A 144,179-nucleotide genomic window follows, 5' to 3' on the forward strand; every position below is an offset into this window, starting at 1 on the left:
ACAGCCCAAAGCTAAGAAAAGCTGATGAACAGCTTCAGTTCAGAATCCCTGTCCCAATTTATCATACAGCAGCTGTTCAGAACAATTCTGCTGTTGCCATTTTTACTTCCTCTGGACCAATCCTTTGTTCCATGTTTGTCCTTTAGCTGCTCAGTATGAGACCTTGTACAATTGTCACTGAGGTCATTGAACCAGCGCTACAACAAACACAGCGATTCCCCTTTCGTTCAATCATTCATTCATGGGATGTGGGTGTAAGGTCTGCATTTATTGTCCATCCCTCACTGCCCAGAAGTCAGTGAAGAGACAACTGTGTTGCTGTGGATTTGGAGTCACATGTAGGCCGGAGCAGGTAAGGACAGTAGATTTCTTTTCTTAAAGCAGTGGTTCCCAGCCCTATTCAGTATCAAGGTACACGTCAATGGGACAAACAATTTACGCGCACACCCACCTTTGTTCAGCTGAATAGATTGCTCATAAACATCATTTATTTACTTGTATTTATTATGTGATAGTAGGAATGGAGACAAGCAGTGATCAGTAAAACTCCCCCACAGCCTCCTGACTCCCTGCCTGCTCTTTCCCAGCTGCCTCACACAGGCCCATCCTTCAGAGATTACCATGCAGCCTAGTCATGGAGAGGCCACCTAGTTGCTGGCAGTAACAGCTATCCTCTACCCTGTGGGGCCCGTGTGAGGTGATGAGCTGCTTATGCCCTCACACCCGCATGAGGTCACGCCAAGAGGGTGTACTTCCTCTGGCAAGGAGGCACTCAGCACCTTTGGGAATTAGAGTCATAGAGATGTACAGTATGGAAACAGACCCTTCGATCCAACTCATCCATGCCAACCAGATATCCCAAATCAAATCTAGTCCCACCTGCCAGCACCCGGCTTATATACCTCTAAACTCTTCCTATTCATATATCCATCCAGATGCCTTTTAAGTTGTACCAGCCTCCATCACTTCCTTTGGCAGCTCATTCCATACACGTACCATCCTCTACGTGAAAAAGTTGTCCCTTAGCTCTCTTTTATATCTTTACTCTCTCACCCTAAACCTATGCCCTCTAGTTCCGGACTCCCCCAATCCAGAGAAAAGACTTTGTCTATTTATCCTATCCATGCCCCTCATGATTTTATATACTTCTATAAGGTCATCCCTCAGCCTCTGACACTCCAGGGAAGACAGCCCCAGCCTGTTCAGCCTCTCCCAAAAACTCAAATCCTCCAACCCTGGCAACATCCTTGTAAACCTTTTCTGAACCCTTTCAAGTTTCACAACATTCTTCCGATAGGAAGGAGACCGGAATTGCACGCAATATTCCAACAGTGGCCTAACCAATGTCCTGTACAGCTGCAATATGACCTCCCAACTCCTGTACTCAATACTCTGACCAATAAAGGAAAGCATACCAAACGCCGCCTTCACTATCCTATCTACCTGCGACTCCACTCTTCAAGGAGCTATGAACCTGCACTCCAAGGTCTCTGTTCAGCAACACTCCCCAGGACCTAACCATTAAGAGGCATTTGGATGTGTATATGAATGGGAAGGGTTTGGAGGGATATGGGCCAGGTGCTGGCAGGTGGGACTAGATTGGGTTGGGACATCTGGTCGACATGGACAGGTTGGACCGAAGTGTCTGTTTCCATGTGTACATCTCGATGACTCTAAGTGTATAAATCCCGCCCTGCTTTGTTTTTCCAAAATGCAACACCTTGCATTTATTTAAATGAAACTTCATCTGCTACCCCTCAGCCCATTGGCCCAGCTGATCAAGATCCTGTTGTAATCTGAGTTAACTTTCTTCTCTGCCCACTACACCTCTAATTTTGGTGTCATCTGCAAACTTACTAACTATACTTCTTATGCTCATATCCTAATCATTTATATAAATAATGATAAGTAGTGGACCTAGAAAGATACCCAGTAGTGCCTGGCCAGATCTTGAAGCCGAATGGACTCTAGTATAGGGTAGGATTCCGCAACCCAGCATGGACCCTGGCACTGGTGCTAAATATTACGGGAGGGATAGACTGAAGAAAACTTCTTGAGGGTATATTGGTGGCATGGGTGATAAAATGTGTAAAGTCTGATATTTCTTCAGACATGTTCGGAGTGCTACTACCTTTATTCATTTATGTCTCTGTGCTGATAGTTCATAGCTGTTCCTTATGATTAGAATTCCTTTATTTGTAGTAAATAGTAGTTCTTGTTATGTGCTGAATCTGGTCAGCGTTTTGTATTAATGTGTTTTCACCAGGCAGGCATGTCTGGAGCACGCTTTGATTCAGTCATTAGATTGTGTATTGACCCTGTGAATAGTGAGTGTTCAGAATGAACTCACCTTCTCAATGGGTCACAAAATCCCGTGAGGAGTTGTCAAGGCTTTGTATCCAATAGGCAAGAGTGTATGGAGAAGGGTTAGATTAGCATTGTGGCAACTCCAAATAAAAGGGGAGAAACTAAAGAAATGTGGCCAAGTGAAAAAATGGTGGTTCACTTTGTAAAAGACCGTTAATGTCCACCCCTGGGTGTGATGACCAAGAGAGGTTTGTTCCTAAAGTAGCCAAATACTTGGAGTACCAGCCTGCATGTCCTTCCAATTCACACCAAAGGCAGGAGGTATGAGTGGGTTAGCCACATGATTGAAAGAATTGGAGCCTTGACCATCATTATCCATGGCTCCAGACTACAGCATCTGTATCAAAGTTAATGTTGCCATAGCAACTCAGATTCTCTGAATGAACTGTAACACAATGCCATCACCACAGTTATTAATAGGATCTGACTATTTGATTCACTGACCTCCCCCATGAGTCTATACATTAAAGGTTTATTATCATTCCTGACAGAATTTGAGAACATTATTCCCTTGCTGGACTCTATCCACTTTGTCTGTCATGCCAGCCAGCAGCAAAATTGACTCAGGATGAAAACGTTTTGGGTTGAGGTCTCATCTCAGAGACTTGAACACACCCAGGCTGAATTTTCCGTGCAGTACTGAGGGAATATTGGAAAAATCATAAGACCCTAAATGTTGACACATGGTTGTTTATCAATGTTCTTCCTGACATTATCTCAATGAGGTGCACTTGCTGAATCTTCATTACCCACACCCTGCAGCCCTGCCTCCCCTACTCTGTCCAACCAAACACCATTCTAAGCTCATCACAGCTGGTCATGTTTTGTTAAAAATTTATAGAGTGCCCCAGCACAGGAGGCCATTTGTGCCGTCATGCCAGCTCTGGCCCTCTTTAAGGGCAGTTCATTCTTATTTCATTGATCAGCTTTCTCCCTGTAGCTTTCATATCAGATCACAATCCAGTGACCGCCTGAATGTTTCAGCTGAATCTGCCTTCATCATGCTCTCAGGCAGCACATTCCAGATGAAATGAGGGAAATGATTTTATTATCCATTTGGTGAAGAAATGAGTTTTCCGCTGTATTTAGGTCACATAGTTGAAGACTCCATTGCTTGGTCAGACAGTCCGGATGATATTGTGCACCAGGACAAGCAGCTACTGGACAGTGGATTAGCTCAGCCAAGTTGGTTTGTGCATCAGGTTGACATTCACAGCAGGAACCTAATTCCTGGTCCTTCTAAAGTCACTGCAAAGACCCTGCTTTTGCAATGTTGCCTTTTCCTTAAAGTGTGGCGACCCTCAGGTTAGACTCAGCACCAATATTCCCCCTTGACTGTAAGAGGGGTCTGTGCTGATTTTCTCTTTCAGCTGCAAAGTGCACAAGGCCTGACTGAATTTACCAGGCCACCCCTGCGGAGATGAACGATGCTTGATGCCCAACCATTTCTGCAAGCAATTCATTTAAAATAGGTCACCAGCCGAGCAAACTGCAGGCACTAACTTGCAATCTTTGCTGTTTGGCACACCATGATGGTATGTGGCAGTGAAATGTCACAGAGACAGTTTACAGCAAGTTCACAAAAGATGTCAGCCCTCACGCAGCCTCCCTCCCCCCTGCCTCACCTCGAGACTAAAATAACAAAAAGATCAGCAAGTTTATTCAGTGAGTGGCTGACCTATAATAACAAGATAGTCCCTGAGTTCAAACTTTGTGCTTAGTTTAATCTCATGAATCACACGACTCGGGAGGGAATACCCAAGGCTGGGCCAAGGAGAACAGAGATACATGGAAAAGACTTGCATTTATATAGCAGCTTTCCTGACTTCAGGACTTCTCAAAACCCTCGTGGCCAATGAAGTGCTTTCAAAGTGTACCCTCTGTCCTAAGGTAGGAAAGATGGCAGCCAATTAGCACTCCACAAGATTCTACGGAAAAGCAATGATGGGTATCACATGAGAGTCATTGTTAAAAATTCATTTATGAAATGTAAGCATCACTGATTGGGCCAGAATATATTGCTTTTCTTTAATTGTTTTTGCAGTCCATGTGCTGCACCGACACTACTGTTAGGATTTTGACCCAGCAACACTAAGGAACAATGACACATTTCAAAGTCAGGTTGGTGCATGGTATGAAGGGGAATCTGCACCAGTTGCGATTGCTCTTCTAGATTACTCTTTGGAGGGTCAGTGTGGACTTGTTGGTCTGAAGGGCCTATTTCCACACTACAGGGATTCAATGATTCTAGATGTTCTAGATGTTCTAGAAAGTGCTGTTGAAAGACCCTGGATGTGTTACTGTACATCATACACACAACAGCTGCTCTGTGCCAGTGGTGCAGTGGTGCAGTGGTCAATGTTGAAGGTTTTGGATGGGGTGCCAGTCAAGTGATCTTTTGTTCAGGATGGTGTCAACCTTTTTGAGTGTATTGGAGCTGAACTTATCCAAGCACATGGAGAGCATTCCATCATAGTCTTGACTTGTTCCTTTCTTACACCTCACTGGAGTAGCATACTGAAAATCAATACTGCTATTCCAAAGATAATATATAAATAAATAATTTTATCAAAGGATGTAAAGTCCCCAATTTACCTGCCAAGTATACCCAGATTAATGTACTAGATTTCTGCACTGTAAAAGAATATCTATTAATTTACAAATGAATAGATTTTAACTACAGAGAAATGACTATGAACTGTTGATATATAAATCTATGAGTTAAAACACCAACTCCCTTTGAAAACAACCTTACGTACATATAAAGACAGAGACCTACAGATTTTTTTAACAATTGTGTTATGGCTGGAGGGAAAAAAAAGTTCAATGATTCCATTCCACAGGGTCACTAAGATAATCATGGAATCACACAAACTCTGCAGTATAAAAACAGGCCGTTTGGCCCATTGAGTCCACATTGACCCTCTAAAGAGCATCCCACCCATTATTCTGCATTTCCCATGGCAAACCCACTTAGCCTGCACATCCCTGGATGACGGGCAATTGAGAATGGCTAATCCATCTAATCTGCACATCTTTGGACTGTGGGAGGAAACCAGAGTACCCGGAGGAAACCCACACAGATACGAGAGAACATGCAAATTCCACACTGACAGTCACTAGAGGCTGGAATCAAACCCAGGTCCCTGGTACTGTGAAGCAGCCATGCTAATCGCTGAGCCACTGTCCCAACCCTTCAGCTTGCCAGAATATTTTGTTCTTTAATCCCTCTCCTCTGGGTTCTTTTTGGTTTTTTGAAGGAGGCGGGTGATTGGTACAGTAATGGCAAAGTCTCTAAGTTCCCGGTCAAAGGTCACACCTTACAGCAACTGATAAGGGAAAAGAAATGCTCTTTTTTCAGGCTTAAGATAATTTACTGGAGAAAAGGACACACACACATACCATCTGATCTTTAAGGAATGTGAGAGCTTCTACCAGTATCATGCACACCGATGAGCTATTCAGCTACCCATCAGCCAATCAGATAGTAGTTGCCACATGGATGGTCATTGTCGTACACAACTGGTCACAAGTCCACCATCCAATCAGCAACGTGTTGCTAGCCAAATCTCACTTTGTATGTGCCTGCTGGTGCTGGCTGACCTACAAACAGCCTCCCCTTTCTGCTTGAACAAAGCAGCAATGTAAACATGACATACAATGAGTTAGACCAACTTCTTAAAATTCCTCCCATAATCCTTGGTTTTAAAACAGTCCTTTACTTATAGCAAGACTTTTTTAAAAAAATGGTCTTTATGTAGATGGTGGAGATCTTCAGGGGATTGAGGATAAATATTGGCTAAGTCATGGAACAACACTTATGCTTCAAAATGGGGTCTTTAAGATATGCTTGAAAGAGAAAACTGCCTTAGTATACACAGTTTTCCAATAGATATCTTCTACAAAAGTGCAGCACTCCTTCGCTAAAGCATCAGCCTTGTAGACTCAAGTCTCTGGACTAGGATTTGAACCCATAGCTTTCCAAATCAGAAACGAGTGCAAAGTGTAGGCCGTGGTTGCAGGATAAGTCTGTTCCACTTCCAGAATGCATGGAATTGGCCAGACTTTCTGCTACTGACCATTGCCCATTAACTGCTTGGCATCGTGTCTGCAAATTCAGGATGAGGATAAAGGCTGTAGAATATGCTTGGGTTGAAGAGTCGACTAGTGCTCAGCATCACGGCTAACATGTGAATAATGAGCACGTCGGCGTGGTACTAAAACTATACCTCAGCAAGAAGGCAACTCTTTCTGGAGAGATGGGGAAACGAAAAGATCTCAAAGTAAATAAAGAAAGTCACTGAATTATTTCTGGCTCTGTCATACACAGTGTACCGCACACACTGCTCTGCTGATAAAGGATGCAATTTAAAACTAACACGGCTCATTTCTTCTCAATCCCTCCTATGCTTACTGGCATAAAATGATGGACCTGTGTGAAAAAAGAAGTTTTGAAAACATTATATTTATTAATATTAAAGCATGGTTTTATTTTATTTATAGAGTATTGCTTGTGTTGATCTGAGCACACAAGACCATAACTTGATGCTTGGAACATATTTCAGGGAACTGACTGAGGAGGGAGCATGTTTATTTCTTTACAATTGATTTGCTTACCTTATGAACGCAACTTGTTCCCTGCAGCTTCTAATCTCTGAAGACCAATGAAAAGTGAAATCAGCACACTCCAATGATTAACAAAACGTGACTGGCACTATTTTAGGACTTAATTGTATCTTTTGAAAATGAAAGTAAGCTTTTAAAGAAGCTAATTGGGATGTCTGAAGTGAAAGATGAAGATATTGTATACTGCAGCCTTAGATTTGCACTCCACCTTCACCCAAAGGGAAGTCCAGAAGTCACTCACATTTTTATAAAAGATGTAATTGAATAAAGAACACCGAGTTCTTTGATTCATGTCATTCTTTATCAGTGTAAGCAATCATTAAATACAAACCTTTCTCCGGATGGCTGTTACAACAGACAGGCAGAGCTGGAGAAATATGGCAGGATTAGCGAGCAAGATTACTCTGACCAAGGCATCGTCATCTGTCTTGTCTTGTGGGCAAGAGGAAACAAGGCAGTCTGACAAGTGTTTGAGGGCATTAAGGTCACAGCATCTGTTGGAAACAGGAGACTGCACAGGCGCCTTGCAGTTTGAGGGCAGTGCAAACCTTGGGAAGGATTGCAGCATCTGTGAGCAATGAACAAAGCAGAGGTCCAATGTTACGGCTCTGTCACCAAATGGGAATGACCTCTTTGGGAATACTGAAGAATTTTCAAACACTAAACTTCTAGTTCTCAAACCTTTTTGATTCTTTGAATCTATTTTCAAATGGACTAATAATGAAAGACTGTGCTCCTCCATTTAAAGTGTTAATATCCTATGCAAATAACATGAAATTGTTACATGAAAAGAATGTTTTAATACTGCTTTAAGCAAAACAGGTGTTTTTTTAAAATTCATTCATGGGATGAGGGCATCACTGGCTAGGCAGCATTTATTGCCCTAATTGCCCAGAGGGCAGCTATGGGTCAACCACATGTAACCCAGACCAGGTAAGGATGGCAGTTTCCTTCACTAGACGATATTTATGAGCTCGATAGGTTTTTCCTGACAATCAGCAATGGATTCATGGTCAACATTAGACTTTTTAATTCCACATTTTTCCTTTTATTTAATTCAAATTCCACATTCTGCCATGGCAAGAGTTGAACCCAGGTCCCTGGAACATTATCTGGGATTCTGAATTAACAGGTCCAGCAATAATACCACTAAGCAATTGCTTGTTTACTTATGGATGTTTATTTATTGATTGCTTACAAATGCAGTGAACTTGGTGCTGTTCCTGGTGACCCCCCCCATGTGATCTTCCCACTCCAAATGGGACAACTTACCCACTCTACACTACACACGTCTCCACTTGCACTACTCCTCTGCCATCCAGCCCACACTGCGCCTGCCTCTAGCTGCCCAAGCTCACCCACTACTATTTTAGAATGTGGGCCCTGCAAAAATATTTCGACGGACCCTCCCTTTGAGCAGTGCTGCTGCAGACCACTGTAGAATCATTCAGTCAAATGAGCAGCATCACCCTCAGATTTTGTCTTTTTAGCCATTTAGGTGTGTGATACTAACAAAATCATCAAGTCATAGAGATGTACAGCACAGAAACAGACCCTTTGGTCCAACTTGTCCATGCCGACCAGATATCCTAAATTAATCTAGTCCCGTGTGTAAGCATTTGACCCATAGCCCTCTAAACCCTTCCTATTCATATACCCATCCAGATGCCTTTTTAAATGTTGTAATTGTACCAGACTCCACCACTTCCTCTGACAGCTCATTCATACAGAGTGTGGTGCGTGTATGGAAAAAGTTGCCCCTTAGGTCCATTTTATATCTTTCCCCTCTCACCCTAAACCTATGCCCTCTAGTTCTAGACGCCCCAACCTCTGAGAAAAGACCTTGTCTATTTATCCTGTCCATGCCCCTCATGATTTTATAAACTTCTCTAAGGTCACCCCTCAGTCTCCGACGCTCCAGGAAAAATACCCCCAGCCTATTCAACCTCTCCCTATAGCTCAAATTCTCCAGCCCTGACAACATCCTTGTAAATCTTTTCTGAACCTTTTCAAGTTTCACAACTTCCTTCTTATAGAAAGGAGACCAGAAATGACTAGGAGGAGAATGCCATGCCAGGAAACTTAGAATTCAAGCTGCTGAAAATCCTACACCCAAATCCCAACAGCCATAGGGCTGCAACAGGTAAACACCAAGTATCTCGCCAGCAATATAACCTGACCTTTAATGAATAACATATCTTTAGAGTAAAAGGTACTTGATGAAAATGTTGGTGCATTACCTAAAACAGTAGTTAAAAATCACACAACACCACCTGATAAAGGAGCAGCGCTCCGAAAGCTAGTGCTTCTTATTAAACCTGTTGGACTATAACCTGGTGTTGTGTGATTTTTAACTTTGTACACCCCAGTCCAACACCAGCATCTCCATATCATTACTAATACAGTAGTGTATTTAGTCATAACAACACAGTATGTTCCCCGCCATGCTATTTGTCAAGGTATTACATTGTAGCACTCCCTTTGTTACTTATGTATAGTCTACAAAGCAGACAAAAGTGCAAAGACATTCTGTTTTGGTTTGGTTATCCGATAGTTTCAAGACAAAGAAAAGTCCCAGCCATCCAAGTAGATTTTGACGATAGAAATGTCACCTTTATCTCCCCATTAGGAGAAAAACAACTCTGGGCAGCTTCATGAAGTGCAGCTAGAGCCATTTAAAAACAGAGTCTCGGCACCTTTGCTCAGAAAAGAAATCCATCTCCCATTCTCCCCCACTCTGGATTATAAACAGTGACAGTTTTACATAAAGATTGCAGATATCACAACTTTCCAAACAGAATCACTTTGGAAAGGTTTCGAAACAATTACACTCCTCTCAGCACAAAACATATTTTCATTGCCTATTGATTGCTCAGTTCAATCCATCAGCCTTTGAATGATTCCTTTTCCTACATCACTTTCTCTACTAATTGATTTTTCTTTTATTACACAGAACACTGCTTCCAAATCCAGTATCGTTCGCAGCAGACAGCATCAACGCTGCTGAGCCAAGACTTTTTCAGGTTTTGTTAACAAAGGTGAGTTTAACTGACTGTTGATATAACACAATATCCAGCAAAAACAAGAACCAGTATATATCTTTGTATCTCAGCATGATGGCATATACCTGCCATTATTATAAACCCGGAAACTGCTGGATTAAAGAATTGCATTGCAACAAGTTACGTTTGAAGGGTCAATAAAAGGGGGACACAAGTTCATGGCAGGAGATTTAGAGGGGATTGAGAAATTTGTTTTTCACCCAGAAGCTGGTGAGAAATCTGGCTGGGATGGTGCTTGAAGTGAGAAATATGCAGAATGTTTCAATGAACATCACTGGGACACACACCAACCAACCCCACTGCCTTGCGGCCAAACACTTCGACTGCCCTTCCCATTCTGCCAAGGACATGCAAGACCTGGGCTGCCTCCACCACCAGATTCTAGCCTCCTGACGGCTGGAGGACAAACACTTCATTTTCCACCTTGGGACCCTCCAACCACACGGGATCAAGGTTGATTTCATTAATTCCCTCATCTCCCCTCCCCCCACCATATCCCAGATTCAACTCTCTAACTCAGCAGCACCCTCTCGAACTGTCCTACCTGTCCGTCTTTCCCACCTATCCGCTCCATCTTCCATTCTGAACTATGACCATCATTCCCCAAATTCATCTACCTATTGCATTTCCAGCTACCTTCCCCAAGTCCCAACCCCCTCCCATTTATCTCTCAGCCCCCTTGGGCCTTCCCCACATTCCTGATGAAGAGCCTATGCTCAAAATCTCAACTCTCCTGCTCCTCAGATGCTGCCTGACCTGTTGTACTTCTCCAGCAGCACACGTTTTGAATCTGATCTCCAGCATCTGCAGTCCTCACTTTCTCTGAAGTGAGAAACCTCAACCTTGGAAGAAGTACTTGGATGAGCATTTGAAATGTCATTGTATTCAAGGCTATGAGCCAAATGCTAGAAATTAAGATCAGTGTGGATTCAGAGTAGTTTTGCCGGTACAGACTTGATGGTTCTATGATTTGTATCACACCCATTTCATGGGAATAGAGTCATAGAGTCATAGAGATGTACAGCCCCTTCGGTCCAACTGTCCATGCCAACCAGATATCCCAACCCAATCTAGTCCCACCTGCCAGCACCCATATCCCTCCAAACCCTTCCTATTCATATACCCATCCAAATGCCTCTTAAATGTTGCAATTGTACCAGCCTCCACCACTTCCATTGGCAGCTCATTCCATACATGTACCACCCTCTGTGTGAAAAAGTTGCCCCTTACATCTCTTTTATATCTTTCCTCTCTCATCCTAAATCCATGCCCTCTAGATCTGGACTCCCCAAACCTAGGGAAAAGACTTTGTCTACTTATCCTATCCATGCGCCTCATTATTTTGTAAACCTCTATAAGGTCACCCCTCAGCCTCCGACGCTTCCGGGAAAACAGCCCCAGCCTGTCCAGCCTCTCCCTATAGCTCAAATCCTCCAACCCTGACAACATCGTTGTAAATCTTTTCTGAATCCTTTCAAGTTTCACAACATCTCTTCATTGGAAGGAGACCAGAATTGCATGCAATATTCCAATAGTGCCCTAACCAATGTCCTGTACAGCCGCAACATGACCTCCCAACTCCTGTACTCAATACTCTGACCAATAAAGGAAAGCATACCAAACACCTTCTTCACTATCCTATCTACCTGTAACTCCACTTTCAAGGAGCTATGAACCTGCACTCCAAGGTCTTATTGTTCAGCAACACTCCCTAGGACCTTACCATTAAGTGTATAAGTCCTCCTCAGATCCTAAAAAGATCCAAAACTCTTAGCATTGATCCTTTGTAATCACAGCACTTACCGAACAATCCCAAGAGTGCCACGCATTGCGCTAACAACCAATTTAAGACTCCTAATGGTGCTCACTGGAAGCTGCATAAATTCATAAGCAAGACCCTGTCCTCTGAAAACAGGAAGAAACATGTCGAGGCTTTGAGCCTTCTGCATAACAATAGTTAGAGCTTAGAGAACAACTCCTTCCTGCCACATTACCCATGCTAACGGCTTGGCCAGAGTTAGCTTGTATTTTCTAATTTAAATAGAAGATATCTGTTCCCTGGTGCACTCTCCATGCAATACCATGACTAATCAGAGGCTATTTAATAAGCAATCAGCACTCTTTTTTTCCCTTCATGCAGTACATATTATTATTCCTTTGAAATTTGGCATTCTTACATCTATTCTGATGGATGTAAAGCAAAGTTTTGAGGGCACATCTTTTCAATCAGCAATATTGAAGTTCTGTTTTCCTATACGACTTCCATTGGCAGCTCATTCCATACATATACCACCCTCTGTGTGAAAAAGTTGCCCCTTACATCTCTTTTATATCTTTCCTCTCTGATCCTAAATCTATGCCCTTTAGATCTGGACTCCCCAAACCCAGGGAAAAGACTTTGTCTACTTATCCTATCCATGCGCCTCACTAGAAAATCTAGTGATGGTAGCTCTTGGCCTCCCATTGAGAAAGATTTGTGGAGATGCGGCTGACGTTATTACAGATTCTGATATCCCTAATAGGCAGAGTTGCTACTGTTTTGCCATGGTTGCACCTCCAATCAAAGAAATATCTTTCAGGATTTTCCAACATTGCAGTTTGGTGGATTGATTTCCCTTGCATAATTTTTTAACATTGACATTTGGCTTTTGCTGATTTAAGGGAACCATCATTCTCATGTTGTAGGATATTGGCAGCACTTGCAGATGGAGGATCACAGAAGGAAAACAGTCTGAATGATTACTTGTTAAGACATTAACCCATGAATCTCAGTTTCTCTCTTCTGTTTTAGAGTACCTTTTACTCTAAAGATATGTTATATATCAGAGGTCAGATTGTGAATTTGTTTCTCTGTCTCTCTGTCTCATGTGATCTTCCTCAGTGATTTATCTAATAATTTCTCTCTCCTGCTCACGCCTTTTTAAAATAAGATTCTCACTTTCGAAGGAAATGGAATTGATCCCTTTTGACTCAAGCACCAAGTCACTAAATCCTGGTTTAAAAAAGGTGAAAACTTAATTGCTTTTGTTTTAATCACCACTAAAAAAAACTGGAATGCTACAGTTAATGCATGAAAAGGCAAGCTGGAAAACAAATTATAAAAATTACACATGCTCTGAGGAGTGATATTATGTGGAGATGATGTCACAAACAGGTTTTCAATAAGAAAGCATTTCCTTTATATTATTTTATACAAAGCGGCAGCAATCTATCCAAAGTAGATGAAGAGCAAGCTGAGAGGTTAATCCCAAGACGTCAGGTTTCCATCAGAGATGATGCATATCGACTAGTTGCCTCAAGGTACTCAAAGGTTTCAGTTCAAGCAGCATTATCTCAGCTCTGTCTAAATGTAGTTGATGAATTGCCTCGATTACTGTGTTGTTGTCACTAAATACACTGCTGTATTAGGTAATGCAGTGCACCAACATTTTGATCAAGTACCTTTTACTGTAAAGATATGTTATACATCAGAGGTCAGATTGTGAATCTCTCTCTCTCTGTCTCTCTCGTGTGAATATGTGTGATCTTCTTCAGTGATTTATCTAACAATTTTCCTCATTCAAAGCCTGCATGAGACATACGCCAGGTCACAATCCATGAGATGAGAGAGAATGTTGCTACTGTTGTTAATAGTTTTCTTGTCACTGCTAATTTTTGACTGCCAAGGCAGAGTTGGATTAAACTGAGGGAACAACAGCCTCACAAATCTGTTTGTGTGGCACGGTGGCTCAGTGGTTAGCACTGCTGCCTCACAGTGCTAGATACCTGGTTCGATTCCTGCCTCGGGTGACTGCGGAGTTTGCATTTTCTCCCTGTGTTTGTGCAGGTTTCCTCCCACAATCCAAAGATGTGCAGCTTAAGTGGATTGGCCATGCCAAATTGCCCATAGTGTGAGGTGTATTAGTCAGAGGGAAATAGATCTGGGTGAGTTACCCTTTGAAGGGTCAGTGTGGACTTGTTGGGCCGAATGGCCTGTTTCCACACTGTAGATAATTTAATCGAAAAAAATAAATTATCTTCAATACATATGGACCGATGGTGAAAGGAAAAGGACATTTAGTAGCTTGATATAGATGTCCAGTTACAATTGTTCAATGGAAATATTTTCTCAGAGCTGAAAATGTGTTGCTGGAAAAGCGCAGCAGGTCAGGCAGCATCCAAGGAGCAGGAGAATTGACATTTCAGGCATGAGCCCTTCTTCCTGAAGAAGGGCTCATGCCCAAAATGTCGATTCTCCTGCTCCTTGGATGCTGCCTGACCTGCTGCGCTTTTCCAGCAACATATTGTTAGCTCTGATCTCCAGCATCTGCAGTTCTCACTTTCTCCTAAATATTTTCTCAGGTCAATCGACACTGATTAAACAATAAGGCCAAATGGAAACAGAATACAGACAAGTACATATGAGAGAAAAGAAAATCCAAACAGCAACCCATTCGAACACAAAAATGTTTAAAAATATATTGCATATAGAAAACCATAGTTTTTTTTTGATTAGATTACTTACAGTGTGGAAACAGGCCCTTCGGCCCAACAAGTCCACACCGACCCATACCTCTACCCCTTTACCTAACACTATGGGCAATTTAGTATGGCCAATTCACCTGACCTGCACATCTTTGGACTGTGGGAGGAAACCGGAGCACCCGGAGGAAACCCACGCAGACAACGTGCAAACTCCACACAGTCAGTCACCCGAGTCGGGAATTGAACCCGGGTCTCTGGTGCTGTGAAGCAGCAGTGCTAACTACTGTGCCACCGTGCCACCCTAGATTTTGAGTTACTGCTTTCAAATGACCAAGAAAATGTTGTAGAAGGCAAGAAATACATTATTTTGTGTGTTTCAGTGAATATTAAGAGGGTGTGGCCAGGCTCTGTAACAAAGTTTCACCAGATACTTTTCTGTTATTTAATGAGACAGAAAAGAAATGTGCAAAAATTGGTCTGTGATGTTAAAAGCAAACTATGGTTTTCCAATGCACCTGTCAGGAACCATACTTCCATAGGACAAAACTAACATTTCATGTGAAACTTCTGTGAACAAAGGATAGAGTTGCACTATGAGACCATCCCTTTTGTTCCCTTGTCTCGTCCGACCCCCTTCCCTGCCTCTGTACTTCAAAGGGAGAAAGATTTTGATGTATGAAAGATCATTCATTATGACCAAAGGACACCTCAATACACTTTATGGTCAATCATATCATGTTTTTTCCCAAATATACTTACTGTTGCAAGAAACCACAGCAAATTTACATCATCGTCGATGGGATTGTGAGCAAATAATCCATTCTTTAGGGATAAACATTTGCCAAGAATTATTCCACTGCTCTGTGAATAGCACCCTAGCGTGGGATTTTACCCTTCCCCACCTGTCTGAAAGTGAGGAGAGGGGTGGGGGCAGGTAAAATTTAGTGCATGGACGTGTCTGAAATGTAATGGGTTTGGGGTGGGTGGGGGCCCCATGTCTGGGAAGAGGCACACACCTTGCAGCAAGGCCAATATTTTTGTTAGGGCCTGTTATTGTTAGGCAGTGTGGGGTGGGGTCTTCTCCGCACATGCCTTTTGACCCATTTCTTACCCACTTTCAACCCGCCCTACCCAGCCTCTTGAACCCATCCAACAGTATCCCACTCAAACGTTTACTGTGAGTGCCAAATACAGGGACAGCTGTCATGGAGGACTGCTTGTAGTTCCAGCAGTGGCTCTTGGTGGTGTTGCTGAGACGACATACCTGCCAGCCAATCGGATTGATCAGCAGCAGTCTTCATTCTGAGATTGGGACAGACATTTCACCTTCATACAATAAAAGCTGCGTCTGGAGTTGGGGGATGTGCAGTCATTGAAATTATGATGGGTTCCCCCAAACTGTTGATTCCAGGGATGGAGGGGAAGTGGGAAGGGTAGGGCTATAATGCCCTGTAAAAGACAGTCTAGTGGATCATTTTCATCCTACTGAAAGGACAGATGCAGCCTTTGTTTCACATCTCATGGAAAGGCAACAGCAGTACCTCCCTCCCCCAACACTGTACTGGAATACCAGCCTAGAGCTCATTTTCCACATCAACCTGTTCAAGGATGTTATAAAAGTCCACTGGAACTAGAGGGACCTGAACTCAGGCTTCCTGGTCATAAGTGGAGGAGACTACTGTAACAATAGCTCCTCCCCATCCCAAATCTCTTCTTTAAGCTCATGCCCTGCAGTGAGCCTTGAACCATCAACTTTCTGACTCTGAAGTTAAATGGCTCCCAGGTGAGAGCTTGAATATAAAAGCTGCTGCTTCCCACAATATTTTCCACTTGATGAAACATCATCATCCTGAAATGGCAAAACTTCTGAATATGTTCATCGTTCTCTTTTTAAAAACATAACATCAGATTCTGCAGTTGTTCACTGTGGCTTCAGAGTTTCAGCAGGAGTAGTGCAGAACAGGAAAGAGACTGTGGGACTGCCACGCATACTCAGTAAACCTTTTGAGCTAATCTAAGGGCAGTTGGTGATATGGAGTAATACATTGGACTGGTTAATCCAGAAGCCCTGGGCTAATGTTTTAGGGGTTTGGGTTCAAACTCATTAATGGTGGATAGTGAAACTTGAATTGCATTAAAATAAAACCCTGGCATTGAAAACTAGCCAAACAGCAATAAAAGCCCAGCTGGCCCAGTGATGACATTTAGAATTACAGAATTGTTAGAGCACAGAAGGAAGCCATTCATGCTTGCCTCGGTCTATTCTGTACTGCCAATCTTTACTGTATATTCCTGCATATCATTTATATTAAAATAATCAATCAATATTTTTAGGGAAGGTAACTCTTTTATCCTTACGTGATCTGGCCTATGTGTAACTCCAGACCCACAGTAATATGGTTGACTCTTAACTGCCCTCTGAGTTGCCCTAGAGAGGCAATCAAGTATTTAGGGATGGGCCATAGTGCCAACCTTGTCTGCATGGTTGACAGAGAGGGACAACTCATGGATTCCCCAATATTCAGTACGGCTGTGAAGGAGCTGAGCACATGATTGTTCAGGACTGTTGCACCTACCTGACCTCACATTAACCATGGCTCTTACCCACTCAGGGCCATTCCCATGGTTCGTCCACTAAACTTTATCCCCAAAGTAATCTCTCTCTCTCTCTCTCTCTGTCTCTGTCTCTGTCTCTGTCTGTCTGTCTCTGTCTCCCTCTCTGTCTCTCTCTCTCTCTCTGTCTGTCTCTCTCTCGTTCTCTCTCTCTCTCTCTCTCTCTCTCTCAGTAGAGCTGTATGTCCAGCATTGGCATTACTGATGCTGCTTCACCCTTCCCCTCACCCCAGGTCCAGGAAGTTTAGGGTTAACCTGGTACAGCGTCTGCCATGAGCAACTTTGCTGGAGCTATCCCTGTAGTTGCATGAGCGGTGGCCCTATAATCAAACAGGAACTGGAACAGTTTGCTATCTATTGAAGCTGTAAGCTTTCTTTAAACCTGCCTTCAAAGTTTAGACTGCTCTTTCAGCCAGATCATTGAATGATTGATGGCATGGAAATGTCCTTGTATGTCAAATACCATTCGACTTTGGGAAATATTCAAATTCCCTGCTGGTAAATGGGGGCCCATTATCCGTGACCAACACTTCTGGGAAACTATGTATTGCAAAAGATGTACACAAGTTTTCTATCATCTTCTCTGTGTTTAACAAACGAACGCAATGCACATTTGGCCACTTTGAGAGGACAGCCCCAACAACTAAGAACATTGCTTCCATGAAAGGACTTGCATAGTCCAAGGTTGACCTAGCCACTCCCACAAATTTAGACCAAGTGGGACCCTTTTGTTGTCTTGAGTTGCATACTGGCAGCAACGACAATGGCTTAATGGCCCGGATTCTATAGAAAATTAAAACCATTTGACCAAGGCTTGGCTTTGTTTTGGGGCTTTGCTGTGGACTGACCTAGAGTCCCTCTGTTCAGGATATATCCTGAGTGAAGCTATGAGATTGGCTTCACTCAAGCTCAGTCGGACTGGCAAGGGTGACCATTTCCATTGGAATATCCTGCAACTCATAAACTCCACTTGCCGCATTTTCCAATGATAAAGCCAGGTGCATTGCTTGTTTGAAGTCCAGTTGGACTTCAGCCAGTCTTGCATGGTTTGCAAGGTTACATCATTAATCCCACATACCAATCGATCTCTCAGCATTTCATTAAGGGTTAAAATAAGGCCACATGTCTCTGCCAGTCGTCCTAATCTAGTCAAAAGTCCCAATATGATTCTCCTGGTTCTTGAGTTGCTGAGTAAAACTGATAGCAACTCAGAATTAGACGAGGCTTGGGCTCATATTATTCCTTAACTAAGTCTATCAACGCTTAAAAGCTTTTAGCATCTGGTGCCTTAGGGGATGTTAGGCTTCTACTAACTGAAAAAAACTGTGGGTTCACAAGCTGTCAGGAGAATTAATCATTGCTTTTTGTCTGTCCCAAAATCATTTGCCCAGAAAGAACTATACTGGGTCCAGTCTTTGATGGCAAGTTGCAATGAGTCAAGCTTCCCAAATATCAGCATGATGCCAGAATTGTACACCCCACCTCAAACGCAACTGATGCGAGTGAATTTCTTCAGGAGCATGTTTTTCTCTGATCTGAATTAACTCCACAGTGGCTAATATCATGTCATTAAGTCACCTCTTATTTCCATGTGGAGAGTCATTAACACTGATCCAGCACCCTCAGAATGAACAGGATGTTTAATCATCCTGGTTATCGTTTTTCTTTCTTTTTCTTTTTTTTAAGAGGGAAAAACAACAAGTGTGTAAATATTTATTTATTTTCCACCACCAGGAAGAACGAAAACACCCGAGTGGCCAGTGGCAAACAACGCCCTTCTCAAAGGGCAATGCTGCCAGATCAAACAGTGAAGGGAAGGACAGGGTTGGAGGGAAAATCTCAAGCGTGTTGGTGGACAACCCTCCTGTTTATTTTAAAAAGTTTTTTTTTTGTCTGACATTCCTGTTCTTTTTCTTTATTTTTTTTCTTTTTTAAGCTCCCTCAGAGGAACCTCTGACACTCCCTTTTTTTTCTCATTTACCCCCACATTATCACCTAACTGTGGGAGTGCTTACCCTCCTGTGGCGAGTGGCGAGTGACAAGCAGTGCCCTTCTAAGGGAGCAATGCTACATGATCAGAGAGTGAAGGGGATGGCAGGGATCCCTCCTGTTAATTTAATGTTTTCTTTTTCCTTTATTTTGGGGTTTTGCTGTGGACTGACCTTGAGTCGCTCCGTTCCCATCTATCTGCTCCACCCTTCTTTCCGACCTATCACCTTCCCCCCACCTTCATTTACATATTATATCCTCAGCTACCTTCCACACAGCCCCCCCCCCCACCCCCCATTTATCTCTCAGCCCTCAAGTCTCATTCCTGATGCCCAAAATGTCGATTCTCCTGCTCCTCGGATGCTGACAGAGTGTGCTTTTCCACACCACACTCTTGACTCTGATCTCTAGCAACTACTGTCCTTACATTTTCAAAGTTAAAGATCACACAGCACCAGGTTAGAGTCCAACAGGTTTGTATGGAAGCACCAGCTTTCAGAGCACTGCTCCTTCATCAGGTAACTAGGTGAAGAGGCAGCACCTCAAAAGCTAGTGCTTCCAATTAAATCAGTTGGACTATAACCTGGTGTTGTGATTTTTAACATTGTCCACCCCAGTCCAACACTGGCACCTCCACATCTTGGAAAGTGTGATATAAGCTACTACAAAGAACTGCTTATACACTGCATTTCTCAATATTTGGACAGGCTGTCCAACCACATCACCATGGCAGATCTTAAAATCTGCTTCCTACTATGCTAGTCTCTGTGTGATTGTGTAAAACGGTAGGTTATAACGGATAGATATTTATACAGCCAACCTGAAGTTACAATCCTACAGATGCTGAATTATTAATTCATCAATCCTTTTGGACACTATAATAGTATAGATGTGACAAACAGACCCATCTGAGGTAGATTCATAGTTACCGATTTTTCTTCTTGGTATTAGTCTAAGCTACTGATACCAAATGGCTTGCTCATTCCAGGAGAACTTGTGTTCAATCTTAATAAACAGTAAATATTTCTTACATATTTAGTTACATTACATCTGAGATACAAGATGTATCCTTTGAGACATCAGGCTTAATTTAAGAATAGGTACACATTATTGTCGGCTACATTGGTCATAGCACTTGATTCTGCAACATACTGCTTAGCTCCTATCAGGTTCAGTCCTTTGAAAGCTGTTGGGATAGAGCTTATCTCATGGTGACAGTTAACCTTTTCAGGCACTGTCTGCCCTCCACAAGAGTGGAGAGCACTGGGAAGATTTTCAAACTCCAGGTTGGTACCTTACACTGCTGCTTTCTGTCCCACTCTATGGATTAATTATCCACTTGGATTGTGTATTGATACTAAACTTAGCACAGCATTTGTTAACATGTAATTTCGTGACTAGGGAAGGAATTTTTCAGCTACCCTGTGTGCATGATGGTAGCAGGATTTCAGAATAAAAGTCATGGCTTGACATTTTAACTTGACATTAATGCCCATCAACTGTTCACTGATCTCATTTGATAATGCCATTTTGGACCAATAAAGAAGGGTGATTCATTCATGTGTAGGAGGCTTGGATTCAAGATAAAACCACCTTAATTTTCTCAATGGGAAATGAGATGCCATAGTCCATCCTCATCAAATCTGGTCAATGTGCATTCAGCTGGTTTGCCTGGATCAAAGTAACCTTATCCCAAGACTGAATGGATTCAAGATTGATAAGAGTTCCCAAAAGTGACAGGTACAACCACAACATTGTGAGGACTCTAATTTGCCACTAGCTTATCCAACAATTGCAAACTCAGACTCGACTATCTCATTAAGGAAGGAATATTTTGAACTGAAAGGAAAGTAGATGTTACGTAGTTGGGTTGGATGAATTGCACCTTTCTTGAGAGCTATTGACTCGTTTCATCACAGCACTCCAGATTATTTACTTATTGACTGTCCAATTCTCTCTCTGTCTGCCTGCTCCACTTGACTTTTAGATGAAAGTGAAGGAGTATTGTATGGTTCGGTACACTTATAAAAAACAAGAGTCATTGAGAAAGGTAGGAAACAATGGAATTGAACAAAAATAGCAACTAATAGGAGAGACAGGGAAGGTGAGATATCTGTTGAAATTGGAGGAGCCTGAGGAATAAAGAAAACTCTTAGATCCTATTTCTATGAATAATTAGTTTCAGTATAAGAGCAGTGTAAGTAGGTTTTGAATTTGTTGAAGAACGTATCATACCCATCATGTGATAATCAAGGCTAAGTGATCATTTTCAGCACCTTACTGATGTGAAAACCCCTGACGTGTTCATTCATTTCCATTGAGCTACAATTTGTGCAAGTTTTCAACATACAATTTTTAAAAGATGTAGAAATTTACATTTGGATTTCTAAAAGAATTTCAGGCAGCAAATTGATGGCTTAACACGACTTCAGCACTTCTGAATTTAACAAGGGATGGGTAGAAAATGGAACAAGAGTTTGGAATAGAACAAATCTTGTTTCAATCTTGACTAAGGTGTAATTACTGAGTGACATGCTTCACTCATGATGGTTATCCAACCGGATGATGTATCGAAGAGCTGATAATCTTATGTAACTGTTGCTTACCTGCTTACCTGAATGGCACATACACTAATCATTAAAAAATAATGTAAATTAGGCCCATAAAAAGATAAACGGATGCTTTAGTTTTAGATGGAGGAGTAGTGAGTAAAGAGTAAGAGGGGTAAAGCTTCAGTTCAAACACCACCCTCAGGTTTCAGCACCCTGTTATCAGAAGGTCGAACAAGTAATGGGGAAAAAAAAACATGATGTATATTCACTTGAACGTTACCACGGAGAAGGAATTACAGGTAACCAGTGGTCAGTGGTTAGCACTACGGCCTCACAGCACTAGGGTCCCAGGTTTGATTCCAGCCTTAGGTGGAGAGGATTTTAAATGAGGGAGTGAGCAAATGCTTCAAGTTCAGACATTGACAGAGAGAGGAAACCATCATCTGAGACTTGGCAGATGGAAAGAGCTGTTTCTGAGTGATGACATTTGTATGATTAAAATAATTGGGTGCCCAAGACTACCAATGATAGGTTCACTACCTATCATTGTAAAAATATATGTATTCACCTCATACCAGAAATTTAAAGAACATTCAGTCGGTACTTAAATAATATATTGATCGTTCCTTTGAAGAAAATCTCACTAATAGTTTCATAATTTGTCTCACATGGCCTTCCAATAACACGCCATAAAAATAGCATTGCGGAAACTTTATTGAGTATTTTCCAGCTCATTATTGCAAAAGTGATTTTTAATTAAATAGTGAAGAGGGAGGTTTTAATCAATGGTGAATCCATTATATTGTTAAGCGGAAATTGACCATTTTGACATCCAAGATGAAGTTTTCCTAATCACAACTACCTTGCTGATGTGAGCACAAAATGGTGGATTGGACTAGAATTATTCGGGCTATCAGTGTGAGCATGGACAGAGGTGGACACGAAAGAGAGCACCAATGCCAGTGCATGCCAGTTTCCTGCTTTCATCCTGCACCTGGGCCATCTTTCCTTAGGGATGAAGTGGGGGATGGTCAGCACAGCGAGCAACCTTTGAACAACAAGGCACCATTCATCCTGCCCATTGTGGAACACTGAGATTTATGAAAATTGTAGTAACATAAGTGACCACATGACTCTGACATCATTTAGGGAGGAAACACCAGTCTGGAATGAGCACGTGAAGAGAGAGGTCTTAGACACTGCACTGAAGAGCTACGTTTGATAACCAATCAGATACAAATGTAGATAAAACAGTGATACAGGGCACGAGAATTTGAAGTCTTAAAGATGATGGGCAAGCAATCTCAATGACAGTGTATGTTCAGACACTCACAGTACAACATACTCCAGACCTTGGAGTGCAGGTTCATGGCTCCTTGAAAGTGGAGTCGCAGGTAGATAGGATAGTGAAGAAAGTGATTTTATGCTTTCCTTTATTGGTCACAGTATTGAGTACAGGAGTTGGGAGGTCATGTTGCAGCTGTACAGGACATTGGCTAGGCCAATGTTGGAATATTGCGTGCAATTCTGGCTCCTTCCAATCGGAAAGATGTTGTAAAACTTGAAAGGGTTCAGAAAAGATTTACAAGGATGTTACCAGGGTTGGAGGATTTGAGCTGTAGGGAGAGGGTAAATATGGATGTAGGTTTGCTTGCTGAGCTGGAAGGTTCATTTCCAGACGTTTCGTCACCTATTAGGTAACATCTTCAGTGGGCCTCCTGGCAAAGCACTGCTGATGATTCCTGCTTTCTATTTATATGTTTGGATTTCTTTGGGTTAATGATGTCATTTCCTGTTCTTTTTTTCAAGGGGTGGTAGATGGGGTCTAACTCCAAGTGTTTGTTGATAGAGTTCCGGTTGGAATGCCATGCTCCTAGGACTTCTCATGCGTGTCTCTGTTGGCTTGTCCTAGGGTGGATGTGTTGTCCTAGTCAAAGTGGTGTCCTTCCTTGTCTGTTTGTAAGGATACTAGTGAGAGAGGGTCATGCCGTTTTGTGGCTAGTTGATGTTCATGTATCCTGGTGGCTAGTTTTCTGCCTGTTTGTCCAATGTAGTGTTTGTTACAGACCTTGCAAGGTATTTTGTAAGTGACATTAGTTTTGCTTGTTGTCTGTATAGGGTCTTTCAAGTTCATTAGTGTGTTGGTGGGTTTTGTGGGTTGCCATAATACCAAGAGGTCTGAGTAGTCTGGCAGTCATTTCTGAGATATCTTTTGATGTAGGGGAGAGTGGCTAGGGTTTCTGGACATGTTTTGTCTCCATGTTTGGGTTTGTTGCTGAGAAATTGGCATTGGGTACTCATTCTTTTTGAATGCACAGTGATTTTCCTCTTTCAAAATTTGCTAAGAGGCTGAGTAAGTTGGGGCTGTTTTCCCTGGAACGTTGAAGGCTGAGGGGTGACCTTATCGAGATTTATAAAATCATAAGGGGCATGGATAGGGTAAATAGACAAAGTCTTTTCCCTGGGTTGGGGGAGTCCAGAACTAGAGGGCATAGGTTTAGAGTGAGAGGGGAAAGATATAAAAGAGACCTAACTTTTTCACACAGAGGGTGGTGCATGTGTGGAATAAGTTGCCAGAGGAAGTGGTGGAGGCTGGTACAATGATAACATTTAAAAGGCATCTGGATGGATATATGAATAGGAAGGGTTTGGAGGGATATGGACAAAGTGCTGGCAAATGGGACTAGATTGGGTTGGGATATCTGGTTGGCATGGATGAGTTGGACCAAAGGGTCTGTTTCTGTGCTCTATATCCCTATGACTCGATCTATACATCAATGTGAGGGTAACTGTATTGTCATTAAGCACATGATAAAGCAAGGTAACACTGAGGAACCAAGAAACAAGGGTCTGAAATTAAAACAATAACCAAAGGGCACAGCTAAAAGAGGAAGACTGTGAGGGCAGGGAAAACATGTGGAGTGGCTTTGTGTACACACCGACAGAATAAATGCTCTCTCTGTCTGTGAAGGTGCTCAAAATACAATCTAGCTGAGGCGAGACCACAAGCAGGAACGACATTTGTCTGTGGTGGAAAATTCCTTGGTGTATGATTATGGAATGATGATGCGAAGCGCAATCCTGCAGAAATTTCACGGGAAAACACTGAGCTATCACAAAGTGTGGAGCAGGACCATACCGATTAATGTGGCGGCTACTCATTTTGAATGATCTACAGGATTCTATCTCATTGTACCAAATGTGCCATGCTCAAAAAAACTAAAGAACTGCAGATACTGGAAATCCAAAACAAATATGGAAATTGCTGGAGAAACTCAGCAGGTCAGGCAGCATCTGTGGAGAGAAAGCAGAGTTAATATTATGGGTCCAGTGACCCTACCTCAGAACTGTGTGCCATACAAAGTCAAGTGTCTGTAGGAGCAAAGGATTTCATCAAGATTTCAGGAAAGTTCATGGGAAAGGTTAGACATGGATTTGATTTTACAGGAAAGATATATTTAGTACTAGTTTTCTGTCAGACAAAGGTGGATAGAATTGGCAGGACTTCATTCAATCACAGCAGACTCAGGGAACAGTGCACTGGAAGGAACTTGCAATACACAGTTTCCTGGTGGAATTAATATTGGACAATGGATCTCAGTTTGTGAATAGAACTTTCAAGTAATTCACATTGAGGGTGGACGTCAAGAAATGGCAAGTTGTCCCCTCGATACTTTGTCAAATGGAAAAGCAGCAAGTGCAGTCAAAACTGTGAAGGAGACTGATGCAGGAGAGTCTAAATTGGGAATTAGTTTGACAAGATTAATTCTGAGGAGGCAATAGCCTCATGGTATGATCACGAGATCGTCAATTCCAGAGACCCATGTAATATTCCAGGGACCAGGGTCGGTGAGAGAATTTAAATTCAACAAAAATTTAGACTCAACTGAATTTCATGCTGAATGTTGTAACAAAAAACATCTGGTCTGGCATGTTACCTGGTCTGGCCTACATGTGACTCCAGGCCAACTGCAATGTGGTTGACTCTTAACTGTCCTCTGGGCAATTAGGGATGGGCAATAAATGGTAGCCTGGTCAGTGATGCCCACATCCAGTGGATAAATTAATGTATGGATGAAAGAAAGGGGAATCTTTGGCTTTGTTGTTGATCTAGCCAGCAATGCTCGGGTTCTGTGAAGGATATTTTTACAAAACTGAATAAAAAAAATTTTTTAAAAATTTAGAAACTGAATTTTAAAATGAGCAACACCTATGAGTATTGGGAGCACTAGCTTTCGGAGCACCGCACCTTCATCAGATAGTTGTGGAGGACACAATTGTAAGGCGTAGAATTTAGAGCAAATGTTTACAGCGTGTCTTACAGTTATGTCCTCCACTATCACCTGATGAAGGAGCAGCGCTCTGAAAGGTAGTGCTTCCAATTAAACCTGTTGGACCATAACCTGATGTTGTGTGATTTTTAACTTTGTACACCCCAGTCCAACACTGGTATCTCAAAATTAAGGGTAATGGTTACTCGCGAATGGAATTGTTTTTGTTGTGGTTCTATTCGCCGAGCTGGGAATTTGTGTTGCAGACGTTTCATCCCCTGTCTAGGTGACATCCTCAGTGCTTGGGAGCCTCCTGTGAAGCGCTTCTGTGATCTTTCCTCTGGTATTTGTAGTGGTTTGAATCTGCCGCTTCCGGTTATCAGTTCCAGCTGTCCGCTGCAGTAGCCGGTATATTGGGTCCAGGTCGATGTCCTTATTGATTGAATCTGTGGATGAGTACCATGCCTCTAGGAATCCCCTGGCTGTTCTCTGTTTGGAATTGTTTACTGGGAGGAGATTGAAAAACAGGTGTACCAGTTTTAGAATACAACTTCACGTCAAACAAAATTGGACTCAAGGCCACAAGAAGGTAAAAGAATGGGAGAAAATCCACATCAATAATGATGGTATAATTCTAAACAGAGGGTGAAAACCGTTCACGTTAAAATCAGGGCAGAAAGTCTAAATAAGGAGCAGCAAGGCAGAAGCCACAGTTATCATACAAACAGATCAATTGAGATCTTATATTGTCAGGAGGGATCTTCAGGCAGCATCCAAGGAGTAAGAGAACCAACGTTTCGGGCATATGCTCTTCATCAAGAATGAGGCTTGGGGGGAGCGGAGCTGCTGAGAGAGAAATGGAAGGGGTGGTGGGACTGGGGGAAAGGTAGCTACGAATGCAGTAGGTAGATGAAAGTGAGGGAGAAAGTGTTAAGTTTAAGAGGAGGTGGAGCTGAGTTGGAGGCATCGCCCCCTTGGCCTGTCCATCGCTTTTCCATCTATACGTTCCACTCTCCTCTCTGGCTGATCACCTTCTCCCCCACCTTCATCGACCTATCTCATTCCCAGCTCCCTTCCCACCAGCCCCACACACCCCCACCCCCCATTTATCTCTCAACCCCTTATTCCTGGGAATTGTGCGTTTGTGCCCGAAACATCGATTCTCCTGCTTCTCGGATGCTGCCCGACCTGCTGCGCTTTTCCGGCATCCCACTCTTGACTCTAATCTCCAGCATCTGCAGTCCTCACTTTCTTCTAGGAGGGATCTTCAGGACAAGCTGTGAGACTGAGTCTAATTATCAGGGGATATAGGACAGCTCTCCCTATATGATATCAGTAGGTTTACAGAGCGGTGCAAATACTCCAGGCACAGTTTAACACCATCATCCTCATGTTGAACTCAGGCAAAGCATGATTGGCATGTTCAGTCAGTTTCAGATTATCTAACCTATGACAGTCAGCCTTTGATGTGGTTGGAGAAATGATCAATAATGATAATGGTAATGATGACATTAGTAATGAGATTAATGGTCAGAAAGTCTGTATGTAGGTAAAAGTAGATTACTGAAATAATGTAAGCCAGTTAGAGGGAAACTTCGAGAGGAGATGTGGGATAATGAGATTCATGCAAATCATCTGACCCTGATATCAATAAGAGAGAAGACACCAGTCTAGAATGGGGGTGTGGAATGAGGGGTCTTAGACATTGCATTCAAGAGCTGTATTTCAGCTCTGAGAGCATTAAAAATGGGAACAGAAGGAGGGTGTTCAGCCCCTCAAGCCTGCACTGCCTTTCAATAGGATCCTGGCTGATCCAACATTCATCAAGTCCACTTTCTGACCTCCCCCATAGCCCTTGATTCCCCTACTGATCAAGAATCTATCTCAACCTTAAATGTAGTGCAGAGATGTGCTGTGTAGGTGGATTGGCCATGCTAAATTGCCCAAAGTGTCCAGGGATGTGCAGGCTGTGTGGATTAGCCATGGGAAATGCTGAGTTACAGGGATAGGGTAGCAGGGTAAGTGTGGGTGGGATGCTTTCCAGAGGTTCAGTATGGACCAGATGGGCAGAATGGCCTGCTTTCACACTGTATGGATCCTATGTCAAAGACTCTGACCCACAGCTGTCTGTGGCAATGAGTTCCGAAGATTCACAACACGCTGAAAGAAGATATTTCTCATCATCTCACGAATCAGTTTGTGGCCTCTGAGATGATGCCCTCTGGTCCTAGACTCTCCCATGAGGCGAAACATCCACTCAGCATTGACCTTGTCAGCCCCTTAAGGATCTTACATGTCTCAATGAGATCACCTCTCATGCTGTGAGGAGAGCTACAATCTGTTTAACTTTCGCTCATAAGACAATCCCTCCACACCAGGGATCATCATTGTGAATCTTCTCTGAACTGCAATGTAAATGATCTAACGCTATGTATAGATGGACAATGTGCAGTTATAAATAAAGAAATGTTACAGTGTATATGGTGTTGAAGAGCCATTCCTAGAGTTAGGAAGGAAACAGAGTAAAAGAGGGTTTATAAACAGAAACTCACAGCCGAGAGTTCAATGTTTAGGTTGAAGTATTGGCTGAAAGCAGAAGATGAAGCATTAATGGCTGCTTAAGGCTAGTTATGAGAGGATGAACAGAGATGTCCAGTCAGCTGCCATATCTCCACAGGTATCAGGGGAGGGCACCTACCTGTGGGGAGGGGAGTGGTGAGGGATTGGTTGGGGAGGGGAAGGGTGTTGGTGTTGGTGTTGTGGAGCCAGCATTGTAGCCAGGCTTGAAGGCCTCCCGTCTACAGATAAATGTTTGGGACAATTTTCCAGAAAACCCAGGATTGTTGGTTACCTTGTGTGAACTGTCAAAAGTTATTTGTTACATAACAGTTGTATGAGTGATAACAAACTTCTACTTCTGTGGAAGGTATTCATTTTCCCCTCTCCATATGTAACTGATCCCATTGTTTTAGAGTTATTCAGCTGTACAGCATGGAAACAGAATCTTCAGCCCAACTTGTCCATGCTGACCAGATATCCTAACCTAATCTAGTCCCATTTGCCAACATTTGACCCATATCCCTCCAAACCCTTCCTATTCATATACCCATCCAGATGCCTTTTAAATGTTACAATTGTACCAGCCCCCACCACTTTCTCTGGCAGCTCATTCCATACATGCAACACCATCTGCATGAAAAAGTTGCCCCTTAGATCCCTTTTAAATCTCTCCTCTCTCACCTTAAAACCTATGCCATCTAGTTTTGACCTCCTCTACCCTGGTGAAAAGACCTTGACTATTCAACCTAACCATACTGCTCATGATTTTATAAACTTTTATAAGGTCATCCCTCAGCCTCTGACGCTCCAAGGAAAACGTACAGCAGTTGTTGATATTGATGCCTTCATAACTTCTCTTTTGACACTTTATTTTGTCCCTTTAACATCTAATTTTGCCATGCACCATCCTCCCTTTTGTCACTTATGCTTTCATGTTTGCCACTATATCACCAAGTTTCATCTCCCACACTCCCCTAAATTTTTTCCTGACCTCTGTACTTGCTTAAAGCATACTAATTCTCCAGTCATATTATATAACAGATTCCAGACCAGAGAGGCCTGAACAGTTAAGGTAGTATGTCGAGGGACCTGTCTCAGGTTCAGTCCCTATTTCTTGAAGTCAGGCTAATCAGTCAGCTGAGTGTATGTAATGTACAATAAAATCAGGGATCATGGAACCCAAATGATGTGCATACATCAGTGAATATTATAGCCATGTACATGACTGCGATCCCAGCTGATGGTACTACTAGACAAACACATCCCAGAATGAATCTGTTTTGCTTAATCATGTGTTTTTAAAAAAAATTTGAAAATCTTAGTTCATGTGGTGGTCAGTCATAGAGTCATCGATAGAGCCATAGAGATGTACTGCATGGAAACAGACCCTTCGAACCAACCTGTCCATGCCGACCAGATATCCCAACCCAATCTAGTCCCACCTACCAGCACCTGGCCCATATCCCTCCAAACCCTTCCTATTCATGTTCCCATCCAAATGCCTCTTAAATGTTGCAATTGTACCAGCCTCCACCACTTCCTCTGGCAGCTCATTCCATACATGTACCACCCTCTGCATGAAAATGTTGCCCCTTAGGTCTCTTTCATATCTTTCCCCTCTCACCCTAAACCTATGCCCTCTAGTTCTGGACTCCCTGACCCCAGGGAAAAGACTTTGCCTATTTATCCTAATTTGGTAAACCTCTATAAGGTCACCCCTCAGCCTCTGACGCTCCAGGGAAAACAGTCCCAGCCTGTTCAGCCTCTCCCTGTAGCTCAGATCCTCCAACCCCGGCAATATCCTTGTAAAAGTCACTGAAACATAATCACATAGAGCAGCAGAATTTATTCAGAATGGAACAGATGTTTGGGTTATAACAAAAAAAGCTATTTAGATGTAGAAGGGTTTAGAAAAATACACAATACATCAAATTTTAAACCCAACACCATCAATCTACTGAGATTCAAGATAAGAGAAATCGACCCTCTATATTAATTTTTTAACTGATTCTTCCACTTATTTCTTGTGAATGGTAGAGACTTCTTAATACTCACTAATATGAGAGCTTAAACTTTCTTAGCTTCTATTAATATGTAGATTTTCTAACTAAACTCTTCTTCATAAGCTGAACCTGTTTATGGAGGTGACTGCATTTTCTCTGAATGCCTTTAAGGAGAGAAAAAAACAAACTTACTCCTGGTCTCAGTTTGTAACTATCCTATGATTTTCAATCTCTGGGTTTTGTAAACTAAATCAGTCCTTAATTATTCTGAACTGAAAACATGCTAGTGGCCTTTAACAGTTACCTACCCTGTAATATACCACCACAGTATAAATAATTTTCCATTAACACATCACAGGGATCTACAACCACTTGCTTCCTGAGTGATATCAAAGTACGATCATTTTTTCCGACAATGCTCACCTTGATTTTGTTTGAGAGAAATTAAAGAAAGAATGCCTTCACAGAAGGGAGCCAGACACCTGAATCTATTGTAAAATCACCTTCCAAAAATGACATGATTATATATAAATTATAAATCTTTCATCTCATTGTAAATAAACTTCAAAATTTCTGATACACCTATTTTTTATGATATATGTTACATGGACCATCAGAGAAATCCACAAAGGGCAATATGTATAAGTTATTCCCGTTATGGAAAGGAATTCCTTCTCCTGCCTTCCCCAAGAACTACCACGTGGCTCCCATTGTCCTGATTTCCATTGAACTGGCTTCCTTATTCAAAGGATTATCCACCCTCATTTCCAACACTTCCAGCATGATACCACAACTAAACGTAACTTATTTTAAGTGGAGGGGTGATGGCCTAGTGGTATTATCATCATATCAGGGATGTGGGTTTGAATCCTGCTACAGGATTTTCAATTTTTAAAAAAACCTGTAATTAAGAATCTACTGATGATCATTAAACCATTGTCAATCATCAGGAAAAACCCAACTGGCTCAATAAACTCTTTCAAAGAAGGAAATCTGCTATTCTTGCCTGGTCTGGCCTACTTGGGACTCCAGACCCACAGCAATGTGGTTGACTCTGAATTTCCTTCTGAAACGGCCTAACAAACCACTCTATCAATCTATTGAGGATCGCAATTTCTTTGCCCTTGGTATCAACACTGCCTTCAATCACATCTCCTCCATTTCTAGCACCTCTACCCTCGATCACTGGCCCCAGTTACTGGTTTGATAAACGTTGATGGTTTCAATTTCCCCACAATTGGAAACATCCATGTTTAATTTATCAACTTCAATCATCACTTTAAAAATCTTCATTTAGTCAACTTTCCCTTTTCAGTAAAAGGGAGACTAAACCTGCTCAGTTTTTCCTGATGGTTTTAACCTCTTAGCAATTACACAACGGAAAAGTTGCAAAATGAAACAGTTGTGATTTTATTCAAAACTTTGTGAGTGACCCCAACTTCCTTTCAGTCCTGTTACCTTTGAAAATTTTGCACTCGAAAAGCCTGGGATGTTTGGGAAGATGGGTTTAGTGGTAATTGGAGACAATATCTCAAAGCAATGTTTGAAAGGGATAGTTTGAACAAAGATATCAATGGTGTGGAGGTGCTGGTGTTGGACTGGGATGGACATAGTTAAAAAATTACAGAACACCAGGTATAGTCCAACAGGTTTATTGAAAGCACAAGCTTTTGGAGCGCCACTCCTTCACCAGGCAGCTAGCTATAACCTGGTGTTGTTTGATTTTTAAAGCTATCAATGGCATTTTATTCATTGTCAAAAAATGGATCCTTTTCTTCTATTCCACCAAATTCTTTCTCTGCGTCTCACTCATTATTCTTAACACAGTAATTCACATCAAGAACTCTGTTGCTCTTTGCTCAAATGCAAGTGTGACAATACCATTAAACTCAAGGAGGATCACAATTCAGTCTCATTTTCCATTCACAGGACGTGGCCAAGGTAAGCCAGCCCATCACCCATTGCTCACCATTAACTGTCCTTGGAAAGGTTAAGATGAAGGCAACCTGAATACAACACGCCATTTCAAGGGCTATGAATCAACTACAGTTCTGCAGTTTTGAAGGAGACTCATATCAGACTGGAAGCATTGACCGTTTCTCTCTTGACACAGATGCTGCCAGATCTGCTGAGTTTCTCCAGCATTTTTTATTTTTATTTCAGAACTCCACCTTCCATAGTACTGTGCTTTATGTTCTTATATTGCCATGATTCCACATTTGTATCCCGGTGACATGTACTGACACTTAGTTTGATAGCTGGACTGTAACACTGCTTGTTATTATCCTTGCTACCTCCTATAGCTTTCGCATGAGACCTTGCATTGTGAACTGCTGTTTTCCCTGTGGTGTTATGACAACTGCCAGCTACACCTCTCCTTGGCAAAGCCCAGAAACCGCAGAGAGAATCTGTGCTCTGGCGGCAGACGCTGCTTTTATAAATAGCAGAATAATTTCGCTGCCAAATTAAAAATGTTGATTTTAAACTCCGGCTTCAAAGAGCTGAAATCCAACATCTACGTTAAATTTTGCTCCACGATAATGTCTCAAGGAAATAGATCAAGAATGAGGACCAATGAAGGATATAGAGAATAATCATGAGGACATAAAACCACTTACTGTCATCTGCTGAAAAATATTCCGATCTTCAACTACCGTCGATCAATACTCATTGGACTGGTATTACATATTGGTCTCCAAGGACTTATAAACCTTGCTGTTGTCATCTAAATATATAAAAATGTCCATTTACGTTCAAATATAGTTAGCCTAAGTGCATATCTTTGCTGACTTTTTAAAGAGCAGCTCTCCTCTGTGTATGCATGAAACAAAGTGTATATATCGACATAAAAATCAAATTGTATGCATTTTTGGAATCAAAGTGTCCATTGGTATTTCATTTCCACCTCAACATTGCCTCTGCAAGAGCATGCCACTTAATTATTAGAAATATTGCATTAAACATGAAAGACGTTTTCATCTGTGCTCAGAAATTATTAAATTTTTGGCAGCACAAGCACTCCAGGCTTCTTCTCTGGTTTTAAGGAAACCTCAGTGGATCTGTAATATAGTAAGGGCATAAAGCTATTGCAAAACACTTAGCAAGCACAAAATGTTGTCCAAGCGGTCAGCTATCACACAAGATGCAGTCAGTTACAGTTGGTTCAACAAGACCAGACCAGTTTCATATTGGAATAAAAATACAAAGTGTTGGAGAGACTCAGCAAGTCTGACAGCATCTGTGGGAGAGAAACAGAGCTAATGTTTCAAGTTTGATATGATTCTTCTTTGGGATACTGATGTTTTGGAACTTTGGGAGTTTAATATTGGAATGCATCTTTAGGAACAACGTTATTTGCAGTAGCAACAACAAGAAGCCCCCAACCACTCCTTGTTATTCTCCCTTAATGCAAAAATAAAATTTCTTGCTTATGGTTATAAGGAACGCAGTCAAAATGTTCATTAAAATCCTATTGTTACTTCCCATATTCCCAGTTACAATCAATGGCATCAGCTCCTGTGTAATCCCAATCAGTTGAGGAAGCTGATAAAAATGACCCATCTCGACTTCCACCTCACATTGACCGTACAAGTTTATACAATGTGTGTGAGAGTGAACACAGGCAGGAGAGACTGATCGCATCATGGTCTTACAGGACAGGCCCAATATTCAAAACATCAGCTGCTTGCCAAGTTTCGAACATTTGAGCAAATTTCAAGTTACAGGTCAGTAATTCTGAAAGAATGGGCAGAGCTTCGGATATCTTGGTATATCTGCCACATTCAAACGTATGATATTTCACCAGGTACAGAAGGAACTCTCCACCTCCAGTCAGTATATATGTTGACTAACTGGTAACAGTTTATTATTAAGTCAGTCTGTTGGCAGGCTTGATGCCACATTTGATTCTGAGATGAGTTTCCAACCTTGAAAACATGTCACCATTAAGAATGATTATTTCCATCCGTGTAATATGAATCAACTTCAACACATTTCAATTGATCTGCTAAAGGAATCCTCATTCATGACTTTATTACCTCCAGACTTGACTGTTCCAACACACTCTCAGCTAGTTCCCCACATTCTACCCTCTGTATCATTGACGTTATTCCAAAACTCTGCGTTTTGTTTTGTATGTGTTGTTTTGTACTTCTTTCAGCACATGTGGCATTGATGTCTGAACCTTCATTGATTGCCCATCCTTAATTGCCCTTGAGAAGGCATTAGGGTGTTCAGAGTTCTTGAACTGCAACAGTCCTTGGGGTGTTGGGACTCCCACAATGCTGTTAGGAAGGAGGACACTGACCCAGCAACACTGAGGAAATGGTGACATATTTCCAAGTCAGGATGGTGAATGTCTTGGAGGAGAACTTGTAGATGATGGTGTTGTCCTTGTCCTTTTGTGGTGGTGGTAGTTGTGGATGTGGAAGGTGCTGTAGTGAATTTTTGCAGTGCATCTTGTAGATGGTACACACTGCTGTTACTATTTTGCAGCGAAGGATGTGAATACTGAAGTTTGTGAATGTGGCTGCTTTGCCCTCGATACTGTCAAGCTTCTTGAGTGTTGTTGGAGTTGCACTCATCCAGGAAAGTGGGGGATATTCCATCACACTCTGGACTCTTGTCTTGTTAATGGTGGACAGCTTTAAGGAGACAGGGGGTGAGTTCATCACCATAAGATTGCCAGCTTCTGACATGCTCTTATAGCCACAGTGCTTACATTACTGGTTCAGTTTAGCTTCTGGCCAATAGTGACTCCAAGGATGTTGATAGTAGAAATTGTAGTGAAGGCATTAACATTGAATAGCAAAGAATGATGGTCGGATGCTGTCTTTTTGAAGATGGTCATTGCTTTCCATTTGAGAGTGTAAGTATTTCTTGCCTCTTACTAGTCCCAATTTGGATATTGTTCAGGTTTTGCTGCATTTGGACACGGTCTGAGGAGTCACAAATAATGCTGAAAATGCACTATTTGAATTGGGCCAAAACCCCAACTCAGACCTTCTGATGCAGGGAAGGACATTGATGTATGTCTGAAGGTGGTTAGTTCTGAGAGGTGCCCTGAGGAACCACTGCACAGATGTCCTGGAGCTGAGAAGACCAACCTCCAACAATCACAAACATAGCGAGTTTTGAGAAGATTTGTAGCTCAGGTTGAGGTTTTGGATGTAGGTTTGCTCGCTGAGTTTGAAGGTTCATTTTCAGATGTTTCGTCACCTATTAGGTAACATCTTCAGTGGGCCTCAGGCGAAGCACTGCTGAAAATTCCTGCTTTCTATTTATATGTTTGGGTTTCTTTGGGTCAGTGATGTCATTTCCTGTGGTGATGCCATTTCCTGTGGTGAAGTCACTTCCAGTTCCTTTTCTCAGGGGGTGGTAGATGGGGTCTAACTCAATGTGTTTGTTGATAAAGTTCCGGTTGGAATGCCATGCTGCTGGTAATTTTTGTGCGTGTCTTTGTTTGGCTTGTCCTAGGATGGATGTGTTGTCCCAGTCGAAGTGGTGTCTTCCTTCATCCATATGTGAGGATACTAGTGAGAGAGGGTCATGTCTTTTTGTGGCAAGTTAGTATTCATGTAACCTGGTGGCTAGTTTTCTGCCTGTTTACCCAATGTAGTGTTTGTTATAGTCCTTGCACGGTATTACAAAATACTGTGACATCACCAATCCAAAGAAACCCAAACATATAAATAGAAAGCAGGAATTTTCAGCAGTGCTTCGCCTGAGGCACACTGAAGATGTTACCTAGTAGGGTGACGAAACATTTGCAAATGAACCTTCAAGCTCAGTGAGCAAACCTACAAACATCTTCCTGTGTGCTAGGTATGACTCCAACCACTGGAGAGTTTCCCCCTTGATTCTCTTTGACATCAGTTTTGCCAGGGCTCCTTAATACCAGAGTCGAGTGCTACCTTGATCTCCAAAGCATTAATTCTCATTTCCCCTCTTACATTCAAAGCATTTGTTCATGATTGAGCCATGGTTATAATGAAGTCAGGAACTGAGTGGGCCTGAATGAACCAAAATTATGCACCAGTGAGCAGGTTATTAGTAAGTGCCACCTCATTGCACTGATGACAATGCATTCCCCTTTGCTGATAATTGAGAGGAGTCAGATGGAGTCATAATTGACTGGGTTGGAATTGTCCTGCCGTTTGGGGACAGAACATAGCTATGTATCTTTTCACATTGCTGGGCACATGTCAGTGTCATAGTTGTACTGGAACAGTAAGACAGGACCACAGCTAATTCTGGAGCATTAATCTTCAGTAATATTACTGGAATGTTGTCAGATCCAATAGGCTTTGTAGCATCCATTCCCTTTAGCTGTTTTCATAGCATAGACTCAAAGTTATAGAGATGTACAGCATGGAAACAGACCCTTCGGTCCAACTCGACCAAATATCCCAACCCAATCTAGTCCCACCTGCCAGCATCTGGCCCGTATTCCTCCAAACTTTTCCTATTCATATACCCATCCAAATGCCTTTTAAATTTTGCAATTGTACTAGTGGAATTAATCAAATTATTTAAAGGCTAGTACCTGAAATCAGGAAGAGACCAAGATAAGTGGTTCGTGTCAAAGATTTTACAAATCCTTCAGCCTTGATTTTAGGACAAATGTGCTCAGCTCCCCCATCACTGAGGATGGGGATATTTGTGGAGGGCCCTCCTCCAGTGAGTAGTTTAATTATCCTCCACCATTAACAACTGAATGTGGTAGGACTGCAGAGCTTAGATCTGATCTGTGGGGTGTGGGATTGTTTAGCTTTGTTTATGATATGCACCTTATGCTGTTTGGGGGGGCATTCAGTTTGCTCAGTTGGGTGGACTGCTGGTATACAATGCAAAATAACATGCATGTCTAATTCCCATACCTGCTGAGGACACCATAAAGGTCCTACCTTCCCAATCTTGCCTCTCGCCCTTCACCTGAATTATGATGATTCTCAGGTTAAAACTCACCATCAATTGTCTCTCTGTCTCTGTCTCTTTCTCTGTCTGTCTGTCTCTCTCTCTCTAATGAGAGAGTGGGTCTCTGGGACATGGTAACAACTAAGTATCACACTATTTGGAACATGACTAAATCTGTGTAGGATCTAGGTATGCTCTTATGTACGTTTAATTGAACCAGTGTTGATCTCCTGACTTGATTGGAGCCACATGTCAGGGCATGAGGTTACAGTTTTGCTGTGACTGCTGATGGCCACTAATGCCTTATTGAAGCCCAGCTTTGAGCTGCAGTATCTGTTTGAAGTCTATCGCATTCCCCTCAGTTATCATGCTGCATAGCATGAGGGAGGGTTTCCTCAATGTGAAGACTTTGTATCTACAATGCTCTTTATTGTTAACTGTCAGGGACAGATGCAGCTGTGGTGGGTATATTTGAGTAAGGCCAAGTTCAAGTACTTTTTGACCATCTTATTGTATTCACTCACTGCCTGCCTAAGACTCACACCGGCGCTATGTTCTTTAGGAATCAGCCAACTTTGTCGGCACAGTGGTACTGAGCCAATCTTTGTGATGTACGTTGACATCCCTCCCCTCCACACTCCACGCCCCCCTCCCCCCCACCTCCCCACCTCACCCCATAACCCAGAGTGCCTTCTGTCCTCATAACAAGTCCCACTCCTCTGTCATCCTTGTGCTCGCTGACTATATTGGCTCTCGGTCAAGCAATATCATGATGTGGAGGTGCCGGTGTTGGGCTGAAGTGGACAAATTTAAAAATATCACAACACCAGGAAGCTCGACTAGCTACCTGATGAAGGAGCAGTGCTCCGAAGGCTTGTACTTTGAAATAAACCTTTTGGACAATAACCTGGTGTTGTGTAAGCAAAATAATGATTTCTAAAATTCCTGTTCTTGTTTTCAGATCCCTCGACTATCTCTGTAATCTTCCCCAGCTCCAAAACCCACTGAAACATTGCTGTTTCTCCAATTCTGGACTCTTGTGCATTCCCCCTGAGAATCACTCCATCACGGGTGACCCTGGCTTCCGTCGCTTTGGCCATTAGCTCTGGAAGTCCCTGCCTACTCCCTTACCACTCGACCTCACTTTCGTTCTTGAAGACATTCCTCAAAGCCATTCTCTTTGACTGAGATTTTGATCATCTGCCCAAATATCAGCTTAAACGATCTGGTGTCATATTTTGTTTTATACTGTGGACATTTAACTGCATTAAAGACAATACATAAATGTACATTGTTGTACTAATTTGGCTGCATTAGCCAGTGAGCAGAATGATTTGGATATAATGCGATGTGACATTATTTTAAAGCTTCTGTTGATGTTTTCCTCTCAATTTTAGCCCTACACTGGACCAAAGGAAGAAGCTTTGCAAGTGACCTGACCTCAATTGCTTTCCGTAACTACTTGCAAGGAGGATTGAAAGTCTTTTCTTGATTTTTCTCTCCATTATTTTCCATTTAACCCAGACAAGACCTGAAGCTCAAAACACAGACCTATGTGTAACGTTGACCACTTATTTTCTTTCGCTGATAAATGTTCATGAAAAAGCAACACTCAGTGACACAAAACAACACAATACAAGAAAATAATACGGAATGAGATGAAAAGAAACACTGGCCTATGATCCCAATTCCAACCACAATGCGTTCATCGTGGAACCAACACAACTTATTTAATCTCCTGAGGGAGGTGGATCATCACAGATAAAATTCTGTGGTCAATCACCTTCCTCTGGAAACCTCTGAAATGTCTTTGTGACCCATGCTAGTGTCGTGAAATGCCAGAATATCAATTTAATACTGCAACTGACATGATTCATCTCTGACTGGTTATACTGTACATGTTCGTGACCCCAGTACTAGTTTAAACATCATTTGATGCCCAGCATAGAAGCATCTTTATGCGTAAGAACTCAGTTCCATTGTTAGCTGTATCTATTTGACACAGCATTAATTGCCATACTGGAGGACTATTCTGCTTGCCTGTTACATCATTGGGAATAGTTAACAATCACACAACATCGGGTAACAGTCCGACAGGTTTATTTGGAAGGACTAGCTTTGGAAGTACTTCCAAATGAACCAGTTAGGCTATAACCTGGTATTATGGGATTTTTAACTTTGTCCACCCCAGTCCAACACCAGCACCCCTTCATCATTATTGGGAATGTTATTTTCCTAATCTTGCTGGATTGTGGTGACACACATTTTGTAATCATTTCTTTGGTTCCACAATTACATTCAATGCTAAATAGCTAATATCCATCAAGTTTTCATTGCATCATTCATATCAAAAACAAGAACCATGGGCCCTCGCATTTTCCTTTACTCTAAAGAAAGTAGCTTTGAGCTGAGTGTTCTGTCACATCATGAAGCGAGCTTCTCATCACTCTGAGACCTTAACGTTGCTATTTGGCCAGTATAGGGTTCGAATATTTCAAAAAGCCTCACAATTGAAACTTTCAGCCTTCTGAATATTCAATTAAGTTCTACACATTGATTGCTCTTATTTTCAAATTCATCTAACCCCTCAAATAACTCTGGTATCTTTATAAACAATGACCCATTGCCATGGTTCTTCTAACAGAATTTTCCAGTCTTCTTTGAGGAGCACTACTGGGATCCTGCAAAATGTTCTCAAAACTTTCTCCACTTCCTTCTCTTCCTCCTTACACATTTCCTCAGGACTACAGCTGACTTGCTCTCACTCAGCTTCAATAGATTCTGAGATGCTTCAGTCCAGTGCTCACGCTGCAGACTCTGCCTCATGTGGGGCAAGAGCTACTCAGAAGGTTGTCTCGGTGAAGTATTTGGTGATTTGTGTGTTCTTTCCAGTGCTTCCTCGCCTTCACCCCGTGAATGTTTTCTTCAATGTGCTCAGTACCTTCCTGAGAAAATCCTCCCTATTTTGATCCGTCACAGTCAGAGGTTCCCAAGGGTTGGTAGGAATGTTTCTGCTGCATTCTATAAAATTACTTTAGAAAGAGGGCCAGGCTTGCTTTTTATATGATCAACCCAGTACAGGTATGACCCTGGCAAGACAGCACAGGTCAGCACTTCAGCGTTTGGCATTTTATTCTGTCATCTGATCTTCAGATGTTTGTGAAGGTAGTTCAGGTGAAAGTGGATGAGCTCCTTGCCATGAGGCCGGTACACCGGACAATCAGGGACACTTGAAGTTTCTCCACCAACAATTTCAGAATAGGTGGCCCCCAATTCCTTGATTAATCTCATCGTGTTTTGAATAAAATATCAATGTTCTCTGTTGAAATCCCTGAATATATATCTACGCCTAAGTATCCTTTATTTCCTTGAAAATTCTAAGGTGTATCTCCTAACAAGTGCTGAAGTCTTTGAATTTTTTAAAAAATACGCAATCTTATTGATTGTTTGGCCAATTTAACAGTATTAAGTAATCTTAAAGCTTGAAAACAAATGTGAGGAATATGAAAATGTCATACATCTGCCATTTCTCAGTTTCCCTCATAGTATCTTTAAGCATGCTCCAGTACGTAATAAAGAGTAACACAGACCAATCAGATGTTGGAGATATACTCTCTGAAGTTTGTCACATTTGCCTTTTGGAAGATATCCCTAAAATGATTGTCAGTGTAAAAACTGGAGGAACTCAATAACAACGCAAAACGTGTTTATTCTGTCAAAATGGAGGTTGTCAATAATACCTGTATAGCTTACTGAGGACCTCTAGTTGGGAAATGAGGTACAGCATTATTAAAGTGTATTCTTTATTTGGATATATTCCCAACTTCAGTTTGAGATTTATGGTTTGCCGAAGAACTGCACAGTTTCATCTCTTCTTTTTCTGTTCAATTCTGTTTCCTCCAACAGCAAATTGGATTTATATAGCAACTTTTGACATGATAAAACTTCCAGGGTGCTTTAGAAGATCAAACCAGAAAACTCAGACTGAGCATCAGGATATGACAGGGCAACAAGCTCAGTTAAAGAATCAGGTTTGAAGGAGTATCTTAAAGGAGGATGGAGAACAGTGGAGAGGTTTAAGGAGGGAATTACAGAGATTAAGTCCAGGTAGTTGGAGGTAGGTCTGCCAATGGTGTGGTGATACAAATCAAGGCCAGAGTTGCAGGATCACAGATTTCTGCACATGCAATATTCTCAATTTCAAACTTCACAATAAGCAAATGTCACATAACCTGTAGCAAACTCATGCATGCATGTACATAATTCAGGTGTTTCTTCAACACACATTACAAGCAATCACAGGTAACTACAGGAATTAACTAAATATTTCATCAATCATCTGAACCGAGGAGTTGAGCTGCTGAATACTAATGCATATCTACTTTTTGGGATGCCATGGAATCGTAAATTGTTTAGAATTATAATCTGTTAATCTGAAAGACACAAATGATTTGCATTCATTTGGTGTCTAGCACAACCACAGTTACATTCCAAAGCATGTGAAAGCCAATGAGGTCCTTCTGATGTGTCATCATACACTAATTATTTTACACAAAGCAAGATCTCACAAACAGCGATGTAATAATGACCAGACAATCTGTCTTGGTCTGAACATTCAAGGTGATTCTTCATTAATATAGTGCTGTGTCATTTTTACATACATCTGAAAGGGTAGTTGGGGCCTCTGATTTAAAAGATAGCACTCTAAAAAGTGTAACACTCTCTTACCAATAGCATTGAGTGTCAAACTTGATTCTTGTACAAACATAGAACAATGCAAGGGCACCAACATAACATGGAGAATGTTACCAACTGAGACACAGCTCACACCAATTGTACTGAGAACTTCTCTTTGCTGTAACCACTGTCTAATCACAGAATTCCTACACTGTGGAAGCAGGCCATTTGGCCCATCAAGTCCACACCAAGTCTCTGAAGAGCATCCCACCCAGACCCAAACTATCTCAGTAATCCTGCATTTCCCATGGCAAATCCCCCTAACCTGCACATCCCTGAACACAATGGGCAATTTAGCATTGCCAATCCACCTAACCTGCACATCTCTGGACTGTGGTGGGAAACAGGAGTACCTGGAGGAAACCCAAAAAGACACAGGGAAAATGTGCAAACTGCACACAGTCCAAGAGTGAAATCAAACTAAGGTTCCTGGTGCTGTGAGGCAGCAGTGCTAACTACTGAGCCACTAGGCCACCCAGTAAAATTAGCTATTAAAATAAAATATTAATTTCTGCACTTAATTTGCTTCTGCAATAAGAATCTTTAGTGGAATAGGATTTAAATGGCCAGTTTCGTAATGTATACAGTGCATGCAGAATAAAACTAGAGGCTAAATCTTAATTACAGAAATCGCAGATAAATTACAACATGAGAAAAATGTTCATTTGCTCCTCTCTTTTAAAAAAAGTAGAGGACAGAATACACCAGCAAAAGCCAGCTACTCCTTCTTGCTTGCTTTCTTCATATTAGATGAAGGTTGATCTGTATTTCAGCTCCATTGAGCCTGCCTTTGATCAGTATCAAAGGACATTTTTATCCCAGAGGGAGTAGTTCCTTGGAATATGGCATTCTCTAATGAGTAGACTATGTCTATTTTGCTGTGTTTAGAAGGATGAAAGTAATTCCATCAAAATATCCAAAATTCTTAAGGTATTGACAGTGTTCTGACCAGGTGAGGAGGACTGAATTGGTTCCGCTCTACTTCTCATCCCCAGTCAGCTGCAAGAAAATGCCTTTTTTAAAATCACATCCACTCTATTTGAAATGTAGTTAACTAGTTACCCAGAAACAATGAGGAGCCAATTGCAAATTTTCTTCTGTGAAAGGAAGACCAACTTTATTCCTGGCTGACACCAAGAGAAAAATAAAGGTGCAACATCATATGCACAGACAAACACAAGACTAGAAAGGGGATAGTGTCCAGAGAAAAAAGGAAGATTAAATAATATATAAAGTCCTCAGGATGTTAGCCTTTAATCTGAGCCTGCAGTGGTTAGCAATGTTCTGGTTAGCAGTATTCTGTATGGATTCCCAGATTCTGACTGCCTGCAATTTGATCATGTCCAAGCCCCTGGACTGATATCAGAGGCTGCGTTTGAGCTGGCCCTTTGACGGACGGCTGTCTCCCTTGACTTGACTGAGGAGCACTGCCCTTAGATTTTGATTAAGTTAAAAATCGTACAATACCAGGTTATAGTCCAACAGGTTTATTTGGAAGCACTAGCTTTCAGAGCACCGCTCCCTCATTAGGTAACTGATGAAGGAACAGCGCTCTGAAAGCTAATGCTTCCAAATAAACCTGTTGGACAATAACCTGGTGTTGTGTGATTTTTTTTTAACTTTGTCCACCCCAGTCTGACACCAGCACCTCCACCTCCACATCTTAGATTCTGAGACATGGCCATTTGATTGGGGCGGGTGCAGTGTGTTTACAGCACAAGCTGCTAGCACACGGCGCAGGTGTGTGAGATTAATGTACAATAGTGATTAGGGCAACAAATCTGCTCCTCGACTGACCATTGCTGACAAGCCTGACAAGCTGCCTGGCTCTGTGTCAATGCAGAAAGGCAAGACACATCAACGAAAGGTAGCGATGCTGTGAAGATGCGTTCTTCCACCAGAATCATTGTTGCAGCTGACAATAGCCTCCTGAAGATGAGATTCTAATCAGCTTGGTTTGGTCTGAGGAGGGCACCCTGCAAAACACCTCAGAAAGAGTGGAGCTGTGTAGTCTTAGAATGTTGTGCCCTGCACCACTGTAGGAGACAAGGGGAGGAACGGATTTTTAGGAACTGGGAAAGCAGCAGCAAGCTTCTGATGTGGAGGACGATGAGGAACTTTGAGGGGGGCATCACCTTCAGCATGAGTGAGAAATGCAGTATCACGTGCAACATACAGGGCAGGACTAAACTGACACTCGGTTGTGATAGATGTGCTCATTCATTGACTGTACGTTAGTTGTTGTCCAATAGGTACATGACCCCCAAATTGTTCCAGGAGGAAATGCATTGATTTTATCATTTGTTGTTTCTTCACTTTACTCGTTGTAAATAGGAGTTGATGGTTTCCATTGTTTGAAGCTTTCTGGCATGGGATGCTCCCACTCTGAACAATGGTAAGATGCCTTCTTCACTATCCTATCTACCTGAAACTCCACTTTCAAGGAGCTATGAACCTGCACTCCAAGGTCTCTTTGTTCAGCAACACTCCCTAGGACCTTACTATTAAGTGTATAAGCCCTGCTAAGATTTGCTTTCCCAAAATGCAGCACCTCACATTTATCTGAATTGTCAAAATCCAATATTTGTTTGTTTCTTCATATGCCACTGTCAAGAAATGAACATCTTTACTTATTATATATATATGTAAATACATTTTTATGAATACAAATTCTGAGCTACAATCTTCTCAAAACTTGCTAACATTTTTTTTGAATAAAGTGCATTTTTGAAATTTGAAGGAAGACAGACTCTGATGTTGTATAAGACTCTGGTGCGGCCTCATCTGGAGTATTGTGTGCAGTTTTGGTCTCCATACTATAGGAAGGATGTGGAGGCACTGGAATGGGTGCAGAGGAGGTTTACCAGGATGTTGGCTGGTATGGTGGGAAGATCATATGAGGAAAGGCTGAGGCACTTGGGGCTGTTCTCATTGGAGAAAAGAAGGTTTAGGGGAGATTTGATAGAGGTGTACAAGATGATTAGGGGTTTAGATAGGGTTGACAGTGAGAACCTTTTTCTGCGTATGGAGTCAGCTGTTACTCGGGGACACAGCTTTAAATTAAGGGGAGGTTGGTATAGGACAGATGTTAGGGGTAGATTCTTTACTCAGCGTGTTGTGAGTTCATGGAATGCCCTGCCAGTAGCAGTGGTGGACTCTCCCTCTTTATGGTCATTCAAGCGGGCATTGGATAGACATATGGAGGTTATTGGGCTAGTATAGGTTAGGTAGGCTTCGGTCGGCGCAACATCGAGGGCCGAAAGGCCTGTACTGCGCTGTATTTTTCTATGTTCTATGTTCTATGTAACTTCACTCTTGTAGCTGCAGTTCCAGTGACAGTTGATTAGAACTCCATGATGCAGTACTCTGTGCTCTCTGGTCTGTTCTCCAGGGCACATACTGAGGCAAACATCAGCTGCCCCTGGAGAGCCATCAACTCGATGAAAGAAGCTCTTTGGTCTGCCTGAAACATGTTGGTCTTCCAGAACATGGAGTTGACCCTGACCAAGTGCTGTAGGCTTGCACATTCAAAGATCTAGGACTACGTGCTGAGGGATGCACGAAAGCTCGGGGCAGCTGTTTCCAAGGTGAGGTGGGGAAAAACAACCATCTAGAGTCTTTCTGCCAAAGTTAAATGGGAACCCTCCCAATGCCTCAAACGTATGAAAGTATAGCCTTGTACAAGTAAGAAATGCCTTGGGTTTGCTTGCTGGATAGAGTCATAGAATGACAGAGATGTACAATACGGAAACCGACCCTTTGGTCCAACCTATCCATGCCGACCAGATATCCCAACCCAATCTAGTCCCAACTGCCAGCACCCGGCCTATATCTCTGCAAACCCTTCCTATTCATATACCCATCCAAATTCCTCTTAAATGTTGCAATTGTACCAGCCTCCACCACATCCTCTGGCAGCTCATTCCATACACGCACCACCCTCTGTGTGAAAAGGTTGCCCCTTAGGTCTCTTTCATATCTTTCCCTTCTCACCCTAAACCTATGCCCTCTAGTTCTGGACTCCCCGACCCCAGGGAAAAGACTTTGCCTCTTTACCCTATCCATGCCCCTCATAAATTTGTAAACCTCTATAAGGTCACCCCTCAGCTTTCGACGCTCCAGGGAAAACAGCCCCAGCCTGTTCAGCCTCTCCCTATAGCTCAAATCCACCAACCCTGGCAACATCCTTGTAAATCTTTTCTGAACCCTTTTAAGTTTTACAACATCTTTCCGATAGGAGACCAGAATTGCACGCAATATTCCAACAGTAGCCTAACCAATGTCCTGTACAGCCGCAACATGACCTCCCAACTCCTGTACTCAATACTCTGACCAATAAAGGAAAGCATACCAAATGCCTTCTTCACTATCCCATCTACCTGCAACTCCACTTTCAAAGAACTATGAACCTGCACTTATGGAGGTTTATAAAACCATGATAGGCACGGATAGGATAAGTAGACAAGGTATTTTCCCTGGGGTGGGGAGTCCAGAACTAGAGGGCATAGGTTTAGGGTGAAAGGGGAAAGATATGAAAGAGACCTAAGGGGCAACATTTTCTCACAGAGGGTGGTGCGTGTATGGAATGAGCTGCCAGAGGAAGTGGTGGAGGCTGGTACAATTGCAACATTTTAAAGGCATCTGAATGGGTATATGAATAGGAAGAGTTTGGAAGCATATGGGCTGGGCGCTGACAGGTGGGACTAGATTGGGTTGGGATAACTTGTCGGCATGGACGAGTTGAACCAAATGGTCTGTTTCCGTGCTGTATATTTCTATGACTCTATAATTGTTGTGTAAAAACTCTCTGGTTCACCAATCTTCTGTCGAGAAAGAGATCAGCCATCTTTATCTGGTCTGGTCTATATGAGACTCCAGATTCACAGTAATGTGGATGACTCAGCTATTTTCTAAAAGGGCCTAACAATCCATTTTGTTTATTTATGAAGTTGGCTCATCACGAAATACAGGCATTTAGTGTCTGGCCAAGTCAGTAAGGTTTCTCAACCTGTGAATTAAATTGTTTTAAAAATTTAGCTTCTTCAGAGCCCACTATTGAATACAGCTCAATAAAAGCAAAGTCAGCATAATCCTACCAGACCTTAGGCTGCTCTCTGTCTCATTAGAGAAAGACACCTGGTGATGGTTTAACCTGAGGGTCACCACACCTCAGGCAGGGGGAGAAGATGAGAAGGAGAGTAACCTCAATGAGTGCAAGAATTGAATCCCATACTGTCGATGTTAGTCTACATTGTAAACCAGCTATCCAGCCAACTAAACTAACCGACCCCCTAAGAGGGTTATTAAAATTCTATTAAGAAGTCCTCACAATATGTGACCACCATCACAATGATGCATTATTGCATGTTCATCTGTTCAGATATGGAGCTCAGTTTGGAAAATGCTCTCGATCAATATATCATTTTGTTAAAACAAAGGAAAATACTGGGGATGCTGGAGATTTGAAATCCAAGCAGAGAGTGCTGCACAAACCCAGCAGGTCTGGCAGCATCAATGGAGAGAGAAACACAGTGAATGATTTGGGTCCAGCAAGACTTTTCTTTGGCTCTGAAACACATTGGTTGTCGCAATGCTAACTCGAGGTGGGAATTTATGAGGGGTTCAGGCAGCTGCACTATTCTAGTGAGTATCCCACCCCTTGCTGAGAGGAAGTCCTACCTTGAGGAGCTGGGGGTGGGGATGGTGAAGGTTTCAAAACCACGTGGGTGGGAGGGAAGGGGTACCCCCACAGGAAAAGGGCAGTGTCTCGTGACAGCACCTCTACCTGCTTCCCATGATTTGAAGCACTTAAAGAAAGTGTCTTCCATAGAGTAAAGCTACAGTCTGACTAACTTTACAAATTTATTGTTGATGATTCTCTTCAGCTTGGGGGAAGATCAATCAAAATTGCTTTTGGGATGATTCTAAGATGTTTTGGAAAGCCAGTGGTTTGAACTAGGAGTTAAGATGATAGAACAGAATAATGGGATAAATAGCTGTTCCTATATTCCAAAGGATATCAGCAAAGTCAAATTTGTAGAGTTAAGCATTGTACTCAATTGCTTAGAGTGATAGTACTCTGCCCTTTGGCAAATTGTACATGTCGACTGTTTTAATGAACACAGACCCAGGCAGCCTACAGAATAGTTTGATCAAACAGAGGCACAACTTTGATGTGAAGTTCTGTGCCTTCTATGAGCTATTATTAGTGGAGCACAGAAGTAAGAATTGCAGTTTCAAGTTGTGATGTGACTGTCACTTTTTTCTGGAGAAGGAAGAGGAAACGGTTGGAGGACGTTTTCTAAAGCTTTATTAGCTTGTTAGTTTTGAGAATTGAGCCAATGAGTCATCTAGTTTTCCTGCAGAAACATAATGTGAGCTTTTGTTTTTGTTATATTACTTGTTTAATTCTTGAGGTTGGAGCCCCTCTTTTGACCTTTTCACTTATTGTATATATTTGCATAAAGGTTGGAGTTCTAAGACCAAGTAATAATTCAAAAAGTAAGGGATTAACTTTTAGATGAGTAACATTTTGCAGGGGTTAAAATCCACCTTCTCCTGTCATCTAATTTCAGCAGCATCGTTGCCAAGGTATGATCTCAACAGTCGCACATGAGAAGACATTTCTTCTTTATGTAATTCTCCTGATTGGAAATTCCAAGCTCTCCTCTGTCATATTTTAAAGCCACCTTTATTTATACATCATGTCCCATGAATATGGTTGACCACTCCTCTTAGGATTTACTGTTTTGGGAATGTTTTCTCAAATATCACATTGGCTAAAGCTCTGTCCAAACAGCCATTAACGAAATCATAATTGTGAGTCTATTCTTTTCATGGCTGGTTCTCTACACTGACACCATTTTCTCTCTGTGTTTGACTAGTTCGAATGTCAAAATTAAAAAAATCACTCCTATGTTCTTAATACAAGCCAAAGTACATCCATTCTTTTGCTGGAGTTCAATTATAGCCTGGTGAAATGTGATAGACTAATTATTTAATTCTGTTGGGGGTCTCTAGAATATCTTGGTCCTCAGTACAAAATTGCTTCTTTTCATAAACCTATTATATCATTCAGGAATAGTTTTGAAACCTGTAATACCTACTGTTCTTGTCTGTTTCAGCACAAAGACTCAGATGGATCTTCAAGAAACTGAGAGTATATTCTGGTGATTTTCATCGCTGTACATTGTAACCTTGTCTTCCAACTGTGGTCACATGCTAGGATTCTTCTATTTGCACTTTTATTAGAGCTTATTGATTTATTTTAATTTTTTTGACCTATTTTCCCTGGAGCATCGGAGGCTGAGGGGTCACCTTACAGAGGTTTATAAAATTATGAGAGACATGAATAGGGTAAATAGACAAGGTCTTTTCCCCGGGGTAGGGGAGTCCAAAACTAGAGGACATACGTTTAAGGTGAGAGGGGAATGATTTAACAGGGACCTAAAGGGCAATCTTTTCATGCAGATGATGGTGCATGTATGGAATGTGCTGCCAGAGGAAGTGGTGGAGGCTGGTACAATTACATCAGGATGGGTATATGAATAGGAAGGGTTTAGAGGGATATGGGCCAAATGGTGGCAAATGGGATTAGATTAATTTAGAATATCTAGTTGGCGTGGGTGGGTGGACTGAATGGTCTCTTTCTGTGCTGTACCGCTCTATGACTCTATTCTTGGACATCAGCCTAAGTAGAGATAATAGCTACATCAGATCTCTTGTATTCTTCCTTTTCTTGTATTCACTCGAGGGACTTGGGTGCCACTGGCTTTATTTATTGACTGTCCCTAGTTGCCCTTGAGTAGGTGGTGGTCTTGATGTCCACGTGCTCAGGGTTGACCCACAAAGCCCTTAGGCAGACAATTCCAGCATTTTGATCCAGTGACAGTGAAGGAATGGCAGTATATTTCCAAGTCAGGATGGTGAGTTGCTTGGAGGGGAATTGGCCAAGGGTGGTGTTCCCATGGATCTGCTGCCCTTGCCCTTCTAGATGGAAGTGGTCATAGGTTGGAAGGTGCTGTTTCAGAACCTTTTCAAATATCTTGAATTCCTTACTTCCTGCACGATTATTTGACTGATCTGCAATCTCATTGATTTTAAGTTCAAATGGAGCTGCGCACCCGTGGGTCTTGCTTGATACCATTTGTCAGCTTCGAGAGGTGGTTCAGCAGGAAAACAATGTTCAGTGAGGGGATAGTCTTAAAATGATGTGTTGATGTGTGTAGTAGACACAAGAAGCTGAATGACCCTATCGATGGTGCACTGACCAGCATTTCTGTCAGTGAGTAACTTTGCACTCGGAAATATCACCTCAGTGGCAAGCAGCCGGTAAGTGGAAAGAGTTTGGAATTTTTTGGTCAAAAGTTAAGGGTTAACTTTACGTGAGATCCACCGTTATTGTACACAGTTGGCCAGGTCCGAAAACAGGACCATGTTAAAGCTGAACCACATCAGGTCATCCCAGGCAGCAGTTAACGAATGCAGAACTGTGAGCCGATGGGTAAGGGTGAGCCAGACGGAGAAGGGGGTTCAGTTGGGCTGGGGCTGAGAAGGGTAGTCAGGACCAAAACCATGGAGGTAGTTGGGGCTAAGTGGAGAATAGGGAGAGTGCGAGAGGTGAAGTCATTATTATAGCCAGGGTCATGGCTTGAATAAGTCGAGTCCAACAGAGAGTCAGTTATGGGAGGTGGGGCTGGGTTGGGGTGGAATTAGGGTTGTGGAGTTCCCAGGACAGGCATAGAGAGAAATGGGAGCCTGAAATCCCTACGGTTACAAGTAAATTTGTAATTGATCCAGGTTATTTTTCTTTAATTCACTCATGGGATGAGTGTGTCATTGGCTGTGCCAGCATTTATTGCCCATCCCTAATTTCTCAAATGGCAGCTAACAGTCAACCACATTGCTGTGGGTCTGGAGTCACATGTAGTCTAGACCAGGTAAGGTTGGCAGTTTCCTTCCCTAAAGGATATTCATGAACCAGACAATCACAATGGCTTCATGATCATCATTAGACTCATAATTTCAGATTTTTAATGAATTCAAATGCCACCCTCTACCATGGTAGGATTTGAACCTTGGGTCCCCAGAACATTACCAGGGTCTCTGGATTAACAGTCTGGTGATAATACCACAAGGCCACGGCCTCCTCTAATACTGGGTGTTCTCTCTGAGTACACTATATAACACAGATATAATCAAGGGAAAGAGATACGAAATAGTGCTATTGACTGACAGAGGGAAGAAACAACTGTAATCACTGCACCACCTGAAAACACTGATGGAAAGAAACAAATTCACTCAACTCAGAGGAGTTTAAGAATGGATCAATGATAAAAAAGATGAAACACCAGCAATCTCCTGGCTGTAAGAGTATTCTGATGATTAAAGTTAAAGATCAGAGCTGAAGATTGCTGTCCAATGTGAAAAGACGAGATCATCTGATTTTATCCAAATGTCTACTGTAAGGATAGACTTCCTCTGGTATTCCCCACACTCATCCCTCATGTGTAAAACCCACAAATGGCAATGTTGGGTGGACAGAGAGATGTCAGAAAATCCACAAAAATAAATCAATAAATGCATTACAGTTTGAAAATGTTGAAGATAGGGTTATAAGCTTTCAAATTAAAGAATCAATGTCTGTGAACAGAAATTCTCCCCAAACATTTCCATTATCTCTCGAAGTCCAGTTGCTGATGATGGATGAGACACAGCGATTAGATCAATCCTTGTATGTGTGTGACTGCATGCCTCATAGACACAGACCGGGTGAACAACATCAAATACATCACTTATGATTGACAGCCCATGGACTCCAATTGAGGCTCAATAATTTTATTTTAAGTATCATTGATTTTTCAGGACTAAACCCTATATCATTCACAGCATGCATGTCAGTCTGACATAGCCTCAAACTTCAATAACATCTAAATGCCTCCCACCCAAACAGAAACCTAACATGCCCCAGCCACAGAAATATACAAAGAATAATGTCATTATTGTACATCACCAAATGAAATTTATCAGATCAGAAAGGTAAAAACAGTGGAAAAGTAGGAACATTTATTTTGTTGGATTTGCTAAAAGTGTCACATGAAAGAGTTTTGGATAGTGCCTGGCAGGCACATTACTCAAGCTGAAACCCAGCAGGAATATTTTACTGCTATCATCTATTATTCTGATCCCACAAGGAACGGGGACACTAAGGTCAAAGAGAAAGAATAGATCAGAGATAGGGCAGACCTGCAAACAGTCCAAGGTGAAGGACCTTGCTAATTAAGAGGACTTGCTAAGCTAATGCTTCCCTAACTCTTTTCCCTGTGTGACCCCATTTTGGGTTGAACATTGACACAGTGCCTTGATGTGAGCTGAAGAACAGCTGTTTGAACTGGTCTGTGGTGAACATTACCACTTCAAAATCCACAACCCCAAAGTTTTAGCTTGTGACCTCACTTTGAATCCCAACCCCGGTTTTGGAAAGATTGCGCTAAGCTCCTAACAATCTTCCTATCTTTAAGTAAGGCCAATGGGAAGAACTACTCCGAGATAACACTGTCTCTAGTTTAGGCTGTGACTGACATTGTAAATTTACATAGAGCATTTTTATGTTGAAAAATCTTTTTCCTGGATATTGTTTTGTTTTTAAAGCAGCATCCACAAAATGGTAACACCAATCATTGCATTACACAGTCTCTTAACAAAATAGATTGTAAAAAGAATCCAGATCTGGCAAATGTTCACTTGCCTAATTTAAAAATGTCACTTTTCTCAGAAAACTTCAGTTCTCTGTTGGTGACAGACAGCTCGAAGGCAGTGTCAAGGTTTGACCGGCCATGTACTCCATGGCTCGGTGCATATAGCACAAGAAAGTTTTCAAATGCTCAGACAACTAGAACCACCTAACCCATGAGGATATTGGCTTCAGGGTTATTTGTAGTGGAAATAATGTCAGTCCTCTCCCTCCTACCCCATCAAAGTCTTCAAATCCTGTGCACTGGGCTGGCAGAAGGAATATGGATGCTGAAATGGATTTGTTTGGTTCCAATTTTCCACTCCCATGGATATGATTTTTGAACATTTTCAAACACCACTGACTTGTCACTTAACTTGAACCTTTTCTAAGAATAGTCATGCAGTGGTCATTATATAAGTAACGGGCATGGATGTGAATCTTAACTAAGTGGATAGTAGAACTGAGGATGCCTTTGCAGGCAGTAGTTTGAGCAGGAGTGATGAGGAGACAAAGATATCATAGAACTGAATGCAAAGAAACATAATTTCTTTTGAGCTAATGAATGATTCACAAGAATATCTTTGTTCAGGTTATGGTGGTTTCTGGTTATCCTCAAATTACGATTGTAATGTTTTCAGACAGGCACTTGTTAGTCAGAGTCAACTGGTAGCAATATTTAATCCATGGAATTAATGTGACCTACCTCCTATGAATACAAATATATTTTGACAGAAAGAACTTTTAAAATTCTTCCTAACTGTCCTTCTACTCCTGGACACCAGGGGCAGTATTTACTGCAGACAATAGGCATCTAGCTGAAGGTCCTGTGACAGTCCATGTGACCTCGACTGGTGAAGGCCCTCTGTCATTGGTCAGTAGTGGGCCATCTCTAGAGTCAAGGGCCTAAAGGAGCGGAAATGCTGTCCCCTGAGAGTGCCAGCTTATCAGGGGCTGGCAGCTGCCCATTCCACCATTGCCAGTGATACAGAAAAGCAGTAATACACCCCAGGGGAGATATCTTGAATCTGAGAGGGAGCTAGGATTGAGGAGAGTGAGGGAGGGATGTTGGGGTCATGAGAGAGGGAAATCCAGCACCAAATCCTGAGGCATGACTCTCAGTGCCTCCCGCATCCCCTTCTTCCTGATGCCAAGTCCCTCAATCACACAGTGAACAATGAAAGGCCCACACCTCACCAACCTCATGAATTTACTTTTTTGGAGATTTATGCTCAAAAATATCCCCCCGTCTTCCACTGATTGTATATCAGTGACAGCAGCATGAAGCCATCATGTGGGCATTAATTAACAACTTATGGTGTGTAAAAGAGCTGGAACACCGTCACTCATGTCTCTCTACACCAGAATAAATGGGGGCTGAGGTGGAAAGGCAGTCCAACCTTCTTCCCCCCTCTCCCAAGGATAAATTATCCCCCACTACTAAAAACGCCTCAGGGGTGGACATTTGATTCTGCCCCAGGAGTCAATCCAATAAAATATGTAATTTAATAAAAATTAATTTAGCTGCAGAGATGACTCTTTGTGTAACTGTGGCCCCCTGAAACTATTGTATGAAGCAGAACTGAAAGTCTGGTCAATGCTTAGCTGGTTCAGGATTTTGAAACTAAGCAATTTTAGCCAAAGACAGACTGAGCAAAGATTGTTTGTGGAAAGCCTGTTTTGTGGTCACCGATGATTCTTAATCTCCTGCAAAGTGTGAAGGAAAACCAGTTCTGTTTACGAAGGAGCTGCTTGGGTCATTAATGAGCAGCTTGAGCAGCTACAGTCAATTTGCAAATTCTGTTACTTCAGTCTTTGCTGCAGTAATGAATTTAACAAGCATGCAGGTTTCATAGTTTCACTGTAACAATGACAGAAGTGAATAGTACAGAGCGAATTTCCTGTGATTCCTTCATTAAACAGATTCTTATCCTTGCCCTCTGAGCTGTAATCGAACATTTGACTTTACTCACAGTGTTCTGCTATTGGAAAAAAACTAGAGATGAAATGGTCCAGTGTATTATGCCCTGGTTCAATATCCTGTTGGGAATATCCTCACTTCATTGGAATACACTCCAAAGCAAAAAAGAGTTTATTAAGCAGCACTCTTGATTTTTAAATATTCTTTCATTGGATCTGAGTGTCACTGGCCAGATCAGCATTTATTGCCTATCCATAATTGCCCAGGGGCCAGTTAAAAGTCAATCACACTGCTGTGAGTCTAGAGTCCCATGTAGGCCAGACTGGGCAAGGACAGGGGAGTTACCAACAATAACTTGTACTTGAATGGAGGCTGCGATCAGCAGCAGTACCCTTTACACAGGTTAAGTAATGAAGACATCAGTCTTTGCAAACACAATATTTGTAATCACTTGATGGAATTGTGTTTGGAGACTTCCTAACAAGATATGTACATGGAGTGCCATGGATGGATCCAGTAGCTCAAAGACAGGGCGACGTTCACTTCTGCCCATTTCAGATCTTGTCCACCTGCCTTCCTGCAGGAGATAGAGTCGAGAGGGCAGTGCTGGAAAAGCACAGCAGGTCAGGCAACATCCAATGAACAGGAGAATTGAAGTTTAAGGCATAAGCCCTTCATCAGGAATGTCTGAAACTTCGATTCTCCTGCTCCTCGGATGCTGCCTGACCTGCTGTGCTTTTCCAGCACCGCACTCTCGACTCTGATCTCCAGCATCTACAGTCCTCAGTTTCTCCATCCTACAATATGGAATGTTGAAGTGGAGGTGGTGAAGTTAGCCATCTTCTAGCATCTCTGAGCATTTGTGGAGAAGATGTGGGGAGCCTAAGAATTTCGGTTTAGGGGAGGCAATGGCCTCATGATATTATTGCTGGACTGTTAACCCAGAGACACAGATAATATTCTGGTGACCCAGGTTTGAATCCTGCCATGGCAGCTGGTTCAATTTGAATTCAATAAAAATCAGAAATTAACAGTCTAAAGATGACCATGAATCAATTGTTGGGAAAAAAAACCCATCTGGTTAACTTAAATTCATTAAGGAAAGAAACAGTCATCCTTATCTAGTCTGGCCTATAGGTAACCCCAGACCCATAGCAATGTGGTTGACAGTTAGCTGCGCTCTTTCAGGCAGTTAGAGGTGGGCAGTAAATGTTGGCCCAGCCAGCAATGCTCTTATCCAATGACTGAACAAAAAAAGAAGTTCACAGATATCAGCCTTTGGCTGTAGCAACAACACAGAGGTACAGAGGTAGCTCAGTGGTCAGCACTGCTGCCTCACAGAGCTGGGAACTTGGGTTCGGTTCCAGCCTTGGGCGACTGCATACTCTCCCTGTGTCTGTGTGGGTATCCTCCCACAATCCAAAGATGTGCAGGTTGAGTGAATTGGTTTTGGGAAATGTCCCTTTAGGGATGTATATGTAGGTTAGGTGCATTAGTCAGGGGTAAACATAGGGTGGGGAATGGGTCTGGGTGGGTTATTATTTGGAGGGTTGCTGTAGACTTGTTTGGCCAAAGGGCCTATTTCCACTCTACAGGGATTCTACTTCTAAAGGAAACACCTGATGTGTCATCTGGTGATCTCCCACCCCAACCTCTCTATAATGTTGCATCCTTACCTCATTGGACTTTAATGGTTCCAGAAGGCAGATGACCAACACCTTCTTAAGGACAATTAGGGATGGACAACAAGTGCTGGCCTTGCCAGGGACACCCATTTACCATGAAAGAATTTTAAAAAGGGAAACCAGCATATCTGTGACGTGCAGAGAATGCTACCCTAAGCATGTTATATATTGCCATTTAATTTTTCCAGGAAACAAGAATGACAGCAAACTGGAGAATGAAAACAGGAATTGACAGAGAGGACTGTTGACCTGAAATGTTTTGTAGTGGCCATGACAGCCCCTAAACCTTTAGGAAGCTTGCACTGGGTTAATGTCTAAGATTTCCAACCTGAAATACACAGTACACTGAAGTAGAATATTCCTAGGAGAAAGTGAGGTCTGCAGATGCTGGAGATCAGAGCTGAAAATGTGTTGCTGGAAAAGTGCAGCAGGTCAGGCAGCATCCAAGGAGCAGGAGAGTCGACGTTTCGGGTATGAGCCCTTCTTCAGGAATATTCCTACCTAATTATCTCCTGCTACCGAGAATTCTGGCAAGAAACATGATTCCGTTCGAGGAAAATGCATGAGGCACATGATCAAAGCCTGAACTGGGCAGAGATGTTTCTGGAAGGAAAGTCAGAAGCATCATGCACCAGGTGCTGCTGATCGCTGGGTCAGCTCTCCCCATCTCATGACAGTCCACACCACAGACAGAACCTCTGCGGACTGGAATCTATTTATCAGCTTTGCTCCTCCACAGCAAAAAGGGATCTTTTTGAAAAATAAATCCTTCATAGAGATGAAAAATTGCTTTTTAATCAATTGCTTTGAATTGGTAAAATCAGTATGCCTCAATCTTATTGGTATTGTGTTCTCCATGTCAATGAAACATGAGTGCTGTTGTCATTATGTATTTGACTTCAATTAACAATCTGTTGTACTTGTTCTACTTTTAATTATCCGGAAAAAGAAATGGAAAAACAGCACAAATAAGACAAATTATTTTATTGAATAAATCTCAGATACTAAGAGATTGCTGATGTCACAGAAGAAAGTTATGAGAAGCTTGATTATAGATGAGAGTCAAAACGATAGATCAGTAAGGATCCTAGTATTGGAAACCTATTGCCACAGGAAGAAAATGCACCAACAATTAATACTATCTTTATCAAATAATATTTTTGCTTTGATCAATTTGTGTTACTCCAGATCTGCAACAAAACTTCCACAAACATCTTGCAAAGGCAATTGGTGAAAAGAGTACTGTGTTCTGTTTCAGTCTCCTTACTTAAGAAGGAACATTTGAAACAGTTTAGTGAAGGTTGACTTGACTGATTTCTTGGATTAAGGGGGTTATGTTCTGAAGGAGGGTTGGACTGGTTGTAAGCAGATGCTTCCTCCAGCTGCTATTCCTGTCAGGCATCTACAGCTACATGTGCAGCTTGAGTCCTGAGACTTGCACTGATCTATGGAGGCTGAGTGCACTGCTGTTTGTGTGCTCGTGACATTTATACTAACATCCTTCATTTTGGAGATTTCTACTCATAGTTTCCTATATTAGAACAGCAGGCAGCATGGTGGCTAGCACTGCTGCCTCACAGCACCAGGGTCCCAGCTTTGATTCTAGCCTCGGGTGGAGTTTGCACATTCTGCGTGGGTTTCCTCCCATAGTCCAACGATGTGCAGGTCAGGTGAATTGACCATGCTAAATTGTTCATAGTGTCAGGTACATTAGTCAGAGGGAAATGGGACTGGGTGAGTTACTCTTTGGAGGGTCAGTGTGGACTGGTTGGCCTGAAGGGCCTGTTTTCACACTAGTTTACATTTCGTCTTCATTGCCTGTAATGTACCTATGACATCCGGAGTCTATAAAAGGCACTACAAAAACACAAGCCCTACATTTCTTGCTTTCCATCTTGAGCAGTGGGACTCATTACCATGAGGAGTGCTTGAATTAGTTGTTACCGGTAGATTTTAGGGGAAGAAAGGTATCTAATGATAAAATTAATGGAGAAATGTGATGAAGTTCATTGAAAAAGGATGGAGAAGATTCATTTCTAGTATAACTCCTAATATGGACCTGTTGGGCCAAAGCACCCATTTCTGCGTTGTAAATGCAATGTCAGTGTAGAGCAGTTGGGTGGCCTATGAATTATTGAATACAGCCCACTGCTCTGTGTGCCAGTTGCTCAGGATCCACCCTCTGATCTTATGTCATTCTATCATCATTAGATGAGGAGAGACCTAGTTGAAGCACTAAAGTTCCTGAGTAACTACCCGGGGAAATTGACATTGAAAGTGACATTTGGTGGCTGTGGACATGCTTGTATGATCACTCCTGAGTCTCACAAATGAGCTGTCAAAAGAGAGCGAGCCGCAGTCATAGCATTATCAGCAATATTGTTGATACAGAAGGTGAGGTCCTTTGAGTTTCTGAAGGGTCAGTAAAGCCATTGCCATTGTAACTCAGCTGTTTGACAATGCTCTGTGCTTCTGTGACAGAGAGAAGGAATGATTCCAGTGAGCATTGTTTCTTAAAATGCTTCTTTAACTTTTCATGGGATGTGGGTAAGTCCAGCAGGCTCACCCCTAATTATCTAGGAACTGAGCACCTTGCTGGGTCATTTCAAATGGTGCTTGAGAATGAACCACATTGCTGTGGCTCTGGAGTTGTATACAGGCCAGACCGTGGTAAGGATGGTGGATTGCCCTGCCTAGAGGATGTTAGGGAAATAAATTGGTTCCAGATGATGCTTTGAAAGTCAGTACTATTGAATTCAGTTGTATAATTCTAAATTTATTCACAGAAGTTGCCATAGTGATGTTTGAACCCCTATACCCAGAGCATAGGCTTGAGCATCTGCCTTCCTACTCCAGTAACATTATTACTCTGCCATACTTTATCAAGAACTTCACTTAGGAAGGGCCGCCACCACTTTCTGCTTAACACCTGACATTGTGTCCAACTATAACATTGTCGGTTTGATCCCCACATAAATGTTTCTTTCAAGTTAAGCTGTGGCTTTACTATTATTGTTCATTCGTTCTGCTTATAAAAGGTTAAATCCCAAAGGTTTCAAACACACCATCTCGTGTTAAAGCAATTGCTCTTTGTGACATTCAAGAGAAAGACTATTTAAGGAGCAATGCATGGTATGATGCACCCCCTTTATAAGATAGTGAAGCATTTGCATTCCTGTAAGCAATGCAACAGGTGATTCAATAACTTATTAAACCAAGTCTCTGCAGAGAAGATGTCACATCCTGAGTATTGTACTCTGTGGCAGGTGTGAACCAATATGAAAATGTTTCAGCCTAGTCTCTAGGCTTTCCAGCTACTGCAACTTGCAAATTCCAAGTGAAATCTAAATAATCTGTGGCTGTTCAGCGGACCCGGTAGACTTTATGTCCTTGAAGGGTCGCTTATATAATTCGCCGGCATCTCTACATGCCACACACTGCTGTAGTTTAATCGTAAACGAATGTAAACTAAGTGTGAGCAATCATTGGAAGGGGTAACCCTCACATTATAAAATGCACTGACAGTTTTAACGCAGGAATCTAAATTCAAACTTGCTTGGAATGCTTGAGCTTAAATCACGCAGCTTATTACATTAAAACCACTCAACTGAATTACTACCCCGGAACACATTGCTATTCACATATTTCTCTGTACATCTAACCTCAGTCCCAAACTGCAATCTCATTTTTAATTAACATTGTCCTTCATTTTGAAGTAGTGTGAAGGGTTGTTATTCTGAAGCCAGTTTCAGACTTAGGATTTATTAAAGAGGCAGATGTGGGGAAAGGAGGACCTCACCGTTTGTATTTTTTTCACCTCCTTCTGCTATTTGGTAAAATACCAGAATATTTTGGAATGATACATTTGACTTACTATTGACTTGTTCATGGTGGGCAGCTGCAGGGTGAGTGTGGTGGCTCTTTGGTTTTTCAGGCTCTTCATTTTTCCTGCTTGTTTTAGTGAAGAAGTTGCCTTGTGGTGTGTAACTGAGCCCATGAAGAGAGGCCAGAGAGAAGCCGCAATAGAGCTTGCTGTGGGGACACAGTGTTTAACACCAGGGACTCAAGGCGTGTTTGCTACCAAGGTGCTGTTGCTAGGTAACTGGCATCAACAGCAAACGTCATTTCCGGATACTGAGTGAAAGAAGCTCATGTCTAAATGTAAAATTATGTCAAGGAGTAAAGTTACAGGATGAAGTTACAATCTCCCCTGTCCCCTTCCCACTGCCCCCACAAGCATGTGGTTGTGACATTGTTTAGCATCTGGTTCACTAATGTTCTTTGGGGAAGGAAACTGCCATCCTTACCTGTTCTGGCCTGCATCTGACTCCAGACCCACAGCAATGCGGTTGACTCTTAACTGCCCCCCAGGCAATTCGGGAAGGGCAATAAATGGTGGCCCAGTCAGAACACCCACATCCTGTGAGTGAAGGAAAATAACTTAGTAGCGGTTTACCAGGTGAGTTGCAATCCCTTTGCCACCAGTTCTCTTCCGTAAGCACATAATTAAGGGAGCACTGCTACTGCAAAATTAAATGTTTAACTCAGAGGCCAGGAAGATGCTACAGAAACCTGGATCTGAGTGGTAGGTTGAGAAAATGTGCTTCTCTTCATCCACTGGGGGACTTGTCTGAAATTGCAGTTCTACCTGTTTCTTTGGATGATGCAGAGAAGCACAGAGCTAAATATTACTTATCATTAAATGAGCCCATGGGCTGGGGGAACTGCAGATACTGGAGATTAGAGTCAAGATTAGAGTGGTGCTGGAAAAGCACAGCAGGTCAGGCAGCATCTGAGGAGCAGGAAAATCGATGTTTCTGGTTTAGATTTTCCTGTTCCTCGAATGCTGCCTGACCTGCTGTGCTTTTCCAGCACCACTCTAATCTTGAACCCATGGGCTAGGGTCCTAGTCCTCTGTTGCATTAAATAAAACAACAACTACTTGTATTCATACAGCACCTAGTGAGGTCTTAAAGTATTCCAAAATATTTCCCAGGAAGCTTGTTCTAAACAGAATTTGACAGCCATGATCACATGATCTGATTCCATGACTCTGATTACTTTCAATGCTCACTGTGTTTTGATTGGTTAATGCTAGATGTAGGTTCAGTGTAAAGAGAATAAACTCAAGAAAATGCTGGGAATTTTTTTTTCAGTTATTTGTGGGATTGGGCATCGCTGGCTTGCCAGTACTTATTGCCTGTTCTGAGTTGCTCGTGAGAAAGTGGTAGTGAGCTGCCTTCTTAAACCGCAGCAGTCCATGGCTCCTCTACTTTTGGTCATTTACATAAATGGTTTGGATGCGAGCATCAGAGGTACAGTTAGTAAGTTTGCAGATGACACCAAAATTGGAGGTGTAGTGGACAGCGAAGAGGGTTACCTCAGATTACAACAGGATCTTGACCAGATGGGCCAATGGGCTGAGAAGTGGCAGATGGAGTTTAATTCAGATAAATGCAAGGTGCTGCATTTAGGGAAAGCAAATCTTAGCAGGACTTCTACACTTAATGATAAGGTCCTAGGGAGTGTTACTGAACAAAGAGACCTTGGAGTGCAGGTTCATAACTCCTTGAAAGTGGAATCGAAGGTAGATAGGATAGTGAAGAAGGCGTTTGGTATGCTTTCCTTTATTGGTCAGACTATTGAGTACAGGAGTTGGGAGGTCATGTTGCAGTTGTACAGGACATTGGTTAGGCCACTGTTGGAATATTGCGTGCAATTCTGGTCTCCTTCCTATTGGAAAGATGTTGTGAAACTTGAAAGGGTTCAGAAATGATTTACAAAGATGTTGCCAGGGTTGGAGGATCTGAGCTACAGGGAGAGGCTGAACAGGCTGGGGCTGTTTTCTCTGGAGCGTCGGAGGCTGAGGAGTGACCTTATAGAGATTTACAAAATTATGAGGGGCATGGATAGGTTAAATAGACAAAGTCTTTTCCCTGGGGTCAGGGAGTCCAGAACTAGAGGGCATAGGTTTAGGGTGAGAGGGGAAAGATATGAAAGAGACCTAAAAGGCAGCTTTTTCACGCAGAGGGTGGTACGTGATGGGTATATGAATAGAAAGGGTTTGGTGGGATATTGGTCGAGTGCTGGCAGGTGGGACTAGTTTGGGTTGGGATATCTGGTCGGCATGGACAGGTTGAACCGAAGGGTCTGTTTCCATGCTGTACATCTCTATGACTCTATGACTCTGTGTGCTGTAGGGAGACCTACAATGCTCTTACAGAGGAAATTCCAGGATTTTGACCCAACAACAGTGAAGGAATGGTGATATATTTCCAAGTCAGGACAGTGAGTGGGTTGGAGGGGAGCATACAGGAGAAAGTGAGGACTGCAGATGCTGGAGATCAGAGTTGAGGGTGTGGTGCTGGAAAAGCACAGCAGGTCAGGCAGCATCCCAGGAGCAGGAGAATTGATGTTCCAGGCATGAGCGCTTCATCAGGAATTACAGGTGATGATATTCCCATTTATCTGTTGCCTTAATCCTTTTAGATGGAAGTGGTTGTGGGTTTGGAATGTGCTGTCTGAGGATCTTTTCTACACTGTATCTTGTAGATAGTACACACGGCTGTTACTGAGAGTCAGTGATAGAGGGAATGGATGTTTGCCGAAGTGGTCTCAACCAAGCGGGCTGCTTTGTTCTGAATGATGTCAAACTCCTTGAATGTTGTTGGAGCTACACTCATCTAGGCAAGCGGGCAGTATTCCATTACACTGCCTTATAGATAATGGACAGGTTTTGGGGAGTCAGGAGGTGAGTCACTTGCCACATTATTTCTAACATCTGACCTGCTCATGTAGCTATGTGTTCATGTGGAGAGTCCAATTGAGTTCCTGGTCAATGGTAATCCCAAGGATTTTGATAGTGCGGGAATCAGTGATGGTGATGTCATTGAACGTCAAGGGTGATTAGTTTGTCTCTTACTGAAGGCCATTGCCTGGCTTTTGTGTGGCACAAATGTTACTTGCCATTTGTCAGCCCAAGCGTGGATATTGTCCAGATCTTGTTGCATTCAAACAGGGACCACTTCAGTGTCTGAGGAGTTGTGAGTGGCGCTGAACATTGTGCAATCAGCAGCAAACATTTTCACTTCTGACCTTTTGGTGGAGGGAAGATCATTGAAGCAGTTGAAGATAGTTAGGCCTGGGGCACTACTCTGAGGAACTCCTGCAGAAATGTCCTGATGCTGAAATGATTCACCTCTTACAACCACAAACATTATCCTATGTGCTAAGTATGAATTCAACAGTGGAGAGTCTGCCCCCTGATATCCATTGATTCCAGTTTTGCTAGGGCTCCTTAACACTACACTCGATTGAATGCGGCCTTGATGCCAAGGGCTGTCACTCTCACCTCAGCTCTGGAATTCAGCTCTTTGATTCATGATTGAACTAACGTTGTAATGGGGTCAGGAGCTGAGTGGCCCTGGTGGAACCCAAACTGGGTGTCACTGAGCAGGTGCTGCTTTGTAGCACTGTTGGTGATACCTTCCAGCACTTTACTAATGATCGATGGGTTGGTAATTGGCCAGATTATATTTGTCATGTTTTTTGTGTATAAGGATATGCCTAGGCAATTTTCCACGTTGTCAGTGTTGTATATACTCAAAGTGTTTGGCTCGGGGAGCAGCAAGTTCTGGAGCATAAGCCTTCAGTACAATTGTTGGAATGTTGCCAGGGCCCATAGCCTTTGCAGTATCCAGTGCCTCTGACCATTCCTTGATATAACATGGAGTGAATCAAATTAGCTGAAGGCTGGGATCTGTGATGCTGGGGACCACTGGAGGAATCTGAGTTGGATCATGCACTCAGCACTTCTGACTGAAGATTGCTGCAAACGCTTCAGCCTTATCTTTTGCACTAAACAGAACCCGCAAGAACTGCAGATGCTGTAAATCAGGAACGAACACAGAAATTGCTGGGAAAGCTCAGCAGGTCTGGCAGCACCTGTGGAGAGAAATCAGAGTTAATGTTTCAAAGGTAGTGTCCCTACCTTTAAGCCAGGATGCCCAGGTTGAATTTCTATCTGCCCCCAACTGTGTGTTATAACATTTCTGTTGATTTATGGAAGCACTCCTGATGTGCTCCTGTGGCAGAGTGGTAGTGTCCTAGCTACAAGCCAGGAGGCTTGGTTTCAAGTCCCACCTGCAGAAGGGATGTGCTATAGCATCTCTGAATAGGTTGATTAGAAATCATTTATGAGCTTGTAGCACCATTCCGCCACGTGCAGAGGGGTCATTGATTCAACCAGTATGATCATTTGTGTCCTGGTGTCATCAAAATGCAGAAGTATGTCAACGTTTTCAATGTGCAGTGGCCCAGGACCACCTGCTCGCTGTTCTGTGGACTAGTGCTTGTTCATTTAGAAGTTCCAACAAGGCCACAAAGGCACCGGCCTCAATCACAATTGATGATCAAGAAAGGGTATTGGATGGGCATTATCAGAGTTAGGGGTGAAGTGAGGGAATGTGAATGACAGGTTTGCTCACATGTGCTAACTGGCCTCTTTCTGTACTGTATTGGCGCTAGGATTTTTAGACTGATCCTCTGTACTGAGTTAAGTTGAAATGAGGAGGATGAGTGTCTACGTGTATCAAGCTGTATAAAAAGCAAAAGTGTTACAGCAAGGAATTTCATCTCACAGAGAGTGAAGATCCTTCGGTGTTCTCAACCACAGAAAGCAGCTGAGGCCAAAGCATTACATACTTTCAAGAAGAAGATGGTTCTTAGGCCAAAAGGGATCAAAGACCATGAGGAGAAACCAGGAACAAGAAGCTGAATCGTGTGATCAGCCGTGGCCATATTGAAGGGTGGGGCAGACTTGAAGGGTCGAATGGCCTACTTCTTTTAATGTTCACACTATTTTTAGGAAGACTGTGGTTTCAGATCACTGAAAGCAAATTAGGATGCTTTGCAGGAAAAGCCTCAGCTCTGATGGTCATCTCTATATGCTGAAATAAGGCTGCACTGTGATGGAGTATCTGTCAGACAGACATAGGGTCGCTGTAGTTAAATCGCTGCTCAAACACTATAACAAACCAGGACCCCCCTAACATCACATCTCAATGCCCCACCAGAGATTGCTTTGACCCTCCAGGAATCTCTGAGGAAAACATAATAGAGAATCACGTCTCCTCAGCCTGTGACTTTCCATCCATTTATTTTTATAGAATTACAAAATAAATTGCCCCAAAATATCCAATGCTCCACTCTTGTGCATTTCCTCAAATACCATCATTGCTCACTTACTGGTGTCCTGCATAACTCTAAACAATCCACACAGGTATTCAGCTCAAAGCAAATAGAAAGGAAGCCATGGCCTAGTGGGACAGTCTGTAGCCCAGGGAATATGAAGCTGAGGTTTTGAGGGCACTTGTCCAAATCCAACCACATCAACTGGTGAAATTTTAGGTTTAACTAATTAGATAGATAATAAAGCTAGTCTCGGTCACGGTGACTGTAGTATTAGGGAGTAGAAGGATGGTGTTGCCAAACTAACAAACTGTATGAGAAGATATTGTTGATTGGTTGGCGAGTGAACTCTGGTTATTGGATGTGTTGCCATGGAGAATGCAATAGCTAATTATCATTGACTAGTTAACTACTAGGCTGGTTTACAGTGTTTAGTGAAGGCAATGTCTTGGGAAATGAACCAGGACTGGCAATTACCTATTTTGCATACAGTATAAATGTTAGTGTTTCCCTTGAATTGGTATTCTTGTGAATTGTGTTGATGAGTACAAGATGAACTATCTCGAAAAAGTGTCTTTTTACGACTATACTCAACTTTTGTGTTACTAAATTAGTATTTGCATGAGCTAATCAGATATAATTACTAAGATTATGAAGAGTATGTGCATGTTGGACGATGTAGATCTCCAGTCCATACGATCCTAAAATATTCCGCCTTATCCCCACCCAAACAGGATAACATCGTCAGATTGGGTGGAGCTTATGTAATGTTACCGACATTAACACTTTTAGAATCATTACCTTATAACAGTGACCAAGAAGATACATGAATTATTGGTAAAATCCCATCTGGTTTACTCATGACCTTTGGAGAAGAAAATCTGATGTACACGTGACCCCGGACCGATACTGGAGCAACATGGTTGAATTAATTGCACATTGTAATGGCAGAGCATTCATTCCATGGAGAATTAGGGGTGGGCATCAAATGCTGGTCTTGCCAGCGATGCCCACATCCCAAACAACTAATAAAATAAATCATTTACAGCTGTAAAACAACCAATGCTGGAGATCACAGTGGGTCAGGCAGCATCCATGGAGAGAGAGCAAGCTAACGTTTTGTGTCTGGATGACTCTTCATCAGAGCTGCTTCTCTACTGAATGTTATCAACACTATTTCCCTGTCATGACTGTGACCTGTTTCTGACATGCAGCGTCCAACTTGCCACTTGGAAGCAATTCCATTGGGATGGAGTAAGTATCCTGGCTGACCACGGGGTTTCACTGAAAACCTGTGCAGATTCCGAACGCTCTAAATGTCCTGGCTCTTCCAAAGATGATGGCTGAATAGGGCTCCTGACCAGAGCTCGTCTGCTCCAACTGTTTCTCACCCTTCTGCTTTTTTATTTCATTTTGTTTCCTTGTTGTGGCTCTTTAGTTGTTTTCCTCTTCCTTTACCCACCTTCTGCATGTCCAGAGAGGCGCTGGAGCGAGAATTTGCAGTGAGGCAGTGAATGCAGCAATGGAGCGTGGCAGTCACTGGGGCCCAGCTGGCAGCCCAACAGTGAAAGATGGCGGGAGCTACGGTCGGCGGCAGTTGGGACCGAAGCCTTGTGAGCGTAACGTGGATTGGCGCGCCTGATGGGAGTCAGCAGGGGTGCTCGGCTGCGAGGGGGTCTGGTACGTCATTGCCCAGCACTGGGAAAACGTGAGCTCTCTTGGGGGAAAGCCCAGCTTGGAGTGTCGGCAGGCCCATGGCGTAAGAAAGGGTGTGCCCAAAATGTCTACTCCCCTGCTCCTCGATGTTGCCTGACCTACTGTGCTTTTCCAGCACCACACTCTTGACTCTGATCTCCAACATCTGCCGTCCTCACTTTCTCCTCCTTGAGAAAGAACTGTAAGGTTGAACATTTCAACTTCATTTCTTTAACTTTTTTCCACTTTTATTCCTAGAAGACTCTAATGCTGAACTTTTAAATGTATTTCTTTTGTTCTGGTGATGAAGATTTTGTACCTCGGTGCCTTTGTACCTAAGGTAGTGTCGCGTGTGACGACCTTGTACACTTTTCACTGCACTCCTGTACCCCTGTATTTGAGTATACGTGATAATAAAATCTAAACCATGTGGTGCTTGCAAATGTTCAGTGTTCCAGCCACATCAGCAGCTGCATACCTCCTGACCCACCTCCCCAGTTGCTGGTGCAGAGATGCATGATCCCCATTAAGGACAGCTGACTGATTCATTTCTCCCTGGGGTAAATCCTTGCTGCTTCACGCTCCCTCAACAAGTCCAATGATGACTGCGAGAGTAATGTTTTAGGCTCTTGCCTGTGGTTGTTTCCATGCAAACTCCCAGCCTGTGAAAGCAAGATAAGCGCAAAGCTTTCACATTTGAACCCCAGGTCACTGTGGAGCTTTTGTGAAATGTGCTCCCATTGTCCATATGACCCCCTGGCACTGAAGGCTCTGCGCAGAGGCCAGATGAAAGCTTCCTGTTACATGATGGGTTCACAGCAGATTTGTCCTTGAATGCACTCTACCCAGTCTGTGAATTTCTCTCTCTGCGTCAGCAGGAAAAGTGAGTTCTGAGAACTGTTCAGCTCACAGGGGAGTTTCCATCACTGAGAATTCCCTGAATCTTTAAGAGCTGCAGCAGAGGTGGGGATCGCACCAGCTTTCTGATCTACGCGCACCGAGAGCACAGCAGCTGTCACTGCTCGCTCCTCCTGGGGTACGTGTAGGTCTCACAAAGCCTCAGACATTCAATGCTTTCACCCCTCCTTCCATGGCTTCATCTATATGATTGCATCCACACCCCCAACTCTCTGAGATCGCTATGTCTCTCCACCCTCTCTGCCCTGCACCCCTGACTTCCACTTCCCCCAACACTGGTGCTTTTCCCCTGAAATCCCTCCAATTCTCTGCCTGCCCCTTCTCTTTTAAGATGCTTGTCACAACCTCCTTCCTAGGATTTCTTTATCAGGTTCAAAGTCAATGTTTTTGATTACTGTGACGAGCTGAGGATATAGCTATGTTCTGAGGAGCTAGCTATGTTTCAAACTATCGCCGCTAACGCACAATAAAATGGATGGTGTGACCTTGCATCGATTCTGCCAGCATTAGCTGACATGAGCTGGTTAATTGACACTGGAACAGCACCTCAAGAATGAGTCTCGAAACTCCAGTGCCAACTTCCACATGTGGACAGCAAAGAAAGCAGAACTGGCCTTGTTATGGGAGACTTCTAAACTGTGATGCAGCCACATGCAAGACAGAGAGAGAGAAAAGTGAGAGAAAGACAGAAACGGAAAAGAGAGGCAAACACTCAAAGAGAAACATGGCAATTGCTCTGTGTGATATAAGACCTGGGAGGGTTACTGACATCATCATAGAATGCCTACAGCACAGAAGCAGGCCATTCGGCCCATCGAGTCCACACTGATTCTCCAAAGAGCATCCCTGTAAGCTTGCATTTCCCATGGCTAATCTACCAAACCTGCACATCTTTGGACTGTGGGAGAAAACCAGAGCACCAGAGGAAACCTACGCAGACACAGAGAGAATGTGCAAAGGCCACACAGACAGTTGCCCAAGACGTGGAACAAACCCAGGTCCCTGGCACTGTGAGGCAGCAGTGCTAACCACTGAGCCACCATGTTCCCCCATGCGCAGTCTGTTATTTTAATACTGCCTCATTCAGAGACACATACCAGGGGTGTCAGAATCTCTGACAGTCTTTTTTTTTATTTGCCAACCAAGGCTCCCTATTTGGACCAGATGAACAGCCACAATCAGGTAACTCATACTCTGTGAGGTTCAGCTGGCTGACCACTTTACAATCATTGCACTAAGGTTAAAGTCTCTCTCACCTACCTCTCAAACCTGACCCCTTCAACTCCCTCCCTAACCGGGGCTTGTCAGCGAGGGTTTGCTGTTTCCCTGGACCTGCCTTCAGTCAGGCCTCCATTGCTTCCCCTTCTTCTTGGATGGGCTGCAGCCCCAGTAGTGGACATCCAATAGCTGGCAGCTTTCTATTAGGCAAGACCCAGCTCCTGATGAGGCCAGGTATCTCCCATCTTTCATCAAATCATGTGCCACTAAACATAAAATGGTGGTGGAGCAGCCAGTATTTTCCGAGGTCCCTTCCCTACGATCCTTCATGGAACTGGTTGGGAAACCATGCCATCAGGAAAAGCCCCATTGCAACATATCAGATCAGCAGCATCAGGCGTGAAGTAGTCTTCCCTGCAGTGAGTGTGTTGCTGGAAAAACACAGTAGGTCAGGCAGCATCTGAGGAGCAGATAAAAGGAGCCCTTCGATTCTCCTGTTCCTCAGATGCTACCTGACCTGCTGTGCTTTTCCAGCAACACATTCTTAACTCTGATCTCCAGTATCTGCAGACCTCATAGTCTCCTAGTCTTCTCTGTAACCTGCACAAATGGAGAGAAACACTCAGTTAGCACCTAATTAGCACTGATAGCAGCTTCGAGGCTGAGAGTCCCTCACATATTGATGTGGCCAGCTGAATGCTAGCTTAGGCTGGAGATCTCCAAACACGCCCAAAACTGGAAATGAAGCAAAAATACAAGCTGCATTCTATTGTCACTCATTGATTTCATTTTGGAGCCAGATTTAATCCATTAACTGGTTGAGAAGAAACACATAAAATGAGCCATATAGTTATCATTATTATTAATATTGATCTGAGAATGAAATAAGGAAGAATTTCAATGTGATTCTACATTGAGGAAATGCAGTCCATTAAAAGCATTGATGCTGGTCCCTGATCAGATTAAACCTGAATTGGATTGTCCTCCTCACAATGTGGAAATGGTTAACTGGCCTTTCATGTTATATGTAGGATCTAGTGTAGGTAATTGACTGCTGTATTGGTCTATAAAATAGAAGTGAATGCACTGTAAAATATAATTATTTGAATGTGAGATATTTTGGTTTATATTAAAAACTTGATGAGTCTTTTTATTAATTCAAGGTTTTTCTACAATGAAGGGGAAGGAGCAGGAAAATGGACATGAGGAATGTCGTTGGATTAGGCTTGACCCTACTGAATGGTGGAGCAGGGTCAATTGGTCAAATGGCCTACTCCTGTTCCCATTTCTTATGGTCTAAAGCAAAGCTCTTTGTTATGTTAAATGTTGTTCAGGAGATTTTTTTAATACCTTGTGTAAAGTTGAAATCTCTAGTGAAATGAATCATAAATAACTATAATTGCATAAATAATAGATAAGTATAAGCTTGTCAGAAAAAATAATTTCTTTCTTTCCTATTTGAATAACTCCAGCAAATTTGCTAAAGATGGTTCTTAAATTTCACACAGAACATGGTTAATCATTAATTTAAAATAGAACAAAATGCAACTGGAGGAATTTTGAAATAAAAACAATTTGAGTTAACAGAAACAGGGAGATTCATCAGCAGCTATAAAACAATAAGACCCACAAAAAAACTGAACTCAGAGGAATCAAGGGAAAGCTCTCCATTTGTTGGAGTTATTCCTCGTATGGAATTGTGGCTTTGGATTTCAATCCGTTCAGCTCCAGGATCAGCTCCAGGATAGTGTCCTTGGCCCAACTATCTTCAGGCACATCATCAGTCACAAGGTCAGCAGTGGGATATTTGTACAATGTTCAACACCATTTGTGACTCCTCAGACATTGAAACAGTCTATCTCCAGGCATTATTAGAGTGGTAATGGAAAAGCACAGCAGCTCAGGCAGCATCCGAGGAGCAGGAAAATCAACATTTCCTGATGAAGGGTTTTTGCCCGAAACATCGATTTCCCTGCTCTTGGATGTTGCCTGACCTACTGTGCTTTTCTAGCACCACTCTAATCTTGACTCTAATCTCCAGCATCCACCTATCTCCAGATATTGCAGAACCTAGAGAACATACAGACTTGAATTGATATGTAGCGAGATGCATTGAAACTGTTCAAGTGCTAAGCAATAACCACCTTTTGTAAGAGCGAATGTAACCACCTCCTTTGGACATTCAACAGCATTTTGGTCACTGAATCCTCCACCATCAAGATCCTGGACAGAAACTGGACAGGATCAGCCAATAAAAGGCCAGGGTTATGAGAGTAGCTCAGAGCCTGGCATTCTGAGTAATGAGTATCTCACATAGAGTCATCAGGATGTACAGCACGGAAATAGATTCTTTAGTCTAACTTGTCCATGCCAACCAGATGTCCTAAATTAATCTAGTCCCAGCATTTACCAGCATTTGATCCATATCCCTCTAAACCCTTACTCTCCATATACCTGTCCAAATGCCTTTTAAATGTTGTAATTGTACTAACCTCCACCACTTCTTCTGGCAGCTCATTCCATACATGCACCACTCTCTGCATGAAAGCATCGACCCTTAGGTTTATTTCTTGACTCCCCAAAGGGGAGAAAGTGAGGACTGCAGATGCTGGAGATCAGAGATGAAAATGTGTTGCTGGAAAAGCACAGCAGGTCAGGCAGCATCCAAGGAACAGGAGAATCGACGTTTCGGGCATAAGCCCTTCCTGAAGAAGGGCTTATGCCCGAAACGTCGATTCTCCTGTTCCTTGGATGCTGCCTGACCTGCTGCGCTTTTCCAGCAACACATTTTGACTACCCAAAGCCTATCTACTGTGTACAAGATACAGGAGTTAAATAGAATGCTCTCCACTTGCCTGGATGAGCACAGCTCCAACTGCACTTAACAAAAGTGGGTCTTGAATCTACAACCTTTATGACTGAGAAGTACTATCACTTCCACTGTGTTGCTGTAGCCATCTAATGAGTCGGAGTCTCTATTTAAAACACCTTATAGATAATTCTTCTATTCTTTAATGTCTCTTTATATGTCCTCTATGCATTTGATAACTCTCCCAGAATATCAGACAGTGAAAACAGAATTTGAGTTCATCGGTCACAGTAAATCTGTGATCTTGATAAGTGCATTGCAGAGTAGAACAGTTCTAAACATCCCTAACTTTACAAAAGGGTGTATAGTTTGCTATCTTGTGGAAAATCTGCTAATTCACATCTGAGCAAATAATTAAATTATTCTATTCTGAGTTTGGAACAAAAGGCACCAGAACAAAAGAAGCTGCTCATGGTAATTTCAAAGAGTTCATTCTGTGTGATACAATACATAGGTTTGTGGCAACTACAGAATGCAGCATAATATTAGATGGCCCACCTTTGGGTAGTCAACTCCCAGTCTATTTGCACCTGAGACTATACAAAAAGGCTTGCAATTTATATTTTCTAAGTTAACCATGCACTGCTGATGAAGCACGGTCATTCACACAGTAAATAATTAAAATTACTTTTAAAAGTAGCCAACTAACATTGTTGGAATCTTCACCTGAGTGCACCAGAAAATCTGGGACAGGTCATAATTTTGGTGTAAACCTTTATACAGTAAGTTTCTTACACATCTGGAAGAAACAATGGCATTTTCAAAATTTCAAAAAATGATGCTTTTGAAAGCAAATGTAATTATGAGTGCCACTTTTGCAAAAGATGCTGTGTATCCCCAAATGTCCTCTCCTCCCCATTGTTTCATTTACTTGTCAGGTAACCACACCATTTCTGACTCCTCACAACTCACCATGCAGTTCCTCAGGGTGGTGCAAAAGATATATGTTGCCATCACCTGAGTTTTCCTTCAATTTTCATTATACAGACTGTCAGCAAAATCTGACAATTTTACATAAAATGTGACATTTGCCCACCATCTTCCTTACAGAGTCATTGGGCACAGCTTCAGCGAAAGTTGGATTAATGACCTTGTGTTTCTTTTTAGGGATTTTTTTCAGCTAGAAATTAATATGGCACTAAGTGTGATTTTTGTGCAGGCAATTTTCTGAAACATGTATTAATAACAACGGAAAAGTTGGTTAATTACAACAATTTGTAATGCTGTAGAGTGACAGAGTAGCATAGGATCACTGACTCAGCATCAAGGAAGAAGCAACAAATTACCAAAGGCAAATGGGATCACAAATGGAGGGTCATTAGCTCCTAGCAATTTGGACCCATTACAAAAATTGCAGCTGGAAGCGAATGTCAGTTTCCGTGGGTAGTCTATTTTGGAAAAATATATCGTCTTTTGGGTTTTCCTTTCCATCTCGATGGACACACATCATATATTATTTGAGAGTGAAAGTGTGACATTCATTACCCTTTGTCCCTGAAGCCAGGTTAATTACAATGACCACTCATTGTGTTCTTTCCACTGTGTCAGATAAATTTCATTCAAGCAATAACAGAAGAGTTGTCAAAATATGTTCAACATTTTAGTATGCTTCTTCTAAAACCCATAACATCACACCTCCCGATTTCCACCAGCCCCACAATCCTTTTATGGTTTCCACAACCCTCAAATTCTGGACTTTTGCGCATCCTGATTTTCTTCACTCCAACATGGGTGGTCATTTCTTCAGTGTGTATGTCCATAAGTTCTGGAATTCACACACCCTTTCCCTGCCTCACTCTGTTTCTTTACAACAATCCTTAAAATCCACCTCAACTCTCATACAGGATCACCAAAAAAAAGGAGAGCATTTAGTCTGGCGCTCATCAGGACAACTTGTAAATAATGCAATGAAAAGGGAAACTTTTTATTGTGCATGAGAAGGGAGTGTGGGTTTATCAGCAACTGAAGGCACTGCCATGGGAAATGGTCCTGATAAATTAAAGATGAAAATCTTTGGCAGTGTAAATTTTCTTCAACAGTACACAAATTCTGTCCTGTAAAAAACTGCCCGAGTAATTCATTCTGACATCTTGCTTGGTAAAGCTTCATCAAAGCGTTGTAGGATAATGTAGTATGTTAAGGATGCAAAACAAATCTATGTTATATTTTTAGTGGCATGTTGCCATTTAACTCTGTAGCATTTGGCATTTTTAAGACTCCTGTTTTCAAAGTTATTCATTTGTTTGTTGGTAGATTTATGTTCCTTCTGAAAATATTGGATGAATTGCTACTAGGTGTTAATCAGCTCAGTGTTTTTTTTACAAGAAGTGTGGAAACAGGCCCTTCAGCCCAACAAGTCCACACCGCCCCTTCGAAGACTAACCCACCTTGACCCATTCCCCTATCCTATTACTCTACATTTTCCCCTGACTAAAGAACCTAATCTACACATCTCTGAACACTATAGGCATGGACAATTCACCTAACCTGCACATCTTTGGACTGTGGGAGGAAACCAGAGCACCTGTAGGAAACCCATGCAGACACGGGGAGAATGTGTAAACTCACTTAGATAGCTGAGGCTGAATCGAACCCAGGTCCCTGGTGCTGTGAGGCAGCAGTGTTAACCACTGAGCCACCGTTCCACCTGTGTTATTGCACAGTTGCCAGTTCTGGGTCCTGGGACTTGAGCACAACAATGGTAGTGCAGGATTCTCCTGAGGTTATTCCCCTCTCTGACAGGTGTACCCCAGTTTTGGATACTGTTGGGGGCAGGAGGTGGGGTTTGGCCTCTCAGGGGAGTATAATTGCAGCAGTCAAGCCAGAAGCACCACAACTGCTGTAGATCAGTGTCGGGCAAAATCCAAGCGAGCAATAGTGATTGGAGACTCACTAGTTAGGGGCACAGACAGCCATTTCCGTGGCCATATTTAAGACTCCAGGATAGTGTGTGGTTTCCCTGGTTCCAGGGTTAAGGACATTTCTGAGCAGTTACATGAAATTCTTAAAGGGTTGTGGGGGCAAGTGGGTGGTGAAGGTGGTGAGCATCCAGAGGTCATTGTGCACATTGGTGCATAGAAGGGTGAGTTCCTGTGGAGTGAGTACAGAGAGTTAGGAAAGAGGCTGAAGAGTAGACCTAGATGGTAGTAATCTCTGGGTTACTCCCAATGCCACACGCTAGTGAAGCAAGGAATAGAAAGATAGGAGAGATGCACATGTGACCAGGAGCTGGTGCAGGGGTTAGGGTTTCAGGTTCTTGGATCATTGGGATCTCTTCTAGGGCAGGGGGGACCTGTACAAAAGGGATAGGTTGCACCTAAACTGGAAGGGGAACCAATTTCCTCACAGGAGGTTTCACTAGTGCAACTCAAGAGGGTTTAAAACTAGAGGGGCAGGGGGCTGGGAACTAGAGCAGCAGGTCAGCAAGTGGAGGGATTGAGGGGAAGCTAGATGCTAGGATCAATATGTCAGAAAGGGAGGACAGACAGAGACAAGTAAATGAACGTGATGGTACTAATGGGCTGAAGTGTGTTTAGTTCAATTCCAAGAGCATTATGGGTGACGCAGATGAGCTTAGAATCTGGATCAGTATGTGGGATTATGATGTTGTGGTCATTACAGTGACTTGGTTGAGAGAGGGACAGGACTGGCTGCTCAGTGTTCCAGGATTTTGTTGTTCTAGAAGAGACAGAGAGGAAGGTAAAAGAGGTGAAGGAGTTGCATTACTAATCAGGGAGAATAGGTGAAAGTGAGTACTGCAGATGCTGGAGATTAGAGTCAAGAATGTAGTGCTAGAAAAACACAGCAGGTCAGACAGCATCCGAGGAGCAGGAAAAAAAGTCTATTTTCCTGCTAATCAGAGTGAACATCACATCTGCACTCAGGGAGGACATAATGGGGGGCCCCCTCACTGAGGCACAGCTCAAAAATAAGAAAGATGAAGTCACTTACATGGGATGATACATGGGATGCCCCCAACAGCCAATTAGACATGAAGGAACAAATATGTAGGCAGATTATGGAAAGATGGAATAACAACAGGCTGTCATAGTGGGTGACCTTAACCTCCCCAATGTTGACTGGAACTCCCTTAGAGCAAGAGGCTTCCATTAGACAGAATTTGTTAGATGCATTCAAGAAGGTTTCTTGAAACAGTATGACAATCCAACGAGAAGAGGGGCCATATTGGACCTTGTATTGGCTAATGGGCCTGGCCAGGTGACTGACCTTTCAGTCAAAGGGTATTTTGGAAACAGTGATAACAATTTCTTAAGGTTTAAGATAGCTGTAAATAAGGATAAGTCAGGAAGGTATTAAATTGGAGGGAAGGCAAATTACATCAGTATTAGGCAGGAGCTAGGGAGTGTTAATTGGAGAAGCTATTATTAGGCAAGTCCATATTTGACATGTGGGAGTTGTTTAAAGGCCTGTTCAGAATTCAAGACCATCATATTCTAGTAAGGAGGAAGAACAAGGATGGCAAGGTAATGAGGGGGGTTGTGAATTTAGTCAAAAGTAAAAAAAAATGAAAGGTTTAGGAAACTAAAATCAGACAGGACCTATGAGGAATATAAATAAAGCAGGAAAGAATTCAAGCCAGGAACTGGGAGAGCAGGAAGCAGCCATGACAAATAGGGTTAAAGAGAATCCCAAGGCATTCTATAGATACATTAAAAACAAAAGAATAACTAGGGAGAAGGTAGGATTACTCAAGGATAAAGGAGTGGACTTGTGCTTGAAGGCAGAGGATGTGAGCAAGAATACTTTGTGTCAGTATTCACCCAGAAGAAGGATATAGACATAGAACATAGAATATTACAATGCAGTACAGGCCCATCAGCCCTCAATGTTGTGCTGACCTGTGAAATTAATCAGATGCCCATTAACCTACACCATTCCATTATTATCCATATGTATGTCCAATGACCATTGAAATGCCCTTCACGTCGGTGAAACTACTACTGTTGCAGGCAGGCCATTCCACTTCCCTACTACTCTCTGAGTAAAGAAACTCCCCCTGATATCTGTCCTAAATCTATCACCCCTCAATTTAAAGCTGTGTCCCCTCATGTTAGCCTTGACCATCTGACCATCTGTGTCCACCCTATCTAACCCTCTGATTATCTAATACCTCTCAACCTTCTTTCTTCCAACAAAAACAGCCTCAGTTCCCTCAGCCTTTCCTCGTAAGACCTTCCCTCCATACTGGGCAACATCCTAGTAAATCTCCTCTGAACCCTTTCCAAAGCTTCCACATCCTTCCTATAATGCGGTGACCAGGACTGTACACAATACTCCCGGTGCGGCCTTACCAGTGTCTTGTACAGTTGAAGCATAACCTTAAGGCTCCAAAACTCAATTCCCCTACTAATAAATGCCAACATACCATATAGCTTCTGAACAACCCGATCAACCTGGACTTGCAGGAATTTATCCACCTGGACACCGAGATCTCTCTTCATCTACACTGCCAAGAATTTTAACATTAGCCCAGTACTCTGCATTCCTGTTACTTTTTACAAAATGAACCACCTCACACTTTTCCACATTAAACTCCATTTGCCACTTCTCAACCTAGCTCTGCATCTTATCTATGTCCTCTGTAACCCACAACATCCTTTGGCACTATCCACAACTCTGCCTACCTTAATGTCATCCGCAAATTTACTAATCCATCCTTCTATGTCCAATCCAGCTAAAAATGATGAACAGCAGTAACCCTAAAACAGATTTCTGCAGCAGCCACTGGTAACTCCAGGATGAACATTTCCCAGCAGTCACCACCCTCTATCTTCTTTCAGTTAGCCAATTTCTGATCCAAATTGCTAAATCACCTTTAAAACTGAAACTCTGTATTTTGTGCAAAAGTCTACCATGTGGAACCTTATCAAACGCCTTACTGAAATCCGTATACACCACATCAACCATTTTACCTTCATCCACTTGTTTTGTCACCTCTGGAATAACTCAATAAGGTTAGTGAGGCACAACCTACCCTTCACAAAACTGTGTTGACTAAAACTAATCAATTATTCCTTTCCACATGGTTATAAATCCTATCTCTTATAACCTTTTCCAACACCTTATCCACAACCGAAGTAAGGCTCACTGGCCTATAATTACCAGGGCTGTCCCGACTTCACTTCTTAAACATTTGCTATCCTCCAGTCTTCTGGCACTATTCCTGTCGACAGTGAAGACATAAAGATCAAAGCCAAAGGCTCTGCAATCTCCTCCCTGGCTTCCCAGCAAATCCGAGGATAAAGCCCATTCCGTCCCGGGGTCTAATCTATTTTCAGATCTTCCAAAATTGCTAATACGTCTTCTTTGTCAACCTCAATCCCATCTAATCTTGTCGCCTGTACCTCCATACGCTCACTAACATTGCCCTTTTCCAATATGAATACTGACGAAAATTATTCATTAAGCACTTCCCCTACGTCCACAGATTCCACACACAACTACCCACTACTATCTTTGATTGGCCCTAATCTTACTCTAGTCATTCTTTTATTCCTGATATACTTATAGAAGGCCTTAGGGTTTTCCTTGATCCGATCCGCCAGCAACTTCTCATGTCCCCTCTGGCTCTTCTTAGCCCTCTTTTTAGATCTTTTCTGGTTAGCTGGTAACTCTCAAGCCTCCTAACTGAGCCTTCATGCCTCATCCTCATATAAGTCTTCTTCTTCCTCTTGACAAGAGCTTCAACTTCTTTAGTAAACCATGGCTCCTTCTCTCGACAGCTACCTCCCTTGCCTAATAGGTACATACTTAACAAGAACCCCCAGTAGCTATTCCTTGAATAAGCTCCACATTTCAAGAGTGTCCATTCCCTGCAGTTTCCTTCCCCATCCAATGCATCCTAAATCTTGCCTAATCACATCATAATTGCCTTTCCCCCAGTTATACCTCTTTCCCTGTGGTCTGTATCTATCCCTGCCCATTGCTATTGTAAACATAACCGAATTATGGTCACTATGACCAAAGTGCTCACCTACCTCCAAATCTAACACATGGCCAGGTTCATTCCCCAGTACCAAATCCAATTAGGTATCGCCCGTTGTTGGCTTGTCTACATACTGTGTCAGAAAACCCTCCTGCGCACATTGAACAAAAACTGACCCATTTAAACTACTTGGACGATAGTATTTCCAAGGAGCAGGAGAATTGACGCTTCGGACATGAGCCCTTCTTCAGGAATGAGGAAAATGTGCCAAGCAGGCTAAGATCCTTGTTGAGGGAGGAAGAGAGCTTCTTCAAGGAAGGCATCCTTGTAAGAGGATTCGCAGTAGGTTAAAATCTTCTAGGAGAAAGTGAGGACTGCAGATGCTGGAGATCAGAGCTGAAAATGTGTTGCTGGAAAAGCGCAGCAGGTCAGGCAGCATCCAAGGAGCAGGAGAATCGACGTTTCAGGCATGAGCCCTTCTTCAGGAATGACGAAAGTGTGCCAAGCAGGCTAAGATCCTTGTAGAGGGAGGAAGAGAGCTTCTTCAAGGGGGCAGTCCTCTTTTACTTCTAGAAGATTTAAACCTACTGCAAATACTCTTACAAGGATGCCTTCCTTGAAGAAGATCTCTTCCTCCCTCTACAAGGATGTTAGCCTGCTTGGCACACTTTCCTCATTCCTGAAGAAGGGCTCATGCCTGAAACGTCGATTTGCCTGCTCCTTGGATGCTGCCTGACCTGCTGCGCTTTTCCAGCAACACATTTTTAGCTCTGATATCCAGCATCTGCAGTCCTCACTTTCTCCTATAGTATTTCCAGTCAATATTGGGGAAGTTAAAGTCCTCCATAACAACTACCCTGTTACTCTCACTCCTATTGTAAATCATCTTTCCTATCCTTTCCCCCACATCCCTGGAACAATTTGGACGCCTATAGAAAACTCCCAGCAGGGTGACCTCTCCTTTCCTGTTGCTAACCTCAGCCTAAACTACCTCAATGGATGAGCCCTCAAACGTTATCTCAGCTGCTGTAATACTAGCCTTGATTTACAATGCCACACCCCAGCCTCTTTTACCATCTTGCTGTTCTTGTTGAAACATCTAAATCTCGGAATCTGCAACAACCATTCCTGTCCCTCCTCCAGCCATGTCTCTGAAATGGCTACAACATCGAAATTCCAGGTACCAACCCATGCTGCAAGTTCACCCACCTTATTCCCGATGCTCCTGGCATTGAAGTACACACATTTCAAACCAACATCCTAATTGCTAGTGCCCTCTTGTGACCTTGTAAACCTATCCCTGACCTCACTACCCTGAACCTCCGGTACACTGAAATTACAGTTTAGGTTCCCATCCCCCTGCTGCATTAGTTTAAACCCCACCGAAGTGCATTAGCAAACTCCCATCCCCAGGATATTGATACCCCTCTGGTTCAGGTGAAAACGATCCTGTTTGTAGAGATCCCACCTTCCCCAGAAAGTGCTCCAATTATCCAAGAATCTAAAACCCACTCTCCTGCACCATCCCTGCGGCCACATGATAACTTCTGCTCTCTCGCTGTTCCTCGCTTCACTAGCACGTGGCACGGGCAACAAACCAGAGATAACAACCCTGTTTATTCTAGCTCTAAGCTTCCACCCTGGCTCCCTGAATTCTGCCTTAAATCCGCACCTTTCTTCCTATGTATGTCATTGGTGTCTATGGGGACCATGACTTGGGGCTGCTCCCATCCCCCTCAAGGATCCAGAAAACACGATCAGAGGCATCACAAACCCTGGTACCTGGGAGGCAACACACCAACTGTGAGTCTCTCTCATTCCCACAAAACCTCCTATCTATCCCCCTAACTATGGAGTCCCCAATGACTAAAGCTCTGCTCCTCTTCCCCCTTCCCCCTCTGAGCAACAGGAACCGACTCTGTGCCAGAGACCTGAGCCCCAATGCTTACCCCTAGTAAGTTCCACCCCCCCCACCACGTGCCAACAGTATCCAAAATGGTATACTTGTTGAGGGAAACCACTACAGGAGGTCCCTGCGCTGCCTGCCCATTCCCTTTTCTATCCCCGACAGTAACCCATCCACTTTCTTCAAGTGGCTGCGGAGTAACTACCTCCCTGTAACTCTTCGCAATAACCTACTCCGCTTCCCTAAAGATCTGAAATTCATCCAGTTCCCTAACATGGTTCTTGAAGAGCTGGAGTTGGGTGCACTTCCCACAAATGAGGTCAGCAGGGACACTAGAGGTGACCCTTATCTCCCACATACTGCAGGAGGAACATTCAACTGCCCTAACCTCCATTCTAGCTATTCTAACTTCCAAATAGACCGCTGAAAAAAATGAAACACAAAAGAAAACACTTGTCACCTTACCAACCGATGCACAGAACTTTCTTTTTGGTTAAAGGAGGAGGATGGGCGGGAGACACTGCCCGAGTAGTGGTTCAGGTAAAACAACCACCCAAATATGTAACCTCGTGACCTCTCCAACTGCGTCCAGGAACTGAAGAAGACCAGACTTCAAAGTAAGCATTTTATACTCTATACTCATGTATCCTGACAGGCTCTGCTGCTCCCTGGTGACCTCGTGAACCTCTCTGACTACATCCAGGAACTGAAGAATCCTGGACCTAAAAGTGAGTAATTTACATGGAAGATACTGAGATTAGTGTTCAGCGTGCTAATATGCTAGGCATTTTGAGATCTGCAGAGGCTGATAACTAAGTTTGGTACCCATAGGGAGGGCCTCAACCAGGACCTTGGGTTCATGTCACATTACAGGTAACCACCATTGCACTACACACACATACTCTCACAAACACACGGACACAGGTACATACAGACATGCACACAGACACCCACACACACACCCTTATAGACACACACACTCCTACACTCACACATGCACCCCCTCATAGACTTAAGACACTCTGCACACACTACACACACGCACTCACACACACACACACATATTTTCTCACACTCACAACCCCAACCCCAGACAGACACACACACACACACAGACAGACAAAGATCCACATGCACACACACATTGTGTGGGGTAAATTTGTACTTGCAGAGTTACATTGCACTTTGCTCAAAAACTGCATACATTCATGTAGAACTCTGAGCTCAAAAACTGCATGAATTTATGTAAAACTCTGTTATCTCACTTTTTAGATTAGAATCAATCTAAACATCAGGTCATAGACAGAGAACACAAGGGGCTAACACCTTCAACATATTGTCTAGCTATCACCATTGTTAACAGCTAACCCGAGGATGTAACTTTTAAAAAAGGGTTTTGTGATTTACACATGAAAGAAGTGAAACTATCACTGTATTCTAACAGATGAAAGGCTTAACAGACAATCAATTTTTCAATGTATAATTTCAGTTACATCACACTGCAAATTTTTGCTATAAATTCTGTTATGATCGAGCCCTCCACTATCACCTGATGAAGAGCGTCGCTCTGAAAGCTAGTGTGCTTCCAATTAAACCTGTTGGACTATAACCTGGTGTTGTGTGATTTTTAACTTTATAAAATTATGAGATGCATAGGTGGGTTGACAGAATCTTTTTTCTAGAGTCGAAACGTCTAATACAAGGAGGCATGCAATGAAGCTGGGAGGGGGATAGTTCACAGGAAACATGAGGAGCAAGTTTCTTTATACAGAGAGCCGTAGGTGTCTAGAATGCACTGGTGGTTGGAGGCAGAAATAATAGGGGCATTTAAGGGGCTTTTAGATAAGCACAGGAATTTGAAAAGAATAGGGGGGTGGTGGAATATGCACAAAGCGCAGGCAGAAGGGACTTGTTTAATTTGGCATCATGTTCAGAACAACATCGTGGGCCAAAGGGCCTGTTTCTGTGCTGTACTGTTCTATGTTCTTAAAATTGAAGCTAATATTTCAGTGTTGACCTAAGGAAGTTCCATACTCTGTTTATCTGCTCGGATGGATGTAAAAGATCCAATCACACAGATTCAAGGAAGGGCAAGACTGTTAACACCAGTCTCTCGGCCAATATTTACATCTCAATCAACATCATTAAACAAATTATTTGGTCATTATCACATCTAATTTCAAGGGGGTTTGCCGTACACGCACTGGAAATGGAGTTTCCAACATTACCATGGTCAAAAAGTATCGAATTTAAAATAAATGTTCACAAGACCTTTAAGGCAGCACAGTGGTTAGCCCTACTGTATCACAGTGCCAGAGAACTGGGTTCAATTCCTGCCTCAGGCAACTGTCTGTGTTGAGTTTGCACATTCTCCCCGTGTCTGCGTGGGTTTCCTCCGGGTGCTCCGGTTTCCTCCCACAGTCCAAAGATGTGCAGGTCAGGTGAATTGGCCATAGTGTTGGTTGTAGGGGAATGAGTCTGGGTGGGTTGCCAACGGGCCTGTTGTTGGGCCAACGGGCCTGTTTCCACACTGTAAGTAAGTAATGAAAAAGAGTTGATTGAAACAAAGTATGATTTTTTTCAGCATGAACTGGAATCCAGTTCAAAAAGTGTTAACTTCCAGGAACATGGTTAGAATAAACTGTTTTCTTTAGATTTGTTCCAGGGAGGTGGGGAGTGGGAGTAAAGTACCCATCGATACATATGCTGAATGAATGTGGTCAGTCACATAATTGCGCTTAGGCCAGACTAGATTCCCAGGTTTAAAAGGACATTTATGAACCATCTATAATTTTTCCACCAAACTAGCTGTTTTCACAGTTATTATAGTGACTCCACACCACAACCTGCCAGATTTATTGAATTAAATTTCTCATCGTGCAATCGTGGGATTAGAATTTATAACCTCAATGCTAACAACACCAATGCATTTAATCTCAGATGGCCACATACAAACTACATTAAAAAGAAATATTTATTTCAAATAAACCTCTTATTGTATTAATTTTTAAACAATTTTAAAATTGGTAAAACACTCAATAATTGAAAAGTTTTGATAAGATTATTTAAAGTAATAATGCAAAATTGTTTCTCACCATGATAGTAAATTAACCTCAGTGTATCCATATTTTATTGGGAAGGGATGGTTGAATGAGTCCAGTTATTTTGCTTTTATAGCCAAAGTAAGTTTGAGTCACAACTTCTGTCAGTGAATACACACAACTTAGCTCAGCATCAATACCCACACAGCAACCAGTTGGGATAAGGGCAAGAACATCAGTTCAGTTCATTTGTCCTCTTACTCGGCCTATGTATTCTGAAGCCACCTACAACTGCAACATGGTGCTGGGATTAAATGGCCTAGAAGAATCAAAACGCCAAGCCTGGCATGGTCTAGTTTGACGCTCTGGAGTTAGACTGGATTTTACTTTTACAACCAGCATGGAAATGATAAACTCCAGAAGGATGTACAGGCCCTGGAGCATGTACAGAGGAGGTTCATGAGAATGGTTCCAGGAATGAAAAGCTTAACATATGAGGAACGTTTGAGTCTGGGTCTATACTCCCTGAGGTTTAGAAAGATAAGGGGAGTTATCTAATTGAAACATACAGAATACTGAAAGGCCTGGACAGAATTAAATGTTGAAAATGTTTCCATTGGTGGGAGACTAGGACCCGAGGGCATAGCCTTAGAGTAAAGCTTTTCAAACAGTGATAAGGAGAAACATCTTCAGCCAGAGAGTGGTGAATTTATGGAATTCCTTGCCACAAAAGGTTGTGGAGGCACGTCATGAAGTATATTTAAGACTGAGATAGATAGGTTCTTGAGTATCAAGGGTATCAAGGGTGATGGGGAGAAAGTGGGAGATTGTGGTTGAGAAACTTATCAGCCATGATTGAATGGAGGAGAAGACTTGAGGGGCTGAATGGCCTAATTTCTGCTCCTATATCTTATGGTTTTATGAATGGCCTCTTTCTGTGCCCTACATTTATCCACCTTTTGACTTCTCTTTGAACTACTCTTTATGACATAGCTTTGCGACCAGGCCTTTAAGTATTGATCCTAATTTATGGGTTGAGGTAAAAAGTTTGTTTGATGCTCCTGTAAAGCATCTTGGGGTATTTTATGCTAAATAAATTCAGCTAATCATGTTACAGTTATTGGTCATCAGTCCACGATAAGGTCAGAAGTGGGGGTGATTGCTGATGCTTACACAATATTCAGCATCATTCATGACTCATCAGATACTGAAGCAGCTTATGTCCAAATGCAGCAAGACCTGAACAATATCCAGGCTGGGGCTGACAGGTGGCAAGTAACATTCATGCCACATAGTACCCATCTCCACCAAGAGAGCATCTGAATATCTCCCCTTGACATTCAATGGCATTACTGTCATTAAATCTCCCACCATCAACATCCTGAGAAGGTGACTATTGATCAGAAATTGGTCAGAGGCTGGAGATTCTGAGGTAAGTCACTTAACTTGTCCCCTGTATTCTGTCCAAGGATTATAAAGATCATGTTTTCCAATCTAACCAGAGATTACTTGAAGCATGGTATGTTACATGATACACTACGAAACTTAATAGTCTAATGTTAACCCAAACATTGGTATACCTGAAGATTTTGATATCTGTATATAATAACTAACTGTAATAAAGTCTCTGGCACTCTTCATTACCACAATGCTCAGGCCTAGATTCTTATGTTCATGGGGGATAACATAAAACATGTTGCATTTGATAAAATACCCTGTTGGAGGCAAAATTCACACCTATGGGATACTTATATTACAGGCAGTCCCTGGGTTGTGAATGGTTTCTATTCTTGAGTCTGTTCCAAGTTAATTTGTTCACAGGTAGGAACACAATGCAGGACAACATAAAGTAACTGTTCATTGGTACAGGTAATGTTTGCATAGAGAATCTTTAAAATTAATATTAATACACCCCTGCTTCATACGTACGAGCGTTCGTAAGTTTGACATTCATCAATTGGGGATCTCTTGCATTGGGTATGGTTGGTCTCATTTCAGTAACTAAATTCAGGAGCAAATTTTACTCATGGATAAGTATGCAATGTCTTAAACCACACTCCTCTGATTAAACTTAAAGTTTTGGTCATCATTTTAGTTCTTTATCACTGCGCTAAAGAAGACTTTGTTCCTGGAGTTTGCAATTGAAATGGATTAATGAAGAGTCTCATGAATGAATTCAGGGAAATAGCAACTGACATGAAAGTGCAGTGCCTTCCATGTCCTCTTACGTCCAAAGATTCATGTCTGACTTTATACTTCAATCAGACAGTTAGCCCTTTTCTCTTAACCATTTTATTACTGTCACTTGTGATAGTTTTGTTTAATATAAATCTCTGAACCATGCCAGCAGGGATTGTTCAAACTGCATGGACACACTGTTGTTTTGTTTGTTAACATGAGTTAAGGGAATGTGTGCAGGTTATTTGATCAATTTTTTCCTATGTCGGAGTCCAGACTCCTTAAAACGTCTTCATTTTCAAACATATTGTGGGGTATTTTTTGCCAGGTTATTATTTCATTTAAGATGTAGAAGTAAATGGTTTTTGATCACAGATTTGTCTGATTACTTTTTTCTGTTCCAAGCTTTCAGATCCAATCTATTCGACTGTTTGCCTTATACTATTCTTAAAATCACAAGGCCTTAAGAATACACGGCCATTCAGGCCATTGTACCTGTCTCAGCACTTTGAAAGAAATACAATTGTGCTTTTCATTCCCAAGCCCAGATAATTGGGGAAGGTTGACAACAGTCAGGGAAACTTGCTGTAAAACCTGCTGCCAAGCCCAAGTGATAGCTCACTTTGATGTCTCATCCACAAGACATCACCCCTGACAGTGCAAGGATCCTTCAGCGCTGCATTGGAGTGATAACTTTGATCCTTGTGCTCAGGTCTGTGTTTTATTCCTGTTGTCGCCCTAATTCACTCTTTCCCCTTAGCTATGCAGAGTTACCCTTCAATCGTAGCTTCTGCCATCCTGTCATCAAGCACAACAATTTATTGTGTTAAAATAAGATTCACTTCTTTGGCCCAAGTTGTGTCCCATTTTGGTCACCAAAATTTAAAAAGGGCGAGAGTTTCTTGAGAGCGTTCCGATATTTATCTGAAATGTTTCTGGATTTAGGATTTTTAACTTAGAGTTTCAGTTGGAGAAACAGGGTTTGTTTTCCTTTGAAAAAAGGATTGGTAGAAAATAATTGTTTGATTTGGGCAGTTTAGATATGATGGATAAAGATAAATTGTTCCCATTGGCAGCAAGAAATGGACAACATCCAGACTTGGTCTGAGAAGTGACAAGTAACGTTCACGCTACACAAGTACCAGGCAATGGCCATTTCCTACAAGTGAAAATCTAATCATAGTCCCTTGATGTTCAATGGCATTACCATCTGTGAATTTTCCTGCCACCATCTTCCTGAGGTTTCCCATTGACCAGAAACTGAAATAGCTATAAATATATATAATGTATCTAATTACAAAGGCTACAAGACCAGTCGGAGGCTAGGAATACTGTGATGAGTAATTCACCTCTTGTCTCCTTAATTCTGTCTACCATCTACGATGCATAAGTCAGGAGTATGATGCAATGCTCTGCACTCGTCTAGATGAGTGCAGCTTCAACAGCACTCAAGAAACTTAACACCATCCAGGATAAAGCAGCCCATTTGATTTGCACCCCCTTGCACCACTTCAACATTCACTGATGTTACCACTGACACAGAGTGGCAGCAGTGTGCACCATCTACATTGTAGTAATTCACCAAGGCTGCATCTTCCAAGTTTGCAACCTCTACTATATAGAAAGACAAGAGGAGCAGATGCATGGGAACACTACCTCCTGCAAAGTCCCTTGCAAGTTGCACACCAAGCTGACTTAGAAATATATCACCATTCCTTCACTGTCACTGAGTCAAAATTCTAGAACTCCCTTTCCAACAGTCCTGTGGGTATCAATGCACTCCAAGGTCTGCAGAGGTTCAAGAAGACAGCTCTAAGGAAATTAGGGATGGGTAATAAATGCTGACCAGACAAACATGGTCCACATTCCATGGATAAATGAAAAGAAAAGCTGTGGTACAAAGACAGGGGAACTTCAATTTGAAGGATTTGAGGATGGAGGAAGAGTGTTGTTACACAAGTGAATGATATGAACTTGCTGCTTATGAGGGCAACAATGTGGAGGTGAACAATGATTTCAAAAAGAAAATGATGTGCAATTGAGAGAAATAAACCTTCAGGGCCAGTGGAATAGAGCAAAGGAATGGGGTTGAGTAGATTGTTGCACTGGGAGACAGTATAGGCTGGATAGGAGGAATAGTCTCTTTCTGTGCTGTGATGACTTTGTGATGACACCCTGAGTTCACCACTGGTGCGTTTCTCAGCTAACTGATTTTGTTTCCGATTATTTGCACAATGACATAATGTTTGAACCACTGTTAGCCAAGATTATGATTGTATATTCTTTATTCCAAGTGCCACATTCCCTTTTATTTTACATTTAACAATGTCAGATTCATCTCAAAGATATCACTGATGGATATGGTTTGGAGAGATGCAAAATATTCCAGGTTATGTTTTACACACGTGGACCTGACTTCTGCTAAGTATAATGGAGATAAGAAGTGATGACAGGATAAAACTATATGAACATTCATTGGATTTTAGTTGCATTTGGTCTGAAGATGAGACCATTGTATATTTAACTTGGCAGGTTACATGATAAAGGTTGCACTGGGACGAAGATTAGCTTTTATTGGTGCAATGCTGTGTCTCTGTGATTTTACCACCACGGTGACAAAGTAATGATACAGTAACTGCTTTTCAAGGCTCACATCCTACCCAAGGGGATTTTCTACTGTGTTACTCTGGACTGCTCGTGAAGGCCATTAAGCACAGCAGTCAATAACACTATTTTCATGGAACAGCAATGGAAAGCAACACTTTCTGTTATTCTAAGAATTTTATTCACTAAAGCGGGCCTGCAATATATATTTAATAGTCTTAACACAGACATAAATGTGTTCCTTTAGTGTTCTGAACAGTTGATACAGCTAATGTTTGCTCACCTTGATGCTACCACAGCATAGATTAAGTATCAGCATCCTTAACATATGAACAAGGAACAAAAGTCGGCCACTCAGCCCGTCCAACCTGCTCCACCATTCAATACGATCAGGGACAAACTGATGTCAACTTCAACTCCTCATTCCTGCACGCGACTGATTATCTTTCATCCCCTTGTAATTAAGAACCTATTTAACTCTGCCTTAAAAGTATTTAAAGAATCTGCATTCACTGCCTTTTGATAAGCTTCTCCACCCTTTGAGAGAAAGAATGTTTGCTTATCTCTGTCTTAAATGGGCAACTCCCTGTGTTTAAACTATGACTGAATGTGAGTGAAGCAATATTACCATCAGTTATGGTACAAAAGGAAGGATAGCCTGGATAGCTGACCATTGGTCTTGCACTGCAGTTTAAACTTAACCTCCTCCTTTGGTGAACCTCCTTACTATTAGGTGAACAAACTAGCCAGCCTTGGAAACCAATTAAAAAGATACACTTAAGAAGGCACATGTTGGATGGTTTCAGGTGTAATTGCCATGTTAAAGACAAAAAAAGACTTGGTTTCTGGTATTAACTGATGGAGCAGGCTTGAAGGACCAAATGAGGTAGAGTGGTGCTGGAAAAGCACAGCAGTTCAGGCAGCATTCGAGGAGACAGCCTCTGTAGTCATTGTTTCTACCTCGAAGGACCGAATGGCCTACACCTACTTCTATATCTTTCTATGTGACATCATTCAGGACCTCAGGGCACCCAAACCATTAACCATTAATAATGAACTGTTGAAGTGTTGTCACTGGGGTAATATAGAAAACACAACATTTGATTTGCATTCTGCAGGCTCGCACAAACTGCAATAAGGTAACTGGCCAGGAAATGTGTGTTCTTTGTAAGTGATGTTCATTGACGAGTAAGTTATGGTCAGGGTATGATGCTTTCCTTACTGCCTTTGGGTCCTTTCCATCTGTCGGCAAAAGCGAAAGGAATCTTGGATTAATGTCTTATCTGAAAAATGACACCTCTGACAGTACAGCACTTCTTCAGTCATGCACTGGAATGGATTTCATGTTTGCATTTCAGGAGTAACTTATTGATTCAGAGATGAGGGTGATTTTCATTAAACCACAATTGAGACTATTAATAAATTATATGAAATTTCTAGGAGACTCAGGTGTACTTGTAGTCTGACCACAAAAAGGGAATAGCATATTGGTCCTTATTGCATGGAGATTTGACTCCAAGAATAAAGAATAAAGAATCCTTTTGAGAACCGTAATCCTATCTGACCATAGGGCTGCTTTCCTTATTACAGAGAAATGACCAGTAGCAATACAATCAGAGAGTTACCATATTTCCAGCAAGGGGAGAGGTTGAGCAGAAATGTCCTTCATGTTAAACTCAGCCAGTGTAGGAATCAAACCCATGCTGTTAATACCACTCTGCATTGCAAACCAACCATCCAGCCAGCTGAGCTAACCAAATGCTCAATTACTGCTAAAGGATCAGCCTCTCAAGATTGAGAGTGACTTGGTTATATCCCAGTTCAATGCCGTTGGAGCCAGTTGATAATGTGCAATGTACAACCTGCAAACTCCGTCGTGTGTGGGCCGGGTACTGTGTGCAGGGTTGGGAAATTTGTGAACTCTCTCCATGGCTCAATTTCACTTCCTTGTGCTCCCACCAAAGTCACGAGGTGTAATGCAACTTGGAACTGTTCCATTTTGGTCGGTCAGGAGCCGGGGACACCAAATTTCCCCCAATGTCTCCTGGGAATGTCTATTGCAACCAAGTACCAAGTAGCGTTAATAAAAAGCACAAAGTGCTGGATAAACTCAGCAGCTCTGGCAGCATCTGTGGAGAGAGAAACAGAGTTAAGTTTCCAGTCCAATGATTCCTGGTTTTGCTTTGATCCAAGTAGAGTTGTCCCATGAAGGGGAGCACATTAATGCCATTAGCGATTGCTGGGGTAAATTGTTTGAAGAACTCCCCAGCCGTTTCTGTCTTAGAATAAGATATCAATTCGGACATACCTTGTCCAGCTCAGTCACAATTTCACTGATGCATGTGTGATGAGTGCAGTAACACACATTATCGTAATGTGTTCTTCGTGAGGCAATTTCACCTTTCAAGTAACATTTTGCACCATATGTTACAGCGCTGTCATACATCAAATAAAATCTGGAAAGTCAGCATCTTCAAAGAGAACTAACAGGTTCCTTCCAAACAGCAAATCATTTCAGTCTGATATTATCAACCTTTCATCTCTTTGTCATTCCCTTTTACAGGGTTTGTAAATAACACGCATTCATTATGCCTGTCATTTCAGCCTTTGAGGGCTGGTGGATGATTAAACAATCTTGATCACAAGATAACCAATAATGGCACACTCTGAACAAAAAATATCAGTTGCTCTGTGTAATAGGGGCATTGTTCCAATTAATGCTGTGTGCAATTTGTCAGCTTACTGATTTTTTGTGACTATCCTTGACATTTCTTTATTATTCATCTGCATGTTTTTTAAAACTTTCCTAATGTGCATGTATCTCTCCATTAAAGCTGTTTCCTTTAACAATTCTAAAGTAATTTTCCAATGCAGCCTTTCTGCTTTCCCAAATCTCACAAACCAATTGCATGATCATCTCTGTTTCACAACAGCACACCTTAATGAGATGTGATATGTCAAAGGGTGAATTGACCTTAAAGAGACATTCAAGAGAAGTAAGGGAGATGTGTGAAACTCTTTTTCACACAGTGACTAGTCAGAGTTTGGAATGTTGTTCCTGGAAATATAGTGGAGGCAGGTTCAGTTGAAGCATCCAAAAGGGTATCAGATAATTATTTGGATAGAAAGTGTGTGCAGGGATAAGGGGAAAAGGTAGGAGATTGGTAATAGTGCAGGTATGATGGGCTGTATGACCCCCTTCTGTTCTGTAACAATGCTGTGATTATGAGGGACTGCTGTAGGGATATACAAAATTATCTTTGAAAATACCTGTGCTCCAAGGGTTATGTTATAAGAAAACATTTCACAAATTGTGATTGTATTCTGGCATTTAGCAGGTTAAAGAGTGATTGCATTGCAATTTCCAAGATTTTGAGGGAGCAGATTGTGTCAATTTGACAAAACTATTTTGACTGTTTTGGAGAGTTCAAGCATTTTCTGGAATCTTGATCAAAGAGGCATGCTTCACAAAATTATGTGCAAAATGTTGGCGGCTTCCATGGTATTCTTGAAACTCCTCATTATTCCATCTACCTCTTACCTTCCGAGAAATCCACCTAGATAAACAAACCTTCTGCATAATTCCGGAAGGGATAACTGGGTAATTTCATGGATAGAGACTGTTTCCAAAGCAATAATCACTGCTAAAGGTCAGTCGACAGAGCTGGTGCTTCAGAAGCTGATATAAAACCTGCAGGCAAAGAAAAATGCAGAGAGAAAAATTGTTTCCTTTTCAAATATGTCAAGGCCTGGTTCATTTGCATGATCTAGAACTGAGATCTAATTGATGGGCTATTGGTAAGAAAAGCTGAGCTCTACACACAGGAGATCAACTGTACAGCTAGAAAGTTATTTCTCAGCTGTATTATTTTCTTTTCTCTTTCCCACTGATCCATCTTGTAAACCTCCTGTTTCTTGTGTGTTAATATACCTCCCCAATATTACACTGCCTGCCCATTGTAATAACACATTTTTTTCACTGAGTGATCCCTTAACTAATGTGTACAATTGGTTTATCATAACGATGACTGTTTTATACACTTAGAGAAGGAATATACCAATCCTGAGTATGCTAAGGATGACTGATTTAAGATTACCAGTTAAGCTCATATTTGACATACACACGGACCTGTTCTCTGCAGGAAAAAGGAATATTACCAGATATTGTCTTTCATTTAGAAGTGACCTGTGGGTTTTTGGTAGATACTACTGGGTAGGTGATGGCCAAGTGATACTATAGAGAGACCCAGATGATGTTCTGGAGACCTGCATTGGAATCCTGCCATGGGAAATTGTGGAATTTAATTCATTAATAATCTGGAAATCAGAGTCTAATGATGACCAGGAAGCCATTGTCAATTGCCAGGAAACAACCATTTTGTTCACTGATATCCTATAAGGAAGGAAACCTACCTGGTCTGGCCTATATGTGACTCCAGACCCTTATATGCCCTCTGGACAAATAGGTTTAGGCAATAAATACTGGTCTGGCCAGTGACCTACATGCCATGAATAAATAAAGTATTCATCCTAGCAACACCTCAGTCAATCAGAGTTGACCTCCTAACCAATTAGCACCCTTCCATGGTCGGTATAAATTGTTGCTCCTGTTGAGATTTAGTATTCTTGAATGGCTGTGTTGCTGAGTTCACCGCTACTCATTGGGGAACGGACGCGTCCCAGGACAGGTCCCTGGGAAGGGGTGGCCAGGAGCTCTGGGGGAGACCATCTCCCTCTCTGTCTCTCTCACACGGTCCACCCCTCTTAAACCCCAACCTCCTAGTCCTGATCACTCCTCCCACCTTCCAGTCCTGACCTTTCACCCAAGACAGACCCAAATCCCCCCATCCCCTACTTCCCTACCCCAACTTGATTTAAACTGGGCAAAACACACATACCTCAGGGTCAGCAAACATGACCTTGTTGAATTGCCCAATGAATGCAAGGTGAACAGCTTTGACAGCATGGATGGGATCTTCCTCACCCTGACTGATGTGGGCAAGAGCAAGAGAACTGGGAAAACATGGTGAGATCAGAAAGGCGAGATTCCCAAATGCAAGAGAAACATTCTGATTTTCCCCTTAATCTTTCAGCGGCTAGATGAGAATTTGTTAGTGAGTGGTGAAGGGCCTATTTGCGCACACTAACATCTCGTTATTTCTCAGTCTCTCCTCAGTTCTATGCAGGTTGCTGTTCTCCCATGTCCTGGTGAGAAATAAGATGTTGTGAATTCCCTGACTTGGAGGAGACAGAGAGAGTCCCTGGAGTCTGCAGCTCGCGGTGCCTTCACTGGAAATCCACCTTGGCCAGGAACCTCCAAAATCTCAGGGCACTGTCCGTAGGCAGTGACAGCCTGCACCCACCAGCCACAGAAAGTGGCGATGGCAAAGCCCCAGCCTCACCCTATCATAATGGTGCATCTTGGACTTGTTTGTAATACAGGTTAGGGTGTCAATGCTGCACTCTGGAGTTCACCAACACTTTCCATTGCAACACTGCTGCCTAGTCACTATGTATGGGGTCAAGGAACTTTCCCATGCATCGGGACAGGATTGGCTTCAGGGTACTTAGCTTGGTCTCTGAGCACTCACTCACTCTACACCAACCGGGATACTCCACAGCATCTCTGCCGTCCCTTGGCCTTTTCACAGCACATTGCTGCTTCACACAGCACTGTCAGACTCATGGCCATTCCATCTTGAGCACAGACAGAAAACCAATCAGTTTTAGCAGCAGTTCAGAAAAGGCACAGCATGCAATATTGAGAGTGGTGGGTTATGAAACTTGCTGGGAAGTTGGTGCAATGATAGAGTAAACGGTACCCAAGTAACCTACCCTGGCAGAGCACAGAAGGTCATTGACCTTCTTCCTGTACTGCTGGATGGTGCTCTGGAGTGTTGAGACTGTATTGGCTCAGGTGGTAGCTTTGGATCAGGCTGGTAGGGTCTGATGCCATGGTCCCCTTTGGTGATCCAAGGGAAAATGGATTGCCTTTCCTGCACCACTCCATCCACCAAGACCTCCAGCTCCCTGTCTGTACAGCAGGGTATCAATTTCCCCTTATCAGCCATCTCCTGTGAATTCTATGTTTAAAATTTAAAATTAGCTGGAGTTTTCAGAAAGACATCTCGGTGAAACTCTCCAGAATTGACGCTCAGCCAAATTTTGGGGAAATATCAGCTCCGTGCCTCAGTTCTCAGCAGAAGCCTAGCTTTGAACTAAAACAACAACAGCAGAAATCACTGGAAAAACTCAGCAGGTCTGGCAGTGTCTGTGGAGAGAAATCTGAGTTAACATTCCAGTCCAGTGACCCTTCCGCAGAACTGCTTTCTCTCCACAGAGGCTGCCAGGCCTGCTGAGATTTTCTCGTAATTTCTGTTTTTGTTTCTGATTTCCAGCACCCGCAGTTCTTTTGGGTTTTTGTCCCTAGTTCTGTACTGTTCGGTGATTATAATTGAGATAGTGGAGATGTTAGAAAATGTAATAAATCTTTCAAAAAATGCAGAGCAGCTTCTCAGTTTTAGTGACCTTGATTTGTAAGGTATGTTTGATTGTCACACAAACTATTAAGGGATCATTTAGGAACTTTGGAGTTGTTAGACGATAAAAGATCAAAGTATCATGTCTACACCTTTTACCAACTTCATGGGGTGATATTGACCGAAGAGATACAGAGGATGGTCCGGAGAAGGTTCACTCGGTTGATACCATATCTAGAGGGGACTGTCTTATAAGGAGATGTTGTACTTGTTGAGATATTGAAGAATGAGAGGTGACTTTACTGAAACGTACAAGATCCTTCAGGAGTTTAGGATAGATGCAGAAAGGTTGCTTCCCCTTTGGGAGAGTTTACGACCAGAGGGCCTTATCTCAAAATGTGATAGAAATGAGAAGGAATTTTGTCTCTCAGGGGATAGCGAATCTGTGAAATTCTTAACCACAGAGCTGACGGGATTGGGTCGCTATGTATATTCAAAACTGAAATAGGCTGATTTTTAATCAATAAGGGGAGCAAGGGTTAAAGGGCAATGTCAGCAAAGAGGAATTGAGGATGATCAGAGCTTTGACAAAGTGTCAGTTAGACTCAAAATGTCAGCTCTTTTCTCTGCTTACAGATGTTGCCAGATCTGCTGAGAGTTTCCAGCATTTTCTCTTTTGGCTCCAGATTCCAGCATCCACAGTAACTTGCTTTTATTGAGGATGATCAGATCAGTCAGGATTCCATTGAATGGTAGAACAGACTCCATGGGTGAATGGCCTTCTTTCCAATTTTTTTTTTGGTTTTATAACTTTAAGGTTGTGGAGCTGAGAATGAGTATAATGCTGTTCTTTGTCACCCGTAGCAACAATAAAAGTCTGTGAAAAGCTTTAGCCTTGATGTAAAGCTTCACTCACCAGAGCGAAGCAGGAGTTAAATTTTAACGTTGGGAAGCAATCAAGTTCACGAATAAAAAAGTTGAACTTTTCAACTAGACTTTGCAATAGGCTGTGGTTAAGTATTAACCAAGAAGACATGATACAATATCAAGGAGCAGCTCTCACATCTCTTGCCTTTTTGCCTTGCCTGATAGCTCTGGAATATTCTAGGAGAAGTGAGGTAGTGTAATTGCAACATTTCAAAGGCATTTCTGGATGGGTATATGAATAGGAAGGGTTTGGAGGGATATGGGCTGAGTGCTGGCAGGTGGGACTAGATTGGGTTGGGATATCTGGTCGGTATGGATGGGTTGGACCGAAGGGTCTGTCTCTGTGCTGCACATCTCTATGACTCTATGACTGCAGATGCTGGAGATCAGAGTCAAAAAGTGTGGTGCTGGAAAAGCACAGCAGGTCAGGCAGCATCTGAGGAGCAGGAGAGACGACATTTCAGATATAAGCCCCTCATCAGGAATGTGAGGCTCTGGAGTGTTCACTAAGGACAGGGGAGCCACAGATATGTTGATATGCTTTTCCAACTTTAGGTTACACTATTAAAAAATACAAAGTCTAAAAAAAGCTAGTGGCCATCAAAGAATAATCTACTCATATATATCTCACAGTTGGAAACCAAAACCTTGGACTAAAATTCCTACTTTTATTCATGTAGATCACAAAAAGCATTAACATTGAAGGTAGAACACCCCATGAAAATGCTAATAAAGAAACATTTAAACAATAGCTCTATTTCATCTGATTTCTAAGTCCTGTGTCCTCCCAATTTCTTAAACTGCTTCTAAGGCAGTTGGGAGCTAAAATCACAAACTGAAGGGCAATTTTCAGTCACAAGTGTAAGGTGTAGAGTGGTATTGTTTGGCTTCATTCCTGCAGCTTTTATGAGTGCACCACTTGCAGATATTATGGGGATGTTTGGACATGGTTCTCATTCTTGATTCTGCTCACACAAAAGCAATGTATCAAAAGTAATAGCCGCAAAACAGTCTGGGGCCTAACAGTGAATCCCAAGTCAGTCATTGAGGCAGGCAGAGCTTCAGCTTTTCACAAGCTGCTAGAGAAATGTTGTTCAGAGCAAAGAGTTTATTCAATACCAGCAGCAATGCAGTGAGTGCCTCCAATAATTTAACATCCCTTTCGTTTCTACCTTTCATCAGTGTATCTGACGGAATATTAGAATTTTCCTAACATATCTAGTCAGATTGTGTAAAATTCTTCATTCATAGATTTCTCTTCGAGTCTAACCTCTCTCAGGTTATGTGGCGTTCAGATGCTTTGTACTTAAATGTATATCCATTACTCGTGATGAAGATGAAATTTTCCACATGACTCCTTTCTGATACAATTATGAAGATTATAAAATTATTGTGTTTTGGAACTGTAGCTTAAAATTTAGGGTGAATGGCGGAGGTCATGTGATCCGCCCCAAGTCTGTCCGATCGTAAACCTAAAACAAGCATAAAATATGCTTTAGTTTGGCTGCATGTGTGGAGAGGGAAATAGAGCTAACATTTTGTGTGTAGTAAGCCTCACTTCAGATCTTTTAAATTATCAGTGTTGACTGTTCAATGTCATTCCATGCGATATTCAAGCTATACTAAGTTCAAAAGAGAAATGTTCCTCCTTAGTTTAAACTATAATAAAATGCCCACAAAAAGGGAAATGTTTGGTCAATAGCTCTTCTAATAATTATTTACTGTAAAATTTAAAACATGAAATGTAGGTATGCCTTTCTTTCTGGGCATTTGAATTCCTTTTTAAACATTATAGAACCCTACCGAGACTGTAACACTTGAACACCAACATAATCCTAACTCTAACCCAAATTCCAAAGCTACTGAAATACGCTTTTGATATCAGAAGTATAAAGCCTGATTCTATTGATGAGTAAACAGCAGGCAATTTATTCTCTCAGGTTTCTTTGTGTTGTGCCAATGTAGCACATCATTTTGAATTCTGTGCTGCTCAGATTTACATGTATCCAGGCCACAAAGGATAAATTAATGCTGCCAATTAAACATTAAGGGAGTTACATGTATTTCAGATACAGAACAACCTTGATTATCCAATCGAGACGGGCGGGGAGTCTTTTGTTCGGATAACTGATTGTTCGGATAACGGATAGATTTTTTTACGGGACCTTGAGATCTTGTTCAGATAATCCAAAATTTGGATAATTGATGTTCGGATAACCGAGGTTGTACTGTACATGGCAACATTAGTGTGAATCTGGTTGCTCACAAAGTGGGAAATCCATCTATGGCAGCAAAACTTCTTGTGAATAGTTCATAAGCTGATAAAATACAGGAGCAGAATGAGGCCATTCAGTCCATCAGGTCTGCTCCTTGTCCCCATTTTCTTGCCTTCTCTCCATAACCCTTCAAGCCATTCCAAGTAAAAATCTGTCTAGCTCCCTTACGTTTACTCACTGTCCCAGCATCCATTGCATGTTGGGGTAGCAAATCCCACAAAGATTATAATCTTAGGATAATGAGTAGCAAAATTAAAACAGAGTTGGGGAGAAACTACTTCTCCCAAAGGGTTGTGAATTTGTGGAATGTGTTGGTGAAGTTGATGAACTCGTGGGAGCATGAGGTGGCGCCAATGCAGTCATCAATGTTGCAGAGGCAAGGTGGGCTGTGGTGCCGGTGTAACTGAGGAAGATAGACTGTTCCACGTAGCTGACAAAGCAGCAGGCATAGCTAAGGCTGATGCCCCCACCGGTACCACATGACCAGGGCCTCCAAGCGCGCCGTTTCTTCCTCTCCTGATGTCCCCACCAGCACCTTTCCACTGAACTGGTCCTCACTCTCAATAGTTTCTACTTTGAATCCTCCCACTTCCTCCAGACAAAAAGGGTAGCCATGGGCACCCACATGGACCCCAGCTATGCCTGTCTCTTTGTCGGCTATGTGGAACAGTCCATCTTCCGGAGTTACACTGGCACCACTTCCCACCTTTTCCTCCATTACATTGATGACTGCATCAGCACCACCTTGTGCTCCCATGAACAGGTTTAACAGTTCATCAACTTCACCAACACATTCCACCCAACCTTAAATTCATTCAGACCATCTCAGACACCTCCCTCCACTTCCTGGACATTTCCATCTCCATCAACAGTGACTGACTCAACACTGACATTTTATACAAACCCACAGACTCCCACAGCTACCTGGATTACACTTCCTCCCACCCTGCCTCCTGTAAAAATGCTATCCCTTGTTTCCAATTTCTCCACCTCTGCTGCATCTGTTCCCAGGAGGACCAGTTCCACCACAAAGCACACCAGATTGCCTCCTTCTTTAAAGACCATAATTTCCTCTCTCTATGTGGTTGATGACGCCCTCCAATGCATCTCATCCATGCACTGCACCTCTGCCCTTGAACCTCATCCCTCCAACCGCAACACGGATAGAAGCTCCCGGTCGTCACCTTCCAGCCCACCAACCTTCGTATATATCACATCATCCTCCGCCATTTCCCCCACCTACAAACGGACCTCACTATCAGAGATATATTTACCTCCCCACCCCTATCCACTTTCTGTAAAGACTGTTCCCTCCGTGACTACCTCGTCAGGTCCATGCCCCCCCCAAAGACTCACCCTCCCATCCTGGCACCTTCCTCTGCTACCGCAGGAATTACAAAACCTGCACCTACACCTCCCCCTCCCCCAACTCCGTCCAAGGCCCCAAAGGAGCCGTCCACATCTGTCAAAGTTTCACCCGCACTTCCAGAAATGTCATTTACTATATTCATTGTTCCCAATGCGGTCTCCTCTATATTGAGGAAACTGGACACTTACCGGCACAGCACTTTAGAGGCAGGGAGTAAAGGGTCTTGTGAGGGAGCCGTGGTTTAATAAGGAATTGGAATCCCTTGTGAAAGGGAAGAGGGTGGCCTATGTAAAGATGAGGCGTGAAGGTTCAGTTGGGGCGATTGAGAGTTATAAGGTAGCCAGGAAGGATCGAAAGAGAGAGCTAAGAGCAGCAAGAAGGGGACATGAAAAGTCCTTAGTTGGTAGGATTAGAGAAAACCCAAAGGCTTTCTATAGGTATGTCAGGAATAAAAGGATGACTAGGGTAGGAATAGGTCCAGTCAAGGATAGTAGTGGGAAGTTGTGTGTGGAGGCGGAGGAGATTGGAGAGACACTAAATCAATACTTTTTGTCAGTATTCACTCAGGAACAGGACACTGTTGCTGATGTGAATATTGAGTCACAAGTGATTAGAATGGATGGCCTTGAGGTATGTAGGGAAGAGGTCTGGGGAATACTGGAAAGGATGAAAATAGATAAGTCCCCTGGGCCTGATGGCATTTATCCTAGGATCCTCTGGGAAGCTAGGGAGGAGATAGTGGAGCCATTGGCCTTGATTTTTATGTCGTCGTTATCTACAGGAATAGTGCCAGAAGACTGGAGGATAGCGAATGTGGTCCCCTTATTCAAGAAGGGGAGTAGGGATAGCCCTAGTAACTATAGGCCAGTGAGTCTCACTTCTGTTGTGGGCAAAGTCTTAGAGAGAATTGTAAGGGATAGGATTTATGAACATCTGGATAGGAATAATGTGATCAAAGATAGTCAGCATGGTTTTGTGAAGGGCAGGTCTTTGAGAAGGTGACCAAGGAAGTGGACGAGGGTAAAGCAGTAGATGTGATGTATATGGATTTTAGCAAGGCGTTCGATAAGGTTCCCCATGGCAGGCAAATGCAAAAACTACGGAGGTATGGCATTGAGGGTGCATTAGAGGTTTGGATTAGGAATTGGCTGGCTGGAAGGAGACAGAGGGTAGTAGTTGATGGTATAGGTTCATCTTGGAGTGCAGTTACTAGCGGTGTTCCACAAGGATCTGTTTTGGGACCATTGCTGTTTGTCATTTTTATAAATGACCTAGAGGAGGGGCTTGAAGGCTGGGTGAGCAAGTTTGCGGATGACAAGAAGGTCGGTGAAGTTGTGGACAGCGAGGAAGGATGTGGCAGGTTACAGCGGGATATAGATAAGTTGCAGAGCTGGGCAGAAAGATGGCAAAAGGAGTTCAATGTAGCTAAGTGTGAAGTCATTCACTTTGGTAGAAGTAACAAGAAGATGGATTACTGGGCTAATGGTAGGCTACTTGGTAATGTGGATGAGCAGAGGGATCTTGGTGTCCATGTACACAGATCTCTGAAAGTTGCCACCCAGGTAAATAGTGTTGTGAAGAAGGCATATGGTGTACTGGGCTTTGTTGGTAGAGGAATTGAGTTCCGGAGTCCTGAGGTCATGTTGCAGTTGTATAAGACTCTGGTGCGGCCTCATCTGGAGTATTGTGTGCAGTTTTGGTCGCCATACTATAGGAAGGATGTGGAGGCATTGGAACGAGTGCAGAGGAGGTTTACCAGGATGTTGCCTGGCATGGTAGGAAGATCGTATGAGGAAAGGCTGAGGCACTTGGGGCTGTTCTCATTGAAGAAAAGAAGGTTTAGGGGAGATTTGATAGAGGTGTACAAGATGATTAGAGGTTTAGATAGGGTTGACAGTGAGAACCTTTTTCCGCTAATGGAGTCAGCTGTTACTAGGGGACACAGCTTTAAATTAAGGGGTGGTAGGTATAGGACAGATGTTAGGGGTAGATTCTTTACTCAGCGTGTTGTGAGTTCATGGAGTGCCCTGCCAGTAGCAGTGGTGGACTCTCCCTCTTTATGGTCATTTAAGAGGGCATTGGATAAGCATATGGAGCTTATTGGGCTAGTGTAGGTTAGGTAGGCTTTGGTCGGCGCAACATCGAGGACCGAAGGGCCTGTACTGCGCTATATTTTTCTATGTTCTATGTTCTATGTAACATTTCTGGGACACCTGCACCAACCAACACCACCGCTCTGTGGCCGAACTCTTCAACTTCCCCTCCTTCTCTGCTGAGGACATGCAAGCCCATGGGCCTCCTCCATCGCCACTTCCTTACCACCAAACATCTGGAGGAAGAATGCCTCGTCTTCTGCCTTGGTACCCTCCAACCCCATGGCATCAATGTGGATTTCACCAGTTTTCTCATTTTCACTTCCCCCACCTTACCCCAGTTCCAACCTTCCAACTCGGCACCACCCTCATGACCTGTCTTACCTGTCAATCTTCCTTCCCACCCATCCATTCCATTCTCCCCTCCAACCTATCACCTTTAAACCCAACTCCATCGACCTATTACATTCTCAGCTACCTTCCCCTCAGCCCCCACCCCCTCACATTCATCGCTCCACCCCCTCGGTTCACAAGCCTCATTCTTGATGAAGGACTTTTGCTCCTCAGAAGCTGCCTGACCTGCTATGCTTTTCCTGTGCCACACTTTCGACTCTAATCTCCAGCATCTGTAGTCCTCACATTCGCCTAGTTGATCAGCTCGGTAAAGCATAGAGAAAGAATGCTCAGGGCTCCATAAGGAGCTGAAGAAACACAGTACTGGTGAGTTATACTCAGTATGAATTATTTCATTATAGATATAAATCATAGTATAAATAAAGTATTACCGCAAGAATCTAATTCTATGTTAAGTGGAAATTAGAAATGCAAAGGATGCAGAGTTTTAGCAGTCTAGCAAGATAGTATAAATTTTAAGGTTTCAGTTTAAACACCCAATGCTCTAAACAACCAAGAGAATATAAAATCTAATGGGGGTAACCAGACAGTCTTACAACTATGGGATTAATCACAATCCCTAGACCGAGCTGTAGTGGTCCGTGATATGTTTGCCACAGAGCTTTTTCGATGCATTTGGGAGATACAAAACAATGGGGCAATTGGAAGCATAAATATTTTGAAAACAATATATTCTTCGATGGGGAGTTAATGGCAGTGGCTGGATACAGCAGCAATAACCAATTAGCCTTGGTATATAAAGAAGATAAGTGCAGCACAAATATAAATACATTCACTTACAACAGTGACTACTCTTCAACATTCTCCCCGTGTCTGTGTGGGTTTCCTCCGGGTGCTCCGGTTTCCTCCCACAGTCCAAAAATGTGCAGGTTAGGTGAGTTGGCCATACTAAATTGCCCGTAGTGTTAGGTGATGGGGTAAATGTAGGGGTGTGGGTCTGGCTGGGTTGCGTTTCAGCGGGTCGGTGTGGGCTTGTTGGGCCGAAGGGCCTGTTTCCACACTGTAAGTAATCTAACATAATCTAAGTAATCTAATCTAATCAACTATTTCATTAGTTAGAAAACACTTTGGAATTTCCAAAGATCCTGAAAGTTGCTATATAAATGCAACTCCTTCCTTATTTCTTCTTACAGGCCCAATTAATCTGGCATGTTTCAAAACAGTTGTCCAGGTGTTGAAAATTTTCTGTACACTAAAATCTGTTTCAACCTGTTTAATTTATATCAAGTGTGTGGACAATTGTATGAAAGGCCTTAAAATAATATTATTCAGAATTTCTATCCTGAGTAGTGGTTGATGGGTGTTACACTTACTTCATTTTCAATTGCAAGTGTATATTGGCTGGTGCTATCCAAACATGAATCACCAATTATGATAACACATTTCTTTCTGCAATAACTTGCAGAGGCATTTATGTGAACAAATTGTTGCTAAAATTGCATTTTTATAAGATACAGCACAACATGCAAAAATGTGTAATAACAATTAGATCCAATTACAGTGTCACTTGCTGATGGAATCATTTCAACAGAAATTATCTCACTTGAAGCTGTTTTTTTTTCAGTTATAGTTGTTTCTAACAAATCCTGACAGGCTAAGGTCAGTTTTAGATATGAACATTGATAAAGTATTTCACCTCTTTATATGTTAATTAGCATTGTTAATTTCTAACAATCTCTCTGGCTCATACACAAATCTAAATTGATTGGTTTTGTCGATCTAAAGGCTAATATTTCAATTAAAAAATCAAATCATCTAGTTTTATTATGAACAAGATATATAGTAGCTTCAAATTATAATGACTGCACTCACTTAATTTAGATTTCCTGTTGTAAAATTTCATGTCCCAGTTACAATGAAACGGCCTATGTAAACATGTCACATTGCAGTTACATTGCTCCACCCAATGCGGCACTGCCCTTCATGTGCATCATCTGATTCCTAAGCATTTTCTGCAGATCTTGGTTAATGCTTCTACTTCTTTGCAATGATCATATATTTTGCTAAGAAACTCTAACGTCACATCAAAGTCTGATATGAAAGTAATGAAAATGCGTGAGTTTGAAGTGTGTATTGAAGTACGTGCATGTGTCCTGCTCCTGTTATCCTGGACTATCTAATCCCACTGTCAAGAGAACTACATTTCATCCTAACTGTTACATTGCAATGCTCTAGGAAACTGCATTATAAGTGTTAAACACTTTTTCTTACTGACACAAGGACCTGATGGAATTTGAAACCAACAAACCAACCTGCCCTAAGCTAAAACTTCTTATTTTTAAAGACAAGGCTGTGTGTTATGGGGACAAGGAGCCAACCATTGATTCTCCGAAAAGAAAATAAATTGAGAAACAACTCTGAGGAGGGATGCTGTCAAAGGTAGATCTCGACATTGTGTGATCATTTAAGGTCAGATTTTAGACCATCCCCAGGAATGAACTGGTGAGGACTGGTAGACTATGAAATGCCAAGATGTCTGCACCATGCCCATCACCTGCCACGGTCCACTTGTATGTTAATATTGGCTTGGGAGGTATTGAATGGCCTACCAACCCTTGGAACTTTAAACATACAATTAATGGTTGCAGTATTTTAAAAGCAGTGAGAGGTGCCCAAGCCATATGCCAAGGTAAGCACATGAAACGAGCAGCCCTTTTGTATCAGAAATCGATTTACTCGAGCTGTTTGTGTCCGAAAGCATACCCCATCCCCTCCTCCCCCGGCCAGCAATTCTTCCACCTCCATGTGTATTTATCCCCTCCCATTATGGCTCAGTGGTTGGGGTGGTACAGTGTCTCAGTGGTTAGCATTGCTGCATCACAGCACCAGGGACCCAGGTTTGATTCCAGCCTCGGGTGACTGTGTGGAGTTTACACATTCTCCCCATATCTGCGTGGGTTTCCTATTGGGTGCTCTGGTTTACTCCTACTGTCCAAAGATGTGCAGATCAGGTGAGTTGGACATGCTAACTTGCCCGTAGTGTTCAGGGATGTGTAAGCTAGGTGCATTGGTTAGGGGAAATGTAAAGTAATAGGTAGGGGAATGGGCCTGTGTGAGGTACTCCATGGAGGGATGGTGTAGACTTGTCGGGCCAAATGGCCTGTTTCCATACTGTAAAGGTTCTATTCTATTCTTCTAGCCCCTAAATCAGCTTCTGCTGAATTGATGGAAAATATTTGTCCTGGACTCCAGCTACTAGTGGTGTGCCACAAGGATCTGTTTTGGGACGACTACTGTTTGTCATTTTCATAAATGACTTGGACACAGGCATTTGTGGATGGATTAGTAAATTTGCAGATGATGCTAAAGTCAGTGGTGTAGTGGACAGTGTGGAAGAATGTTGCAGGTTGCATGAGCACTTGGATAAACTGCAGAATTGGACTAAGAGGTGGCAAATGGAGTTAATGCAGCTAAATCTGAGGTGATTCACTTTGGGAAGAATAACAGAAAGGCAGGGTACTGGGTCAATGGAAAGATTCCTGGTAGTGTGGATGTGCAGAGGGATCTTGGGGTCCATGTACATAGATTCCTGAGAGTAGCCACCCAGGTGGATACGGTGTGTTAGGTTTCATTCGTAGAGGGCTTGAGTTCCAGAGCCACAATATCATGCTGCAACAATGCAAAATGCTAGTGCGGCCACACTTGGGATATTGTGTACAGTTCTGGTCACCATATTTCGGGAAGGATGTGGAAGCATCGGAAAAGGCACAGAGGAGATTTACCAGGATGTTGCCTGGTCTGGAGGGAAGGTCTTAAGAGGAAAGGCTGAGAGACTTGGATCTGTTCTCATTGGAAAGAAGAAGGCTAAAAGGGGATTTCATAGAGACATACAAGATGATCAGAGAATTAGGTAGGGTAGACAGTGCAAGTCTTTTTCCTAGGATGATGATGTCAGCGTGTACGAGGGGGCATAAACACAAATTGAAGGGTGATAGGTTTAAGACAGATATCAGAGGCAGGTTCTTTACTCAGAGAGTGGTAAGGGCGTGGAATGCCCTACCTACTAATGTAGTCAACTCAGCCACATTAGGGAGATTTAGACAATCCTTGGATGAGCACATGGATGATTTTGGGATAGCGTTGGGGGACGAGCTGAGAATAGTTCACAGGTTGGCACAACATCGAGGGCCGAAGGGCCTGTTCTGCGCTGTATTGTTCTGTGTTCTATGTTCTATGATCCTGAATGAAAGCACTTTCTCATCTAGCTGTCTCACAATCGTCATTGAGAGCTGAGTGCAATCCCAGTGTGGACCATTGGTGCTGATGGGACTGAACAGGATATAATCTAGAGCTCCTAGAGGCAGGTCTTCCTCATAGGTGCGAGTGAAGTATTGTGCTGAGTTGATTCACTGTATCTGCTTCTCTATTGTAATAGCTCCCATACCCATGTTATATGTGGTCATAGAGAAAGAAAATATTCAGAATACGTAGAATAGATACATACCAATGATAATGAAAAATTTCAAGGGAAGGCCATGGTTAGTTACTTAGTATCAAATTTAAAGAAGAATTGTGCAAATATGGGTATCAGTGTCGAAGATTGTCAGAATAGACTAAAAAAGCATAGAATGACTGAAAGTTTCGTAAGTCAAAGAATATTAAATTATGAGAGAAAGCTAACTAGAAATATAAAAAAAGTTGAAGTTTCTATAGACTTTACAAAAGAAATGAGTTGATAACTGAATGTTGACCTTACAAAAAGCAAACCTGGGGAATTGCTAATGGAAAATAAGGAGGTGGAAGATGAATTGAACAGGTATCTTGCATTAGTCTTCACTATAGAAAAGGCAAGTAATCTCCTTCAAATAGCCATAAACCAGAAATGAAAAGCAAAGAGGAACTTGAGAAAATAGCAGTTGTTTAGGAAGTGGTACTAAACAAATTAGTAGATCTGCTGGTGGACAAGTCCTCAGGTCCTGATGAATTTTGTGTGAGGGTCTGAAAAGAATTGTCTAGTAAGATGGTTGATGTCTTGATTTTAGTTTTCTAAAATCCCTGAGATTCAGGGAATGTTTCATTCATTTGGAAAATAGTGAATCTAACACTTTCATTCAAAAATGTTGTGAGACAAAAAGCAACCCTTCCCATATTTAAGTCAGTGGGTCTACAAGAAAAAAAAATGAAATTATGAATATTTTATTGACTAAAATAGATTCTAATAACAACATGACATTGCTCCCCTCCTCTCGTCTGCTGAGAATTACCCAGTGTTTTGTGTCTTTTTTACATTTCCAGAATCCACAATATCATGTTTTTGTTACAGTGTGCACGTTGTCCTGATACAAGATCCTACAACAGCAGCTTGGATTTGTGCAGCAACTTTAATATCATAAAACATCAAATGGCGCTTCACAACAACATTATTCCAGACTTCAGGCATGTCCACCAATGGGGTTGCAACTAAGAACGGAAAATTAAAACTGTAGACAGATGCGGAAATTTGCCAGCATTTTCAAAATTCCAGCAACTGTGGTATTTTGCTCCTGTGGAGTCTATGATTAATACCAGGAATGCTCCAGAGGCCAGAATTGAATGAGTGCAGATATCTCAGAGGGTTGTGGGGCTTGAGGAGATTAGAGAGACAGAGACAAGTGAAGTCATGGAGGGACTTGAAGACAAGGATGAGAACGCTTTAAATCAATCTCAAAGAAAACCAAAATTTAATCTTAAAGAAATTCACCACATTTTAGGAATATAACACTAAAATTAATAAAGCAGACAACATCACAATAGCAGTAGTAAGGTAATGGATTTCTTGTAAGAGAAACAATAAGTCAGGGCAGAGGCAGGGCTGATTTGGCTTATGGTCTTGTGTACCGGCACGAAGGAATTCCTGGAATCCTTGTCAATTGCAATCATGAGTGAGAAATTAATTGGCACAGAGCTCCTGGAAAACTGACTGCACACCTTTGATTTAAATCTGGAATACCGTGTACAGCAGCAACATTCGGTGACAAATCACATGTCTGAAATATTGATCTAATGGATTGAGAATTTATTGGCCCTGTTATGGGAAACATACACAATTCTGACATTGATTCATTTCAATATTTTGGATTTTCTGTATCAATGCAGAACATATTCTACACACTCCTCTGCATATTTTCTGTGCATTTATTTAGTATCACTTCGCAAACTTCTGGGAGAATTTTTTTTGGATGAAATTTCATTGCATAATATGGAAACAATTTCACAGAAAGAAGTTAGGTATTCAAGTTAGCCAACAGCTAAGACACATTTCAATTCAACAATGAATAATGTTATGCTTATTGTTAAAGGTATGTATCACATTTTATGCCCTTTTTAAACTCTTTTGCTGTCTAATATAAACAGAAATTAGACCAACAATTGAAATATTATGAAACAAATGCAATCACTTTGTGAAGTACAGATGGGATGTAATGTATTTCTTTTCATTCAACTGAGTTTTTTTTAGATTAGATTAGATTACTTACAATGTGGAAATAGGCCCCTCGGCCCAACAAGTCCACACCGACCCGCCAAAGCGTATACCACCCAGACCCATACTCCTACATTTACCCCTTCACCTAACACTACAGGCAATTTAGAATGGCTTATTCACCTAACCTGCACATTTTTGGATTTTGGGAGGAAACCGGAGCACCCAGAGGAAACCCACGCAGACACAGGGAGAATGTGCAAACTCCACACAGAGAGTCGCCTGAGTTTTGCTTAAGGTTCTTAATGCAGTTAGTCTTTACCTCCAAGGGACTGGAACACAATGGGGTCAAAGTTAGGCTATTGTCAGACCCCATCTGGAGTACAATATTCAGTTCAATATGCCACAGTATGGGAAAGATATGTTGCCCTCGGAAGGTGTAACATTTAGATGTATCAAAGATAATACTAGGATTAAAAATTAAAGGAGTTGAATTATGAGGATTGGCTTTTTTCTTTATTCACTCACAGGATGTAGGCTGTAATTACTGCCCACATTTAATTGCACTGGAGAATGGGCTAATGAGCCATCTACTTGAACTACTCCAATGCTTGGAGTCTAGGGACACCCTATCCCTTCCAGAAAAGTAGTTCCAGGATTTTGACCCAGCAACAGTGAAAGAACAACAATACAGTTCCAACCATTTAATGGTGGTGTTCTCATCTGACATCAGGCAGCGGAAGTGATGGGTTTAGAAGGTGCTGTCGAAGAAGTTACTTCAGTCCATCCAGTAGATGGGTACACGCTGCTTCCACTCTGTGTCAGTGCTGGAGGGAGAGAATGTTGAAGGTGATGGATGAGGTGCGAATCATGCAGAAAAAAACCCAAACATTTTTGGAAAAGCTCAGCAGGTCTGGCAGCATCTGTGGAGAGAAATCAGAGTCAATGTTTCAGGTCTGGTGACCCTTCCTCAGAACTTCCTCTTTTCACAGTTGTTGCCAGTCCTGCCGAGCTTTTCCAGCAACTTCTGTTTCTGTTTCTGATTTACAGTATCTGTAGTTCTTTGCTAATCATACCGGCTGCTTTGTCCTCCATTGTTGTTAAAGCTGCACTCATCCAGGCAAGTGGAGAGTATTACACCATATTCATAACTTGTGTCTTGTAGATAAATGATGGACAGGAATAGGGGAGACAGGAGGTTGCCTTGGTGAATCTCCTTGAGCATACAAGGTTAAAGGTTACTCTAGTTGCAGTATTTAAGATGACTAAAGGATCTGCAAGGGGAGATAGAGAGAAATGTTTTCCAGTCATAGAGTGCGTAAACAGGCCTTTCACCCCATCATGTCCACACTGACCCTCCGATGAGCATCCCACCCAAGCCCACCCCATTCCCGTAACCCTGCATTCCTATGGCTAATCCACCTAGCCTGCACACCTCTAAACACAATGGGGAATTTAGTATGGCCAATGCACTTAACCCACATATCTTCGGACTTTGGGAGGAAACCTGAAGTGAACTGAAACAGACACAGGGAGGACGTGCAAATTCCACAAAGACAATCACCTGACAGTGGGATTGAACACAGGTCCCTGTCACTGTGGGGCAGCAGTGCTAACCACCGAACCACCATGCAGAGTAAGTACAAAATAAGAAGCCTATAACTTTAGAATTACAGCTAGACTATTCAGAATGAAGCCAAGAAGAAATCCTTTACTTAACAACTTATTGGAGAAGTGTTGAAACTGAGAGTCAATTGAAAATTTCAAAACTGGGATTGATAGGTTTGCATTAGATCAAGATATTAACAGTTACAGAACCAAGGGAAGGTAAATGAATTAAGAAACAGATTGAGCAGAGCCTAGTTGAATGGAAGGATGGGTTAATGGAGCTTATTGACCAAATCCTGTCCCCATGAACAAATTCTTCCAAGGAATAACTGAGTGAAGCACAGCAGTAAGTTGTTAGATTGGTTCCCCTTTGAAGTTAATTTCAGCTCAGTTGTGGTAGAGATACAACAATTGATCTTAGCCGTAATGGCAAGGGGGAATTGTCAAGGGTTCTGATTGCTATATAGTGTCCCCTGCTGGACACATTCACATTTGGGCATCAGTTGCGTTGCGCTCTGTGGTTAACCTGCCTGCTGATACTCATTCTCATGATTAGCTATTTCATCAAGGTAGCAAGTGAATTGGTGTAGGGGAGGCGGGTGTCGGTGCACATGCAGCTTTATGTTATCAACCTATTAACAACTTCCAGAGAGAGGAGGTTGAAAGCTGGCACAGAAACAAGGCATACATATAAAAAAGCAGCAGCTGTTGCACTGCCATATGTCAAATCCCACCTGATTTGGCCTTCATCCACAAGAGCAGAGCCTTTGATGTGACTATGAGCTTGTCTCATTCATCACTATTCTGTGGGTTCCTGTGAAATAGGGTCAGACAGTAGGTGGGTGGGAAAAGCAGCAACAGTCAGATCCTTGAATTGCAGATCTCAAGTCAGAAAAAATTGCCAAAAAGTCCTTCAAAATAGCCAAGTAAAATTTAATTTAACTAAATAATTTAATATTGTTTGATTAGCTCATATTGCTAAAATTAACAACAACAATTAATCTTTGATATTTATGCAGAAATTTGAAATAACTCCACAGGTCTCCTTTTATTGACATGTGCATAGTACTTGACACTGATCCAGCTCCCTCAGAGCCACCTCTCAGAGTGAACTCAACCTCTGACACTCTTGTTTATATCTGTCAGCCAGGGCTCCCTGATTGGATCAGATTAATAGCCCTAACCAGGGAACTTATATTCTCTAAGGTCTACCTAGCTGACCCCGTTACAATCTTTACAATTCAGTACTTTTTAAAAAAATTCTTGGCTCATCCTTTGATTATGTTCTTAAAATTGCTTGTTTAAAATAGAATGTTGTATAATTTTCAAAACATTGCATGTTATATCTCAGTACATTCTGGACTCAAACGCAATTTTATATTTTTAAACTGGCCACAAGCAGTTGCCTCTTGAGGATTACCTGACTTCTTTAGTGGATTGAAACCACCATCTTCCTCGAGAGGAAGCTAGTAGAGGTGTTCAAGACTAATGGTGACTCAACACCTTTCCTGAAACTAATTCAGGAAGATATTATTGATTGAATGGCTCTTTGAAGTTTGAATGTCTCAAAGTCTGATGGGGTGGAAACCAAACACAGAGGGTATACCAAAGCCAAACATGATTTATTTGGAAAAGGATTCTAAACTGGTAGAAGTCACATATTGAGGAAACCAATTTGTTAACTGCTTTTCAATTAACAGTGAGAAGTTATTTTGTAGAAAAATTTCCATCAGGAATCCATGGAACCAGCTCGAAATCATCTGAGAAGTCAACATAACAAATAGCCAAATATTGAAAGTGGAAGAAGGACCTTCCTCATTCATTGTCCGACATTCTAACTTTGAGTTCACTTGAGAACCAAACTTCTGGTAATTTGACTACACAAAACCTCTCAGCTTATTGAAAATGCTCTACTTTATAAATTTTCACATGAACTAAAGCCTCAACTCATTTAAGAAACTATAGGCCTGCCATAAAAGGAATTGAAATGATCATAAGTTGAAATTGTGTTGGTTTATCTTCGCCCATAGCCACCCCTTGTGTATATATGTCAAATGAGTGAGACATCACATTTTAAACATCTGGGGTAAATCTGTGATTTTTTTTGAAAGAGTCACTCATGGAATGCTGGCTAGATCAGCATTTATTGCCCATCCCTAGTTGCCTTTGAGCAAGTGATGGTGAGCTGCCTTCTGTAACTGTTGCTATGTGTTTGGTGCAGACGCACTCACAATGCCAGAATTATTTAACTCAGGCAATCATTCTGTGGTAAACACAAAGTCCTTACATACAAAGGGTCACAACACTGATCACAAACTGTAAAAAGGAACACCATAATTTCTGTCCCTGATGATTGGGAAGATTGCAGTTGAAGTCTTCAATCTTGTTATGAATCCAGGCCAGCCACTGGTTGCACTTTAGAGTTTGGAACTTGGTAACTGATTTAATCCTGAGCTGAGCTTGCAACTTCAAACTCTCTGAGGTCTGCTGGTCCCTTCACCCCCATAACAATGTTGGACCTCTCCTTCTATCCCAGTCCATCCATCACAAATTGTTTTCCCAATTCTGCTTCCCCTAATCAATCCCACACAATTCACCCAACTATACCAACTCAGGCTGATCAAAATTGGATTTTAGTTGTCTCAAGACGCTAATTACAAATTTCTATCTTTTGTGTTTTGATTTCTGCAAATTCCTCAGCACTTGGAGTTTGCACATTCTCCCCCTCTCTGTGTGGGTTTCCTCCGGGTGCTCCGGTTTCCTCCCACAGTCCAAAAATGTGCAGGTTAGGTGAATTGGCCATGATAAATTGCCCGTAGTATTAGGTGAAGGGGTAAATGTAGAGGAATGGGTCTGGGTGGGTTGCTCTTCAGAGGGTCGGTGTGGACTTGTTGGGCCGAAGGGCATGTTTCCACATTGTAAGTAATCTAATCTAATTTAATCTTTCCTGCAGCCTGACTCTATTCAACAGTTTTTCTTCCTTGATGCCCTCTCCCCATTTGCTGACCCTCAGCAGCTGGGATCCTGCTATGGAAACCCTTCCTCAACCTCTCCGCACCTCCATCACACTTTCCGACTTTAAGGACTTCCAGAAAACCTGCTTCTCTGGGCAATCTTTTAGGCTCCCCACTTACTCTCTCCCACTTTGGCTTGCCATTTAATTTCTTTATGCCTCTGTGAAACTCATTGAGATCATCTCTATGTAAAGTGTACTCTGTAAATGCAAGTTGCTCCTAAGGATTTGATGATCTGAGTAGGTATTCAGTCAAGCTTGTTGGAGTTGCTGGAGTTTGTTCTAGCTTCAAAAAGACTGACTCTGATGAAACTGTGATATTCCTCTACTTTTTATCCAGGTGCCTCCAATGCTATCATTCTCGTAGTGTTTAAAGCCCTGTCTAGCAACATTGGAACAGGTTGAGGCCATTTAACCCTCAAGCCTGGTTTGCCATTCATTGAGGTCATGGTGGTTGTGATCTATCTCAACAGGCCTAGCCTCATCACATTCCTTTAATGTCTTTGGTTTGTCAATGACACTTTTAAAATTAACAGTATCCATTACCATTTATGGAAGAGAATTCTAAACTTCCACCAGATATTGTGTGATTCTCTAATGAGTGTCCCCTTCAACTGCAAGTCTTGCTGGTAGATGATAATCACTGCATTTAACTGATGATTAATTCATTTGTTTTGGTACAATAATTTTTTTATGTTGATAGTATATAGGAGGGACAGAGATGCAAAATAAGTGTTAATAGTAGGCTCACGTAGTAAAAGTAGGTCAATTAGTGACTTACATTGTTTTGAATTTATATCCTTCTTGTACAACCATTAGCATTCCCTTTGTCTTTTGCTGTGGACACCCTCACTGACCGTTCCAATTGCACCTCAATGGCATAAAAAAATTTTTGCAGCTGTCTTCATTTCCAAAGAAGTGTTATAAAGGACTTGAAACATTATCTCTTCTCCCTCTCTCTACAGATGCTGCCAGACCTGGTGAATTTCTCCAGCACTTTCAGTTTTTATTTCAAACATTAATAATTTCTGAATAGTTAAATTGGTTAGAAAAAGAGTAAAATGTGAGTGAGTAGAAATAGGACAAAGAGACAAAGGAAGCATAAAGAGCTGGTAGAAGTTGAACAAATAAATCTTTGACTTAACTGCAGTTTTGGAGTTTTTTCAAAATTGCTGTACCTGGTGACCAGAAATGTATCTCCCCTGCTGTGGGTAAGTTCTCTAAGGCATTAAGAGGCAGCCCTGGAGCGACGATTAATTTCCTCCAAATGACTTCAATTGGACCATCAGGGAGTGAGCTTCCTCATGACTGGAAATGTTGCAGTGTAGAGAGACTCAGGAAACATCACCACTGGCATCGTGCCAATTTTCTGTGCCAACATTCCCCACCACAGGGCGGTGGGGTTAATTTGTGCGGGTATCCCAGAGATGTTCCCTAAAGCGCTCTGCGAGGAGGTGTTCAGTCTCCCTATGTAGAGGAGACCGCATCGGGAGCAACGGATACAATAAATGATATTGGTGGATGTGCAGGTAAAACTTTGATGGATGTGGAAGGCTTCTTTGGGGCCTTGGATGGAGGTGAGGGAGGAGGTGTGGGCGCAGGTTTTGCAATTCCTGCTGTGGCAGGGGAAGGTGTCAGGATGAGAGGGTGGGTTGTAGGGGGGCGTGGACCTGACCAGGTAGTCACGGAGGGAACGGTCTTTGCAGAAGGCGGAAAGGGGTGGGGAAGGAAATATATCCCTGGTGGTGGGGTCTTTTTGGAGGTGGCGGAAATGTCGGCGGATGATTTGGTTTATGTCAAGGTTGGTGAGGTGCAAGGTGAGCACCAGGGGCATTCTGTCCTTGTTATGGTTGGAGAGGTGGGGTCTGAGGGCAGAGGTGCGGGATGTGGATGAGATGTGTTGAAGAGCATCTTCAACCATGTGGGAGGGGCAATTATGGTCATGTGGCGTGTTCTATGGTGGAACTGGTCCTCCTGGGAGCAGACATGGCGGAGGCAGAAGAATTGGGAATACGGGATGGCATTTTTGCAGGAGGTAGGGTGGGAAGAGGTGTAATCCAGGTAGCTGTGGGAGTCAGTGGGTTTGTAAAAAAAAATATCAATGTCAAGTCAGTCGTCATTAATGGAGATGGAGAGGTCCAGGAAGGGGAGGGAGGTGTCACATGGTCCAGGTAAATTTAAGGTCGGGGTGGAAAGTGTTGGTGAAGTTGATGAACTGCTCAACCTCCTCGGGGGAGCATGAGGTGGCCCCAATGCAGTCATTAATGTAGCGGAAGAAGAGGTGGGGAGTGGTGCCGGTGTAATTACGGAGGATGGACTGCTCTACGTAGCCAACAAAGAGACAGGCATAGCTGGGGCCTGTACGGGTGCCCATGGCTACTCCTTTGGTCTGAAGGAAGTGGGAGGATCTGAAGGAGAAATTGTTGAGGGTGAGCACCAGTTCAGCCAAACGAATGAGTGTGTCAGTGGAAGGGTACTGTTGGGGACGTCGGGAGAGGAGGAAATGGTGGCATGATGGCACAGTGGTTTGCACTGCAGCCTCACAGCGCCAGAACCTGGGTTCAATTCCCACCTCAGGCAACTGACTGTGTGGAGTTTGCACATTTTCCCCATGTCCTGCATGGGTTTCCTCCGGGTGCTCCGGTTTCCTCCCACAGTCCAAAAATGTGCAGGTTAGGTGAATTGGCCATGCTAAATTACCTGTAGTGTTAGGTGAAGGGGTAAATGTAGGGGAATGGGTCTGGGTGGGTTGCTCTTCGGAGGGTCGGTGTGGACTTGTTGGGCCGAAGGGCCTGTTTCCACACTATAAGTAATCTAAAAATAAACGGATGGCTTGGAGGCCCTGGTCATGGTGGATGGAGGTGTAGAGGGATTGGATATCCATGGTGAAGATGAGGCGTTGGGGGCCGGGGAAACGGAAGCCTTGGAGGAGATGGAGGGCATGTGTGGTATCTCGAACATATGTGGGGAATTCCTGGACTAGGGGGGATAGGACAGTGTCAAGGTAGGTAGAGATGAGTTCAGTGGGACAGGAGCATGCTGAGACAATGGGTCGGCCAAGGTGGTCAGGCTTGTGTTTCTTGGGAATGAAGTAGAACTGGGCAGTGCGGGGTTCCCGGACTGAGGTTGGAAGCTGTGGGTGGGAGATCTCCTGAGGTGATGAGGTTCTGTATGGTCTGGGTGATGATGGTTTGGTGATGGGGGGGTGGGGTCATGGTCGAGGGGGCGGTAGGAGGAGGTGTCTTCGAGTTGGCATCTGGCTTCAGCAGTGTAGAGGTCAGTGCGCCAGACTACCACTGCACCCCCTTTATCTGCTGGCTTGATGGTGAGGTCGGGATTGGAGCAGAGGGAGTGGAGGGCTGCGCTTTCCAGCACCACTCTAATCTTTATACCACATCTGTAAAGTCATATTAAAATTGAAGGGTTGTGAGTGTTTTTAACTTTCTGATTCTCTATTTGTGAGAATTCTTCAATGTGATTGGTTGCTTCCCTTGTTTGTTGACTGCTGGATGCCTGAAGATCCCTTTAATGGGCAGACAGATTTAAAATTAACACCAGGATAAATTTGTGGAGTCTTCCTCCAAGATTAATGGCAAGTGTCATTGTCTTGCTGCTGTCTATAAAATCTGGACCAAGGATCCTTCCCCACTGTTGCAGTCTCAGTATTCTCAACACATTCACCTTCAAATGCATGAGGTAATAGTTCACAGAAAAAGAAAGCTGCATTAAGATAGTGGTGTTTCAGCACAAATCTTTCCATAACAGAATTCCCACACTTAATCTTGCAACTGACCCTGATTACAATTGGACCTGAATTCTGTTCCTTCTTCAGTTCAATGGTTTGTGTTTGATTGAATGCAGCCCCCTTTGCCCATTCCCTACAGTGTGGAAACAGGCCCTTCGGCCCAACCAGTCCACACCAACCCTCTGAGTAATGCACCCAACACTACGGGCAATTTAGCATGGCCAATTCACCTCTCCTGCACATCTTTGGATTGTGGGAGGAAACCAGAGCAAACCCACGCAGACACGGGGAGAATGTGCAAACTCCACACAGTCACCCAAGGCTGGGATCGAACCTGGGAACCTGGTGCTGTGAGGCAGCAGTACTAAACACTGAGCCACTGTGCCAACCCTATAACTTCCACATTTTAGAGAAAATCATCTTGCAAATATAACATGTCGGAAAATAAACATACTCTCAAAGCCTCAAAGAGGTCTCAGCATTTATTGGGTTACAAGTACTTTTTGTCATGGAGTCTGGGAACAAAGAAGTAAATTTTGCAGTTTTGAAAGAATTAATGCTCTTTCATTCTCTATTTACTGACACTTTTTACTTGCATCAAAAATAATTTGTGAGGCTTATTTTAAAAAAATCCCTGTAAACAGAAGCCGATTTAGGCTGTTTCACTGGTTCTGAAACGAATGAAAGAAATGATGGATGAAAATTGTAAGAGACTATTTAAATCAGTTATTACTGGTGCAGTGATTCAGTGACTCATTTGCAAATGAAAAGGATTCTTGCTTTTCCTCAGGAAATTACTTCATTTTTCAAGCAAAAAAAATGCTTTCTTAATTGGAATGTTTATAACGTATATGAATTGCTAAAGGTTAGTCTTTGAAGTCAACACATTATGTCTTTCACTGATTTACACTTTTCATCAAGTTATTTCTTTTTTTTCAATGTAGAGTGCTTAGAGCAAAATTCATATCTATCATCCAGGCACCTGTAGTGAATAATCAGTGCAACACCGAAATTCCAGGCAGCCCGCCCTGCCCCCCCCACCATTAAATTAGATTGGTCAGAGGAATTGACCCTGTGTGTTCCTTTTAAATATTTTACAGATGAGGGAATGCTTTCCTTTTTAAAACTGTGCAAATAAATGTCTGTGTGCCCTCTCTGATTTCAGGCGAGGTGTTATAATTGCACAGAAACAGTGCACAGGGCTTCGGTTTGATAGGCATCCTGTTGCAAAAAGGACAGACAGCAGACAGAATCAAGCTCTGACAACAAAAATCAATCATGACAGGCAGTCATGTGACACACAGTGAGCAAAATTATTTGAAAAATGGTTTCGACTCAGCAGTAGAAGACACAGCGCTTGGAGCTCATCGCGGAAATGAAAGAGAGTGTAGTTGTTTTATGTAGAGTTGTTTCAAGATAATCCCCAACCATTCCTGAAGGCCCCTGGGTCACAAAGAGACATTCCAGTGGGGAATAGACAACACAAGGATTTGCTCATAATGTTTGGAATCAGGTGGATTGTATTGACTATGAGATCCTTGATTGGTGTTGTTAGCCTGGACCAGTCAGGGAGCCCTGGATGACAGATGCAACCAGGGGATTTAGAACGATCACACTTCAAGGCCCTGACTCTGAGCTGGCTGGTCACAGCCAGTGTACTGTGCACAAGTAAATAAAGGGTGACTTGGTGACAGAATACCTGCCTCAGTGCAGTTATTTTACTCATTCATTTAATAGATTAAGATTAATAAATCAACCTTATATAATATGTTAATGTACATTAATCATTTAGATTAATTGTTAAGGATGAGGACAAGAAGGAGAACAATTTCTCCTTCGAATCCTCCCACCTCCTCCAGATGAGAGGGGTAGCCATGGGCCCCAACTATGCCTGTATCTTTGTTGGCTACGTAGAACAGTCCAACTTCCGTAGTTACACCTGCACCACTCCCCATCTCTTCCTCCACTACATTGACGCCACCTCATGCTCCCATGAGGAAGTTGAGCAGTTTATCAACTTCATCAACTCATTCCACCCTGACCTTAAATTCACCTGAATCATCTCTGACACCTTCCTCCCCTTCCTGGACCTCTCCATCTCCATCAATGACAACCAACTCAACACTGACGTTTTTTTTTACAAACCCATCGACTCCCACAGCTACCTGGATTACACCTCTTCCCATCCTACCTCCTGCAAAAATACTAAACTGTATTCCTAATTCCTCCGCCTCTGCCATATCTGCTCCCAGGAGGACCAGTTCCACCACAGAACACACCAGATGGCCACTTTCTTTAAAGACCATAATTGCCCCTCCCACGTGGTTGAAGATGTCCTCTAACACATCTCTTCCACATCCCAACCTCCACCCTCGAATTCCACCTTTCCAACCGCAACAAGGACCGAACCCCCTGGACCTCACCTTCCACCCCACCAACCTCCACATAACCGCATCATCTGCTGACATTTCCACCACCTCCAAACGGACCCCACCATCAGGGATATATTTCCCTCCCCACCCCTTTCCACCTTCCGCAAAGGCTGTTCCTCCGTGACTACCTGATCAGGTCCACGCCCCCCTACAATCCACCCTCCCATCCTGACACCTTCCCCTGCTGCCGCAGGAATTGCAAAACCTGTGTCCACACCTTCTCCCTCACCTCCATCCAAGGCCCCAAAGGAGCCTTCCACATCCATCAAAGTTTCACCTGCACATCCACCAATGTCTTTTATTATATCCGTTGCTCCCGATGCGGTCCACCTTACATTGGGGGGACTGGATGCCTTCTCACAGAGCATTTTATGGAACATCTCCGGGACACTCACACCAATCAACTCCACCGTCCCGTGGCCGAACATGTCAACTCCCCCTCCCACTCTGCTGAGGTTATGCAGGTCCTGGGCCTCCTCCATCAACACTCTCTCACCACCCAACGACTGGAGGAAGAATGCCCAGTTCCAACCTTCCAGCTCAGCACCATCCTCATGACCTGCTCTACCTGACAATCCTCCTTCCCACCTATCTGCTCCACCGTCCTCTCTGACCTATCACCTTTAACTCCATCTCCATCCACCTATTGCACTCTTAGCTATCTTCTCCCCAGGCCCACCCCCCTCCTATTTATATCTCCACCTCAGAGGCTCCCAGCCTCATCCCTGATGAAAGGTTCCTGCATGAAACATTGATTTTCCTGCTTCTCAGATGCTGCCTGACCTGCTGTGCTTCTCCAGCACAACTCTAATCTTGACTCTGATCTCCAGCATCTGCAGTCCTCACTTTCACCTATTCTGATGAATGTCTACTGCTGAGGTCTGGTCTTGCAAGTGTGTGCCAGAGGTACTAGCCAATCACTGGCCAACAGCCCTCAAAGGTGGTATATGCACCCACTGAGGGAGAGAAGTCCCAGTCTTGCTCTTTGTAGCATATTATTGCTGAGGGGTGAGTCAATTTAATGTGTGCCCATTGATTCTTGCAATATGCTCCTTCTACCCTTGTAAAATTAATTTATTAAAATTATTGCTCGCATACCATGAACAAGCAATAATCCCTCCAGAGACTGTACAAGCTAATAGAAACATAGCAATTGCTAGTTGGAAAAACACGACAGTCTATCAGGTTAACTTTTTACTGTCATGCTAGTTGCATGCTAGAAAGATAATGGAGTGTTGATTAACCATGATAATAATTAATTACAATCATACAGTCTATAAAACACCCAGAACTGCAATGGAATGTTCACACCCATAAAGAAATTTGCAAAATGAGACATAGGTTTTCAAAGTTCATGTTGTTTTCATCAGAACTGTAACACGTTAGAAAAGTACCAAGCTTTCTGTAAATATAGAGGCTAGCAAATGGATGAGGAAAGATTTTTGATAGGTGGAGATGCAGGACTGATTTAAATACTAGAAAGAGGAACTGGGGGCAAGGCAAAAATGGATGATAACAAGAAAAGTAAAGAAGCCAGCAATAGGTCCAGATGGAATGTAATAGGGGAAAGCAGCATGGCCGGGGCCAGTTTCTGAAAAAAGAGGGGCTGATATTACCATCTGAAAAGGTTGAAATCAGTTTGAGGCTGGAAACCTATGAACTGTCTCAATAAAAGGATGAGGTACTGTTGTTCTAGCTTATGTTGAGCTTCCCTGGAATGGTGAAAGAGGTCAAGGACATAGAGTGGGAAGGGCTAGAGAATTAAACTGCCAGGTAATTGCAAGTTCAGTAAGGTGTATAGACTGATCAGAAGTCTCCTGCAAAGTGACTGCACAATCAGCTTCTAACCACATCAGTGTAGAGCATTGTAAACTGGAAGATGTTTAAGTAAGTTGTTGTTTCATCTGGAAGGAGTGTGTGAGGCCTCAGATGATGAGAAAGGAGCAAGTAAAAGGGCAGATATTGCATTTCCTGCACTTGCTCGAGAATGTACCGTTTTCACAGAACCAGCTGCAATATTTTAGTCAAACTGGGTGACAGGGTACAGCTGTTGTGTCTGCTTAGAAAAGGACATGTTGACAGCACATTCTTAAAAAATGTGAGTTCTCACCAATATTTAGCACACTGTATTAGTTCTTAAAGTGGGCTCTGACTATCGAATGTCTCGAATATATATCGAATGTCATGTATATGAAATCATCGCAAGGGTTTAACATTGGCAGTCATTTAGCTCCTCGGATGCTGCCTGACCCGCTGTGCTTTTCCAGCACCACTCTGATCTAAACATTTAGCCATAAGTGTTTTATTTTAATATACTAAATTATAAAAAGTTATATTGTTTTAGTGCTTAGCAAATTCATTTCACCAATGTTTCAGTCTTGCCCCAATTAAAACACTGATTCACAGGAAAAATGTTTGTTTTTTAAGCTTTCATTGGAGCACATCAGTAACATCAGTATGATGGTCTACATTGTGTTAGTTTGATAAGTAGATAATTGGTTTAACTGAGAAGCCATTGTGGTGACATGTGCCAAATTGAGACAATGATAAAGCATTTTAATCTTAATTCGTGACCTAGTTATACACATTAACTAAAATGAAACAATGAATTTAAAAATGCACAATGATGATCGTTTTAGCATACAGATATTTACAATATGTTGCAACATTCAAATTTCTTTAAGTTATGAAATAGAAATTACAGTGCACACTGTATTTGGTTTTAAAGTTTGTAGATCAATGATGTCAGGTTGAGTTCATTGATTTCGCAATCATTTACACACTATTGATGAATGTTATAAGGTAAGGGATTGAGCTACCTTGTAGCCGATCTGGTCTGTAACTTATTTGGGAAATATGCTCCTCAATTCATGTATCGCTGGACATCGGAGTGCATCTGGGAAAATTAACAAACAGTGAAATTTACAACTAATCTTGGAGGAACCTGTTTGGGTGAAGTTCACAGCACAGAATCAGATCAGTTAATCGTTGTTTTAAGTCTGTCCAATAGAAAGACTGCAGCAGTGAGTATAATGGGTTCTTTTTTGATTATCTGTTCTGGAGATATGTCTCTTGATTAAACTTAAAATATAAGCCATAGCTATTAATTTAACCTGGGGCAGTGTTTTGTAGAGGAATACGATGGTGTTATTTTCTGGGTCTGTAGATTGTGAAGGAGCAAAAATGGCCTTTAGTACAGTGATATGTAGTTCTGTTCAGATGTGGGAGTTTAAAGAGAGTTTAAGGGTTACTGAGGATTACATCTGCCATAAATGCTGTTGGATGCGAATCCTTTCAGATCGATTGGATCGGTTGGACAGACAGATAGAAACAATGAGGAACTTGCAACAGCAACAGTATGTGATGGATGGCAGTTATAGGAAGTGGGGAAAGTCTCAGATACAGTCACATAGATGGGTTAACTCCAGGAAGGGTAAGAGAGGTCAGCACCTAGTGCAGGAGTCTTTTGTGGATATACCCATTTCAACCAGGTATGCTGTTTTGGAAAATGTAGAGGGTGATGGATTCTCAGGGGAACATAGCACGAACAGTCAAGTTTCTGGTATTGAGACTGGCTCTAATGCAACGAGGGGTACGTCGGCTTCCAAGAGATCAATTGTGTTTGGGGATTCTGTAGTCCGAGGTACAGACAGACGTTTCTGTGGCCAACAGCGAAAAACCAGAATGGTGTGTTGCTTCATGGTGCCAGGATCAAGGATGTCCCAGAGAGGGTACAGAGTATTCTCATAGGGGAGAGGGGCCAGCAAGAGGTCATTGTCCTCATTGGAACCAATGATATAGGAAGGGAAAAGGTTGAGATTCTGAAGGGAGATTACAGAGAGTTAGGCAGAAATTTAAAAAGTAGGTCCTCGAGAGCATTAATATCTGGATTACTCCCAGTACTATGAGCTAGTGAGGGCAAGAATAGGAGGATAGAGCAGATGAATGGATGGCTGAGGAGCTGGTGTATGGGAGAAGGATTCACATTTTTGGATCATTAGAATCTCTTTTGGGGTAGAAGTGACCTGTTACAGAAGGACAGAATGCACCTAAATTGGAAGGGGACTAATATACTGGCAGGGAAATTTGGTAGAACTGCTTGGAAGGATTTAAACTAGTAAGGTGGGGGGGGGGGGGGGGGGCAGGGAGATAGTGAGGAAAGGGATCGATCTGAGACTGCTACAGTTGAGAACAAAAGCGAGTCGAACAGTCAGGGCAGGCAGGGACAAGGTGGGACTATTAAATTAAGCTGCTTTTATTTCAATGCAAGGGGCCGAACAGGGAAGGCAGATGAACTCAGGGCATGGTTAGAAACATGGGACTGGGATATCATAGCAATTACAGAAACATGGCTCAAGGATGGGCAGGACTGGCAGCTGAATGATCCGGGATACAAATGCTACAGGAATGATAGAAAGGGAGGCAAGAGAGGAGAGGGAGTGGCATTTTTGATAAGGGATAGCATTACAGCTGTGCTGAGGGAGGATATTCCCAGAAATACATCCAGGGAAGTTATTTGGGTGGAACTGAGAAATAAAAAAGGGATGATCACCTTATTGGGATTATATTATAGACCCCCTAATAGTCAGAGGGAAATTGAGAAACAAACTTGTAAGGAGATCTCAGCTATCTGTAAGAATAATAGGATAGTTATGGTAGGGGATTTTAACTTTCCAAACAGACTGGGACTGCCATAGTGTTAATGGTTTAGATAGAGAGGAATTTGTTAAGTGTGGACAAGACAATTTTCTGATTCAGTATGTGGATGTACCTACTACAGAAGGTGCAAAACTTGACCTACTCTTGGGAAATAAAGCAGGGCAGGTGACTGAGGTGTCAGTGGGGGAGCACTTTGGGGCCAGTGAGCATAATTCTATTAGATTTAAAATAGTGATGGAAAAGGATAGACCAGATCTAAAAGTTGAAGTTCTAAATTGGAGAAAGGCCAATTTTGATGGTATTAGGTAAGAACTTTCGAAAGCTGATTGGAGGCAGATGTTCGCAGGTAAAGGGACGGCTGGAAAATGGGAAGCCTTCAGAAATGAGATAACGAGAATCCAGGGAAAGTATATTCCTGTCAGGGTGAAAGGAAAGGCTGGTAGGTGTAAGGAATGCTGGATGACTAAAGAAATTGAGGATTTGGTTAAGAAAAAGAAGGAAGCATATGTAAGGTATAGACAGGATAGATCGAGTGAATCCTTAGAAGAATATAAAGGAAGCAGGAGTATACTTAAGATGGAAATTAGGAGGGCCAAAAGGGTACATGAGATAGCTTTGGCAAATAGAATTAAGGAGAATCCAAAGGATTTTTACAAATACATTAAGGACAAAAAGGTAACTCGAGATAGACTAGGGCCCCTCAAAGATCAGCAAGGCAGCCTTTGTGTGGAGTCGCAGAAAATGGGGGAGATGCTAAATGAGTATTGTGCATCAGTATTTACTGTGGAAAAGGATATGGAAGGTATAGACTGTAGGGAAATAGATGGTGGCATCTTGCAAAATATCCAGGTTACAGAGGAGGAAGTGCTGGATGTCTTGAAATGAGTAAAGGTGGATAAATCCCCAGGACCTGATCAGGTGTACCCGAGAACTCTGTGGGAAGCTAGAGAAATGATTGCTGGGCCTCTTGCTGGGATATTTGTATCATCAATAGTCACAGGTGAGGTGCTGGAATACTGGAGATTGGCAAATGTGGTGCCACTGTTTAAGAAGGGCTCTAAGGACAACAGGGGACTATAGGCCAGTAAGCCTGACGTCAGTGGTGGGCAAGTTGTTGGAGGGAATCTTGAGGGACAGGATGTACATGTATTTTTAAAGGCAAGGACTGATTAGGGATAATCAGCATGGCTTTGTGCGTGGGAAATCATGTCTCACAAACTTGATTGAGTTTTTTGAAAAAGTAACAAAGAAGATTGATGAGGGCAGAGCAGTAGATGTGATCTATATGGACTTCAGTAAGGCGTTCTACAAAGTTCCCCATAGGAGACTGATTAGCAACATTAGATCTTATGGAATTCAGGGAGAACTCGCCATTTGGATACAGAACTGGCTCAAAGGTAGAAGTCTGAGGATGGTGGTGGAGGGTTATTTTTCAGACTGGAGGCCTGTGACCAGTGAAGTGCCACAAGGATCAGTGCTGGGTCCTCTACTTTTTGTCATTTACATAAATGATTTGGATGCGAGCATAAGGGATACAGTTAGTAAGTTTGCAGATGACTCCAAAATTGGAGGTGTAGTGGACAGCGAAGAGGGTTACCTTAGATTACAACAGGATCTTGATCAGATGGGCCAATGGGCTGAGAAGTGGCAGATGGAGTTTAATTCAGGTAAATGCAAGGTGCTGCATTTTGGGAAAGCAAATCTTAGCAGGACTTATACACTTAATGGTCAGGTCCTAGGGAGTGTTGCTGAACAAAGAGACCTTGGAGTGCAGGTTCATAGCTCCTTGAAAGTCGAGTTGCAGGTAGATAGGATAGTGAAGAAGGCATTTGGTATGCTTTTGTTTATTGGTCGGAGTACTGAGTACAGGAGTTGGGAGGTCATGTTGCGGCTGTACAGGACATTGGTTAGGCCATTGTTGGAATATTACGTGCAATTCTGGTCTCCTTCCTATCGGAAACTTGTGAAACTTGAAAGGGTTCAGAAACGATTTACAAAGATGTTGCCAGGGTTGGAGGATTTGAGCTACAGGGCGAGGCTGAACAGACTGGGGCTGTTTTCCCTGGAGTGCCGGAGGCTGAGGGGTGACCTTGTAGAGGTTTACAAAATTATGAGGGGCATGGATAGGGTAAATAGGCAAAGTCTTTTCCCTGGGGTGGGGGATTCCAGAACTAGAGGGCATAGGTTTAGGGTGAGAGGGAAAAGGTATAAAAGAGACCTAAGGGGCAACATTTTCATGCAGAGAGTGGTACGGGTATGGGATGAGCTGCCAGAGGAAGTGGTGGAGGCTGGTACAATTGCAACATTTAAGAGGCATTTGGATGGGTATATGAATAGGAAGGGTTTGGAGGGATATGGGTCGGGTGCTGACAGGTGGGCATAGATTGGGTTGGGATATCTGGTCGGCATGGACGGGTTGGACGGAAGGGTCTGTTTCCATGCTGTACATCTCTATGACTCTATTTCCCCTTGACATTCAATGATGTTGAATCCCCTCACTATCAAGCCAGCTGCACTTAACTAGGCAAGAGCAGGCATTCCATCACATTCATCTGTACATCTCTATGACTCTAATTTCATCACAGCTTTATTACTGAATGGTTGTGACAAAGGATAATAGCTGTTGAGTCATATCTTACAGTCAGTATGTCAGTGTACCTTGAAGAGACATGATATTTCATGATATTTTTACTGTACCATAGAATGTGACCTGAGAGAATAAAGGTCTCAGACTCCACCTTACTAAGAGAAACAACTTAATGTTTTGAATCCAATATTCAGACCCAGAACTGTCAGGAGTTTGGATTGCAATGAAGCGTTTGCCAGGATCAAGAGGTTGCCCCAGTTAAAATGTGAGTTGAGTTGATGCCCAGCAATGCCTCTGGGGCACCATCAGACTCTCTGGGACAGTGCATACATGGGCTCAGTGTGTTTTACAGCAGTGGACCAACTGAGCTGCAGGCAGCTGAATTTGTGTTTAACTTTGCAAGAGTAGAGTGGGGCTAGAGATCAGATCACATCACCAGTATGGCCCATTGCTCGGAACCCCCTGTATGATGTCCACCCCTCCATCCCTGCCCCATTCATGTCCTACACTTCACAAAGATGCATCCTCCCACTGCCAGAGGACAATGGTTCACAGGTGGTGATCAATCTAATCTATTGTTGATGGCTGAATGCAAAGGACTCAGAATCACTACCCTGAAAATGGACTGGAATATCAGCTCTGCCAATCAGCCCATTGATTAAAACCTACCCCATATGCAGCTCAGAAGCACAGCATGAGACCTTCAAGTTAATCTTGCTGTCCTTGATCACTTAAAGCTTTTTGTGTGGATTCTGCTTCTCGTGTATTCCATGTCCAGACAGTCCTTTGAAAAAAGCATTCTCATCCTTCATTTCATGAGTGATTTTCTCAAAATTGACCTCCTAGTTTGCAAAAAGTGTAAACGTTCACAAGAATTTATCATGCTTACCACTCCCACTCTTGCATTTAAGGTCAGATTTTAAAAAAAGTTTGGCATTTTTATTGGAGCAGAAACAAGTTTGTGCAGAATAAAGCGAATACCAAAATGTTGTATTCCACATGGAATGAAAGGTGGAGTCCTCACCAGCCTAATGCTTTTGCTTCTTCTTTTGAATATTACTAAAAGATCACTTCTAAATATGTCATTCCACCTTTTAAAATTGCCAATGACCTCTTCAGAAGCTTCTGTCTAATCTGTAGTGTGCTACGCATGGGAGAAATACTATCCTTTCTGGGAAAGGTAATAGTGTCAGTTTCGAGTGAATACTTCAGGAGAACACGTTACAGGCATCTCTTGAAACTTCCCACAGAACATGGATCTTAAAAAGAAGAAGAGACAAACATAAGTGAAATCTGTGAGCCAAATCCTGCTCTAAGGTATAACTGAGATGTGCGGAGATAGCTCTGATGCTGGCTGTTAACTTTTGTTTATCCCTTGAGCATATTGCAATGAAGGAATATTGTATGAACATCCAAGCAGTCAAAGTGTGGAGCCAATTTCTCTGTAACAGTAGCAGGAAGACCACAAATCTTGTCATATGAATTCTGGATCAGGACAAAGCAATGAATGGTTACATCATTTCAAGATGTAGAATTTTATTTAACTACAAAAGCAGCAGTGGTTATGAAAATATTCAGGTAGAATGCCTGATAGAGTTGGCTGAAGTTCAAATCTGTACCAAGTCTTCAGCAGTGCTATGCTTTTGTTTTGCAAGAACCATTTAACACAGAAATAACAACACAACAACAACTTACGGAGAAGAGAAAACATTTCTCCACTCAGAGAAGTTATACAAATACAGTCATACAGCATAGAAACAAACCCTTCGGTCCGACTAGTCCATACCGAACATCAGCCTAAACCAAACTAGCCCCATCTGCCTGCACTTGGCCCATAACCTTCCCAACATTTCTTATTCATGTACTCATCCAAATGTCTTTCAATTGTTGTAACTGTACCCGCATCCACCACAGAGAGTGGTGAGTCTTCAGAATTCTCTTTTCTGGGCCGAGAGTCTGGTACTGGAAAAGCACAGCAAGTTAGGCAGCATCTGAGGAGCTGGGAAATCAGTGTTTCAGGCAAGCAGAGGTGTCCACCCCCATGTCATTACAGTTTGGGGGCTCGGGTCCATTATTTGGATAGGTTTACACAGATCCAGTCTAAGATTTGCACAGATTTGGGGTACAAAAGATCCCAACAGGTTTAAACACTTGCCAATTACTGTCCTGGACCTTTAAATAAAATGTATGTGAGACAATATGTGTAATTTGGTTACGTGTGGTTGGTTAAATTAAAAGTGAGAGAAATGGCTCCTAAGATTGCTAAAGAAGTTCTGGGTTTGAAGATGATTCCCAAATTTAGAAAGACAGAAAAAGGCCGTACATTTTAGAATTAGCAAAGAGGTTAGAACTGGGTTTAACCAAGGACAAAAGTAAAGCTGAAATGTAAGAGAGTTAGACAAGCACTTGGGTGTGTCAGAGAAACAGACAAGTGTAGTAGAGTTAGAAAAACTTAAATTACAATTGAGGAAATTGGAGCTAGAAGATAAAGAAAGGCAAGAGGGAGAGAAGAAAGAGAGAGAGACGAAAAAGGAAGAAACAGAAGGTTCTTAGCTGAGTAAAGAAAGAGAGAAGAAAGAGAAAGGGAGAGAGAATTTGAACTTCAGAAGTAGTGACTTAGCCAGGAAAGTCAAGTTAACAGGATGGAGATGAAGAGAGAAGGTAGTGATAGATATAAATATGTCAAAACTTTGCCGTATTTTGAGGAGAAAGATGTCGAAGCTTTCTTTATTTCATTTGAAAAATTGGCTAGGCAGATGGAGTGGTAAGAGAGCTTGTGGGTAATGCTAGTTCATAATAAGCAGGTAGGCAGAGATAGTGAGGTAATTGCAGTGCTGTCAGATGAGGGATCAAGAGGTTATGAAGATGTCAAACAGGCTATTTTAAGTTTCTATGAATTAGTACCAGAAACGTCTAGACAGCGGTTCAGAAACATAAAGAAGGAACCAGGTTAGACATATGTTGAGTTTGAAAGAATTAAACAGAGTAGTTTTGATAGATGGGTGCAGGCCTTAAAAATAAGTCCTATGATGCTGTAAGAGAGATCATTCTGCTAGAGGAGTTGAAAAACTCACTTCCAGAGATGATAAGAATTCATATGGATGAATAGAAAGTTCAAGAAGTGAGAGAAGGAGCAAAGATGGCAGATGAATATACATTGGTGCAGAAGGCAAAATTTAGCTTCTGACAAGAATTTCATCCTGTGAGGGATAGAAATTGGGAGAAGAGGAGATCCTACATGACAAAACAAAGAGTAGAGCACACTGGTAATAGTTTATCACAGGTGGAAAAAGAAGTTCAAGTGGGTGAAAGGGAGGTGAAAGGCCTCCGATGTTTCCACTGTGGTAAAGTGGGACATGTGAAGTCACAGTGCTGGTCATTGAAGTGAAAAATCACACAAGACCAGGTTATAGATCTCCTGGTCATTGAAGAAAGGCACTGTGGGAAAAGGTGTGGGAAAAGAAGCTAAGCCAGTGGCATTAGTGAAAGTAGTAAAGGAGACCCCAAGAGAAGTCGAGGAGCTGCAGGAGTATGCACAGCCTAGACAGGGGCTGGGTATGGAGTTAGTACCTGATCTCTATAAAGAATTCACCTCTGTGGGTAACATTTACTCAGGAAGAACAGGGGGAGAAGGGAAAGAAGTTATAATTTTGAGATATACAGGATCTAATAATAATAGATGCATGTACTTGCACTGTTTCTGATCTGTTAGCCGAGAGAGTGGTAATTTGTGAAATAGATGGACAGAAAGTGAGCGTTCCCCTATGTAAGATCAGGTTGGAGTGCCAACTCAAGACTGGGGAAGTTACTGTGGAAGTGATTGACAGACTATCGGTTCCAGGAATCCGGTTTGTTGCTGGGAATGAGTTGGCAGGATCCAAGGTGGAAGTGACACCCCATGTTGTGGAGAAGCCCAAGGAAAACCAGGGAACTGAGGAGTGAAAAGAAAAATGCCTTGGAATTTTTCCAGACTGTGTCGTAGACAGATCCCACTATCATAAGTCACAGCATGAAGAAAAAACTAAGGAAAAGATAAAGGAGTTGAGGTTCAGTTAGCGGGCACCCTGTTTGACGTAATGATGCAGGAAAAGCCTGAACAGGCAGAGGGTCAGGCTAATAGACCTACGACACAAATGAGACAATAAAAGATACATATGTTGATGCCAACTCAGAAAAGGAGTCAGAATATTCTTCAAGATTAATATCTGAAAGATAGAATCCAAAGCCAAAAATAGAGACTACAGCAGGTTAGTGCAGAGGAGAAATGGGCGGAAGTGCACTAGGTTGTGTTGCTGGTATCATACAGACAGGAGGTATTACAGTTGGCACATTAATTACTAGCAGGAGGTCACCTAGGGGTAGGGAAGACGTAAGTTATGGTATAAAAGCACTTCTATTGGCCTGGAATGCACAAGGATGTGATTAACTTTTGCCGTACATATCATACATGCCAAATGGTAGGTAAACTACAGGCAGTAATAAAACCAGTACCTTTGTTGCCAATTCCTGCATTCGAAGAACTTTTCACACAGGTTATAATTGATTGTGTAGGTCCCCTCCCGAAGAGTACTTGCTAACCATAATAGACGTGTCCACCAGATTTCCGAAGGCAATTCCATTACGGAGTATTAAGGCAAAACGGGTGGTGGAGGAATTAGTAGGTTTCCTCACACAGTATGAGATACCCAGAGAGATTCAGTCCAACCAAGGGTCTAATTTTACTGCTAAGGTGTTTAAGGAAGTCATGGCTAGCTTAGGCATTCAGCACTTCAAATCAAGTGCAAGTTATCCTGAATCCCAGGAAGGTTTAGAAAGATGGCATCAGATCCTGAAGACCATGTTAACAGCGTACTGTCAGGACTGACCAAATGATTGGGATGAAGGTATCCCATTCGTATTGTTTGCCATTAGAGAGGCCCCAAATGAATCAACTCAAATGAGTTAATATTCAGACATGAAGTGAGAGGGCCTTTGAAATTAATTAAAGAGAAATTGACACGAGCCAAGTCTGAGATCTCACATTTGGATTATGTATCAGAGGTGAGGGAGAGATTAAATCAGATACGTGAGTTAGCTAAACAGCACCTGAAGAGGGCACAGTGTAGAATAAAAAGTCTGAAATTCTGACATTTTCCTGAGGGGGTGACATATTAATATAGTTACCAGTGTTAGGAGCTCCCTTCAAAGCCAGGTTTAGTGGTCCCTATCAAATTGAGAAAAACTTGAGTCAGATAAGCCATCTGGTAAAAATGCCCGATTGTAAAGAAAACTATATCGGTATGTCATATGAATATGTTGAAACCTTATTATAACAGAGAGATGGAACTGGAGTAACAGGTGTTAGTTACTGCTCCACAGAGTGAGGAATTAAATCCAGACGTCATGGAGTTTGTGCCTTGAAATAAGTTCAACAATGAGGAAGTCCATGAGGAGTGGGATAGGTTAGTGAACTAACTGTCTCAGGAGCAAAGAGTCCAGTTGAAAGGCTTGTTGCAGCAGAATGAGGACATCTGCAGGAATAAGATAGGGAAGACAGATACTATTGCACGTAAGGTAGAAGTAGGGCAAGCTGTTCTGATAAAACAACACCCCTACAGACTTAATCCTTTCAAAGACACACAGGTCCATAAGGAAGTGGATGCGATGCTCAGTGAAGATATCATCAAACCAAGCCAGAGCGAGTGCTGTTTGCTGATTGGGTTAGTTCGCAAACCTGATAGGACTCAATGATTTTGTGTGGACTATCGGAAGGTCAACGCTGTAACAAAATTGAACTCATACCCATTACCATGATTGGAGGACTATATAGAGAAAGTTGGACAAGCCAGTTAAAATACAAAATTGGACTTACTGCAATGTTATTGGCAGGTACCTCTATTCGAGAAAGTGAAAGAAGTTTCTGCATTTGTAACTCCAAATGGGCTATATCAATTCAAAGTGATGCCTATTGGAATGAGAAATGCACCAGCCCCAATCCAAAGACTCATGAACAGAGTTGTGGCTGGGTTGACAAACTGTGCAGTCTATCTGGATGATGTAATGATCTTTATTGCATCATTAGAACGATCACTTTGAGTGATTTAGAGAAGCAAAACTGATGATAAACTTAAAACAGAATTAGCAAAGGCAGAGTTAACGTTCTTGGGACATAACATCAAGTCATGGAAGGTTGGCCTTCATCTTTGCTCCGTGCGGTCATCGAGGAATTTCCACGATCAACCTCGAAGTAACATGTGATTCAATTTTTGGGACTAAGCAGGTTTTATTGGGAGTTTGTTCCCAACCTCAGCAGTGTAGTGGCCCCGCTAACAGACTTACTGAAGAAGAGCACAAGATCTTGGTGGACAGAACAATGCCCGGAGGCATTTGATAACTTAAAAGCAATATTAACCATTTCCCCAGTTTTAGCTACACCAAATGTTTTGAAACCCTTCAAAGTTGCAATCGATGCTAGTGACATAGGAGTTGGAGCTGTACTGCTACAGGAAGGTAAGGATTGAATTGAATGGCCAGTTGGTTACACCCACCAGAGAAAACACTCTACCATCAGAAAGGAATTTTTGAGTTTGGTACTGGCCTTACAACATTTTAATATGTATGTGACGAACAATGTGTCAGAGACAGTTATGTACATGGATCACAATCATCCTACACTCTTGGAATGATTTAAAGACAAGAATATGAGACTATTTCATTGGAGTCTTATGTTACAGACTTTTAATTTACAAATTGTACATGTCACTGGTTAGAAAATGCGTTATTGAGCATTTAATGGATAAAGTATAAATAAGATTGAACTGATGCCAATGTTACATATATGTGTGTGTGAGAAATTAATATGAACTTAAATTAATGTCCTATGTATTTCCTTGTAATGGGGAGTTAGGAATTAGAAACGAAAAGAAGCCATCCTTTCATTATGAAGTTGAAGGTCTGTACTGAATCTTTAAGAGAGAGTGGAAGCTGTTTTGCTCTGAATGTTTGCAGGTACCTGTCACATGACTAGTTAGCAGTCTCAGATGTACTGGAAAATTGAAAATGTGTAAAATTTGTCTGTGAAACAAAGACCTGAGTTTGGTTGCTGTTTTCACAACAATTCAAATCTAACCAGTTTATGTTATGCCCCAGGATACTAAAACCCAATCAAGTTTGAATTTATTGTTTTTGCCAGCATTGAACCAATGAGATGATCTGATGTTTGGGGTATAAAGAAGCAGGTATTTTGGAAAGTTAGACAGAAAACAACTGCCATCGAAAGAGTAATTGTCATCAAGAGAGAGAGACTATCATTCAAAACACTCTCTATCAAAGGGACCTTTTCATATGAAACATCTTTGCAGTAGAAGACAGAACATGACCCAGTGAGATCTTCAGCTGAATGAAGACAGACACCAATGACAACAGCAGTTTGTGGTTTTGAAATTAAGTTGATATAATTTTAATACAGGGCTTTTATTGGAACAGTATATTGTTCTAGAGTTGGAGGCAGGTAACAAACATTTTAAGAGAAAGGAGGGTTTAGAGTTGTAAATAGTTGCTGTTTAATGTTCACTTTTAGAGTTAAAGAATAAATTGATATTTTTTCTTTAAAATAGTGGAATTTGGGAGTTCTCTGTCGCTCTTACTTTAACAGATTTCAAGGCAAGGTGAGCTCTTCAGGGGGTTTGGTTTAATTATCTGAAGGGTTCGCTACCATGTTGTATAAATGCAGTAATTCTAGCTCATCTACATATTACTCCCTAATTTGGTCAGCACGGCAATGAAAGGCTTTCTATTTCCCCCTCCAATTCTATTTTGATTTAGTCTCTGCCCTCCCTTTTACCTTTTTGATCACACAGCATTGCCCTTTGATGTGAAGGGCACTGCTTGTCACTGGCCACTTGGGTGTTTCCTTTCTTCCTGGTGGTGGAAATTGAATAAAGTTTTGTACACTTATTGTCTTTCACTGTGTCTCACACTTGCACAAAAAAAATAGAAAAAGAAGAAAAAAAAGAAAGGCTTTCTTTGTCTTCTTGCATGGGATATTAGCATGGTTAGGCTGCTCCTGAGTGGCCTGCATTGAGAGGTTTACACACCCATTTCACAGGTCAACAATCAACCACATTGCTGTGGGTCTGGATTCACACATATGCAAGATGTCCTTCCTTTAAGGACATTAGTGAAACAGATAATGACAATTGCCAATTTTAAGCAGTCACCATTACATAAGAACGCATAACCTTAAGAACGTAAGAACTCGGAGCAAGAGTAGGCCATTCAGCCCATTTGGCCTGCCCTGCCATTCAATACACTCATGGCTGATCTCAACTCAGCCTCAACTCCACTTTCCTGCCCATTTTGCCATGATCCTTCATTTCATTTCATTAATAATTAAAAATCTGTCTACCTTCTCCTTGAATTTACTCAATGGCACAACATCCATTATTTTCTCAGTACTGACTTCCAGAATCACAATTCTCTGAGAGAAGTAATTTCTCCTCATCTCTGTTTTAACTCTGTTGCCTGTATCCTAAAACTGTGACTCCTTGTTTTAGAATGTGTCACATGAGGAAACACCCTACTTTGCCAGTCCCTTTTAGCATCTTATATGCCTCTATTAGATCTCCTCTCAATTCCTCTTCTAAACTCCAAGCAGTGTAGATCTCAACAGCACAATCTCTTTTGATCATTTAAATTCCCATCTCTGAACTTTGTCTGAACTGCCTCCAATACAACTACATCCTTCCTCAAGTAAAAGGACCAAAATCGTCTAAAATACTTCAGGCCTGGTCTCACTAATGCCTTGTACATTTCCAGCAGCACTTTTTCCTATATTTATGCTCTGATCCTTCAGCAATAGATGCCAACATTGCATTTGCCTTTTCTATTACTTGTTGTAGCTGTGTTTCATTTCCCGATGGAGATGGTCTAGATATGGGACTCGAATATTCAGGTGTAACCACTTGCTTTTGGCAAAACCAGTGCTAAAGAAGCATTATTCTGGACTTGAAAATTTCTCTGTCTCTGTCTCTGTCTCTCTGTCTTTGTCTCTCTGTCTCTATCCCTTTCTCTCTGTCTCTGTCTCTCTCTCTCTATGTCTCTGTGTCTCTCTCTGTGTCTCTCTCTATCTCTCTCTTTTTCTCTTTCTCTTTCTCTCTCTCCTCTTTCATTCCCTCTCTTTCGCTCTCTTTCTTTCTCTCTCTCTCTCTTTATTGTTCTCTTTCTCTCTTTCCACTGCTGCCAGAACTGCTGAGTTTCTCTCACACTTTATTTTCTTATTACTTCTCTTCTTCTTTTATTGAATTGACTCCTGTTCCATATTGGTCTGAAAGGATTAATACTTGACTGAGTGCAGCAAACACTACTCATTGTGATGACGCCACAAGGACCTGGTTCGTGAGTAAAGTAGGGTCACATGGGAGACATTCCTGAGGCTTGGTCCTCCAACAGTCTTTGTTGTGATATAGATCCGAATATTATACCTTGTAAATACTTGAAGGGATGCAATCAACCACATCTTGCTTCTACAAAACTCTTTGCTTTAGTTCAGCAGGTGTCTATCCTCACACATGATGTGGAGACGCCGGTGTTGGACTGGGATGGACAAAGTTAAAACTCACAAAATACCAGGCTGTAGTCCAACAAGTTTATTTGGAAGTACTAGCTTTTGGAGCATTCTCACACACACACTGGACCACCTAGACCCCATAATGGCAGTCACTCTTGGAAGATATGGATGGCAGCTCATAACAATTCCCATTCCTGAACTTTAATCAGGCATGTGACACTCTTGCATCCCAGTTCATTCTTACGTCATTGTGGTCCACGAGGTATTTCAGGACTGCAGTATCCAGGAATTCAATCAATTGATTTCTGTCAATAACTGGTTTGATGTCTAAAATAACCTACAGAAATAAATATTAATCTGCAGAAGATTCCCAACGCTTGGAATGATTTCCTACAAGTTTCTAAGAAACTCCAAAGAAGACTCACAATTTACTTTCTATTTGGTTTCTTCCATTTAGTACCTATTAACCTAATAGGCTTTCTGCTAATATCGTTTACGATTTCAGATAATTACCTTGCATTTCAAGGTAAGAAAGATTTTAACAGCAATCACGCAGTGAGTTCTCTTTTTTTGTTTTTGATTTAATTGTGACCAAGACCTTGCGTGCAATTCTGCAAAATGAGCCTTGTATTAAAAAGCCTGCCTCATCTGTCTTACCCAACACTAATTGCATTTTTAATTGCAGCTCATTTCCATTTCAAATTACTATGTGTAGTGTTAGCTTTGTTCAGATGCGTTAATATCTGTGCTGTACTGCAGAATTACCCGTTCACTGACTCTGCAACCATAATCACATTGTCAAAATTTTCACTGAACATATCCTGATTTCTCTTTGCTTCTCGTGATTGATATATCGGTACCTGTAGTAACATCAGTTGTTTACACTTAACTCCAGTATACTGTATATTATACTCAAATTTTGAAATATTGAACGCTTGCAGCACTCAGTCCATTGTGTTTGTGCTAGGTGAAAGGACCAAACAGGAGAAAGTGAGGACTGCAGATGCTGGAGATCAGAGCTGAAAATGTGTTGCTGGAAAAGCGCAGCAGGTCAGGCAGCATCCAAGGAGCAGGAGAATCGACGTTTCGGGCATGAGCCCTTCTTCAGGATTCTCCTGTTCCTTGGATGCTGCCTGATCTGCTGTGCTTTTCCAGCAACACATTTTCAGAAAGGACCAAACAGCCTAATCCCATTTTCCAGCTCTTAATGTATAGTCCTGTAGATTGTGCCACTACCTTGGATGTATTTTTATTAAATCCAGTAAGGGCATTTGCTTTTCCCATCCTTTCAAGCAGATTCCTCTACCCTCTGGATAAAGAAACTGGCCACAACTCTCCTTCTGTTGGTTAGTATGATTCTAGATTTTCTTCCAAGTTTTGGATTTTTCTTCTAAACTCCAAAAAAACTATTTCAGAATTTCTATCTGACAACCTGTTGCACTATAGTCTTCAAATTTTTGCTTGTGATCTCTGCCAATGTAAACAAAACCCCGTTACTCTCCAGGAGGTCTCTCTCTCTCTCTCTCTAATAGTATTCTAAAAGAAATCACCATGACTACAGAAATAGCTACAAGTTAATCATCAAATCCCTTCAGGCACATAGAAAACCCATATGCCACCAGTTGAAAATTAAAAAAATTAAAAATAAATGATATTAAAATATATTAGTCACACATCTTACATCACAGTACTTCTGAAATGCAAATGTATTGCAAATGGCAACCCATAATGGGTTAGACTGAAGCATAACACACCACAAACACTTCACTGAGTTAATCATTGTATCCTCAAACTATGGTCAAGACATTTTTGACTCCTGCTTAATTCAGTCACCTTGTATGCCACATTTTCTGTTCTTGCAAACTTCATAAAATCACTCCCTCCAACCAACCACCCCCCCCTTCCAAAAGAGTATGTAGTATAAGAGTTACAGTTAGTGATATTAATTAGTGAACACATTCAGCTGACAGTCTCCCAAATGATATTTTAACAGAAACATTAGTCTATTTAGGATAAACTAACACTCGTTAAATTAATGGCCAGAGAAATGGCAAGCAAATGCTCTAAACATGCATTGCAAATATCCACCAATAGGACCTTGTAGGCTGATGACATTTATTGCTGTAGCTTCAATTCAGGTATTAGTTTGACATCAATTATACTGGGAGTACCCCCATTGCTTTTAAATGGAACAAGTGGAGCAAGACCAGTGAAATATTGACTCTGTCAAGAAGTCAATGTTCCTGGTGGTTCTTCAGTAATATTAAAAATTTAAAGGCAGTTCAACTGACGGTAAACCTTAAAACTTTGAATTTAAATTTAAAATGTTTAATTCATGCCACTTTGATTTTTACACATTGTTTCTCACAGTAAATGAAATGGATTTAACCTACTTCCTGGGAAAGTGGGGGACAGCCTCAAATCTGACCTCCAGAATCAATCTCCTGCCAGTTTTGCTTCACTTGTTGTACACTGTTTCTATGTTTCTGAGACAATAGGGTCCATTGTGTGCAATTGGCCACCAGTGCAGCAACAAGCAGAGAGCTACACTGTCAGAGCATTATTTTACATTTGAGGCATTAAGCTAAGGCTTTGTCTGCCATCCTAAGTGAATATAAGATTTCACTGGTAGTTATACACCTTGCCGTTAAGAGAAATTGCCTTTAAGGACTCCATGTATTGTGTGTAAACAATGGTATGACACAACCTGTCAGGCTGTCTGCTGTAGCTTTGCAAGCTGCACGCTCAGAAATCTGCTGGTTTACTGTAATGCCTACTTTATAACTTAGAATGTGTTTTATTGTGTTAATAAACTAACTCAAAGTTGATCAATCATTGACAAGTGATTGATTATTACACCCTTACCAAGAATGTGACAATTGGTGCTATTTGAAGAAAGGAGGAACAATTTTCATGTTGCCCTGGCTAATATTGATCCCTGAACCAACAATTACAACATCATACACTCTCTTTAGGATAGTAAAACAATTCCAGGCATTTCTTAACATCATTATGGAACCAAGTTTGACATTGAGTTACATGAAAGGGTATAAGAGCAAGTGGTCAACAAGTTGATGAAAGAAGCTCATCATAAAGACCAAAGTGCAATACTGGCAAAGCACAGCAGTTCAGGCAGCATCCGAGGAGCAGAAGAATTGACATTTCAGGCATAAGCCCTACATCAGGTTCCTCATTCATGAAACCATTCTTGTAAGCTCATCCATACCCTCTGTAAGGCGTTCACATCCTTCCGGTAATGTGGCACCCAAAAGTACTGTAGTGTTGTATACAAAATACTCGAGTTGGGAGCTCAGAACTGTGACAATATTCAAGTTGAGTGCACAGAACTATACACAATACTCCAGCTAAATTTTCAGAGCTGTACACAAAGCTTTTAAATTATCCAATAATTTATTGTGATTCTAACCGTACAACATTGCTCAGCTGAAAGTGTCTGACACCATTCCCATTTCAGCCCTGGCTACACTTGAAAAGTCCTGAAGGTGTGAGAGACCCAATTTGCAAGTTATTTCTTCCTCGCCCTTTAAGCAATGATTCCACTGTAACCTGGTGCACTGGATTCTATAATATTTGCTATATATTTGAACTTAAACAGTGATATTTTTAAATCAGATAACAAAAGAATTCATGAAAAGCTGGTGTAAATTTTAGTCCTTTATCATATCATAAAATGACTAAGGGTTAATTTTACAGAAACATTTATAAATACGAGCCTTTAAGAAAGAACATTCACATAGATGTATTATAGCTATTAAAATGGTTTGGTTGGTTGACATTGCTGGAAATGTATATTTATTAAGCAATGCTTGCTTGGAGAATGGTCATTTACCACACTCGCAAGGATGGTGAATGTACAAACAGGACAACATGGCATTGCAGGGTGTGAAGGGAATTTATCACATTAATGGAAAGAAAACAGATTGGATAGAAAATTTCTATTTGGCAGAAGTAAAAAGCATATATTGAAAGGAGAAACTCAGTCTCTCGATGTACCTCTGACATCTAAACATCATAGTGCTCATTTATTTTTGCGATTCCATCACTGTTAACAGCAATCTCAACTTCCAGTAAAATCTGTCTCAAAGTACGAAAGGAAAATGAAGGCTCAGGTTTCTTGCAGGGCAGCTGACTGGGAGATGGGCAAGTGGATTAGGCCTGAAGCTTTAACATATCTTTACCTTTCAGATGTTGCTCACCATTTCATATTTGCATTCCTTTAGAAAAAAACGCACAAGATAACTCAACCATGTATCAGCTGGCAAGATTTCCTATTCTGATCACACCATCATCCTGACAATTTCATTTCTCTCAAAAACTTCAGAAAATAATGACATGACTGCCACTCTGTTTGAATTGATGACGCAGGTTTTAGACACAGTTAAGAAAAAAAATGTTAGTTCAATCATCACTTGCTTTAAAAGAAAACCTGTTTTATAAGTCGAGTAAATTGCACCTTACAGTAATCAGCTCCAAGTTATACTTCACCTGACAACTACATACCAACATAGATCTAATTAGGACAATAACATTGTCTGATAGTCCAAGGTGATAATGTTTCTGTCAGATTCTCACAACCTTGTTGCGATGATAAGATCTCAATCTGTGATTAATTGCTATTGGGGGGGCCTGAGCAGTCAATTAATTGGTGGGTGCAGTACTATATTTCTTTTTCCGTGCCCTTAATCTACAGATACTAGGGATGCGTGTCAGCATCTCTGTTGCAGCTGTCCCAGAAATGGTGAGAAATTAGAGTGCAACATTGAATGGCAGACATTGCTTCCAGCAGCAATGTTGGTCCTGGGTACAATCCAGGAAATGTTATAGAAGTTGGACGCTGCTAACAGCAATTAGAAAAATAATGTTAATTTTAGATTAGATTACTTACAGTGTGGAAACAGGCCCTTCGGCCCAATAAGTCCACACTGACCCGCCGAAGCGCAACCCACCCATACCCCTACATATACCCCTTACCTAACACTATGGGCAATTTAGCATAGCCAATTCACCTGACCCGCACATCTTTGGACTGTGGGAGGAAACCGGAGCACCCGGAGTAAACCCACACAGACACGGGGAGAACGTGCAAACTCCACACAGTCAGTCGCCTGTTTCCACACTGTAAGTAATCTAATCTAAAATTAACATTATTTTTCTAATTGCTGTTAGCAGCGTCCAACTTCTATAACATTTCCTGAATTGAACCCAGGTCCCTGGCACTGTGAGGCAGCAGTGCTAACCACTGTGCCACCGTGCCGCCCCTAATTTTCAAACATGGCCGTACCAAGGAAAGAGTCTCTTTTGCATTATCAGGAACTAACAGGATAGTGAGGCATTCTAGCCATCTCCATTTCTCATAGAGATGCTAGTCATCACTGTGGTGCTCGGAAGCAGAGTTTCTTTCCCACTGGAAGGCCAAACAGAGAACTCAAGAGACTAACTGGAGCCTTTGCCATGATTATTCATTTAGATTGTTCAGGATAGAAATAAGCCCTTTGGTTCAACTGGTTGGTAGGTGGCTCACGTGTGGAATGAACTTTCTGAGGAAGTGGTGGATGTGGGCACAATTACAAGATTTAGAAGACACTTCAACAAGCACAAGAATAGGAAAGGTTTGAAGGAATATGGGCCAGGAGAAGACTAGTATAGTTTGAGATTATATTCAACATACACTGGTTGGACCGAAGGGTCTGTTTCTGTGCTGGATGACTCTATGACCCTATGCTTATGTTTCACACAAGCTTCCTCCCACTTGATATCAGCGTGGACTAGCTTATCAAGCTTCCAAGAACTCAATCTATGCTCTACGCCTCAGCTACTGTTTATGGTAGAGAGTTCCATATTCAAACTACTTTCCGGATTTAAAAAATATTTCTTCAAAATTCCCTATTGGTTTTCTCAATAATTATTATTGCGTTTTCTATGTTTCTCTATAAATTGACACACCTCACCTAATCTAATCCTGTCAAAATGCTTCATGATATTTAAAAGTTTCGCCTACATTTTCCCTCAATCTTAACTCTTCCAGAAAAGCCTTTCTAACATGTTCTGTCTTTTTTGATAATCATAGCTCTCAATTCTAGTTTCATCTGCTTAAGTGCTTCTTTGTAATATGGAGACCAGAGCTGTGATCAGTGCTCCAAGTTCCTGAAAGGTCTAACATTGCCTTTCTCCTTTTCAATTCTATTCTTTTGTTAGTAGCTGCTATTGAGGTCAATGCTTTTAAGGAGTGATAATAAAATATTCATGTGTTGTTAAGTAACAAGCGGGAGCATGAAATTGTGTGTTTTTCAATAAAACTACTGTAAGTGCATCCTTCTCTTATCCTAGTGTTCTATGAAGCCTGGTGGAGTTTGATCTTTCACTGCACTTGGCATCTTCAGATTCTGGTCTTGTTCAACATGAATACAATTGACAACTCATCAGGTCCAGAGCCTAGAGCCCACATTTATGCAAGTTGGAGGATATATTCACTGTGTTATGAGGAACATGTTTTGACAGACGGACACTCCATTCATTTCCAAAACTCCTCATTCGCAGTGAGCTGTCAGACAGATCCAAATATTTCACAAGAAATGAGGGATGGTATACTCTTCAGCACATAAAATAATTTATTTCCATTGAACAAAATTTATCAAGAGTCCAGTTAGGCTCTTGTAGCATTTTTCTGTTAAAGACATTAGATAAATACAAATTGTATTTGTGAATGGGATTATTGCAAGATACTGGATGGCATTTGTATAGTATACCTACCATACTGATGGCATTTGTGTTTTATGTTTATATTCTAGGACGTTCAATATTTCAATAAACAACTGTTCCCAAATATATGTAGAGACCTACAGTGATCTCGTTAAAATGTGTAATATAACCACATATAATGAAAAGTTCCAGCAACTATTAAGAGGTTGAACCCAAGACAAAATCCATTTCTGGTCACTATGTGGAATTAAAAACCCAACCAGCTGGAGTTAAAGTCCAGAAACATCCCTTTCTCTTCAGGTGCCAGGCTGCTACTGAAGAGGCAAGCTGCTAATTAGAAGTAAAGTGACTTATGTTGTTAATAAATGACTAGATTAACAAAAAGCTGTTACTGCACGGGGTGACCTCAGTATAATGGATTACAGTTCATACATACACAAATAAATAATTTACACATTAATTTTACAGTCAAATTGGTGTCGACACACCTGCCATTCTCAGCAAATACACATTACATGAAAACCAAAACTATTAAAGGACAGATTGGTGATTGGGGTTATTCTAACACATGAATTTGTTTATGTCACCAAGCTACTGAGATAAACAGGTTGGTTAGACTTCACTGCTGTGCTCTTCCAGTACCACTAATCCAGAATCTGGTTAGACTTCATTTGGGGCTACGTTCTCTGATCTCACCTGGGAGTCAATACATGGACTCAGTTTTTCAGGGTTAGAAAATGAGAGGACTATCAGACAAGATTACTATCCCATTGCCAGTGACCCCTGATGGAGGGGTGTGCACATGTCCACGTTTGGCTGCAATATCTGCCATGAGAAGAAGGTCTGCCCA

The 144,179-nt window shown here is 42.1% G+C and overlaps 1 long non-coding RNA gene across 1 annotated transcript; it reads left to right on the forward strand.

Annotated features, from left to right (window-relative positions):
* Positions 1-254: 254 nt before the first annotated feature.
* On the forward strand, positions 255-67,546 carry LOC132830007 (uncharacterized). Its single transcript, XR_009646302.1, has 3 exons — positions 255-352; positions 9,947-10,031; positions 67,163-67,546. It is a non-coding gene; the product is annotated as an uncharacterized LOC132830007 (long non-coding RNA).
* Positions 67,547-144,179: the final 76,633 nt, after the last annotated feature.

Source organism: Hemiscyllium ocellatum, chromosome 30 (genome assembly GCF_020745735.1).
Source record: "Hemiscyllium ocellatum isolate sHemOce1 chromosome 30, sHemOce1.pat.X.cur, whole genome shotgun sequence".
In the NCBI taxonomy this organism is placed as follows: Eukaryota; Metazoa; Chordata; class Chondrichthyes; order Orectolobiformes; family Hemiscylliidae; genus Hemiscyllium; species Hemiscyllium ocellatum.